The 144,179-nt window shown below is 45.8% G+C and overlaps 2 protein-coding genes and 1 long non-coding RNA gene across 6 annotated transcripts; all 3 read right to left on the bottom strand.

Annotated features, from left to right (window-relative positions):
* Positions 1-31,554: 31,554 nt before the first annotated feature.
* On the bottom strand, positions 31,555-62,778 carry LOC308353474. Of its 2 annotated transcripts, XR_013967782.1 has the most exons (4): positions 62,332-62,778; positions 59,027-59,128; positions 35,062-35,172; positions 31,555-32,854 (listed from the first exon to the last, which is right to left on the bottom strand). It is a non-coding gene; the product is annotated as an uncharacterized lncRNA (long non-coding RNA). The 2 variants fall into 2 exon arrangements; XR_013967783.1 differs by lacking the exon at positions 62,332-62,778 and having other exon boundaries at positions 59,027-59,842.
* A 1,837-nt stretch (positions 62,779-64,615) lies between these two features.
* Positions 64,616-106,600, bottom strand: LOC308353473 (F-box/WD repeat-containing protein 12-like). Of its 3 annotated transcripts, none has more exons than XM_080820321.1 (10): positions 106,430-106,600; positions 104,347-104,384; positions 95,848-96,011; positions 95,323-95,441; positions 92,017-92,226; positions 77,438-77,596; positions 76,738-76,948; positions 68,814-68,992; positions 68,605-68,732; positions 64,616-66,152 (listed from the first exon to the last, which is right to left on the bottom strand). In XM_080820321.1, the coding sequence occupies exons 1-10, from the start codon at positions 106,517-106,519 to the stop codon at positions 66,026-66,028; spliced, it is 1,425 nt and encodes a 474-aa protein (XP_080676447.1). In that variant the 5' UTR covers positions 106,520-106,600; the 3' UTR covers positions 64,616-66,025. The 3 variants fall into 3 exon arrangements, with proteins under 3 accessions (XP_080676447.1, XP_080676449.1, XP_080676448.1); XM_080820323.1 differs by lacking the exon at positions 106,430-106,600 and adding an exon at positions 104,771-105,111; XM_080820322.1 differs by lacking the exons at positions 104,347-104,384; positions 106,430-106,600 and adding an exon at positions 102,913-103,015.
* A 1,371-nt stretch (positions 106,601-107,971) lies between these two features.
* Positions 107,972-115,217, bottom strand: CDK20 (cyclin dependent kinase 20). The gene is made up of 8 exons (XM_080820320.1): positions 114,860-115,217; positions 114,313-114,426; positions 112,122-112,310; positions 111,791-111,912; positions 111,534-111,596; positions 110,489-110,612; positions 109,981-110,136; positions 107,972-108,964 (listed from the first exon to the last, which is right to left on the bottom strand). The coding sequence occupies exons 1-8, from the start codon at positions 114,932-114,934 to the stop codon at positions 108,767-108,769; spliced, it is 1,041 nt and encodes a 346-aa protein (XP_080676446.1). The 5' UTR covers positions 114,935-115,217; the 3' UTR covers positions 107,972-108,766.
* Between the last annotated feature and the right edge of the window lie 28,962 nt (positions 115,218-144,179).

Here is a 144,179-nt window from a genome sequence, read left to right as displayed (position 1 = left end):
GAAAGCTTTCGGTATTTACCACTGAGTACAATGTTAGCCATGGGCCTGTCATAAATGGCCTTTATTCCCAATGTTGTTTTGATTTGAATCTCCCTGATGGCTAATGATGATGAACATTTTTTATGTCTGTTAGCCATTTGTATGTCTTCTATGGAGAAGTGACTGTTTATTTCTTCCCATTTTTTGACGGGATTATCTGTTGAGTTTGATGAGTTCTTTATAGATCTTGGATATCAGCTCTTTGTCTACAGTGTCATTAGCAAATATCTTCTCCCATTTCATGGGTTGCCTCTTTGTTTTGTTGACTGTTTCCTTTGCTGTGCAGAAGCTTTTTATCTTGATGAAGTCCCAAAAGTTCACTTTCGTTTTTGTTTCCTTTGCCTTTGGAGACATGTCTGGGAAGAAGTTGATGTGGCCAATGTCGAAGAGGTTACTGCCTGTGTTCTCCTCTAGGATTTTGGTAGATTCCTGCCTCACGCTGAGGTCTTTTATCCATTTCAAGTTTATCTTTGTGTATGGTGTAAGAGAATGATCGAGTTTCATTCTTCTTTACATAGCTGTCCAATTTTCCCAGCACCATTTATTGACGGGACTGTCCTTTTCCATTGGATATTTTTTCCTGGTTTGTTGAAGATTATTTGACCATAGAGTCCATATCTGGGTTCTCTACTCTGTTCCACTGGTGTATGTGTCTATTTTTGTGCCAGTACCATGCTGTCTTGGTAATCACAGCTCTGTCGTAAAGCTTGAAATCAGACAGCATGATGCCCCCAGTTTTGTTTTTCTTTTTCAACATTTTCCTTGGTGATTTGGGGTCTCTTCTGGTTCCATACAAATTTTAGGATTGTTTGTTCCAGCACTTTGAAAAATGTCGTTGGAATTTTTATCGAGATGACATTGTAAGTATAGATTTCTCTGGGCAATATAGACCTTTTAATGATGTTTTTTCTTCCGATCCATGAGCATGGAATGGTTTTCCATCTTTATGTGTCTTCTTCAATTTCTTTCATGAGTGTTCTGTAGTTCCTCAGGTATAGATGCTTTACCTTTTTGGTTAGGTTTATTCCCAGGTAACTTATGGCTCTTGGTGCTATAGTAAATGGAATCAATTCTCTAATTTCCCTTTCTATATTTTCATTGTTAGTGTATAAGAAAGCAACTGATTTCTGTACATTGATTCTGTATCCTGCCACATTACTGAATTGCTGTATGAGTTCTAGTAGTTTGGGGGTGGAATCTTTTGGGTTTTCCATACAAAGTATCATGTCATCTGTGAAGAGAGAGAGTTTGACTACTTCTTTGCCAATTTGAATACCTTTTATTTCTTTTTGTTGTCTGATTGCTGTTGCTAGGACTTCTAGTACTATGTTGAACAAGAGTGGTAAGAGTGGGCCTCCTTGTCATGTTCCAGATCTCAAAAGGAAGGCTGTCAACTTTTCCCCATTGAGAATGATATTCACTGTGGGTTTTTCATAGATAGATTTTATGAAATTGAGGAATGTTCCCTTTATCCCTATACTTTGAAGAATTTTAATCAGGAATGGATGCTGTATTTTGTCAAATGCTTTTCTGCATCAATTGAGAGGACCATGTGGTTTCTCTCTCTTCTCTTGATTTGTTCTATCACATTGATTGACTTGCAGATGTTGAACCACTCTTGCATCCCAGGGATAAATCCCACCTGGTCATGGTGGATAATCATTTTAATGTACTGTTGGATCCTATTAGCTAGGATCTTGTTGAAAATCTTGGCATCCATATTTATCAGGGATATTGGTCTGAAATTCCCCTTTTTGATGGGGTCTTTGCCTGGTTTGGGGATGAGGGTAATGCTGGCTTCATAGAAAGAGTCTGGAAGTTTTCCTTCTGTTTCCATTTTTTGAAACAGCTTCAGGAGAATAGGTATTATTTCTTCTTTGAATGTTTGGTAGAATTCCCCAGGGGCTCCGTCAGGTTTTGGGCTCTTGTTTTTTGGGAGGTTTTTGATCTCTGTTTCAATCTCGTTACTAGATATTGGTCTATTCAGGTTATCAATTTCTTCCTGTTTCAGTCCTGGAAGTTTATAGGTTTCCAGAAATGCATCCATTTCTTCTAGGTTGCTTAACTTATTGGCATATAGCTGCTGATAATAATTTCTGATGATTGTTTCTATTTCCTTGGTGTTAATTGTTGAGATACTACCTTAAACCAGTTAGAATGGCCAAAATTAACAAGACAGGGAACAACAAGTGCTGGAGAGGATGTGGAGAAACCCTCTTACACTGTTGGTGGGAGAGCAGGGTGGTGCAGCCACTCTGGAAAACAGTGTGGAGATTCCTTAAGGAATTAAAAATAGAACTACCCTATGACCCGGCAATTGCACTACTGGGAATTTACCCCAAAGATACAGATGTAGTGAAAAGTAGGGCCATCTGTACCCCAGTGTTCATAGCAGCAGTGGCCACAATTGCCAAACCGTGGAAAGGGCCAAGATGCCCTTCAACAGATGAATGGATAAGGAAGATATGGTCCATATATACAATGGAATATTATCCCTCCATCAGAAAGGATGAATACCCAGCTTTTGTATCAACATGGACAGGACTGGCAGAGATTATGCTGAGTGAAATAAGTCAAGCAGAGAGACTCAATTATCATATGGTTTCACTTACTTGTGGAGCATAAAGAATAAACACAGAGGACATTTAGGAGAAAGAACGGAAAAGTGAATTGGGGGAAATTGGACAGGGAGATGAACCATGAGAGACTGTGGACTCAGAAACAAACAGAGGGTTTTGGAGGGGAGTGGCATGGGGGGTTAGATGAGCCTGTTGGTGGGTACTAAGGAGGGTACATATTACATGGAGCACTGGGTGTGCTGCATAAACAATCTGGGAACACTGGAAAAAATAAAATTTTTAAAGTTGTCTTTATTCTATACCGAATTCGTGGATAGTTTTTTTTTTAAGTTTTTATTTATTTGAGAGAGACAGAGAGAGAGAATACAAGTGGGTGGAGGGGCAGAGTGTGAGGGAGAAGCAGGCTTTCTGCTGAGCAGGGGACTTGATCCCAGGGGACTGACATAGGACTTGATCCCAGGACTCTCAGATCATTACCTGAGTTGAAGGCAGATGCTTAATGACTGAGCCACCCAGGCGCCCTCCTGGATAGTTTTTAACATAAAAGTATGTTTTGTTTTGTCAAATGCTTCTTTCTGCATATGTGGAGATGATCATTTTATTCTTTTACCAATATGGTGTATTGCATTTATTGATTTTCATATGTTGAGCCAGCCTTACATCCCAGGAATAAATCCCCTTTGATTGTGGTTATGACCCTTGTAATATGCTGTTGAATTTGATTTGTTAGTATTTTGTTGAGAAATTTTCACCTATATCTGTCAGAGATACTGGTCTGTGATCTCTTCTTGTAGTGTTTTAATCTGGTTTGGGTATCAGAGTAATACTGGTCTTATAAAATGAGTTTGGGAGTGCTCCCTCCTCTTCAGTTTTTTGGAAGAGTTTGAGAGGAATTCAAATTTAATTCTTCTTTAAATCTTTAGTAGTATTCACCTGGGAAACCCTTTGACCTGGGTGCTTTTTTTCTTTGTTAGGAGGTTTTATATTACTGGCTCAATATCCTCACTTACTTGTCTGTTCAGATTTTCTGTGTCTTTATGATTCAGTCTTGGGTGGTTGTATGTTTGTAGGAACTTACCTGTTTCTTCTAGGTTGCAGAGTTTCTTGGTGTATAATAGTTCATAGTAGTCTCTTGTGATCCTTTGTATTTCTGTGGTATCAGTTGTAATATCTCCTCTTTAATTTCTGCTTTTGAGGTTTTTGTCCCTTTTTCTTAGTCTACTCAAGGGTTGTCAATTTTGTTCATCCTTTCAGAAATTAGCTCTTACTTTCCCTGGACTTTTCTGTTGTTCTTCTGGACTCTATTTATTTTTGCTCTGGTCTTTGCTTTTTCCTTCCTTTTTCTAACTTTGGGCATAGTTTTCTAGTTTCTTGAGATGTGAAATTAGGTTGTTTATTTGGGATCTTTGTTTTTAATGTAGACATTTTATCATTATACGCTTCCCTCTTAGAACTACCTCCACTATATCCTTTAAGTTTTCATATGTTGTGTTTCCATTTTCATGTTTCAAGATATTTTATTTTCCTTTTGATGTCTTCTTTAACCCTTTGTTTTTTCAGGAGTATGTTGTTTAATTCCACACATTTGTGAGTTTTCCAGTTTTCCTCCTATTACTGATTTCTAGTTTTATAACATTGTAGTTAGAAAAGAGGCTTAGTATGAGTTCAGTCTTCATCTATTTGTTAAGTAAGACTTCTTTTGTGACCCAACATATGATCTATCCTTGAAAATAGTCCATATGCATTTTAGAAGAATGTGTATTCTTCTTTAAATTTTTATTTATTTATTTAATTTTATTTTGCCTTATGTTCAGTTAGCCAACATATAGTACATCAAAAGTTTTTGTTGTAGTGTTCAGTGATTCATTAGTTGCATTTAACACCCAGTGCTCATCCCAACACATGTTCTGTAGCTGTTGAATGGAATGCTCTGTATTTATGTGTTAGGTCCATTTGGTCTAAAGTATAGTTTAAGTTCAGTGTCTCCTTACTGATTTTTTTTTGGTCTGATTTATCCATTGTTGAAATCCTCTGCTATTATTGTATTGTGGTCTGTTTCTCCCTTCCAATATGTCAGTATTTGCTTAATACATTTAGGTATTCTGATGTTGGGTGTATATAAATTTATGATACGTTTTCTTGATGAATTGATTCCTTATCATTATAAATGACTTTCTTATTCTTTTATTGCAGTATTTGAGTTAAAGTCTGTATATCTAAGTGTAGCTATTTATGTTCTCATTTGCATGGATGATTTTTTTTCCATCCCTCACTTTCAGTCTTTGTGTGTCCTTGAAGCTGAAATTAATCTCCTGTAGACAGCATATTGTTGGGTCTTTCGGGGGGGGGTGGTCTTTTTTTTTTTTTTTTTAATACATCTGCTATGCCTTTTGATTGAAGAAGTTAACCCATTTACATTTAGAGAAACTACCGATAGGTAAGGAATTACTAATGCCATCTTATTAATTGTACTCTGGCTATTTTACAGCTCCCTGTTCATCTCTTGCTATCTTTCCTTATAAACTGATGATTTTCCATATGGTATATGGTATACTTTAATACTCTTCTCCTTGTTTTTTGTGTATCTACAGACTTTTCTTTTTGGTTACCGTGAGGCTTACCTAAAACATCTTACAGATAAAGCAGTCTATTTTAAGCTGATAACAACTTAATTTCAATTGCATACAAAAACTCTACCCTTTTACTCTCACATTTATAATCTCGCATTTTTAATCTCATTTTATGTTTTGGGTGTCAAAAATTGCATCTTTTTATATTAGGTATTCTTTAACAAATCATTTCAACTATTGTTATTTTTAATACTTTTATTCTTTAGGGGTGCCTGGGTGGCTTAGTCAGTTAAGTGTCTGTCTTTGGCTCAGGTTATGATCCCAGTGTCCATTTCAGGCTCCCTGCTTAGTGGGGAAGGCTGCTTATTCCTCTCCCTCTGTTCTCCCCTGCCTCACTCATTTTCTCCCTCACTCTGCTCTCTCTCAAATAAACAAAATCTTTTAAGAAGTAGTTTTATTCTTTAGTCTTTGTGCTAGAGTTAGGTTATTTTCACAACACCATACTACATTATTACTCTATTCTAAATTTGTCTGTATACTTACCTTTAGCAGCATGTTTTATATTTTCATACATTTTCATTTTATCAATTAGTGCCATTTCCTTTCAACTTTAAGAACTTTTGGGGACATCTGCATAGTGCAGTCAGTTAAGCATCTGACTCTTGGTTTTGGCTCAGGTCATGATGTCAGGGTCATGGGATCAAGCACGCTCAGCACAGAGTCTGCTTGAGAGTCTCTCTCCCACTGCCCTTCAGACTCATGCTCCTTCCCTCCCTCCCTCTCTCAAAATACATACATACATACATCTTTTAAAAAAAGAACACTCAGTGTTTTTTATGAAGCAGGTCCAGTTTAGATCTGTGCCCTCAGCTTTTGTTTTTTGGAGAAAATGTCTCTCCTTCACTTCTGAAAGACATCTTTGCTGGGTAATGTATTCTTTTTTTGGGTGGGGGTAATGTATTCTTATTTGGCAGTTTTTTTTCTTTCTGCACTTTGAACTTATCATGCCATTCTCTCCTGGCCTGCAGGGTTTCCATTAAGAAACCCACTGATATCACTTTGTGGGGTTCCTTTATATGTGAGGGTTTTCTCTTAATGTTTTTAAGATTATTTCTTGGGGTACCTGGGTGGCTCAGTTGGTTAGGTGACTGTCTTTGGCTCAGGTCATGATCCCAGGATTCTCGGATTGAGTCCTGCATCGGGCTCCCTGCTCCTCTCAGAGGCTGCTTCCCTCTCTCCCTCTGCCTACCCCTCCCCACTGCTTGTGCTCTCTCTCTCTCTCTGTCATATAAATAAACAAAAATACATAAAAAATAAAATTACTTCCTTCCCTTTGACCTTAGTTTTTAAATAATGCATATTTGAGATCATTTTGGATTGATATTTTGGTATGACTTAGTAGCTTCATGAACTTGTATGTCCAAATCTCACCTTAGGTTGGAAAGTTCTCAAACTTTCCATTTTTTTTCTTTTTCTTTCTTCTTTAGCTTAAAACAGAAATTTTTGTTATTTTATACATTGTTGTATTCATTTTAGGTGTACAATATAATGATTCACGAGTTCCATATATTACTCAGTACTCATCAAGATAAATGTACTCTAAATCCTCATCTATTTCACCCATCCCCTTACCCACCATTAGTTTGTTCTCTACAATTAAGAGTCTGTTTCTTGGCTTATCTCTTTTCCCCCATTTATTCATTCATTTTGTTTCTTAAATTTCACATGAGTGAAACATGTGGAGTTTGTCTTTCTCTGACTTATTTCACTTAGCATTATACACTCTAGATCATCCATGTTGTTGCAAATGGCAAGATTTCATTCTCTTTATGGCTGTATAATATTAAATTATATGTATATACAATGTCTTCTTATCCATTCATCTATCAGTGGATACTTTGGCTGCTTCTGTAATTTGGCTATTGTAGATAATGCTGCTATAAACATTGGGGTGCATGTATCCCTTTGATTCAGTATTTTTTTTTATTTTGGGGGTAAATACCCAGTAGTGGAATTACTACATTGTAGGGTAGTTCTATTTTTTTCCTTCATTTTTTCTTATTATATATTCTGGAAACCCATTTTCTCAGATTTAGGGTTGCTGTTAGGATTATAATTAGGACTTGTGCCTGTTATTTTTCAGTTCAGAGAATTCTTCAGAAGCTAGGGTTAGGATTAGCTTTAGGGTTAGGGTTATGTTTAGGGTTAAGGTTAAGTTTATGGTTAGGGTTACAGTATGAGCCTGGTATTTTGCTGTTCAGGGATCTCTACAGAGAATAAACCCCCAGAATTATGCTTGGGTGAGAGCAGACATGGCAACCATCTACAAAGCTGAGGCAAGGAGGGTATTAGGGAACCTAAGTATTCTTTAAATAGATCTTGAATTGGTCCTTCTGTTTTTATCTCTACCTTCACATGTACTTCCACTACCAATTCATCTCCTGGGGTCATCTCCAGGAAAACTAGGCTGCTTCTCAGCTTTCCTTATCATGTTCCAGAAGGTACTTTCTCATATCTAGGGTGGTTAGAGTTAGGGTTAAGATATGTGTTAGGGTATATACCTGGTATTCTGCAGGTCAGAGACTTCTTTGGGGAATAAAATCCCAGACTTCTGCTGAGGTTATGATTAGTGTTTGAGTCAGGGTTAGCCATTAGGGGTTATTAGTTAGGAGTTAGGATTTAGGGTATGTGCCTGGTATCCTGAAGTTTAGAGGCCTCTCCAGAATGTTAGGCTTAGTGTTTAAGGTAGGGTTTAATGTTAGGGGTTAGAGATTAGTGTTTATGGGTTATAGTTAGGGTTAGGTTTAGCTTTTAGGGATTAGGATTAGTGTCAATTCAGGTTAGGGTTAGGATATGTGTCTTATATTTTACAGTTCAGAGACCTCTCCAGATGTTAGGGTTAGGGTTAATTTTGGAGTTAGGGTTAGGATATGTGTCTTATATTTTACAGTTCAGAGACCTCTCCAGATGTTAGGGTTAGGGTTAATTTTGGAGTTAGGGTATGTGCCTGGTATCCTGTAGTACAGAAACCTCTTCAGAGAATAAAACCCCAGACTTCTGCTGGGGTGAGAATAGACATGGCAGCCACCTAGGGTAATTATATTTTAATTTTTTGAGGAATCTCCAGTGGCTTCACCAGTTTGTATTTCTTCAGCAGTGCATGAGGGTTCCTTTTTTTCCACATCACTGCCAACACTTGTTTTGTCTTGTTTTGATTTTAGCCATTCTGACAGGTGTGAGGTGATGTGTCATTGTGTTTTTGATTTGCATTTGATGATGAGTGACGTTGAGTGTCTTTTCCTGTGTCTTTTGGCCATCTGTATGTCTTTGGAGAAATGTCTATTCATGTCCTCTTCCCATTTTTAAATTGGATTTTTTGTTTCTTTGGTATTGACCTGTGTAAGTCCTTTATGTATTTTGGATATTAAGCCTCTATCAGATACATCATTTGCAGATATCCTCTTCCATTCAGTAGGTTGTCTTTTAGTTTTGTTGATTGTTTCCTTTACTGCACATAAGATTTTTATTTTGATGTAGTCCCAATAGTTTATTTTTGCTTTTATTTCCCTTGCCTCAGAGATATGTATAGAAAAAATGTTATGGCCAGTATCAGAGTAATTACAGCCTGTTCCTCTTCTCTATGGCTTTTTGGTTTCAGATCTCTTATTTATTTATTTATTTTTAAGGATTTTATTTATTTATTTGACAGAGAGAGAGATCACAAGTAGGCAGAGAGGCAAGCAGAGAGAGAGAGAGCCTGAGCAGAGAGCTCGATGTGGGACTCGATCCCAGGACCCTGAGATCATGACCTGAGCTGAAGGGAGAGGCTTAACCCCCTGAGCCACCCAGGTGCCCCAGATCTCATATTTAGCTCTTTCAGTCCATTTTGAGGTTATTTTTGTGTATGGTGTAAGAAAATAGTCCAGTTTCTTCTTCTGCATGTAGCCATCCAATTTTCCCAACACCATTTGTTGAAGATCTTTTCATAGTTTAAATCCAAAAATCTGTTCCTGTTAACTTCTCATTCTCTTCTTTCCCCTATACCCAGCAACCATTTATTTTTTCTATCTTTGTGACTTTTGACTACTCTGGGTATATATCATTTAAGTGAAATGTCGCAATATTTCTCTGTATTTTATGACTGGCTTATTTCATTTAGCATGTCCTTAAAGTTTATCCATATTGTACTACATTACATCCTTTTTAAGGCTAAATAATGTTTTATTTTCTCTGTATATAGCACATTTTGCCTATATGTTCATTGGTTGGTGTACCCTTGGGTAGTTTTAAATAATGTGACCAACGCTGCTATGAACATGAACGTACAACTATTTTTTCAGGACTCTATTTTTTGGGGGGGTATATTCCCAGAAATGTAAGTGCTGTGTCCTATAGTAATTTTATTTTTAATTGATTGAGGAACACTCATACTGTTCTCCACAGTAGCCATACCATTTTACATTCCCAACAGAGCACTAAGTCCTTGCCAACACTTTTTTTTCCTTACAGTAACCATCCTAATAGGTGTGAGGTAGTATCACATTAGGGTTTTGCTTAGCATCTCCCTAATGGTAAGTGATGTTGAGCATCTTTTCATGTGCTTATTGACCATTTGTATATCTTCTTTTTATACAACAACTGCCTATTATTGAATCAGTTTTTTGTTGTTGAGTTTTAGGAGCTCTCTATTCCAGATAGTGATCCATTACCAGATACATGATTTACATATGTTTTCTCCCATTCTGTATGTTGCCTTTTTACTTTGTGTATAGTGTCCCTTGATGTCAAAATTTTATTTCACTCATATGTGGAGTTTAAGAAAAAAAACAGATGAATATAGGGTAAGGGAAGGAAAAATAAAATAAGAAAACAGGGAGGCAAACCATAAGATACTCTTAACTATAGGAAATAAACTGAGAGAGTTGCTGGAGGGGAGGTGGGGGAATGGGGTAATTGGGTGATGAGCATTAAGAAAGGCACTTGATGGAATGAGCACTGGGTGTTGTATGTAACTGATAAGTCACTAAATTCTATCTCTGAAACTAATAATATAGCATTAATTAAGTTGAATTCAAATTTTTAAAAAATTTTTGAAAGTTTTCATAATGTCCAATTTTCTATTTTTTATTGCCTATGCCTTTGGTGTCATATTAAGGTGGGCACATGTTGTGGTGAGCACTGGGTGTTGTATACAAGTAATGAATTGTTGAACTACTACATCAAAAACTAATGATGTACGGTATGGTGGCTAACTGAACATAATTAAAAAAAAAAAAAGGAAAGAAAAAATTGTTGCCAAATCCTGTGGCATGAAGCTTTAGTCCTGTGTTTTCTTCTAAGAACTTTATGTTTTAGGTCTCACATTTAAATTTAAGTTCTTGATCCATTTTAAGTTAATTTTAGTTATGTGGTGTTAGGTAAGGGTCCAGCTTCATTATTTTGCACATGCATATCCAGTCTGTTGAAAAGGCTGACTTTTCTCCATTGAAAAGTCTGGGCACTCTTGTCAAAAATCATTTGACTGTATGCAGGGGTTTACTTGTGGGCTCTCTGTTCAATTCCATTGGTCCATATGTGGTTTCTTTATGCCAGTACCACACTCTATGGATTAATGTAGCTTTGTAGTAGGTTTGAAATCAGTAAGTGTAAATTTTGTTCTTTTTCAGTATTATTTGGCTATTCAGGGTCCCTTGAGATTCCATATAAATTTCAGAGTAGGTTTTTCTATTTCTATTTCAGCAAAAATTCCATCAAGACTTTGGTAGGTATTGCATTGAATCTTTGGGTAATATTGACATTTTAGCAATATTGTCTTATAATCCATGAGGATGGGATACGTTTCCATTCATTTTTGTCTTCCTGATTTCTTTCAGCGGTGTCTTGGAGTTTTCATTGTGTCTTTCACCTCCTTGATTAATTCCTAAGTACTGTATTCTTTTTGATGCTATTGTAAATGGAATCGGTTTTTATATTTCCTTTTCAAATTCATTTTTGTGTATAGAAATGAAACTGATTTTTGTGTGCTAACTTTATATCCTGTTACATTGCTAAATTCATTCTAACATTTCTTTTGTGGAATCTTTAAGGTTTTCTACATATATCATCTGCAAACAAAGATAATTTTGTTTTTCTTGCTTATGCTCTGGCTAGGACCTCCTATTCTCTGTTGAAGTTGTGAAAATGAGGTTCCTTGCCTTGTTTCTTTTCTTTTTTTCTTTTTTCTTTGAGGGAACAAGAGCACACGTGCAAGCATGAGCCATGGAGGGGGACTAACATGCCCAGTATGGAGCCCGATTTGAGGCTTGATCTCAGGATCCCGAGATCATAACCTGAGCCAAAATCAAGAGTTGAATGCTTAAGTGATTGAGCCACCCCAGGCACCCCAGCCTTGTTTCTGATCTTAGAGGAAAAGTTTTCCATCTTTCACCTTTGAGGATTATGTTTGCTGTGGATTTTTCCTACATGGCTTTTATTATGTAGTATTGATTTTCTTCTATTCCTATCTTGTAAAGTGTTTTTATTTTGAAAGAATATGAATTTGGTCATACGCATTTTCTGCATCAATTCAGATTATCATGTGGGTTTTTTCCCTTCATTCTGTTAATGAGGTGTAGTGATTTGATTTTTCTTTGTCGAGCCTTCCCTACATTCTAGGAATCCCATTTGGTCATGCTGTACAATCCTTTTAATATGCTGCTAAATTTTGTTTGCTTTTATATTGAGGATTTTTGCATAAGTGTTTACGAAGGATATTAGTCTCTAGTTTTCTTCTGCTGTCTTTGCATGGCTTTGGTATCAGAGTTATGTTGACCTCATAGAATGAATTAGGAACTGATGTCTTCAGTTAATATGGAAAAGTATGAGAAGGGTTGATACTGCACTTTAAAATGTCTGGTAAGGACACCTGGGTGGCTCAGGGGGTTAAGCCTCTGCCTTCAGCTCAGGTCATGATCTCAGGGTCCTGGGATCAAGGCTCTCTGCTCGGCAGGGAGTCTGCTTCTCCTTCTCTCTCTCTCTGCCTGCCTCTCTGCCCACTTGTGATCTCTCTCTCTGTCAAATAAATAAGTAAGTAAAACCTTTTAAAAAAAATAAAATGTCTGGTAAAATTCACCATTGAAGCCATCAGGTCCAGTGTTTTTTTGTTGGGCAATTTTTAATTACTTATTCAATTTCCTTACTAATTATAGTTCTATTCAGATTGTTTTCTTCATGGGTTCAATGTTGGTAGGTTTTGTGTTTCTAGGAATTTGTCTCTTTCATGTAGGTTAACCAATTTTTTGGTGTACAGTTGTTTGTTATTCTCTTATAATCCTTTTTATTTCTTTAATATCAGTAGTATTGTCCCCACATTCATTTCTGATACCTATTTGAGTCTTCCCTTTTCCTTAGTCCATCTAGCTAAAACTGTCAATTTTGTTGATCTTTTCAAAGAACTAATTTTTCATTGACTATCTCTATTTTTCTGTTCTCTATTTCACTTATCTAGTTCCTTTATTATTTCCTTCCTTCTGCTAGTTTGGGTTTGGTTTACTTGGTTTTTTTTGTTCATTAAGTTGTAAATTTAGGTTGTTGATTCAAGATCTTTCTTGTTTTTTAAGTGTTTAGTTACAGATTTACCCCTTAGCACTCTTTTCATTGTGTGACACAAATTGTTACGTTATATCATCGTTTAATTCTCAGTTAAGTGTTATTTAATTTCTCTTATGATTTCTTTTATCCACTAGTTGTTTAAAACTGTTGTTTAATTTCCACAATGTTGTGAACTTTCCATTTTTTTTTATGTTTCTGATTTCTACCTTCATCCTACCATGGTTAGAGTAGATACTTTGTATGATGTCTATTTCTTTAAATCTACAGACTTGATTTCTTTCCTTAAGTAGGGCCTATCCCAGAGGAAAAATGTGCACTTGAGGAAAAATGTGTATGAATTTGTTGTTGGGTGGAGTGCTCTGTAAATGACAGATCCAATTGGTTCACTATATTAAGTCATCTGTATCCTTATGTTTTACTTAATGGTTTTATACATTACTGTGAGAGGGGTGTTAAAGTCTCCAACTATTATTTATTTATTTATTTTATTTTATTTTTTCCTTTAAAATTTTATTCAAATTCAGTTAGGTAAGTTATAGTGTGTCATTGGTTTTTTGATATCATGTTGAATGATTCATTAGTTCAGTATGACACCTAGTGCTCATCATATCACGTGCCCTCTTTAATGCCCATCACCCAGTTGCCCCTCCCCCCCAACACCTCCCTTTCCACAACCCTCAGTTTGCTTCCCAGAGTCAAGAATCTCTCGTGGTTTGTCTCCCTCTCTGATTTCTTCCCATTCAATCCCCCCCCACCCCGCATTGTACTTTGTACTATTCTTTATATTCCAACTATGACTGAAACCATATTGTGTGAGGCCATAATGCTGGCTTCATAGAATGCATTTGGAAGTTTGCTTCCATTTTTATTTTTTTGAAACAGCTTCAGTAGAATAGGTGTTATTTCTTCCTTAAATATTTGGTAGAATGGCCCTGGGAAGCCCTTTATCCCTGGAGTCTTGTATTTTGGGGAGGTTTTTGATTACTGCTTCAGTTTCTTTCCTGGTCTTGGGTCTGTTCAGGTTTTCTATTTCTTCTGTTTCAGTTTTTGGTAATTTATAAGTTTCCAGGAGTGTATCCATTTCTTCCAAATTGCCTAATTTGTTGGCATATAGTTGCTCATATGTTCTCATAATTGTTTGTATTTCTTTGGTGTTGGTTGTAATGTTTCCTCTTTCATTCATGATTTTATTTATTTGGGTCTTTTTTCTGTTAGCTAAGGGTTTGTTGATCTTATTAATTCTTTCAAAGAACCAGCTCCTAGTTTCATTGATCTGTTCTACTGTTCTTGTGGTTTCTTTTTCATTGATTTCTGCTCTAATCTTTTTTTTTTAAAGATTTTATTTATTTATTTGACAGACAGATCACAAGTAGGCAGAGAGGCAGGCAGAGAGAGAGAGGAAGAAGCAGGCTCCCCGCCGAGCAGAGAGCCCGATGTGGGGCTCAATCCCAGGACCCTGAGATCATGACCTGAGCCGAAGGCAGAGGCCTTAACCCACTGAGCCACCCAGGCGCCCCTCTGCTCTAATCTTATTAATTCTCTTCTCCTACTGGGTTTAGGGTTTATTTGCTCTTCTTTCTCCTGCTCCTTTAGGTGTAAGGTTAGCTTTTGGATTTGGGATTTTTCTAATTTATTGAGAGAGGCTTGGATGGCTATGTACTTTCCTCTTAGAACTGCCTTTGCAGTTTCCCATAAGTTTTGAACTGATGTGTTTTCATTCTCATTAGTTTCAGTGAATTGTTTAAGGTCTTCTTTAATTTCCTGGCTGATCCATTCATTCTTTAGCAGGATGCTCTTTATCCTCCAGGTGTTTGAGTTCCTTCTAAATTTTTTCTTGTGATTGAGTTCCAGTTTCAAAGCATTGTGATCTGAAAATACACAGGGAATAATCTCAGTCTTTTAGTATCAGTTGAGACCCGATTTGTGACCCACTATGTGACCTATTTTGGAGAAAGTTCCTTGTGCACTTGAGAAGAATGAGTATTCTTTTGTTTTAGGAATAGAATGTTCTATAAGTCTGTGAAGCCCATCTGGTCCAATGTGTCATTCAGAGTCCTTTGTTGATATTCTGCTTAGTGTTGAAGTCTCCTACAGTTAATGTATTATTATCAATATGTTTCTTTACTTTGGTTAATTGGTTTCTATAATTGGCTGCTCCCATGTTGGGGACACAGATGTTTATAATTGTTAGATCTTCTTGTTGGATAGACCTTTAAGTATGATATAATGTCCTTCTGCATCTCTAACTGTGGTCTTTGGTTTAAAATCTAATTTGTTTTATATGAGGATAGCTGCCTCAGCTTCCTTTTCAGGTCCATTGGTATGGTAAGTAGTCCCCCTGCCTTCAATCTGGAGGTGTGTTAGGTTCAAAATGAGTCTCTTGTAGACAGAATATGGATGGGTCCTGCTTTTTTATCCAATCTGATAATCTGTGTCTTTTTATTGGAGCATTCAGCCCATTTACATTTAGAGTAACTATTGAAAGATAAGAATTTAGTGCCATTGTGTTATTTGTTAAGTCCTTGTTTCTGTGGGTTCTCTGTCACTTTCTGGTCTGTGTTACCCTTGGGGTCTCTCTTCACTTACAGGATCATCCTTAATATTTCTTGCAGGGCTGGCTTGGTGATCACATATTCTTTAAGTTTCTGTCTGTCCTGGAACCTGTTTATCTCTCCTTCCATTCTGAATGACAGCCTTTCTGGATAAAGTGTTCTTGGCTGCATTTTCTTTTACCTGGTATATCTCGCCAGTCCTTTCTGACTTCCCAGGTCTGATGTTATTCTGATGTTCCTTCCTCCATACATAAATCTCTTCCCCCTAGCTACTCTCCAGATAGCTTCCTTGGCTTTAACATTCACAAGCTTCACCTTTGTATGTCAGGTTGTTGATCTATTTTTATTGATTTGCGGAGGGGTCCTTTCTGCCTCTTGGATGTGAATGCTTGTTTCCTTCCCCAGATTAGGGAAGTTTTCAGCCATGATTTGCTCAAATATACCTTCTAGCCCTCTCTTTTTCTCTCTCTCCATCTGTCTTTTATCCCACTGATTCTGATATTGGTTCTTTTCAATGAATCATTTAAATTCTCTTAAGTCTCTCTTCATGTGCTATGAATTATTGTTCTCTCTTTTCTTCAGTTTCCTTCCTTTCCATCAGCCTACCTTCTAAATCACTTATTCTCTTTTCTGCCTCATTTACCCTGGCTTTTAGAGCATCCAGTTTAGACTGCATCTCATTCATAACATTTTTAAGTTCATACTGATTAGATCTCATTTCTGCCCTTAGTGATTCTGTATTGTCAATCCTGGCTATTAGCTTTATAATTGCTATCTTGAATTCTGTCTCTGACATCTTGCATATATCCATATCCATTAGTTCTGTGGCAGAGGATATTGTCTGTAGTTCTTTTCTTTGTTGTGAGTTCCTCCTCCTATTCTGCCAAAGGATGGTTGAGTGAATGGACAGAGTCCAAAATATCAACCATGACCCAAAAAAAATGCACCCTAGAAAAAATCTGTAGTGGTCGGGAGCTACTACAGATATGCAAACAAAGCCATGATGATCCAAAACAATAAAAAGAAGGGGGAGACTATAATCTCTCAGGGTAGACAAAGCAGGGTAATCTACCTGTTCCTGATTGCTTTTTGGTCTCTGTGTTAGAAGACGTTATATCCCAAAATTGCAAATAAATCAAAACTCATATATGTATATATCAAGATAATGTTGAATAGAGTGAAAAATGGACTAGTATGGGGCGTAAATCCATAAAACATAGATGTGGGGAAAAAAGTTAAAAGACAACATAAGTTGGAAAGTAATCTATTTGAAATGGGAACAGGGTTAAAAAAAAATGTGAAGTTTTAGCTTGAAATATAAACTAATCATGATGGAACACCTGGAGCTCAATATATTATTTTCTCCTGGTGCTGGAGCTTGTCATTCACCTGTTCCTCTAGTCTGTCTTTTGGGGAGGGAACTGCTGCTCAGCTTCTTAGGTGTCTTTGCCTGGGTGGAGTTGCCTCACCCCTTATCAGGGTGTTGTGAGTTGGTTGTCTGTGTGGCTTTTGTTCCATGGAGGCTTTCCACATCTCTTTAGAGGGTCAGAGCAAATATGGCCATACAGTAATCTCTGGCCAGAGCCACAAAGTCGTGGTCCCCATTCTTCAATAAATCCTCCAGGTCAAACCATCTCTACTTCTGTGTGTACCAAACTCCACAGACTCACGCTATTTGCAACTCTCCCAGGGGAGTTCTGGGGATAACGTCCTTCACCCGCCAGCATCTCTGTGGTTTTTGCCTTTGCGGTTGTGAGCAACCATGGGCTAATGTATGTGCCCTCTTCCAGGGCTCCCAGCTCATGGCTGGGTACCATCCCAGTGTCCTTTTGGCAGAGACACTGCCCTGAGAGTTGCTTTCCAGTCATGGATGCAGCCTCTGTGTGTGCCAAACCCCTGAATCCTGAGGTTTGTGCCCACGGCCACTCTCCCAGGGGAGTTCTGGGGACCCTTGAGCGTCTCTGTGTTTTGTGTCTTTGTGACTGCTCACGCATGCACCCAGTTCCACTCTTCCCAAGTCATGGCTGGGTGCTACCCTAGTGTCCTTCCCAGGGTTGCTACCACCCTGAGAGCTATTGCCCAGTTATCGCCACAGCCATTTTGTATCTCCCCTGGGTGTTAATCAGCTCCCACCTTCTAGTCCTTTTCAGGGTGCACAGGGAGAGAGCAGTCTCCCTACTGGTCTGGCTTGGGGTTTATGGCAACCCGAGCTGGGAGTCCCTTCTGGGCTCACTGACCAGTCTCCCCACTCCACTGCTTGGGCACTCTATCAGTTCAGGCTTCTCTGTTCTTTCTGAGTCTCTTGGGATCCGGGGACCACAGTTATCCACCTAGAATTCTGCCCTACTCATCCCCTGTGCCCTTTTCTGAAAGGGATGCCTCTCACTGGAGCAAATTTCTAAGGGTCCCGATTTTCCTTCCGACGTTATATCACTTTCTGGTGGCTGGCTTATGGAGCCTCCCTCCCCACTCCATTTATCTTCTGATATTTCTCCCGAAGATTCCTCAAGATTCCTCACCTCCTACCTTGCAAAAAGTAGTCGTTTTTCTGCTTGGAGAGATCCAGATAAATTGTTTTACATCTCAGGTTGAATTCATGTATGTTCAGAATGCTTTCATAGATATCCAGCTAAATTCAAGGGACCAGATGAAATGGGGTCCCCTACTCTGCTGCTGTCTTGCCCCCAAAATATTTATATTTATTTATTTTTTAATAAAGTGTAAAGATTGGACTCGTGATCCTGAGATCAGGACCTGAGCTGAGTGAGATCAAGAGTCAGATGCTTAACCATCTGAGCCACCCAGGCACCCCTAAGTCTCCAACTATTATTATAGAAGTAGTTCTTCTTTCAGCTCTGTCAGTTTCTGCTTTATATACTCTGATGATCAGTCATTAGGTGCGCAAATGTTTATAATTGTTTTAGCTTGCTATAATGAACTTTTTATTAACATATAATGTCCTTTGTTTCTTGTAACTTTTTTTCTATTTAAACTCTTGTTTTGTCTGAGAAATAATGAGTGTTGGTGAGGATGTGGAGAAAAGAGAACACTCAGGCACTCTCAGTAGGATTGTAAATTGGTGTAGTCACTGTGGAAAACAATGTGGAGGTGGCACACTCCAGCTCTCACTACCACTCAGCTGCTGGCAGGTGGCATGAAGATAACATGAACATGTCTGTCACTTCCAGGGAAGGTGTGAGGATCCTGCCTGGGAAGTGTTGTGATCATTGTTTGTAAACATTAAAGTGGCAAAGGGGAAATGTTATAAAATAGTACAACAGACCCAATTATAAAAGTGATAGGCCAGTACATCCATGAGACTCAAGAAAGGTTCATTAAATTTACTAGACTTTGTGAAGAGGAATGTGTATTTCTAACTGCAGTTCATTAATTATCACTTAAAATTTTACCATTTTGTGTTTTTGGCCTATATTTTTGTTTGGGTCCTAGATACCTGATAATATAAATTCTAAGACAATAAAAAATTAATTTTCTTGTTCTGTGTTCTATAAAATAATTAGACGTTCCTGGAAAATTATACAAATTGAAAACAATTTTGGACAAAGAAACTAATCAGTTTTAGTTTTTCCACTTATCTGTTAACTGGGTAATTTTAGAGAACGGAGAATTGTTAACGTTCTGTGAATATCCTCAACACAAACAGAATGCCATCTTAAGGTGAAAATCCTGTTTTATAACTGATAAGCCAGAGACTCTCTCAAATCTGAGAGATCTGAGGACTTCCGACAGAGCTATGCCTTGGGTGCCTTAATTATCTCAGTCACTCCAGAGATTAACAGTGCAGTGATGTCTTGCCATATCATTCATCTCTTTAAGTCCAAATCCCAGAGTGACCCAGCTGAGCATAGCCTATGGCTGGTTTTTCCAACATTCACTGTTTTTTTATAAACAAAATCTTTTGGAATGGTCTATATAACTCTAGGTGTGTAGGTTTTCTCTTTTCTTCTTTCCATTTTTACTTCTTCTCTGTCCCCTACTGCCCCTCTTTCTTCTTTCTTTGGGTGTTCATGTATTAACTCCTGGTGGTCCTGAGTGGCCCTTGCTGTGAGTGTTGACTGCCCTGTCCTGGGCATCCCAGTTAGCCTCAGGTGGGCTGGGGTCAGCATCCTGGATGGGAGTGGTAGCAGCATCCTGAGTTTTCAGTGGTAGGTTTGAGGAAGGAACTCAGTATGCTAGTGGGCACTGGCATTTAGGAGTGCCCAAACACATTGACTGGGAGATTTGTGATATTAAGTGTGTTGAGAGACCTCCTTGAGTATCTTGGGGGATGAGAATGAAGTGACCCTTCCCCTTGACAAAGATTCTGTTCTGGGAAGGTTCTACTCAGGGTTCTCTGAACTTTCTAACTGGCATTCTTCTGAGTTCTCTGCATTGTCCAGTTGTAGTAAGAGTCCTGCTAAGTCATTTCAGCCAGATTCCCCACCCTTGGTATCTGGTCAGGTTCCTTCTTATCTTCCACCACCTCCCAGGGGGTGTTTGATCACTCTGGCCTACGCCATCAGAAATCCTATGAGGCCCATTTAGCCCTGGACAAGGACAGGCTAGGATCATACACATGCTTCTGACGTCCATTCTTTTCAGACCTCATGATGACTCCTGGAGCTTTGTATGATCGCCCCCCCTCTTATCCAAATCTGGATTTTGACCTCTATCATAGTAGGCTTGCATGACATAGGGCTTGGTGGTCAGGCTGAGGACTGGAATGTGGGATGAGTAGGAGGGCTAGGGGAGCACAAGCAAACACAGAAAGGTTTAGTGGTCAGCAGACATGCAAGACTGTGCACAGATCAGAGAGGCACTAGGACATGTTGGGATACAGCACTCTTTCACTGTTGGCAGCAGTAAAGCCTGTGGATTTTAGGTCCTGCTTAATGGGCACACATTGCAAGGGAGATACTGGGTTTGAGGACCCTGTGAGAACTACAGAAAATTGCCAGCTCAGTGCAAGTGACAGACTGTCAGTGCACAGTTGTTGGAAAGGACATCTCCCCTTAGTTTGCAAAGAACCACTTCTAAGCTAGACATTTGCCCTGCAAGTACTTTCACATCTCTCTTCTAGTCCAAGACAATCCTGCAGGAATGCATGTCTTAGGGTGGGCATGCCTCCTCCACCCGCACTGGCTTGCAGTGAAGGGGTGATGCTGCTATTTCTGCCCATGTTTGTACTGAGTGCACACATATGCCCCTGTGTGCACACCTGAGAGATTGAGGGGTGGAAGAGTACCGTATGTCTTGTTGGTTGTAACTGTGCCTGACGGCACAAGGGCTTCTCTCTGTGCCTGTCTTTAGCATGACACGGTTCTAAGGACATGCACATATGTCACCACCTGTAAGTTTGGACCTTTGTTGTCCAGTATGATAACCATAAGCCACATGTAGCTACTTGAATTTTTTAAAAAAATTTCTGGGGATGCCTGCGTGGCTCAATCGGTTGAACAGCTGCCTTCGGCTTGGGTCACGATCCCAGGGTCCTGGGATCACGTCCTACATCAGGCTCCATGATCGGTGGGGAGCCTGCTTCTCCCTCTGCCTGCTGCTCCCCCTGCTTGTACTCTCACGTGCTCTCACTCTCTCTCTCTCTAGCAAATAAATGAATAAAATCTTTTAAAAAATAATTTTTTTACATTTTTTTATTTGGTGGGGAGAGAGAGAGCACAAGTTGGGGGGAGAGGCAGAGGGAGAAGGAGAAGCAGACTCCCTACTAAGCAGGAAGTCTGATGTGGGATTCAATCCCAGGACACTGGGATTATGACCTGAGCTGAAAAGAAATGTTTAATCAGCTGAGCCACCCAGGCATCCCTTAATTTAAATTCAAGTAAAATTAAACAAAACTTAAAATTCAGCTCCTTGGTCACACCAGCTGCATTTCAGAGTGCTCAATCCATATATTGTAGTGACTGCTGTATTGGACAGCAAAGATCTAGAACATTTTCATTATTGCAGAAACTTCTTCAGGACAGCCCTGCTCTAGAGTGGTGTTTGTGCACCTATGTGTTTGTACGTGTCTTAGTTCTTGACTGTATCCTTGGGTAAATCCCCATTTGTGCATAAGGGTCAGATTTGTCCATGTGCTACTTCATGTATGTATCCAGAAATGCTTCATGAGTTCACATGGTTGTGTGTGCTCCTGGCTCTGCAGGTAGAATAGTGGCTACAAGGAGACACCTAAGGTTAGATGTCAGTTTGGGACAGAGTTCAACTTTGCTGAGCTTCAGTTTCCTCACATGTAAGACAGCAACAGTAATCCTTTCCTGCCACTGTGTTGTTGTAAATGATGGAGTGCTGATCATTATCATCCTTATTTCAGCTGTAGCAGAGATCTTAGAGATATATTGCAAAATACAACAAGTGGTTACTGTGTATGACACCCCTATGATGATTGTTCCTGAATACCTTTAGTGAAAATGTGTTATTAATGGGTGCCTCCAGACACTGGGAGATATGCTCATTACCCTGAGCTGTAATATGCCAGCTCTACCAGCTAACACTAGTTCCTCTGTCAGGGTACACACAGTCCTTACCCAGTGATAGTCCTTGAGTTATTTGAAGGCAATATCTTGTCTTATACAAATCTTCTCTACCAAAAGTTCACTTCCACACTTCTTGCCAAACTGATCATGTCTTCTAATATGTCATGTTTTTATTTTTTTAAAAGAGTTTATTTATTTGACAGAGAGAGCTCATAGGCAGACAGGCAAGCAGAAAGAGAGGGGGAAGCAGGCTCCCCGCCAAGCAGAGAGCCCAATGTGGAGCTCGATCCTAGGACCCTGAGATCATGACCTGAGCTGAAGGCAGAGGCTTAACCCACTGAGCCACCCAGGCACCCCCAAAATGTAATGTTTTTAAAGATCCCTTTGCTCCTTCCTCCCAAACATACAGACCCACCAGACTCCCTTAGAGTGTGGTCTGATTGGGCTATCAAGTATTTGTACTCATTAGTAGTTAGTTGATAATACAAACACGTTTTGCTAAATCTTTTGATTGTTTCCAAAGGCCACAGTTCAAAGTTAAAAATCAGTAAAATTCTCTTGTTAGAAGAAAAAAATGTTTTCCTGTTGATTAGAAACATTCCACATTGTTTGGGTTTTCTGCTCCTGATTAAAGAGGACTGGAACAAACATACATGTGTCTGCTCCTAATGATGTTAAAAGGAATAAAGTAATGTTATCAAAGCTTATGGAAAGCCATAGCTAAAATCTGAAAACAAACCCATGAAATCTGTTGTCTTCCCTTCCCAGAGGGAATTTTGAGTTCAGGAACAGGTGGGCCTCGAACCATGTTGGGGAGAGTTCGGAGTCCTCTTTGGAGACCAGAGTTTCTAATGGTCCACTCTTCACAAGAATTCGTACTGATTCATAGAACTATGAATTAGTACTGATTCATAGAACCATGTCCTACTGATATCTCTGATTCTAGTCCAGCACCACAGAGTACATTATAGCCTTCCTCCTTTACTTTTTCTGTCGTTTCTTTCTCCAACAGAGAACCTGGCTGTCATTATCCACAATATATTTACTTCTCCCTTAATCCTAGAATATACACAACCCCCAATCTTTTTTTATTTAATGATTTTTGAAGACATGAAAACCAAACATATTTATAAATGTAAGGACAATTGAAAGGTATACCCTTGGGTATACCCAAGTGTTCCTTTTTCTGTTCCTTCAACCATGTTCCCATTTCCCCATCATCACCCCTTGTCCGTTCCCATCTGTATCATTTCCTTAGTTTTTAGTTTATATTTCCTGTGGAGATTTTTTGCACATGTGATAGATACATGTGTATTTGCCTATTTCCTCTCCTCTCTTGTGTGAAAAGTAGATACTTCATGAGGAAGTTCTTGCCGTTAAGTCCAATCCAATACCTAGACAGATGACATAATCTCAAACATTTAGCGGAAGGCCCTTCTGTATTCACAGAAGGAATTAAGGAAGGCTTCTAAAACTAATCTGAATTATGGATTCTACTTTCTATTTTTCTCTGTCTGTAAACATTTGTGTCCTGCATATGAGTGTCCAAAGGTACTTAACCATTCAACAAACGTGTAACCACAAAACAATGGCAGGTACCCTTTTACCACTCTGGTAATGTGGTAAATGTGTTGAAATGTGGTAGATGTGTTGAAACACTCATCTCTGTTTCTAAACTAAAAGTATATGCAAGCTTAGAATCTTCTGATGGGCAAATGCAAAGGCTAAGTGGATGGATCTCTGATGCCACTCAGCCCCAAGATTCTGCAGGGCTCTGTTCCCATGGTGTCATGGTTCTAATATTCCAAACTACAGGAGAATCATTTTGCTGAGACATTTACGGGAAGCCTCACTCCTGTCTTGTCCTTCCCCTGCCAAAGTTTGACCATGGGTGGAATGGCCTACACAGTGAAGAAGCGCACCTTGACAGTAGGAGATCCCATATACCTGCGGAAGGCCCTTGTGAACAACCTTGGAGAGGAGCAGAGGACTAGGCTCCACATTCAAAAACTCCAGAAGGCTTTAGCTATCCGGTTCAGGGAAATTGATAAAGAAAAAGCGGCCCTGGTGAAGTTTCTGGGAAAGCTTCACAAGACAACTGGCTATTTCACTCAACTGCCCTTCTGCTGACCAGTGCCACTATGGGTGAGGAATTTGTGGAAAAGTCTCAATACAAAACACATCTGCATCCCCTGCTATCTCTGTACGACCCAAGAAAACAGTATAAGGAACCACTGAGACAAGGTGAAAAAGAAAAAAGATGATACAGTTGAAGATCCAAGTAGAATGTCTATAAGGGAGTCAACAGAACTCTCCTGCAAAAGAGAGAATAAGACCTTGTGTTTCCAGATGATCCTATACTGTTACAACTTGAAGTGGTAACATGCAGTGCATACACTATTTGCTTTCAAATGTTCCTTAAGACAAAAATAAAGCTTAGCTATTATAGAGGTTGTTCTGATATTGATTATGGAATACATCATATATTTGCCTTACTTCTTTCTCACTGATAACAATTATTTTCCTGTACTTTAATAGCATGAATAAAAGTTGAGGCAAAACTTAGGAAAAGCATAGAATCTTGAGTTTATAAAAGAACTTGTTTTGCCATGTGTTACCTGTGTGATCCTGGACTTAGAAACCCCTTTCTCTCATTCAAGATGGAGATGATAACACCTCTATTAAAAGATTGCTTTAAGGGTTAAATAAGATACTATATATACCGGGCATATTGCACATACCCCAACATGGTAATAGTATTGTAATTGATTAATTATTTTAACTACTGCGTAATGGAGCTCTGGTTCTATTCCTAGCTCTTTACTAACATCCTAGGTCTCTAGGAAAGTCTGTTTGCATCCCTGGGCCTTAGCTTTTGCAAGGCTGTAATGTGAGAACTGGACAGGACCATTTCCAAAGCCCCTTCCAACTGTGAGCTTGTTAACACAGTACTACTTCAGAGGGTGTCTGCAGCACAGAAAAAGAATCCAGCAATCAGAATGCATACCTAGGCGACTAGGGGCTTAGACACATTTTCTATTTAGTCATGACTTACTTACCAATCACGTGTTTAAAGATACATGTTATTCAAATAGGTATATTCTTAGCAGCCTCTTGTGATGTATTTTCTGGATGACAGCAGAGCAAGTGCAGCCTATTTCTTGAAAGCCTTTGGGATTAAGTTGCATGTCTTTATTAGTTTAGGCTCTGCCACCCAGCAGACATGGATTCTGCCAGATACTGCTGTGTTATACTAGGCAAGTTAGCTAACACTTCAAATACCCTCTGTGTACCATAAGTTGCTTAGATTTTTCAACTGTGCAATGAGAATAATAGTACTACACTCAGAAGACTGTTGTGATGTCTCCCTGTGATACCATGTATATGTCTTAGCACAACATCTAACACATTTTTGAAATTCATTATTAGAATTGCTGTGGTCATTTCTGGGACTAGGCAACAACTGGAGCTTCTGGGATAAGAAATGGCATTATGGATTCTGTCAACACTCATAGTGTGAGTCATCATTCTTGGATCTCAGATAAGACAACTTTCTTAGCTAGATCTCAGTCACCTAAAACAGAAACGTGTATATATGTATTCAAAAAAAAGGTGAGCTCTAGAGATAGAATGTAGTGATTTTAAGGATTTCAAGGCTGATCAAGAAAAAGACATGACCACATACAGCAGAAGTACACAGTAAACTTTATTTAGGTGGTGTTTGATGGGTTGCATGAGGGGCAAAGTCCTTTACAGGAGGAGACCTACTAGAGGCAGTGGCACAGGACTACTGCCCAGAAGGGGAACAGGGCATAGGCACTCCTAGGAGAGAGGAGGTTTCAGGTAGAGAGCTTATGTGTCTAGGCAGTGTTGCTCAGCAACAAGTTAGAAGGTGCATTGGTTTGCTCAGGTTGCCGTAGCAAGGTACCACAAACTAAATGGCTTAAACACATTGATCCTCTCAGTTCTGGAGGCTAGAAATCTAGGGTCAAGGTGTCAGCAGGGCAGGTTTCTCTGGAGGTCTCTTCTTGGCTTGTAGGTGGCTGCCTTCTCCCTGTATCCTCATAGGGTTGTTCATGTGCATGTCTGTCTCTTGATCTCCTCTTGTAAGGCCACAGTTACATCGGATTAGGGCTCACCCTAACGACCTTATTTTACTTCAGCTCTCTAAAGACCCAATCTCCAAATAAAATCACATTCTGAGATACTGGGGGTTAGGATGACAACATAAATTTGGGCACGTTCATATGGTCTGAAAGGCAGCAGCAGTGTGTAGTCTTTTATGATGCCAATGTTTGCCTTATCTGTGGCTAGCAGATGTCGGGTGCAGTTTCACAGGGTGTGCAAAGCAGCTCGGCTTTAAATGGGCTTATTTGGACTGTACTTAAAGCACATATGTAAAATGTTTTAAAAAATTGAATTTGGTACCAGTATGCTTTGAACTAGAAGTCTCAGCCTGCTGTGAAGACATAAACAGCACTGGGGCCAATATATGGGGCATCTTTGGCTCATTTACACAACAGCCCATCTTCTGGCTCCATGTTTGTGTTATAGTTGAAATTCTGTGTTACTTTGTATTGCCTGAATCTGGAGCCAGTAATAAAGCATTCTAAAGATCCCATATCCTACAAAGGCACAAAGCAGGATTTCAAAGCCCATTTACAGCCAGCTGGGGGAGAAGTCCAGAAAATAGGTCAGAAAAGGAGATTTTTACTTGTTCTGTTTAGTCAGTGAAGTGGCATTATGGCCCCGTTGACGTATGTCCCTGGGTATCTGTTAAAGCTTGATGAGTATTACCAGTGCAGAAGCAAAAAGATATGTTAGCAAGTGTAAGACCCTCCCCGCCCCCTTAACAGCACTTAAGAAATCTAAGGCTTTGCAATTACCTATTATCATGGTCCTAAAGTACACTAACATTCAGCCAAGAGTTCCAGTCCCTGGACGGTTTAGTTTCTGTGGATAATTCCATGGACACAGCTGTTTCTTTTAATTGTTGTGAGGTGTACTGCATACCTGCTGTCCTCAGAATTGGTGATTGTAGAGTGGTTAACAACAGGGGGACTGCTGGGAGAACTTGTTTGTGGCATTGGAGAGGTTGAGCTAGCATGGTTTGTGGACACAAGTACTTGGAAGATTCCCTTGCTGAGTAAAAATTTACTGAGATTTTGAGCCAGATACAAGTATATGTGTATGCCAGGTTGGAGGAAAGCTTGTGGCAGGGAGGCCATTTGATTCTTTCAGGTCCACCAGACTCCCTCTGCTCCCGGTATGCTCTGTGTTCCTGAGAAAGGTAAGTTTATGTGGCTTAATGCAATTCCAAGTGGTGTCATTGTCTGATGGGTGTTAACTTCACACTCTGCACCTGGGTTGACTAAGTGGGTTTTAGCCCACCACTGCCCACACATTTCTGTGACTAGCCTCACACAGATTCATTGGATGTCCGTGCTGCTGTTGAATGCTATTGAGGGGAGTAGGTGCATGTTGATGATTGAGGTTTACAGGAGACTTTAACGAGGGGAGAACTATTATGCATATGTGCACCAAAATCAAGTTGTCAGAATCAAGACCAGCATGGAGTAGTCTGTTTAGGTATACATCACAATGGCTAAGGCCAAACGCAGGTTTGGTTTGGTGAGCAGTTGTGTGTTCCTTCTAGCTCAGGTTATTGTGCATTAGTGATTGAACATCCCAGATTGCATTCAGTGTGCTTTTGTGCGTGTGGAATGAGCCTCACAGGCGCTCTTCGTGGTTTGAAAAAAGTTGTTCATTTAGCTGTGTACCAAATTAGATCCTTGGCCATGGGGCACTCACACATGGGATCCTCACAGGTGGGCCAAGTTATTTCAAAAATAATGTCAGTTATATTACACATTTGGCCCATTTCTGCCCGTTTATGAGACTGTTGCTGTGTTTCACTGTAGGACCACCTGCTCCATTGTCACTGTCCCTTTGTATACAGCTTTTGTAGCTTCACGGGTGGTACCTTGAGAGGTAGTGGTGTGATTACACCAAAAAAGCTCCTCCTGGGTTGGCTTCATTGCCATTTTTTTCATTGTTTCTATTTTCTGTAAGGTAGAGTATGTAGGGTTTTAAAAATTGAGATGTAATTGACATATAGTATTGGGAACAATATGATTCGATAAATGTATTATTGTAAAATGATCATGATAAGTTTAACATCCATCATCTCACAGGTAGAATTTTTTTTTTCTTGAGACTTTTTAAGATCTACTCCCTTAGAAATATACAGTATTGTTAACTGTAGTCACCAGGCCATATACTACATCCCCAGAACTTATACCTGGAAGTTTGTAACTTTTAAAAATGTTTTAATTTTTTTTTATATTGGACAAACTAGACTTCATTTTTTCAGTGTTCCAAGATTCATTATTTATGCACCACTCAGTGCTCCAGGCAATATGTGCCCTCCTTAATACCCATCACCAGGCTCACCCATCCCCCCACCCCCTCCCCTTTAAAACCCTCAGTTTGTTTCCTGAAGTCCATACTCTCTCTAATGTAGTTAACATACAGTGTTATGTTAGTTTCAGGTATCCAATACAGTTATTCAACAATTCCATGTATTTAAGGAAGGTACATGATGTGATGAGAATTGGGTGTTACATGCAACTGATGAATTACTGAACTCTACATCTGAAACTTATGATGTACTATATGTAGGTTAACTGAATATAAATTAAAAAGAAAATTCCATGTATTACATAGTGCTTGTCAAGGTATGTGTACTTTTAATCTCTTTCACTTTTTCACCCATCCCCACCACCCAGCTCCCCTCTGGCATCCATCTATTTGTTCTCTATAGCTGAGTCTGTTCCATGTTGTCACAAATAGCTGAATTTTCTTATTTCTTATGGGTGCATAATACTCCATTACATGTGTGTATGTATATTATTTGCTGAATTTTCTTATTTCTTATGGGTGCATAATACTCCATTACATGTGTGTATGTATATTACTTATCACAACTTCTTTATCCATTTATCCAACAATGGGCTCTTAGGTTGCTTCTCTAACTTGACTATTATAAATAATGCTGCAGTGAACATGGTGGTGCAGGTATCTGATTGAGGTAGTGAGTTCATTTCCTTCAGATAAATAACCAGAAATGAGATTGCTGAATTATATGATGGTTATATTTCTAATTTTTTGAGGAACCTCCATACTGTTTTCCATAGCGGCTACACCAATTTCCATTCCCACCAGGAGGATGCAAGTGTTCACTTGTCCACCTCCTCACCAAACTTGTTTTGTCTTCCTGGTAATAGCTATTCTAACAGTTGTAAGGTGATATCATAGTTTTTGATTTGCCTTTCCCTGATGATTAATGATGTAGGGTTTCTTATTTATCTATTGGTTATCTGTATGTCTTCTTTAGGCACATATCTATCCAGGTCCTCTGACCATTTTTTAAATGGATTTTTTTGTTTTTGCTGTTGAGTTGTATGAGTTCATTTTTTTGTTTGTTGGTTAAACTTTAAACATTGGAGTAATATATACATAAAATTTAATATTTTAACCATTTTTAAGTGTACAGTTCAGTGACATTAGGTACGTTCCCACTGTTGTGCAACAACCATCATCATCCATCCTCAGAGCTTTTTCATCTTCTCAAACTGAAACTCTGTACCCATTAAACAATAACTCCCCATTCCTCTGTTCTCTTGGCAACCACAATTCTACTTTGTTTCTATAATTTGACGACTCCAGATACCACATGTAGGTGGAATCATACCATATTTGTCTTTTTGTGATTGGCTTACTTCAATTAGTGTAATGTCCTCAAGATTCAAACACTCTGAAGCATGTATCAGAATTTTTCTTAATAAGGCTGAGTAATATACCATCGTGTGTATGTGTGTGTGTGTATCACATTTTGTTTCTCCATTCATCTGTTGGACAGTTGAGCTGCTTTCACCTTTTACCTATTGTGAATAATGCTGCCGTTCACATATCTTTTGGGTATATATACTCAGAAGTGGAAATTAGTGGATCCTATAGTAGCTATGTTCTGTTTCTTGAGGAACCAGTGTAGTTTTCCACAGTGACTGCACTATATTCACTTTTCACTCTATTGATAATGTTCTTTTATGCACAGAAGTTTTAATTGAGTTCTTTATATACTTTGTATATTAATCCCTTATCAGATATATGAATTGCACACATTTTCTCTTCTGTAGGTTGCCTTCTCATTTTGTGGATGGTTCCCTTTGCATCCGTAAGCTTTTAGTTTTACGTAGTTCCACTTATTTTTGCTTTGTCTTTGCTTTTGGGTCATATAAAAAAAAATGCATCAAGATGAATGTCAAGGAGCTTAAATACACCCTATGTTTTCCTCTGGAAGTTCTATGATTTCAGGTCTTACATTCATATCTTTAATCCATTTTGAGTTTTCTGTATGGTATAAGTTAGTTGTCTGGTTTTCCCAAAACAGTTTATTGAAAAGAGTGCCCTTTCCTTATTGCATATATGTGCATGAATTTTATTTCTGGGCTTTTTGTTCTGTTCCATTGATCCATGTGTCTATTTTTACACGCCAGTACTATACTGTTTTAATTACTGAAGCTTTGTAAGATCATTTGAAATCAAGAAGCATGATGGTTTGTTGTTCTTTCTCAAAACTGCTCTGGCTATTTGGGTTCCGTGCAAATTTTAGGACTGTTTTATTTCTGTGAAAAAGCCATTGGAATTTTGATAGAGATAGCATTTAATCTGTAGACTGCTTTGGGTAGTGTGAACACTTTAACATAGTAGTTCTTATCTATGAGCATGGAATGTCTTTCAATTTATTTGTCTTTAGTTTCTTTTTTCATTTAATTTTAAATTCCAGTGTAGTTAGCATAATGTATATTAGTGTCAGACTTACAGTATAGTGATTCAACAATTCCATACATCACCCGAACTTCATCATGACCAGTGCACTCCTTAATTGCCACCACCTGTTTCCACCATCCTCCTACCAACCTCCCCTCTGGTAACCATAAATTGTTCTCCATAGTTAAGAGCCTCTTGGTGTTTTTTTTTTCTATTTTTCTTTTGTTCTTTTTTTGTTGTTGTTGTTTCTTAAATTCCACATAGAGAAATCATATGGTTTGTCTTTCTCTGACTTATTTCACTTATGATTATACTAGCTCTATCCGTATCCTTACAAATGGCAAAATTTTGTTCTTTTTTCATGGCTGAATAATATTCGTGTGTGTGTGTGTGTATGTATAAACATTGGGGGAGTGGTGGTACACATATCCCTTTGAGTTAGTGTTTTTGTGTTATTTGGTGTATAGCCACTGGCGTTATTACTGGAATGTAGGGTAGATCTATTTTAAGTTTCTGAGGAGCCTCTATACTGTTATCCTCAGTGGCTGCACCAGTTTGCATTCCCACCCCCAGTGTAAGAGTTTTTCTCCACATTCTCACCAACAGTTGTTTCTTGGGTTGTTGATTTTTCCCATTCTCAAGAGGTGTGAGGTGATATCTCATTGCAGTTTTGATTTGCATTTTTCTGGTGATGACACATGTTGAGCATCTTTTCAAGTCTGTTCACCATCTGGATGCCCTTTGGGGAAATGTCTGTTCATGTTTCTGCCATTTTTCAATTGGGTTGTTTTTTGGGTATTGAGTTGTATCAGTTCTTTATACAGTTTGCATATAAACTCTTTATTGGGTATGTCATTTGCAAACATCTTCTATTCAGTAGGTTGCTGTTTACATTTGTTATCTCTTGCACTGTATAAAATGTTTATTTAATTTAAATGAAATTAACCAACATATCTTAGTTTTACATGTAGTGTTCAGTGATTCATCAGCTGTGTAGAAAGAACATCCTGTGCTCAACACATCACATTCCCTATTAATGCCCATCACCCACTTACCCATCCCCCCACCCACCTTTCTTTCCACAACCCTCCTTTCCTTCTCAGAGTCAAGAATCTCTCATGGTTTGTCTCCTTGATTTCTTCCCATTCAGTTTTCCCTCCCTTCCCCTATTGTCCTCTACACTATTCCTTATTTCCACATTTGAATGAAACCATGTAATTGTTTTTCTCTGCTTGACTTATTTCACTTAGCATAATCTCCTCCAGTTCCACCCATGTTGATGCAAATGGTAGCATCCTTTCTGACAGTTGAGTAATATTCCATTGTATATATGGACCTCAGCTTCTTTACCCATTTGTCTGTTGAAGGACATCTCAGCTCCTTCCACAGTCTGGCTATTGTGGACATTCCTGCTATTAACACTGGGGTGCATGTGGCCCTTCTTTTCACTACATCTGTATCTTTGGGGTAAATACCCAGTAGTGCAACTGCTGGGTCAGAGGGTAGCTCTATTTTGTTTTTTGAGGAACCACCACACTGTTTTCCAAAGTGGCTGTACCACCTTGCATTCCCACCAACAGGATAGGAGGGTTCCCCTTTTTCCACAGCCTCTCCAGCATTTGTTGTTTCTTGCCTTGTTAATTTTTGCCATTCTAACTGGTGTAAGGTGGTATCTCACTGTGGTTTTTATTTGAATTTCCCTGATGGCTAATGATGATGAACATTTTTTCATGTGTCTATTAGCCATCGGTATGTCTTCATAGGAGAAGTATCTGTTCATGTCTTTTGCCCATTTTTTTTTACTTGTCAGTTTTTTGGGTGTTTAGTTTGAGGAGTTCTTTATAGATCTTGGATATCAGCCCTTTGTCTGTATTGTCATTGGTGAATATCTTCTCCCATTCTGTGGGTTGCCTCTTTTTTTGTTGACTGTTTCCTTTGCTGTGCAGAAGGTTTTTATCTTGGTGAAGTCCCAGAAGTTCATTTTGTTTCCCTTGCCTTTGGAGCTGTGTCTTGAAAGAAGTTGCTGTGGCCGATGTGGAAGAGGTTACTGCCTATGTTCTCTAGGATTTTTATGGATTCCTGTCTCATCGAGGTCTTTCATCCATTTAGAGTTTATCTTTGTGTATGGTATAAGAGAATGGTTGAGTTTCATTCTTCTGTATATAGTAGTCCAATTCTCCCAACACCGTTTATTGAAGAGACTAACATCAAGGAAATAGAAATAATTATTAGAAATAATTATCAATAACTATATGCCAATAAATTAAGCAACCTGGGAGAAATGGATGCCTTCCTGGAAATCTGTAAAACCATCTATGAGAAGCCCACAGTGAAAATCATTCTTAATGGGGAAAAGCTGAGAACCTTTCCCTCAAGATCAGGAACATGAAAAGGGTGCCCATTCTTGCCACTATTGTTCAACATAGTACTAGAAGTCCTTGCAACAGCAGTCAGACAACAAAAAGAAATAAAAGGTATTCAAATTGGCAAATAAGTCGAACTCTTTCTTTGCAGATGACATGATACTTTATGTGGAAAACCCAAAAGACTCCACCCCAAAATTACTAGAATTCATACAGCAATTCACTAATGTGGCAGGATACAAAAATCAATGCAGAGAAATTGCTGCTTTTCTATACACTAACAAACAATTAACTGTAGAAAGAGAAATTAAGCAATTGATTCCATTTACGATACTACCAAAAACCTTAAGATACCTTGGAATAAACCTAACCAAAGAGCAGAAGGACCTATTCCCTAGGAACTACAGACACTTATGAAGGAAAGTGAAGAAGACACAAAAAGATGGAAAAATAAACATTGTGAAAATGTCTGCGCTGCCCAGTGCAAGCTATACTTTCAATGCCATCCCGATCAAAATTCCACTGGCATTTTTCAAAGTGCTGGAACAAACTATCCTAAAATTTGTATGGAATTAGAAAAGACCCCAAATTGCCAAGGAAATATTGAAAAAGAAAAACAAAGCTGGGGGCATCATGTTGCCCGATTTCAAGTTATATTACAAAGCTGTGATCACCAAGACAGCATGGTATTGGCACAAAAACAGACACATAGATCAAAGGAACAGAATAGAGAACCCAGATATAGATCCTCAACTCTGGTCAAATAATCTTCGATAAGCAGGAAAACAATCCAGTGATTACAGTTTTGTAATACAGCTTGAAGTCTGGAACTGTGATGCCATCAGCTTTGGTTTTCTTTTTCAATATTCCTTTGGACATTTTTCCATTTCTTTGTGTATTCCACTTACTTTCAAGAGGGTTCTATAGTTTTCTGAATACAAACCCTTTGCCTCTTTGGTTAGGTTTATTCCTAGATATCTTATGATTTTGGCACAACTGTAAACAGGATCCACTCCATAAGTTCTCTTTCTTCAGTCCCACTGCTAGTGTATAGAAATGCAACTGATTTCTGTGCACTGATTTGATATCTTGCCACGTTGCTGAATTGTATGAGTTCTAGCAATTTGGGAGTGGAGTCTTTTGGATTTTCCACATAGAGTATCACGTCCTCTACAAAGTAAGTTTGACTTCTTCTTCACCAGTTCAGATACCTTTTATTTCTTTTTGTTTGTCTGCTGAAGCTAGGACTTCTAATACTATGTAGAACAGTTGTGAGAATGGACATCCCTGTCATGTTCCTGAACTTAGGGGAAAAGCTCTCAGTTCTTTTTTTTATTTTTAAAAAGATTTTATTTATTTATTTGACAGAGAGAGAGAGAGTGCACAAGCAGGTGGAGCAGCACGCAGAGGGAGAAAGAGAAGCAGAGTGCCTGCTGAGCAGGGAGCCCAAAGTGGGCTCCATCCCAGGACCCTAGAATCATGACCTGAGCTGAAGGCAGACACTTAACTGACTGAGCCACCCAGGTGCCCCTCTGGATGATTATTTATTTATTTATTTATTTATTTATTTGTCAGAGAGAGAGAGAGAGGGAGAGCGAGTGAGTGAGCACAGGCAGACAGAGTGGCAGGCAGAGGCAGAGGGAGAAGCAGGCTCCCCGCCGAGCAAGGAGCCCGATGTGGGACTTGATCCCAGGACGCCAGGATCATGACCTGAGTCGAAGGCAGCCGCTTAACCAACTGAGCCACCCAGGTGTCCCGTGGATGATTTTTTTAAATGCGCATATGCTAAAGCTCAATCTTTGGACTGCCAAGTTCTATGCATTTGGCAGTTGCTTGGCATTCTGTATTTACCACTCCAGGATCGTGCAGGATAATCCCATCACCTAAAATTCCCCCAGGCTTCCCCTCTGCAATTTACCATTTCCCCTTCCCCCAGACCCTGTCAACAACCCATCCGGGTTTTTTGCCCCTACAGTTTTGCTTTTCCCAGAATGTCATGTGAATTCACTCACACAACATGTAGCAGTTTTGATCTGTTCACTCACCTAGCAAAATGTATTTCAGATTTCTTCATGTTGATGTGTGAATCAGTAGCTCAGTCCCTTTATCGCCAAACAGTATCTCACTGGGTGTTCCACGGTTTATCCATTCACCTACTGAAAGACAACATGGTTGCATCCAGTTTTTCATGATGAACAAAGGTGTGGTAAGCATTGATTTTCAGCAAATAGGTTTTTGTGTACCCTACGTTTTAATTCGCTGAGGTAAATTACCTAGGAGTGTGATTAATTCAGAGTCCTATGGCAAGTCTATGTTTAACTTTATGTAGAAACTGCCAACCTGTCTTCCAAAGTGGTTCCATGGAGCACTGGGGGTTATACACAATGAATCATGGAAGACTACATCAAAAACTAATGATGTACTGTATGAATAACATCATAATAATCTCTTAATTCTTCCCTATTGAGCATATTTGCTGTGGGCTTTTCATAGATGGCTTTTGATACTGAGGTATATTCCCTCTATCCCTACGCTGTGGAAAGTTTTAATCAAGAGAGGATGCTGTACTTTGTCAGTGCTTTTTCTGCATCTCTTGAGAGGATCAGATGGTTCTTTATTTATGCAGTGTATCACACGGATTGATTTGCAATTGTTGAACCACCCTCACAGCCCAGGAATGAATCCCATCTGGTTGTGGTGAAGAACCCTTTTACTGTACTGTTGGATCCTCAGTAGAATACTAGCCAATGCTAGTGTCTAGTTGAGAATATTTGCTTCCATGTTTGTCAGAAATACTGATCTACAGTTCTCCTTTTTGGTGGGGTCTTTGGTTTTCAGATCAAGGTAATGGATCCTGTGTGCATTTTGGTCCATTTGTTAGAAAACTAGATCCCAAAATAGTAAAGAAAAAAAAACTATACAATGAAAGGATAGAATGTAACTATAAAATGAAAATTAAGAGAGAAAAAAAGAAAAAGGAATATAAACAGACAAGTGAGAACAGAGCCCTATCCTGAGTGCATTTTCGTGTTAGAAGGAGCTGCTCCCAAATTTATAAAGAAAGAAAAACATATATATACAAAAATAAAATTAAATACAGTGAAAGGATAGAATGTAACTGTGAAGATGAAAGCTATAAAAGATTTTTTTTTAAAGTTGATAAATGGGTTGAAAAAAATTAAAATTGAGTGATTCAAGAATCATGGGGGGAAAACCATAAATTCTATATACTATTTTCCCCTAGTGCTAGAGTTATGCAGTTCTTTGTGATTGGAAAACTTGGTCTTGGCTGGATGTTTCTCCTGCTCTTCTGCGGAAGGGACCTGTTAGGCTGATTCTCAGGTGTCTTTGCCCTGGGCTGAACTGCACTGCCCTTGACAGAGGGCCAGGCTACGTAAATTGCTCCAGATTGTTCACTGTGGCTTTTGTTCCCTGAAGGCTGTCCATGCTGCTTATAGGATGACAATGAAAATGGCAACCTGCTGGGTACCTGGGTGGCTCAATCAGTTAAGTATCTACCTTTGGCTCAGATTGAGATCCTGGGGTCCCAAGATGGAGTCCCACATCAGGCTCCCTGCTCAGCAGGGAGTCTGCTTCTCCCTCTGCCCCTCACCCTGATTGTGCTCTCTCTTACTCTCTCAAATAGATAAAAATCTTTTTTAAAAAATGGCAGCTTCCCAATCTCCAGCCCCAGAGCTGAAAGTGTGGAGCCCCACTCCTCTCCGTACCCTCAGAGAAAAGCAATGAATCACTCCTGTCTCCCTAGTCTCTGTCTGACTCCATGTTCACCCAGCCTATGACTGAGTGTTTCGATGTCATGTGACCCCATTTTAAGTCTCCAAACCCTGTGAACTCCTGTAGCATACACCTGCGCCTTTCCTCTCTGGGGGAGTAAGGGGGGGGGTGGTCTTGCAATGGTTCTATTGTTTGCTGGGCCCCTGCTCAAAGAGCAGTGGCCTGATCATGGTGTGGTTCATGGTTTATGGCAACCCTGAGCTGAAAGCCCACTCTTGGTTAAGCTGATTGCCTCCAGCTTTCGCTGCTGTGATGCCTGGGAGCTCTGCCACACTCAGGCACCCCCGTTCCTTCTGTGACCCTGAGGATCCTGAGACCACACTGTCCCACCTAGGATTCTATCCCATTTCACCACCTGAGCACCTTTCAGGCAGGGACATCCCTCAGTGGAGCAGACTACTGAAAGTTCTGATTTTGTGCTCCACTGCTATAATATGCTAGTCGGCTGACAGAGGCTCCCTCCCCGTCCCCAGTTTATCTTCCCATATGTCGCCTCAGATTCACTTCCCCACATCGCCTACCTTCCAGAAAGTGGTCACTTTTCTCTTCATAGAGTTGCAGGTATTCTTTTCCTGGATATCCAGTTGTGTTCACAAGTGTTCAGAATGATCTGATAGCTATCTAGCTATGTTCCTGGGACGAAGCAAAACTAAGGTCTCCTACTGCTCTGCCATCCTGGACTATGTCCTATGTTTTGACATCTTAACATTAAATCTTCCAGTCCACGAACACAGGATTTCTTTCCATTTATTTGTGTCTTCTTTTTTCCTTTAGCAACATTTTGTAATTCTCAGTATACAAATCCTAAACAAGATTTAAATACTACCCCAATACCAAAACCAGATAAAGAATCCACTAAAAAGAACTACAGGCCAATATTCCTGGTGAACACAGATGCAAAAAATCTCAATAAAAAACTAGGATATAAAATGCAATACATTTAAAAAATCATTCACCATGATCAAGTGGGATTTATTTCTGGGTTGCAAGGGTGGTTCAATTTCACAAATCAATCAACATAACCTACCACATTAATAAAAGAAAGGAAACATACGGTCATTTCAATAGATGAAGAAATTTATCTTTAATAGATACAGAAATGTGTTGATAACGCCAACATCCATTTATGATTAAAAACCCTCAACACAATAGGTTTAGAGTGAACATACCTCAATAATAAAGGCCACAATGTAGAACCCCTGGTATCATACTTAATCAGGAAAAACGGAAAGCTTTAACCCTAAAGTCAGGAACAGGACAAAGATGTCCACTCTTGCCACTTTTATTCAACTAGTACTAAGAGTCCTAGCCACCGCAATCAGATAAGAAAAAGGAAAAAAAATGCACCCAAACTGGTAAGGAAGAAGTAAATCTTTCACTATATGCAGATGATATAATACTATACAGAAAGAACCCTAAAGACTCCACCAAAAATCTACTAGAACTGATAAATTCAGTAAAGTTGCAAAATACAAATTCAATGTCCAGAAGTCTGCTGCATTTCTATACACTAATAATGAAGCAAGCAGAAAGAGAAATTAAGAAAATAACTCCATTTACAATTGTCATGAAATAATAAAATACCTACAAATAAACTTAAGGAAGTGAAAGACTTGTACTCTGAAAACTATGAAACACTGATAAAAGAAACTAAAGATGACAAAAAGAGATAGTACTAAGATATTCCACGCTCATGGATTAGAAAAACAAATTCTGTTAATATGTCTGTACTACCCAAAGCAGTCTACAAATTTAATGCAATACCTATCAAAATACCTCCAACATTTTTCACAGAAGTAGAATAAAAAAAAATCCTAAAATCTATATGGAACCACATACTTTGAATAGCTAAAGTAATTTTGAAAAAGAAAACCAAAGGTGGAGGCATCACAGTTCTGGACTTCAAGCTGTATTACAAAGCCGTAATCAAGATAGTATGGTACTGGCACAAAACACACGCAGATCAATGGAAGAGAAGAATCCAGAAATGGACCCTCAACTCTCTATGGCGAACTAATTTTTGTCAAAGCAGGAAAGAATATCCAGTGGAAAAAAGTCTCTTCAATAAATGGTGCTAGGAAAATTGAACACCAACATGCAGAAGAATGAAATTGGACTTTTTTTTCAAAATTGAATCTTACATTTTATTTTTTTTTTAAATTTTTATTTATTTTCAGTGTAACAGTATTCATTATTTTTTCACCACACCCAGTGCTCCATGCAATCTGTGCCCTCCCTAATACCCACTACCTGGTTCCCCCAACCTCCCACCCCCGCCCCTTCAAAATTGGACTACTTTCTTACACCATACACAAAAATAAAAATGGACAGAAGACCGAAATGTGAGATGGGAGACCTTCAGAATCCTAGAGGAGAATGCAGGCAGTGACCTCTCTGACCTCAGCCACAACAACTTACTAGACATGTCTTCAAAGGCAAGGGAAACAAAAGCAAAAATGAACTACTGGGACTTCAACAAGATAAAAAGCTTTTGCAAGCAAAGGAAATAGTCAACACAACTAAAAGGCAACATACAGAATGGGAGAAGATATTTGCAAATGTCTTCAGATAAAGGGTTAGTATCCATATAAAGAACTTATCAAACTCAACACCCAAACAACAAAAATCCAGTCAAGAAATGGGCTGAAGGCATGAACAGATGCTTCTCCAAGGAAGACCTACAAATGGCCAACAGACAAATGAGGAAATGCTCCATATCACTTTCCATCAGGGAACTACAAATCAAAACCACAATGAGATAACCACCTCATATCAGTCAATATGGCTAAAATTAACAAATCAGGAAACAACAGATGTTGACAAGGATGTGGAGAAAGGGGAACCCTCTTTAGACTATTGTTGGGAATGCAAACAGGTTTACCACACTGGAGAACAGTATGGAGGCTCCTCAAAAGTTAAAAATAGAGAAACCCTGTGACCCAACAATTTCACTACTGGGTATTTGTTCAAAGCACACAGACATAGTGATTTAAAGGGACACATGCACCCCACTGTTTATAGCAGCGATGTCCACAATAGCCAAACTGTGGAAAAGAGCCCAGATGTACATTGACAGATGAATGGATAAAGATGTGGTCGATATACACATACAATGGAATATTACTCAGCTGTAGAAAAGAACGAAGTCATGCCATCTGTAACAATGTGGATGGAACTAGAGGTTATTACACTAAGCAAAGTAAGTCAGGAAGACAAATACATGATTTGACTCATATACAGAGTTTAAGAAACAAAACAGATGAATGTAGGGGAAGGAAAGGAAAAAGAAGACAAAAACAGAGAGGGAGACAAACCATAAGACTCTTAACAACAGGAAATTGAGAGTTGCTGGAGGAGAGGTGGGTGGAGGATGGAGTAACTGGGCGATAAGCATTAAGGAGGGCACTTTATGAGCACTGGGTGTTGTATATAACTGATGAATCACTAAATTCTACCTCTGACACTACTAAGACCCTGTATGGTAGTTAAAATGAATTTTAAAAATGTTTAAAGAAAAAACTAGAAATATCAATTCCAGGCTTAAAGTGATATTACAAAGCTGTACTGATCAAATAGTATGTGCTGATCAAAATAGTATGGTAGTGAAATAGGCACATAGGTAAATAGAACAGAATAGAAAACCCAGGTATACATCAACAATTACCTGGCAAATTAATCTTCGACCAAGCAAAAAGAATATCCAATGGGAAAAAAGTCTCTTCAATCAATGATGTTGGGAAAACTAGGTAGCTACATGCAAAAAAATGAAACCAGGCCACTTTCTTACACTATATACAAAAGTAAATTCAAAGTGTATCAAAGACCTAAATGTGAAACATGAACCCATAAAAATCCTAGAAGAGAATACAGGCGGTAATTCCCTTGACATCAGCCATAGGAATCTCTTTCTAGATTTGTTTCCTAAAGCAGGGGAAATAAAAGCAAAAATAAACTACTGGGATTACACTATTCCTGGGATGCAAGGGTGGCTCAGTATTTGCAAATCAATAAATGTGTTAGATCACATTAATAAAAGACAAAAACCATATGATCCTCTCAACTGATGCAGAAAAACCACTTGACAAAATACAGTATCTTTCCTGAATTAAGTCTTCAAAGTTTTGGGATACAGGGAACATACCTCAATATCATAAAAGCCATCTATAAAAAACCCACATCGAGTATCATTCTCAAGGGGAAAAACTGAGAGCTTTTCTCCTAAGGTCAGGAACATGACAGGGATGCCTACTCTCACCTGCTATTGTTTAACATAGTACTAGAAATCCTAGCCTCAGCAATCAGACAACAGAAAGAAATGAAGGGCATTCAAATCAGCAAAGAAGTCAAACTGTCACTCTTGCAGATGATGTGATAATTTATGGGAAAAACCCAAAAGACTCCACCCAAAATTGCTAGAACCCATATAAGAATTCAACAATGAGATAGGATACAAAATCAACACACAGAAATCAGCTGCATTTCTATACACTAACAATGTGACAAAGCTGGGGCATCACACTGACTGATTTCAAGCTATATTACAAAGCTGTGATCACCAAGACAGCATGGTACTGGCACAAAAACAGACACACAGACTAATGGAACAGAAGAGTGAGCCCAGATATGGAGCCTCAACTCTATGGTCAACTAACATTCGACAGAGCGGGAAAAAATACCAATGGAAAAAAGACAGTCTCTCCAATAAATGGTGCTGGGAAAATTGGACAACTATATACTGAAGAATGAAACTCAACCAGTCTCTTAGACCGTACACAAAGATAAACTAAATGGATGAAGACCTCAATGAGACAGGAATCCATCAAAATCCTAGAGGAGAACATGGGCAGTAACCTCTTCCACATCGGCCACAGCAACTTCTTTCAAGACATAGCTCCAAAGGCAAGGGAAACAAAAGCGAAAATGAACTTCTGGGACTTCATCAAGATAGAAAACTTCCGCACAGCAAAGGAAACAGTCAACAAAAAAAGAGGCAACCCACAGAATGGAAGAAGATATTCGCAAATGACATTATAGAAAAAGGGCTGATATCCAAGATCTATAAAGAACTTCTCAAACTAAACACCCGAAAAACTGATAATCAAGTCAAAAAATGGGCAGAAGACATGAACAGTCACTTCTCCAACGAAGACATACAAATGGCTAACAGACAAATTATAAAATATTCAACATCATTAGCCATCAGGAAAATTCAAATAAAAACCACGCTGAGATACCACCTTACACCAGTTAGAATGGCAAAAATTGACAAGGCAAGAAACAACAGATGTTGGAAAGATTGTGGAGAAAGGGGAACTCTACTACCCTGTTGGTGGGAATGAAAGGTGGTACAGCCACTTTGGAAAACAGAGTGGAGGTTCCTCAAAAAACTGAAAATAGAGCTACCCTATGACCCAGCAGTTGCACTACTGGGTATTTACCCCAAAGATACAGATGTAGTGAAAAGAAGGGCCACATGCACCCCAATGTTCATAGCAGCAATGGCCACAGTAGCCAGACTGTGGAAGGAGCCGAGATGTCCTTCAACAGACAAATGGATAAAGAAGATGTGGTCCACATATATAATGGAGTTTTACTCAGCCATCAGGAAGCGTGAATACCCAAAATTTGCCCAACATGAATGGAACTGGAGGAGATTATGCTAAGTGAAATAAATCAAGCAGAGAAAGACAATTATTATATGGTTTCACTTATTTGTGGAACATAGGAACTAGCATGAAGGACCCTGGGAGAAGGAAGGGAAAAATGAAGTGGGGGGGGGGGACTCAGAGGGGGAGATGAACCATGAGAGACTATGGATTCTGGGAAACAAACTGAGGGGTTTAGAGAGGAAAGGGGTAACGGGATGGGTTAGTCCAGTGATAGGTATCAAGGAGGGCACGTGTTGCATGGAGCACTGGGTATTATATGTGAACAATGAATCACAGAACACTGCATCAAAAACTAATGATGTACTGTGGCTAACATAATAAAAAAAAATTGTAAAACAAAAAACCACTACTGTCATCATCATGTCAGTATGGTACTGGCACAAAAGCAGAAACCAGTTCAATGAGCAGAATAGAGAACCCAGAAATGGACCCTCAACTCTATAGTCAGCTAATCTTTGACAAAGCAGAAAAGAATATTCACTGGAAAAAAGTCTCTTCAACAAATGGTGTTGGGTATATTGGACAGCCACATGCAGAAGAATGAAACTGGACCATTTCCTTACACCATACACAAAAAGACTCAAAATGGATGAAAGACGTAAATTGTGACAGGAACCATTAAAATCCTACAGGAGGAGATGGGCAGCAACTTCTGTGACCTTGGCTGCAGCAATTACTTGTTAGGTCTCCAGAGGCAAGGGAATAAAAGCAAAAATGAACTATCGGGACTTCATCAAGGTAAAAAACTTTCCATAGCAAAGGAAACAGCTGACAGAAGCAAAAGAGAATTGACAGAATGAGAGAAGCTATTTGCAAATGTCGTATGACACAGAGCGCTAGTATCCACAATCTATGAAGAATTTACCAAACCCAATAATGAAAGGATAAATAATCCAATCAAGAAATGGGCAGTATACATGAACAGACATTTCTCAAAGAAGCCATCCAGATGGCCAACAGACACATGAAAAAATGCTCAGTATCACCTGGCATGAGGGAAATACAAATCAAAAGCACAATGAGATATCACCTCACACCAGTCAGATTGGATAAAATTAACAAGTCAGGAAACAGATGTTGGGGAGGATGTGCAGAAAGGGAAACCTTCTTACACTTTTGGTGAGAATGTAAGCTGGCACAGCCAGTCTATAAAATACTTTGGAGTTCCCTCAAAAAGTTGAAAATAGCTAACTTACAGCCCAGCAATTGCACTACGAGGTATTTACTCCAGAGATATAGATGTAGTGATCTGAAGGGGCACCTACATCCCAATGTTTATAGCAGCAATGTCCACAATAGCCAAACAATGGAAAGGGCCCTGATGTCCATGGATGGATGAACTGACAAAGATGTGGTACGTATGTGTGTATGTATGTATGTGTACATAATGGAATACCACTCAGCCATCAAAAAGTGAAATTCTGGGTGCCTGGGTTGCTCAGTCGGTTAAGCAGCTGCCTTCAGCTCAGGTCATGGTCCCAGGGTCCCAGGATCTATCCCCGCATCAGGCTCCCAGCTTAGTGGAAAGCCTGCTTCTCCCTCTGCTTGCTGCTCTACTTGTGCTCTCTCTCTGTCAAATAAATAAATAAAATTAAATTAAAAAAAAGTGAAATCTTGACATCTGGAACAACATGGTTGGAACGAGAGGGTATTATGCTAAGCGAAATAAGTCAGACAATTAAATGATCTCATATGTGGAATTTAAGAAAACGTGACCATAGGGGAAGAGAGGGGAAAAGAAAAGACAAAATTAGGGAGACAAACCGTAAGAGACTTTTTTTTTTTTAAGATTTTATTTATTTATTTGACAGAGATCGCAAGTAGGCAGAGAGGCAGGCAGAGGGGGAGGGGGAAGCAGGCTCCCTGCTGAGCAGAGAGCCCGATGCAGGGCTGGATCCCCAGACCCTGAGATCATGACCTGAGCTGAAGGCAGAGGCTTAACCCACTGAGCCACCCAGGAGCCCCACCATAAGAGACTCTTAATCAAAGGAAAAAACTGGGTGTTGTTGGAGGGAAGGGACTGGGGTAACTGGGTGATGGACATTAAGGAGGGCACCTGATGTAAGCAGCACCGGGTATTATATAAGACGAATCACTGACCTCTACCTCTGAAACTAATAATATATTTTGTTAATTTAAATTTTAAAAAATTACATTATGTATTATGTACAATAAAAAATTGTGTATTATGTACAATTAAAAAGTATGTATTATGTACAATTTTAAAAATTACATTATGTATGTATTATGTACAATAAAAAAAAGTTCCTATGAAGAAAAGCCAACAACCAAATGGCTTTTGGCTTGTGAGTTCTGCCAGACATTTGAAAGAATAGCACCAATTATTCACAAATTCTTAAGCGGGTAAGACACTTCCCAACTGATTCTAATGAGGCCAGCATTATCTTAATACTGTTATGCCCCAATAATGGGTCGGTGATTAAAGGAGCGAGACTGATATAAAGCAAAGGTCAAGCAAAGCTTTATTTCGCGCCAAGCATCAAGAATCAGACCGAACGGGGCGCCTGGGTGGCTCAGTGGGTTAAGCCTCTGCCTTCAGCTCAGGTCACAATCTCAGGGTCCTGGGATCGAGCCCCGAATCGAGCTCTCTGCTTGGCAGGGAGCCTGCTTCCCCCTCTCTCTCTGCCTGCCTCTCCACCTACTTGTGACCTCTCTCTGCCAAATAAATAAAATCCTTAAAAAAAAAAAAGAATCAGACCGAACGTTCGGGAGCGCACCTCTTACAAGAGAGGGCGACCCTTCTCTGTTTCACATACTAGCTTTTAAGGGCCAAGGCCGTGCGGTCGGGCCTGGCCACACACAGGTGGCCAATGAGATTCTAACACACACAGGAAACTCCACAGTGATGCTGGGTGACCAACTGAATTACAATTTACCCTAGTAGACATTTGAACCAGCCTATTACACCTTGACTAGGATTGGCGCCAAAGGGCGGGGGCCCATATTCCTTGGTAGCTAGGGAGACAGTATGCAACCCCCCACTGATCGATGTCTCCACCTGGCCTGACCCACCCTTGTATCTGGGCTTTGTCACCTGGAGCTGGTTTCTGGGACTTGCTTTTAAGTGAATCCCCTGGGGGAAGGGGAGCAGGGAGTATAAGAGTTAAACAACAAGGTTTTTGTTTAACCTCAATGAAAGCCTCTTGCTAAAATATAAAAATATGAAATAGGTCCTTACAATACTAAAACCACACAAAGGAGTTTGGTCTGAGATGACAATATAGGAAAATCCTGAACTCACCACTAAAATACACATATTCATAGAACGGTTCCTCCTGAAGAACTAAGGGCTCACAGCAGCTTCTACACAACCCAAGATAAAACAGCCAACGAGAACTGTAAGAGCTGGAGATCTAGGAACGAAGGGAGCACCTACCCTGATGCTGTGGACTGCAGGGGGAGAAACAGTACTGAGGGACTGGAGATAAATCCGTCTGTCCTCAGACACAAAAAGAAAGCTGCGGCTTAAAAGAGCAACATGGAGCACTGGGTGTGGTGCAAAAACAATGAATACTGTTACGCTGAAAAGAAATAAAATAAACAAGTAAAAGAGCAACTAGCAAATAAAAGGGATGACCCTTGAACTTTGCCAAATGGCAGAGAGGCTGCAGAAATTCTCTCTGGGTTGGAGGTACAGGAGAGAGACATGGTTTACACTCCCCCTCAACCTTAAAAGCCAGACTACAGCAGGTCTGGATGCCACAGCTGGCTTGACACCTCCATGAGCCCCACGTCCACCAGTCCAGAGCAGACCCAGCTGTGCTATGGCATGAGGAAAAAAGAGCAGCTAGCGTATACAGCAGCCCCAGCACTCCAGAGCTGCTGAAACACTCTGGGGGGGGGGGGAGCTGAGAGGCATGGTCAACACTCCCTTCCCCCCAGAACAACAGACCAGAGCACAGTATGGGTGCCCTAAGCAGCCTGGTGCCTCCGGAAGTGCAACACTCCTAGCCCACACCAACCACAACTGCCCCACCAGAGTGGCCACAAAACGGTGCACACCGGGAAGCCTCGGGCTTGCACCGAGTTGGGCTTCGGCTGTCTTACCAGGTCACCCTCAATGTTGAGAGTGCCAAGATAATCGGGCTTGCAACCATTTCAGCTTTGGCTGTCCTGCCTGCCAGGGTGTATTTCGTACAGACCACATCAGCCCACACCCACTTCAGCTGTCCTGCTAGGGTGCCCCTGTGCGGAGCACCCCAGGACCTCCTGCCCTGTATCCCACTCCGCTCCAGCTGCCCCTCTGTCGCACGCTCCGTGCAGACAGTCCTGAAACATCCATTTACAACCACTTCAGCTTTATCCTGCCAAGGTGTCCTCTGTGCATGAGCCCCAGGTCTCCCCAGCTTCGATCCACTTTGGTTTCAGCGATCCTACAAGTGTATCCTCTGCACAGAGAGCTCAGAGACCTCCTGGCCCTCGCTATCTCAGCTCTGGCCACCCCACCAGGGCACCTCCTGCACAGTGCCTTGGGACACCCAAGTGTGCACCCTTTTCAGCTCCAGCTATCCTGCTTGGGTGCCCTGAGTGCATGGCATGCTGGAACACCCTAGCCTGCATTCGCTTCAGCTTTTGCTGCCTGACAGGGTGCCTGCTGCACAGACAGAGCCACAGGGTCCCCCGGCTTACACTCAATTCAGCTTTACCTGTCTTGCAGGGTACCCTCTGCATGGACCTCCTGCCTTGCACACCACCTCAGCTCCAGTTCTACCAGGGCACCCACAGCATGGAGAACCCTGAGATGCCTGATGTGCACTTGCTTCAGTTTCACTGGTCCTTCCAGGGTGCCCTCATTGCTTAGAACCTTGGGACCCCTCAGTCTCTACCCACTTAAGCTTTGGCTAATTTGCCAGGGCACCTGCTGCATGGAACTCTAAAGCCCTGAGATCTGACCGATATCATTTTTCACCCTACCAGGCCACCTTCTGCATGAAGAGCCCTGGGACAACTCATATAACACCCATTTCAGCTTCAGCTATCCTGCCAAAATGCCCTCTGCGTGCAGAGCTTCGAGACACCTGAGCAGGCAGCCCCTTTAGATCTGGCTATCTCACGAGGGCACCCGCTGCATGGAGGGCCCAGGGACCTCAGTGACTTGCATCCATTTCAGCTAAAGCTGATAGCAGGACAGGGTTTCAACTATGTGGGCCCCCAGCCAATGCCAGCCACAGCTTCAGCTAGCAGAAGTCACACATTCTACCTAGGGGACAACCAGACACTGAATTACCATTCAGATTTGCAGGGGAGATAAACAGGTTCCCAAATAAAACATAATGGAGTTTATCACCACTGAACCAGCCGTGTAAGAAATGCTACTGGAGTCCTGAGATGACGGCAGATTAGGGGGACCTTAGTCTCTCCTAGCTCACAGGCCCTGCTAGATAACTATCAAATCAGACTAAATACCCCAGAAAATGACTAGAAGACTGAAAGAACAAAATGCCAACTAAAGTTAGAGAAAAGTCCACATCAAAGAAGGTGGGAAGTTTGGAGACACTGTTTAGGGGAGAAAGGGATCACAGGGAGGGTGGGAGGGAGGCAGCTGTGATTGGGGAGAAGGGCCAGAGAGAGGAGCACATGGTAGAACGAATAAGAACATCTTCCCCAAAGCCAGTGGCTTGGACTATGAGAAGGCTGAACTTCGTTTGTTCCTGCAACCAGTGGGACGTACAGCCTGGAGTTTTAAAGGTCAGGAGGTTTGGCTGGGACAGAGCCCAGGATGGGGGGCTGGGGAGCACTGCACTGCTCCTGGAGAGAAGGCAAACAACCTGGAGGCAGACAGCACGGACACAGAGATCTGAAAAACACTGTGGGCACACTGGGAATAGATTATTTGCTTTTCTTGGGAGTGCCTTCCTGAGAGGCAGCATTCATGGAGTCACCTCTGTGACAACAAAGGAGTTGGCTAACACCATCTCCCTCTGCCACACCTTAGCCTAAACACCGAGCCACCTGCAGAAAGCGGCACAGCACCAACAGCAGCTGCCTACCTTGATTACACCAAGTTCCATCCCTTGTGCCCCCATGCGACTGCCCTTCTAAGTCAAGCTTGCCTCAGTCCCAGCACAGCAGGCGCCCCCACCCAGTGCAGGCCTCTGCCAACACCATGTCTCTAAAGCCTAGTGCTTTGTTTTTTTGTTTTTTTGTTTTTTTAAGATTTTTTTTATTTATTTGACAGAGAGATCACAAGTAGGCAGAGAGGCAGGCAGAGAGAGAGCGGGGGAAGCAGGCTCCCCGCCGAGCAGAGAGCCTAATTTGGGGCTCGATCCCAGGACTCCGAGATCACAACCTGAGCCGAAGGCAGAGGCCCCACTAAAGCCTCGTGTTTTAAAGGTCAGCAGGTGGCTAGGATAGAGCCCAGAGGGCACCGCACTGCTCTCTAGGAGAGAAGGTGGGCAAACATTCTGGGGGAAGACAGCACAGAAACAGCTACTTGAAGAACACTTGGGACACACAGGGATGAGACTATTTGCTCTTTTTAGAGGTGTCTTCTGAGAAGGAGCATTCGTGGAGCTACCTCTGTGGGAACAAAGGAGCTGGCTAGCACCATTTCACACACACACACACACACACACACACACACACACACACGCCCCTTAGGATAAACACAGAGCCACCCTTGGAAGCAGTGCAGCACTTACAATGGCTGCCCAACTTGCTTACACCAAGCTCCACCCGCCCTGTTCTCTAGGGGGACTGCCCTTTTCAGTCACGCTTACCTCAGTCCCAGCGTGGTAGGCCCTTCCCACAAACCCCTGCCCACACATATTCCCAACCGAAGAGTTCTGCAGGGGTTCAGTCCTGATGGAGGTGGTGTCAGGTCTCATTTCCACAAGCACACCAGAGCACACCTAGTTAAAATTTGACACATTCAGGCATGGGAACAAACACTGCCCACAGCAGGCAAGGGCAGCCTCTGCAGACAACTCGCCCGAAGGATAGAGCAGCAAAATCACAACAGCAGAGTGAGCATTCAGCACATAAATTCCTAGAAAGAGGAAGAAATAGAAAACTTGAACACACTGATAACCAGCAAAGAAATTGAATCACTAATCAAAAAACTCCCAAAATACAAAAGTCAAGGGCCACATGGCTTCATATGTGAATTCTACCAGACCTTTAAAGATCAGTTAATACCTATTCTTCTCAAACTATTTAAAAAATAAAAATAAAAAAAGGAAGGAAGACTTCCAAATTCATTCCATGGAGCCAGCACTACCCTGATACCAAAACCAGATAAAGACTCCGCTAAAAAAGAAATCTACAGGCCAATATCCCTCATGAACGTGGATGCAAAAATTCTCAATAAAATACTAAAAAAGTGAATCCAACAATACACTTTAAAAAATCATTCATCATTATCAAACAGGATTTATTCCTGGATTATAAGGGCAGTTTAGTATTCACAAATCAATCACTGTGACACACATTAATAAAAGAAAGGATCAAGAACCATATGAGCCTCTCAATAGATACAGAAAAAGCATCTGACGAAGTACATCCATTCATGATTTAAAAAAAAAAAAAAACAAAACAAAACACTCAACAAAGCAGGTTTAGAGGGAACATACCTCAACATAATAAAGGCCACCTATGAAGAAGCCATAGTTACTATCATCCTCAGTGGGGAACAACTGAGAGCCTTTCCTCTATGGCCAGAAACAAGAAAAGGATGAACACTCTCAACACTGTTATTTAATATAGTACCAGAAGGGGCGCCTGGGAGGCTCAGTGGGTTAAGCCTCTGCCTTTGGCTCAAGTCATGATCCCAGGATCCTGGGATCAAGCCCCGCATCGGGCTCTCTGCTCAGCAGGGAGCCTGCTTCCCACCCCCCCCCCCCCCCGCCTGCCTCTCTGCCTACTTGTGATCTCGCTCTCTCTGTCAAATAAATCTTTAAAAAAACATAAGCACTCGAAGTCCAAACCGCATCCATCAGAAAACAACAAGAATAAAAGGCATCTAAATCGAAAAGAAGTAAAACTTACACTATTTTTTTTTTTAAGATTTTATTTATTTATTTGACAGAGCGAGTTCACAAGTAGGCAGAGAAGCAGGCAGAGAGAGAGAGAGGAGGAAGCAGGCTCCCTGCCAAGCAGAGAGCCTGATGCGGGACTCGATCCCAGGACCCTGAGATCATGACCTGAGCCGAAGGCAGAGGCTTAACCCACTGAGCCACCCAGGTGCCCAAACTTACACTATTTGCAGATGAAATGATACTCTATATAGAAATCTGAATGACTCAATTAAAAAACTGCTAGAACAGATAATGAATTCAGTAAGGTCACAGGATACAAAATCAATGTACAGAAATCTGTTGCATCTCTGTACACCAATAATGAAACAGCATAAAAAATTAAAGAATCAATCCCATTTACAACCTCACCAAAAAATCATAAGATACCTATGAATAAAACCTAACTAAAGAGGTTAAAGTCCTATACTCTGAAAACTCTAAAACACTGATGAAAGGAATTGAAGATGACACAAAGAAATGCAAAGGCATTTAATACTCATGGAATGGGAGAACAAATATTCTTAAAATGTCTATACTACCCAAAGCAATCTAAATATTTAAGGCAATCACTATCAAAATACCACCAGGATTTTTCACAGAGCTAGAACAACTATAAAACTGTATGGAACCACAAAAGACCCCGAATGGCCAAACCAACCTTGAAAAAGAAAAGCAAAGCTGGATGTGTCACAAGTTATATTACAAAGCTGTAGTAAAACAGTACGGCACTGGCACAAAAACAGACACACAGATCAGTGGAACAGAACAGAAAACCCAGAAATGAACCCATAAGTATATGGTCAATTAACCTTTAACAAAGCAGGAAAGAATATCCAATGGAAAAAAGACAATCTCTTCCACAAATGATGTTGGGAAAACTGGACAGCAACATGCAAAAGAATGAAACTGGACCACTTTCTCACATCACACACAAAAAATAAATTCAAAATGGATGAAAGACCTAAATGTAAACCCTGAAGCCATAAAAATCCTAGAAGGGAGCACAGCCAGTAATGTCTCTGACATTGATGGTAGCAACATTTTTCTAGATATGTCTCCTGAGGCAAGGGAGGCAAAAGCTTCTACAAGGGAGATAAAAGGGATACAAGGGAAATAAAAAGCTTCTACTCAGGGGAACAACAAAACTAAAAGGCAACCTACGAAAATGGGAGAAGCTATTTGCCAGTGATATATCTGATAACGGTAGTATCCAAAATATATAAAGAACTCAACACCCAAAGAACAAATACTCCCAACACCCAAAGAACAAATAATTCAGCCAAGGAATGGGCAGAAGATACAAACAGGCATTTTCCCATAGAAGACCTACAGATGACCAACAAACCCATGAAAAGGTGCCCAGCATCACTCATCATCCAGGAAATACAGATCAAAACTACAATGATGCAATTTTAAATGGCATCGATTCCTTGATTTCCCTTTGTTCTGCCTCATTGTTAGTCTCCAGAAATGCAACTGATTTCTGTCCATCGACTTTGTATCCTGAAACTTTGCTGAATTTCCGTACAGTTCTAGCAACTTTGGAGTGGAGTCCTTTGGGTTTTCCATATAAAGTATCATGTCATCTGCAAAGAGTGAAAGTTTGACTTCTTGTTTGCCGATGTTTATGTTTGTTTTTTGTTTTTTTTTGTTTGTTTGTTTGTTTCAATGCTGAGGCTAGGACTTCTAGTACTATGTTGAACAACAGTCATGAGAGTGGACATACCTGTCATGTTCCTAACCTTAGGGGAAGAGCTCTCAGTTTTTTCCTGTTGAGGATGATATTCACTGTGGGATTTTTGTATATGGCTTTTATGATATTGCAATATATTCCTTCTATCCCTACAAGGTGGAGAGTTTTTAATCAAGAAAGGATGTTGTATTTTGTCAAGTGCTTTTTCTGTATCAGTTGAGAGGATCATATGGTTCTTGTCTTTTTTTAATGTGAGATACCACCTCACACCAGTTAGAATGACTAAAATCAACAACACAAGAAACAGCAGGTGTTGGCGAGGATGCTGTGAAAGAGGAGCACTCTTGCACTGTTGGTGGAAATGCACGCTGGTGTAGCTGCACTGGAATACAGTATGGAGCAAAAAGTTAAAAACAGAATTACCCTATGATCCAATGATCACACTCCTAGGTATTTACCCAAAGAATGCAAAAATACTAATTCAAAGAGATACATGCACCCCAGTGTTTACAGCAGCATTATTAACAATAGCCAAATTCTAGAAAGAGTCCAAATGTCCATCAACTGATGAATGGATAGAGATGTTGTGTATGTATAGAGACACACACACACAAATTATGGAAACAGCCCTTGTCCACTGACTGATAAATCGATAAAAGAATGTGTGCTGTTGTGTACACACACACACACACACACACACACAATGGAATATTAGTCGTAAAAAAGAAGGAAATCTTGCCAGTTGCAGTGACATGATAGGAACTAGAGAGTATTATGCTGAGTGAAATAAAATCAGAGGCAAATACCATATGATTTCATCTATATGTGGAATTTAATACATAAAACAAATGGGCAAAGAGGGGAAAAAGACAAAAGGGGAGGCAAACCAAGAAACAGACTTTTAACTGTAGAGATCAAATGGAGGGTTACTGTAGGGGAGGTTGGTGTGGGGATGGGTTAAATAAGTGATGGGGACTAAGAAGTGTGCTTATTCTATATGTTGGCTAACTGAACATAATTTAAAAAATACAGGAAAAAAACTGTACTTATTGTGATGAGCACTGTATAGAAGTGCTGAATCAATATACTGCAAACCTGAAACTATATCACACTGTATATTAACTATAACTTAAATAAAACTTTAAGAAATAAAATATACCTTAAATGTAAATAGTTGTTATATTCAACTAATGAACTGCTGAACACTACATCAAAAACTAATGATGTAATCTACGCTGGCTAACTGAACATAATAAAAGTAAAAGTAAATGGCCTGAGTCCTCCAATCAAAGCACATATGGCGGTGGAATGGATTTAAAAAAAAAAAAGAACCCATCTACATGCATCCCAAAAGCAACTCACCTCAGACCTAAAGAAACACAGAGACTGAAACTGGAGGGATGGAAGTGGGGAAAAAAGCTGGGCTAGCAGTGCTTATATCAGATAAAACAGACTTTAAAAGGAAGACTTACCAAGAGACAACAGCATCACATAACAATAAAGAGATCCATGCAACAAGAGAATATAATAATTATAAATATCTACACACCCAAGACAGGACCATCTGAATATATAAAGCAGATATTAATGGACATAGAGAAATGGATGGTAATACAATAATGATGGGGGACTTTTTTTTTTAAAATATAATCACTTTTTTTTTTTTGAAGATTTTATTTATTTATTCGACAGACAGAGATCACAAGTAGGCAGAGCAGCAGGCAGAGAGAGAGAAGCAGGCTCCCCAATGAGCAGAGAGTCCGATGCGGGGCTTGATCCCAGGACCCTGAGATCAGGACCTGAGCCGAAGGCAGAGGCTTTAACCCACTGAGCCACCCAGGCGCCCCGGACTTTTTTTTTTTTAAAGATTTTTTATTTATTTATTTGTCAGAGAGAGCGAGCACAGGCAGAGAGAGCGAGCACAGGCAGACAGAGAGGCAGGCAGAGGCAGAGGGAGAAGCAGGCTCCCTGCAGAGCAAGGAGCCCGATGTGGGACTTGATCCCAGGACCCTGGGATCATGACCTGAGCCGAAGGCAGCCGCTTAACCAACTGAGCCACCCAGGCGTCTCAATGATGAGGGACTTTAACAGTCCACTTCTCTCAATGGATAGATCATCCAGACAGAAAGTTAATAAGGAAACATCTTTCAATGACACACTGGACCAGATAGACATTATAGATATACACAGATCATTCCATCCCAAAACAGGAGAATACACATTTCTTTCAAGTGCACATGGAACATTCTCCAGAACAGATCACATTTTAGGCCACAAAACAAGCCTTAATAAATTTAAGAAGACTGAAATCATACCATGCATCTTTTCTGACCACGATGGTATGAAACAAGAAATCAATCACATGAGGAAAAAACAAAAAACTGGAAAAAAGGCAAAAACATGTGGAGGCTAAACAATATGACACTAAACAACATGGTTCAATGAAGCAATCAAAGATTAAATTTTAAAATATATGAAGACAAATGAAAATGAAAGCACAATGGGCCAAAAGCTTTGGGATGTAGTGAAAGCCATTCTAAAGAAAAATAGTGATACAGACCTCCCTCACAAAAGAAGAAAAGAAGCTCAGAAAATCTAATCTTAAAGCTCAGAAAATCTTAATCTTAAATAAATCTTAAAATCTAAATCTTAATAAAATCTTAAATCTTAAATCTAATCTAATCTTAAATTCCTTAAATCTTAAAGGAAGTAGAAAAAGAAAAATAAAGCCCAAGGTGAGTAGAAGGAAGGAAATAATAAAGACCAGAGGAGAAATAAATGACATAGAGACTTAAAGGAAAAAAAAAATCAATGTAACCAAGAGCTGGCGCTTTGAGAACGTAAACAAAACTGGTAAACCATTAGCCAGATTCATCAAGAAAAAAAGAGAAATGACCCCAATGAATAAAATCTAAAACAAGAGAGAAGTAACAACTGATGCCACAGAAACATATAGAAGTATAACAGAATAATACAAAAAACTGTATGTGAGAATAATACCAAAAACTATATGCCAACAAATTAGAATACCTAAAAGAAATGGATAAATTCCTAGGAATATACAATCTTCCAAAACTGAATTAGGAAGAAATAGAAAATTTTTACAGACTGACTACTACTAATGAAATTGAATCAATAATCATAAGATCTCCAAAACATAAAAGTATAGGGCCAGATGAATTCACAGGTGAATTCTACCAAACATTTACGTTAGAGTTAATACTTATCCTCAAACTTTTCCAAAATACAGAAGAGGAAGAAAATCTTCCAAATACATTCTAGGAGGCTAGCATTACCCTGATACCAAAACCATAAATACCACACACACACGTGCGCGCGCGCGCGAAAACTACAAGACAACATCCTTTATGAACATACATGTAAACATCCTCAATGAAATAGCACCAAGTCACATTCAAGAATACCTAAAAGGTATTTCATCATGATCAACTGGGATGTATTCCAAGGATGCAAGGATGGTTCAATATTTGCAAATTCATCAATGTGAAACACCACATCAGCAAAACAAAGAAAAATATAATCATGTCAATAAATGCAGAAAAACATTTAACAAAATTTAACATCCATTCATGATAAAAACTTCAACAAAGTGGTGGGGCGCCTGGGTGGCTCCGTGGGTTAAAGCCTCTGCCTTCGGCTCAGGTCATGATCTCAGGGTCCTGGGATTGAGCCCTGCCTCGGGCTCTCTGCTCAGTGGGGAGCCTGCTTCCCTTCCTCTCTCTCTCTGCCTGCCTCTCTACCTACTTGTGATCTCTGTCAAATAAATAAAATCTTAAAAAAAAACAAAAAACTTCAACAAAGTGGGCTTACAGGGAACATGACTCAACATAGTAAAGCCTTATATGAAAAACCCACAGCTAACACCATACTCAGTGGTCAAAAACAGAGGTTTTCCTCTAAAATCAGGAACAAGATAAGGATATTCACTCCTGCCACTTGGAAAAAAAAAACAAAAATTTTTTTTTTTTTTTTTTTTTTAGATTTTATTTGACAGAGACAGTGGGAGAGGGAGAAGCCGGCTTCCTGCTGAGCAGGGAGACTGATGCAGGGCTCAAACCCAGGACCCTGGGATCATGACCTGAGCTGAAGGCAGCTGCTTAATGGCCAAGCCACCCAGGCGCCCCTACTCTTGCCACTTTTATTCAACACAGTGCTGGAAGTCCTACACTCAGCAATCAGATAAAGAAGATGTTAAACTGCCATCATTTGTAGGCAACATGATGTTACACAGAGAAAATCCTAAAGGTTCCACTAAAAAAGCTTCTAGAATAAATACAGTAAAGTTACAGGGTACAAAGTTAATATCCAGAAATCAATAGCATTTCTGTCCACTAATAACAAAGCAGGAAGAAAAATTAAGAAAATTTCATTTATATTTGCAACAAGAAGAATAAAATACTTAGGAATGGGGTGCCTGGGTGGCTCAGTGGGTTGAAGCCTCTGCCTTCAGCTCAGGTTATGATCCCAGGGTCCTGGGATCGAGTCCCGCATCGGGCTCTCTGCTCAGCGGTGAGCCTGCTTCCTCCTTTCTCTCTGCCTGCCTCTCTGCCTACTTGTGATCTCTGTCAAAGAGATAAATAAAACCTTTAAAAAAAATACTTAGGAATAAATTTAAGCAAAGAATTAAAAGACCTAGACTCTGAACAATACAAAGCATTGATTAAAGAAATGGATGATGACACAAAGAAATGGAAAGATATTCCATACTCATAGATTGGAAGAATAATATTGTTAAATGTCCATACTACCCAGAGCAGTCTGCAAATTCAGTGCAGTCCCTATCAAACTACCAGTAGTATATTTCCTCAGAACTAGAAGAGAATCCTAAAATTTGTATGGAAGCGCAAAAGACCCAGAATAGCCAAAGCAATCTTAATTAAGAAGAACAAAGCTAGAGATATCACAAACCCAAGTTTTAAGATACACTACAAAACTGTAGTAATCAAAACTGTATGGTACTGGCACAAAAACAGACACATAGATCAATAGATCTCTGTTCTCAGAGAGCCCAGATGTGGACCCTCAACACTATGGTCAAATAATCTTTGACAAAGCAGGAAAAATTATCCAATGGAAAAATGTCTCTTCAATAAGTGGTGCTGGGAAAATAGGACAACTACATATAGAAGAATGAAACTCAACCAGTCTCTTACATCATACACAAAGATAAACTCTAAATGGATGAAAGACCTCAATGAGACAGGAATCCATAACAATCCTATAGGAGAACATAGGCAGTAACCCTTCGACATCGGCCACAGCAACTTTTTTCAAGACACAGCTCCAAAAACCAGGGAAACAACAAAAGCTGAAATGAACCTTTGGGACTTCATCAAGATCAAAAGCTTCTGCACAGCAAAGGAAACAGTCAACAAAAAAAGAGGCAATCCACGGAATGGGAGAATATATTCGCAAATGACACTACAGACAAAGGGCTGATATCCAAGATCTATAAAGAACTTCTCAAACTCAACACCCACAAAACAAATAAGTCAAAAAATGGGCAGGAGACATGAACAGACACTTCTCTAAAGAAGACATACAAATGGCCAACAGACACACGAAAAAATATTCATCATTAGCCATCAGGGAAATACAAATCAAAACCACACTGAGATACCACCTTATACCGGTTAGAATGGCAAAAATTAACACAGCAAGAAACAACAAATGTTGGAGAGGTTGTGGAGAAAGGGGAACCCTCCTACCCTGTTGGTGGGAATACAAAGTGGTACAGCCATTTTGGAAAACAGTGTAAAGGTGTCTCAAAAAGTTAAAAAATAGAGCTACCCTATGATGCAGCAATTGCACTGCTCGGTATTTACCCCAAAGATACAGATGTATGAAAAGAAGGGGCACATGCACCCCAGTGTTCACAGCAACAGTGTCCACAATAGCCAAACTGTGTAAAGAGCTGAGATGTCCTTCAACTGATGAATGGATGAAGAAGATGTGGTCCATATACACAATGGAATATTACTCAGCCATCAGAAAGGATGAAGACCGAGCTTTTATATCAACATGGATGGAACCGGAGGAGAAGATACTAAGTGAAATAAGTCAAGAAGAGAAAGTCAATTATATGGTTTCACTGCTTTGTGGAACATAAGGACAGCATAGAGGACATTAGGAGAAGGAAGGGAAAAATGAAGGGGGGGAAAATCACAGGGGAAGATGAACCATGAGAGACTACGGACTCTGGAAAACAAACTTGAGGGTTGTCATTTATTTCTACAATAATTTTATGGTGGTCAGAGAACATACTTCAAATATTAATTATTTAACATTCACTGAGACTTGATTTACTTCCCAGTATATTTCTTTTTTCTTTTTAAGTGTTCTCTGTGTTCCTACAAAGGAAGTATCTTCTGTAGTTGTACATGTGATGTCCATACTGGAAAGAAACTTCGTGCACCTTCTTAGATTCTCAAGTACTCCTGTTTTATTTCTCTTTGTCAGTGACCCACCTGAATTAATTGCCCTTCTAGCACTTGGATGAAATTCAGTACCATTTCATTTTACAACAAAAAAATAAATGTTAGATCATCCTCCAACTTCAGAGAAAATCTGAAAGTCAAAGAACCTTATCTTCTGTCAGCACAGGATGGAAAGCAAAGAAGTGTGCATGTACAGCCTCAGCAGGTCTTAGTGAAAATCAGGCCCAGTTGCAGGATGAGTAACACTCTAACATTTGGGATTGAGATACTTGGCAGACAATCTGAGAATCAGGACATACACACCCATTTCCCTGAACCCTTTCTGATGGCAGCAACATCCCCTTCCATGTTAGCCTCACCTGAGGTGGATGCCTTGAATGATGATGTCTGTCCTCCTCAGGACCCTCCCCTCACTTCTCATTGCCTCTGGGTTGGTATCGAGAATCAGGTACCAGCAGAGCCTGGAGAGAGAAATACAAACCCTGCTTTGGGGGAAAAGTGCCTACAAAACAAAGGAATTACAGGACCTGCCTAATAACAGGGCCTGGGGAGTGTGTGTAAAGGTGGGTCCTGGTGTTCAAAGAGGGAAGGTAGAATTGAAGACCCGACGAGATTTACCTGGGGGCACTCACCTTTGATTCACAAATTTTACTTGAGTAAAAATATCTGAAGCCATCCCAGTGGACTAAGGATGGGCAGAGTCAGAGTGGCAATCAAGATGTATGACCAGGAGAGATCTGAGGCAGTGGCTGTTATACCACAGCTCCCTAGGACACCAACTTACTTATATAAAGAGAAAAAAAAAAAAATGTAGTTGCCTTCTACCTTGGTGGAAAATTGGGACCCCACACCCAGTTCCCAGCTCTAAATTTATAGACTCCAGAGCACACTCAGTGAAAAGAAGGTCAGTTCCCCTTCAGTGACATTCCTGAAACTCCATCACAAATGTATACAGTGAATATTCCTTCAGTCGTTCCTCAAAGGAATCTGTGGCCATCTGCCAGGGTGGGCATGCACCGGGAAGGTAAAAGGTGTGTCGAGATGTTTCTTCTCAGGTGAAGGACAAGCTGCTGTACTTCAAGTATCTCTCCACTTGAACAAAAACAATGAACATAACACTTTGTGGGTCTCTCTGGAATGTGAATTGGGATGCAACAAGTACCGAAGTTGGGAATATTCCTCTGACTCATATACTGCGCAACCCCAGAAGCTGCCAGATTCTCAGGGGCCCAGAAACAAAGCCAGAGCAGACCCTACAGCAGACCCTAGCTGTGGCACAAGATACCCTCCTTCTCGATCCTAGAACTCAGCAGGTCAGAAGGTGCTAGCAAGATCTAGGATTGGTAAGGATGTTGTCTGGAATCTGGAAAGCTCCAACAGGGAAGACAGAACAGAGAGGTAGAATCTGGAGTAAATACGTGCCTTCTAGGGATGAGAACGAGTCATGTGAAGAGCAGCTCCTATGCCCTGGTAGTGACAGATCACCCAACAGCAGGACATAACGTGAGAATGGATCAGTTTCCCACCCTAAGCTAGATGTGATATGATCCGCCCATCATAGAGTTCAGTGTGCACAGCAGTGATCTCTTGAGCAATGGTAACGGCCCATTTGGGACTGGACCATAGGGCCCAAGTGAATCACAGAACGGGTGACCCAGATTCCTACCTGTGCTGCCTCTCCTGACAGTACCCATGCTTCTTGGGGGTGGGGGGGTCCTACCAATAACCAGCATGAGGAAAGGACTCAGAGTGAATCACAACCGGGTTGGCTTGTTGTGTGGGTGTTGGCGGAAATGGCCTGTGGGGCCACTGCTGCCCCATTACAGCACCACTTGGGATGTCCCTGAAAGACATTGTGAAAGGAAGTCCTTCAAATGAACCAAGCTGAGAGTGGCTCAGTCATCCATTCATAAGAAAAAAAATGACTGGAGGTACAGACACACATGGGCTTTTGACAGTGGCAGATGGTTTACCCAGAAGGGTCGAACTGGAGGTCCGAGAAAGGCGGAGGAGGGCAAGCAGCATGAGATTTCTGTGTCTTACCTGAAAGCCCCACCAGAGACCATGTACTACAGGGAAGGCTCTCAAGAATAGAGCAGCAGGATGACCACCCTCTGGCTGCAAGGCAGACTCTTCTCACACATCCGCTCCTTGTGCAGAGGCCCGGGAACAGTGTCCGGGATGACAGCTAAGCATAGGCTCGATGGCAAGGACTTCCTATAGCAAGACTCATGTTACCACCATAGCTGAAGGCCTGTCCCGTGGACAGCAGACTGATGCTATCAACTCGGCACCATTAATCATGGGGCAGTATTTTGTCCTTACGACCCCTGCCTATGGTTCTGCCAGCACCATCCCCAAAGACTCACAGAATGCCTCACCTGTGATATCCCACAGCACTGCCTCAGAACGAAGGACTCCTTTTCCACCAGAGGAGGTGGGACCATGAGCTCATGACTGTGGAATGCACTGGTCTTGTCCCATCCCATCATCCAGGATTAACTGGCCTGATATGATGGTGACATGGCCTACCCACGGTTACTAAGGTGCTGGCCAGGGGGTCAACACTTTAATGTGGCTGGATAGCATCATCCAATCCAGGATGTGGCACACATTCTGAACCAATGACCAACGATGAACAGTGCCACTACTGCTACAGTACAGGAGTCTGAGGACCAACAGGTATAGGAGTGGCCCCAATTACGACAGCCAGCAACCCTGCATATTTTGTTGTCATTCATGCAACCTGGCACTCTCAGGGATTGTAGGTAGGTCCCAGCTCCGGGAGACAGGAGTGGAGACAGTTCTTTCAGGGTCACAGCAAGAATTCCTTTAAGGGGAAGCTGTGATTACCACCTGACTCTCTAATGTTCTTGGCCCAATAGGCAAAGAAAGGATTGGTTCTGATGATTGGGATAGTAACTGACAAACGTCAGGGACGAAGGTTGCTAGTAGATAAACAAGTACGGTAGGGTGTGTCTACAACCTAGGTGAAGGAACTGGGTATCCCTTAGCAGTGACTTAGCGGCAATGACTTTCAATGAGCAAGGGAAACCACCACGACCATCACCTTGGGGATGAAGGTCTGGGTCACCCCACCAAACAACCCAGACAGCCCAAAGTGCTACCTAAAGGGAATCCAACAGAGGGGCTCTTGCCACAGGCATCCAGAACAGTTCGTCAACTTTGGGACTCTGGTCACACCTGTAGAGTAAGGATGCCTTTGTTCTCAGCAGGAGGTGGCTCCGGGATGGTAGGTCCCACCATGTAATCTGAGGGCTGTACAAGATGGGAGGGGGTGGTGCAAAGGGTGGACTGAGCTGGGACACAAAACTTATACACCTCCAGTTCCCTCAACCAGTCCCTCTCTCCTGCAGTTGGCACCCCATCTGCACCAGGCTGCCCCGCACCTGGAGCTGAGGTACCCACTGCAGGGCATTCGAGCTGACTCTCTGCCAGCCACCTAGGTGCTGGATGGTGCATACTGGAGGCGCACGGGGGTGAGCCCACAGTGAGCGAGGACCTCAAAGAGCTACACCCTCAGAGCAAGGGGTGCAGGAAGTAGGAGAAGGCAGCTTAGTGCTGACCAGAACAGGGCATGGGTGGGGGCCTGGTAGGGAGCCGAGGCAGTGCTACCCGGAACCTGCACCACTGGACCACCTACCTTGGACTGGCCAAAGACGTTCAAATGCAAACAGGACTGAGGCAGCCTCCATCACTGGGTCCTGTGTCCATGCGTCTGCAAACACTGAGCATCATCCAGCCTTCTACTTTTTACTTTTTTTTGGCCAGCCTAATAATGCAAAGTGATAGGTCATTGTTTTATTCAGCTGTAATTACTAATGATTTTGAGCATTTTCCCCTAACTTTAGGGTTTGGTTTCTTCTGTAAATTATGTTTCCTCTTAGTTCAATTTGGGGTTTGCTGTCAAAGGCATGTGTTAATTTTGGTTATGTTGTCACTTGTACAGAAAATTTAAATTTTGATGTAAGACTATTTCACTATAGGATTTGCTTTTGTATCATTTAATCCTGCTCTAAAAAGCCTTTTCTAATTTTCCTATAATTACAAAATACAACTTTTTATTTATGAATTATAACTCCTCCCCTATAATTAAAAAAATATGCTGTTTAGGGGCTCCTGGGTGGCTCAGTTCATTGAGTGACTGCCTTCGGCTCAGGTCATGATCCCAGAGTCCTGGGATCGAGTCCCACGTTGGGCTCCCTGCTCAGCGGGGAGCCTGCTTCTCCCTCTCCTCCCTGCTACAGCCCTCTCTCTCTCTCCAATAAATAAAATCTCCAAAAAAAAAAAAAAGATTAAAAAATGCTGTTTAGATCCTTTACACACAAAAATAGTTTGTGCGCGGTACGAGAAGAAATCTGATTTTACTCCATTTGCATAGCCAGTCCTTCCAAGATCACTTACTGAAGCATCATTTCTGACTTGAAATGTGACTTATATCGTATACCCAATCTCCAAACACACCTGGGCCTCGATCCTCTATTGTCTATTCACACAGTGATGCCACTTGTCTCAGTGACAGAGTTTAATTCTGTCTTCATAATTCACAGAACAGGTCTGCCCCTTCCTTTGCCCTTTTTTTCCTGCAAGACTGTCTTGGCTACTCTTGTCCTCTTACAGCTCCACATACATCTGATAATCTTTTTACACTCTATTTTAAAAACAGTAGCAATTATATTGGTATTGCTTCCAATATATGGTCTCTTTAAAGTAGTAATTCTTCTATTCACAAACACAGGTTATCTCTATTCTTTATTCCTTTAGAACAGCTGTGTTTTTTCTTTAGAAAAGTTTTTTTTTTCTTTTTACATCCCAAGATACTACAGTTTTTGGTGTTATTGTGAATGGGATAATTTTCCTATCATATTTTCTAATTTTTGTTGCATTGGTCTCAGTATACAAATAACCTATTCACCAATCATGATTTGCTAATTCTAATGATTTTCTTATGTTTCTAAAGGAGATAGTACTATTTAGAAATTACAGCACACATACCCATTTCTAATTTTTTTTTAGAATTTAAAAAAGTATTACATTTATTAGTATATCAAGGGCAATACTTAATTATGGTGATGATCAGTATCATGTTTATACTGTTTCTAACATCAGTAGAAATTTTTCTCATTACCTATCATTAGGCACGTTTGCAGTCTTTCGTACTCCCTTTATCCAGTTAAGAAAATTATTTTCTAAGATACTTCATAATTCCTGCTTAGATTTTCTTTTTAACTCATCTGTTCAAAAAGGAATTTTTGTAGTTAGCAATTAATATTTTGGAATTTGTTAAGACTTAGCTTGTGGCCAGGTACTAGGGGAAGTTCTTCATGTTTTCTGTTTCTGCTTAATACAGAGTATCTTGGCTGCACCTGGAGTAACAGAGGCTCAGAGGAAGGCTGTCTGCCTCCTGGCAGGAATCAGAGGTGCCACGGAGGCCCTCGTGCTCCCCCAGCAGCAGCAGTCCTTGCCAGATGAGGGGAAAGAAGCCTCAGAACTTGGATTTACGGGACATGAGAGCATGACACACTTCTCTGTTTCCCCCAGGCCGCGGTATCACACCTCAAAGACCTTGCTTTCCCGTGAGGAGCCTGGGGGCCAGACTTCACACACACCTTCCGCAAAAGCTTCCTGTGTTCCCATTAGGACTCCCTCCAGAAGCTTCCTACGTTACACCCAAAGCAGGAGCCCATAGAGGTGTCCTGGGCGGGGCCACCAGAGCGAGACACACCACCATCCTAATGCTGCAGCCAGCATGTGCCAGTGACCTTCCGTAAGAACTGACCCCACTGCCTTCCCCGTCGCCACCATGTCCACGCCTCTCAGGTGGCCCATACACTCACCAGTCCCTTAGCTGACCTCCCCTTTTGCCAACACTCCAGCCTCTTACCATGTGCCTTCACCAAAAACTCCTGTATCTCAACTTACCTGAACTTCCTTCATCTTCTGAATGAAACAGCTGTTTCCTTTCTTGCTGTGTCGCGTGTTTATTTTAGCTAATCTCTTGTCTCCTCTCCCCTTCCTCCATGGCTTTATGCAGGATGCACTAGGACCGCTGACTACCAGACAGGACTGTAATAGGATTAACAGGGTGCTAACTTCGAGATGACAGGGACCCTGGGTTTCCAAGTATCTGTTATGTAAGATACTCACACCAGGGGGAGGCCGGGCAAAAGGTATATCCATATACCTAACGGCGCTGCCTCTGCAACTTTTCTGTAAACCTAAAATGATCCCAAAATAAACCTTATCTTAGATTTTAAAGGTCGGGGGAGGCCACAGATTTTTTTTCCTTTTGAGGAAATGACTGTATCTGGGCTTGTCTGTATGGGGCTCAGGAGCTAAGGGGTTGTGGCACTGCACAGCTGGAGCAACAGGCTGTAGTCGAGAGGTTTTAACCCTCATTGGCTCTCAAGAAGTTTTCCTATTTTTGAAGACTTTTTCACAGTGCAAGTCAACTGGGAGCCACTCCATCGAAGCTGAAGAGGTCTCTCTCCCCCATCCTGGCCCACGTGGCATGGGCATGTGGTGAAGCCAGAAACACACACATCCTGGTGTTCTGAGTGTCGGAGCAGCCGGGACGTTTTCAGACAGCGCCAGTGCCACACGCGCAGCGGCAGCAGTACGGGGCACTTGGGAAAACGATGGCAGGCGAGGCCTTGCTGGCTGCCTGCTGCCCTGCTTCCTGTGGGTCCGTGTCTGTTTCTCCAGCCTTCCCACTGACCTAGTGCACAGCTCTATTTCCTGCCATTAACTCCTTTCTTGGTGTTAGCCAGCTTTCTCTCCTGTCACTTGCCGTTGGAAACTCAACTGATACGCCCCCCAAAGCAGCCAGGGCTTCCCTGCGGACCACCCCGGGGGTGCCACTTACACAGAATACAAAACGGTATCCCTATGGTTCTGCAGTGTGGCGCCACACAACTATTTATTAATGTGTGTCTAAAGCACGTGACAGAATAGGGGGAAAAAAATTTCCTTACTTTATTACATATCTGAACAACAAAACAATGAGGATACAAGCCCAGCACCTTGAATGTGGGCCTCCTTGCATCCACTCCTCTCTCCCACTTACTGGTCTGAATAAGCCTGGGCAGGTGGCATGGCAGCCAGACAACAGGCCAGTAATGGGTGACTCTGTTATTGGTCAAGCTCCCAGTTGGAAAAATAGAAACATCATATATCCTTCATAGGCCTGTTGTGAGAATTAAAAAAAAAAAAAAAAGTCACAAATGGCACAGTGCCTGGCCCATAAGAGGCCTATGAGAATTGCTCCTTCCTTTTCCAATGTTGATAAAATAATCAGTTTGTATGCAGGCAAGCTTTTCACCGAGGTGAGATTATCTTCAGTTGACACAATCATCCGAGCCATGCTGGATGTTGAAGCAGTATGACCTCAGAATGCTCGTCCCGATGTTTCTGGCTTCCACACCTACAATGCTCACACTGTCGCCTTCCACGTGGGTGAATCCACTGTGAAAGGAAGGGACGGGCGTGTGTTAACTTGAGGAAAACACATATTTAGGTAGGTAAGCCTTTACACAAAGACGGAACACAACCTCTGGACCTTCTCCGTCCTAGCGCATCCCATCCGTGTTGAGACCTGTGCTCATTCCTGACAATTAGCAAATACGCTCACATTCTGGAGTGGGAGTATCAGCTTTGTGCCCTCCTGATGGTAGCTGCCCGAATTACGATTTCAGGAAGTCTAGAAACTTCCAAGAGAAAACATATACCTCATCCAATCTCGAGAGGGTAGTCATTTCCCCAGAACCGAGAATCAGGCCATCACTTTCCAGCCAGTTTCAGTGAAAGACATCAACATAGGAGCCATCATTTTCCACGATGCTATCTTTGCCTGAAAAGGCAGACAATGCTGCTCTGAGGCATGACAGCGAGCGAGCAGTGTGGAGACAACCATACCAGCCAAACCACACAAAGGACTTGAGTTTCCTGTAAAAGCTGGTTTTGGCTATAGATTGCTTCTTAAATATTGCCACTTTTTGGTTTTCGTGAACTACCTTTTAGCTTAGAATAAATTCCACACTAAAAATGACAAAAATAAAGCTGCTAAAAACATTCATGTACAAGTCTTTGTTTGGATATAACATATCTCCTGGGTAGATAACCTGAGGGTATGTGGCTGGGTTGCTGGTAAATGTATATCTAACACACCCATTTTCCCTATTTTCTTTAGAGAATTATTTATGTATTATGTATTCACAGATGATAACATTTTAGGAAACTGAAAAGCTCTCAGGAAGTACTGTTTATGTCTTGCAGCATTCAAAAAGGTGCTGGGAAAAGCTTATAGGGAACAGCATGAAGCAAGATTGCTGAGCTCATTGTTGCCAAATGAGGCTCCCAAAAGAAACTGCCACGCAACTAAGGATTTCTGTAGGAATCTGCTCTGAATCAGAAAAGGGGCATAATTAAAAATCATGATCCATTCTAGGGTCCTAAATAAAACACACTTCTGAAAAGGTATTTCTAGGTGTGCTACTTATTTATCACACTGAGAATGCGGTTAGTTCAGTGAAGGGCATTTTCCATTCTATGTCCATGTAATTCAGTGCGTAAAAACACACGTGTGAAAGATTCTCCCAGTGCTACGCACTCAGCACAATGGTCCTGTTGTGTAGTGAACACGGTGCAGTTAAAAGACATGTAAAAAGGAAGTTTCTAAAAGTGCCACTTGCTTGCTAAGTTGAGAACGGTGTTATTTCAGTGAAAGGATGCTCTAACCACTCAGTAATGATGTAGAGAATTCTTTAAGGACACACGTAGAAAAGAGTAGGACCAGGTATATTTTGAGGCCAGAATGGGAGCACGAGCCCCTCAAGGGCAACCTCCCCACCTGGTCACAGTCCAGCAACCACGAGTACAAGCGTCAGCGCTGTGTCCCTCAGCGGGGAGAGGCTTCCCGCCGCCGGAGGAGGAGCCATCACAACGGTCCAAGCGGCTGTGGCGTCTAAGTGGGACCTCTCCCACGGAAGGGGCTTGTCACAAATGCCAACCTCTGGTCAACATGCAAACTCAGCATGGTGAGGCCATGATGCCCCCACCCCTGAAGGGCAAGTGCATGAAGGGGCAAGTGTACAAGGCCATTAACTAGCAAAAATACAGCAATGCAGGTGTGAACATGGCCTCAAACTTCAAAGGAACTGAAGGAGGAATCCTGGGTAAAGAAGCAGGTGATGGAAGCCTTCTCAGAATGAGAGCAGCAGGCTGTCCTCTATGCTTTGCTTATCGAGTCAGTAGAGCGTTACAGCTTACCGATTATCGGAAGATTTAAGTTCAATCTCTACTTCCTATCAGAAAGTTGAGCTGGTTTACTAAAAGGAATGAAGTTTCTCTATACTAACTAGGAGTTTTAATAATTATCTTCAAATAACAACTGATTGAAAACTCAGAAATGAGGTGGGTTTGTTACTGAAATCTATAGTTTTTTCAGTATTTGGTTTGGGGCTTGGTGTTTTTTCATTTTTCATTTGCTACAGTAAAAGGTCTGCCACGGGAAGCTGAAATCACCCCAGACCTCATACCAAGTAAATGAGGCGGTCGGCCGCCTCACTGTGAGCAGCCCAGGTCCGTGCCAGGCCCGCCTGGGTGTCGTCGTGCGTCCCTGACGGACTGTGGGCAAAACAGTCATATCTCAGAGCCTCTGTTTGATCTGGGAGGATGGGTGGCACCGACTGCGGGTGCCAGTTTTGTACACTAGAGGAGATAATGTAGATGATGCTTGGCATCTTTGTTTTTAAGCAGAGGAGGAAATGGCATCTGAGCAGCGACTTATCTCAGGCCCCCAGATAACGAAAATAGGCCAGGCTGAGACCCAAGTCCCAGTCACACCCTTTCCAGCTGCTGCTGGTGGGCCAGGTGAGGCCGCGTCACAGGTCAAGGGAAGGAAACTGGGAGCAGTTACCTGGCCCATCTGTGGGAGCCCCCGAGCAGGTGATAGCAGCTCTTCAGGACAGGAAGCTGATTCTCCTTGCTCCACACATAGACTCGCAGGGAGAGGTCGAAGGAAGCAGTGAGGACTCGACTCTCGTCCTTGAAATGAGAAGCCAAGTGAGGCAGAGCCGTGGGCCCTGCAGTTGGGGCCACAGTGCAGGCGGGTGGACCCACACTCACCACCCACAAGGCCGTGATGGGCTTCTGGTGGTCCTGGAAGGCTGCCAGCTGCAGGCCCTGGACGGTGAAGAGCACCAGCTCCAAGCCCGACACCAGCAGGATCACCTGAGAGCCGTGGGCCTTCATGAGGTGCGGAGGCGTCATGGTGTCTGGCAGGAGGAAACTTGCAATCTGTTGTACTTTTTGAAATGAAAACACACAAGACTGTCATCTCTCAATAGCAACTGAGGGTGTGGGGTACATGTGCCTCACCTAAGATGATGTGGGATGCTGACAAGAGCAACACCTTTGTGGTCACATATGCAAGTACTCCCTGAAGCCACCCAGTCATCCACTCTCCCGTGTGCAGGACGGTGCCCTACTTAAGGGGACTGTAAAGATTCGAGGCAAAATGCATGTGGAAGTGACAAATATCTGACGCAAGTACCTCCCAGGGGATGCCCCCCTGCCCTTCCCCAGCTACACCAGGGTGATGTGAGAAGAGCCCCACGAGAACTATGACATTTATAACATCTGCCAAAAACTATTACTGATGATACTGTCTTTTATACTGAATAGCTTTTTTTTTTTAATGAACTGGATTATTTCCTTATGGTTTACCAGCAGGAAAAAAAAATTACCTCTTTTGAAGAATTCATGCTCCTATCAAACAGGGGATCAGAGTACACATCCTGTTTCCCTTTTTTCCTCGGCTGCTAGGAAGCTCAGGGTAAAGTTTACGGTCAAAAGATGACATGAAGGGGAGGAGTCAAGATGGCGGAGAAGTAGCCGGCTGAGACTACATCAGGTAGCAGGAGATCAGCTAGATAGCTTATCAATCCATTGCCAACACCTACAAATCCAACAGCAGATCGAAGAGAAGAAGAGCAACAATTCTAGAAACAGAAAATTGAACACTTTCTGAGGGGTAGGACCGGCAGAGAAGTGAATCCAAAGTGACGGGAAGATAGACCGCTGGGGGAGGGGCTGGCTCCTGGCAAGCAGCGGAGCAACGGAGCACAAAATCGGAACTTTTAAAAGTCTGCTCCACGGAGGGACTTCGCTCCAGAGGCTAAATCCGGGGGGGAGCCCACGCGGGGTCAGTGTAACCCCAGGTCCCGCAGGGTCACAGAAGGACCGGGGGTGTCTGAGTGTCGCAGAGCTCGCGGGTATCAGAGCGGGGAAGCCGGCTACCGAGACAGAGCCGAGGAGTGAGCTCTCAGCCCGGGGTTACCTTGAACCGGGCACAGGCTGGGTGAGCTCGGAGCGCGGCCGGAGGCCACGGAGACGGGAGTGACTGAGAGCTTTCTCTGAGGGCGCACTGAGGAGCGGGACCCGGAGCTCTCGGCTCCTCCGGGCCTGAGACTGGGCGGCCGCCATCTTCATTCCCGTCCTCCGGACTCTACGGAAAGCGCTCAGGGAACAAAAGCTCCCGAAAGCAAACCCGAGCGGATTCCTTAGCCCGGCCCCTGGCAAGGGCAGGGCAATTCTGCCTCGAGCAAGACACTTGAGAGTCGCTACAACAGGCCCCTCCCCCAGAAGATCAGCAAGAAATCCAGCCAAGACCAAGTTCACTTACCAAGGAGAGCAGCGGAATTCCAGAGGAGGAGAAAGCAAAGCATGGAATTCATGGCTTTCTCCCCATGATTCTTTAGTATTGCAGTTAATTTAATTTTTTTTAATTTAATTTTTTTCTTCTTCTAAATTTTTTTTAACTTTCACCCTCTCCTCTTTTAACGTTTTTAAACTATTTTATCTTAATAATACCTTTCATTAAAAAAATAACAATAATCTTCTTTGAACCTTCATTATTATAGTCATATTTTATCCTTCATTGTATCTAACTTTTTTTTTGTATAGCAATAGGGTTTTTTCTTCTAAAAAATTTGGGGTACAACTTCTAATAGATCAAAATAAACCCTAAACCTAGCTCTGGGCTTGTTCTAGTCTCCAGCCTGAGCAAAATCTCTCCACTTCCTTTTTCTTTATTCTCCCAACCAACTTAGTTTATCAACTCCTTTTTTAGAAATTAAAAAAAAAATTTTTTTTCATCTTTATAGGCATATTCTATCCCTTCATTGTGTTTACCCTTATATATGTTTTTCATTCTTTAAGATCTTGGGAGGTAGTTTCTTCTAAGAGACCAAAATACTCCCAAACTTAAGTGGGTGACCCTGTTCTAGTCACCAGTCTAATACATATATCCTTTCTTTTTTATATTTTTTAAATTTCTTTAAAAAAATTTTTTTTTTCCTCACTTTCTTTTTATGCCCTCTCTCCCCCCCATGATTTGGGGTCTCTTCTGATTTGGTTAAAGCGCATTTTCCTGGGGTCTTTGCCACCCTTTTAGTATTTTATTTGCTCCTTTATATTTTCATATCTGGACAAAATGACAAGGCGGAAAAACTCACCACAAAAAAAAGAACAAGAGGCAATACCAAAGGCTAGGGACCTAATCAGTACGGACATTGGTAATATGTCAGATCTAGAGTTCAGAATGATGATTCTCAAGGTTCTAGCCGGGCTTGAAAAAGGCATGGAAGATATTAGAGAAACCCTCTCCGGAGAGATAAAAGCCCTTTCTGGAGAAATAAAAGAACTAAAATCTAACCAAGTTGAAATAAAAAAAGCTATTAATGAGGTGCAATCAAAAATGGAGGCTCTTACTGCTCAGATAAATGAGGCAGAAGAAAGAATTAGTGATAAAGAAGACCAAATGACAGAGAATAATGAAGCTGAGCAAAAGAGAGACAAACAAATGCTGGACCACAAGAGGAGAATTTGAGAGATAAGTGACACCATAAGATGACACAACATTAGAATAATTGGGATTCCAGAAGAAGAAGAAAGAGGGGAGCAGAAGGTATATTGGAGAGAATTATTGTAGAGAATTTCCCTAATATGGCAAAGGGAACAAGCATCAAAATCCAGGAGGTGCAGAGAACGCCCCTCAAAATCAGTAAGAATAGGTCCATACCCTGTCACCTAATAGTAAAATTTACAAGTCTTAGTGACAAGGAGGAAAATCCTGAAAGCAGCCTGGGAAAAGAAGTCTGTAACATACAAGGGTAAAAACATTCGACTGGCAGCGGACCTATCCACAGAGACCTGGCAGGCCAGAAAGAACTGGCATGATATATTCAGAGCACTAAACGAGAAAAACATGCAGCCAAGAATACTATATCCAGCTAGGCTATCATTGAAAACAGAAGGAGAGATCAAAAGCTTCCAGGACAAACAAAAACTGAAAGAATTTGCAAACACCAAACCAGCTCTACAGGAAATATTGAAAGGGGTCCTCTAAGCAAAGAGAGACCCTAAAAGTAGTAGATCAGAAAGGAACAGACAATATACAGTAACAGTCACCTTACAGGCAATACAATGGCACTAAACTCATCTCTCTCAATAGTTACCCTGAATGTTAATGGGCTAAATGCCCCAATCAAAAGACACAGGGTATCAGAATGGATAAAAAAACAAAACCCATCAATATGCTGCCTACAAGAAACTCATTTTAGACCTGAAGACACCTCCAGATTTAAAGTGAGGGGATGGAAAACAATGTACCGTGCTAATGGACATCAGAATGGACATCAGAAGAAGGCTGGGGTGGCAATCCTTATATCAGATCAATTGGATTTTAATCCAAAGACTTTAATAAGAGATGAGGAAGGACACTATATCATACTCAAAGGGTCTGTCCAACAGGAAGACCTAACAATCTTAAATATCTATGCCCCTAACATGGGAGTAGCCAACTATATAAACCAATTAATAACAAAATCAAAGAAATACATCGACAGTAATACAATAATAGCAGGGGACTTGAACACTCCCCTCACTGAAATGGACAGATCGTCTAAGTAAAAGATCAACAAGGAAATAAAGGCCTTAAATGACACACTGGACCAGATAGACATCACAGATATATTCAGAACATTCCATCCCAAAGCAACAGAATATATATTCTTCTCTAGTGCACATGGAACATTCTCCAGAATAGACCACATCCTGGGTCACAAATCAGGTCTCAACCGGTATCAAAAGATTAGGATCATTCCCTGCATATTTTCAGACCACAATGCTCTGAAGCTAGAACTCAATCACAAGAGGAATTTTGGAAAGAATGCAAATACATGGAGACTAAACAGCATCCTTCTAAAGAATGAATGGGTCAACCAAGAAATTAAAGAATTGAAAACATTCATGGAAACAAATGATAATGAAAACACAACGGTTCAAAATCTGTGGGACACAGCAAAGACAGTCCTGAGAGGAAAATATATAGTGGTACAAGCCTTTCTCAAGAAACAAGAAAGGTCTCAAATACACAACCTAACCCTACACCTAAAGGAGCTGAAGAAAGAACAACAAAGAAAGCCTAAACCCAGCAGAAGAGAAATCATAAAGATCAGAGCAGAAATCAATGAAATAGAAACCAAAAAAAACAATAGAACAAATCAACGAAACTAGGAGCTGGTTCTTTGAAAGAATTAGTAAGATTGATAAACCCCTGGACAGACTTATCAAAAAGAAAAGAGAAAGAACCCAAATAAATAAAATAATGAATGAAAGAGGAGAGATCACAACCAACACCAAAGAAATACAAACAATTATAAGAACATACTATGAGCAACTCTATGCCAACAAATTCGACAATCTGGAAGAAATGGATGCATTCCTAGAGACATATAAACCACCACAATTGAACCAGGAAGAAATAGAAAACCTGAACAGACCCATAACCAGTAAGGAGATTGAAACAGTCATCAAAAATCTCCAAACAAAAGCCCAGGGCCAGACGGCTTCCCAGGGGAATTCTACCAAACATTTAAAGAAGAATTAATTCCTATTCTCCTGAAACTGTTCCAAAAAATAGAAACGGAAGGAAAACTTCCAAACTCATTTTATGAGGCCAGCATCACCTTGATCCCAAAACCAGACAAGGATCCCATCAAAAAAGAGAATTACAGACCAATATCCTTAATGAACACAGATGCGAAAATTCTCACCAAAATACTAGCCAATAGGATCCAACAGTACCTTAAAAGGATTATTCACCAAGACCAAGCGGGATTTATTCCAGGGCTGCAAGGTTGGTTCAACATCCGCAAATCCATCAATGTGATATAATACATTAATAAAAGAAAGAAGAAGAACCATGTGATACTCTCAATAGATGCTGAAAAAGCATTCGACAAAGTGCAGCATCCCTTCCTGATCAAAACTCTTCAAAGTGTAGGGATAGAGGGCACATACCTCAATATTATCAAAGCCATCTATGAAAAACCCACCGCAAATCTCATTCTCAATGGAGAAAAACTGAAAGCTTTTCCGCTAAGGTCAGGAACACGGCAGGGATGTCCGTTATCACCACTGCTATTCAACATAGTACTAGAAGTCCTAGCCTCAGCAATCAGACAACAAAAAGAAGTTAAAGGCATCCAAATCGGCAAAGAAGTCAAACTGTCACTGTTTGCAGATCATATGATACTATATGTGGAAAACCCAAAAGACTCCACTCCAAATCTGCTAGAACTTGTACAGGAACTCAGTAAAGTGTCAGGATATAAAATCAATGCACAGAAATCAGTGGCATTTCTTTACACCGACAACAAGACAGAAGAAAGAGAAATTAAGGAGTCAATCCCATTTATAATTGCACCGAAAACCATAAGATACCTAGGAATAAACCTAACCAAAGAGGCAAAGAATCTATACTCAGAAAACTATAAAGTACTCATGAAAGAAACTGAGGAAGACACAAAGAAATGGAAAAAATATTCCATGCTCCTGGACTGGAAGAACAACTACTGTGAAAATGTCTATGCTACCTAAAGAAATCTACACATTTAATGCAATCCCTATCAAAATCCCATCCATTTTTTTCAAAGAAATGGAACAAATAATCCTCAAATTCATATGGAACCAGAAAAGACCTCAAATAGCCAAAGGAATATTGAAAAAGAAAGCCAAAGTTGGTGGCATCACAATTCCGGACTTCAAGCTCTATTACAAAGCTGTCATCATCAAGACAGTATGGTACTGGCACAAAAACAGACACATAGATCAATGGAACAGAACAGAGAGCCCAGAAATAGACCCTCAACTCTATGGTCAACTAATCTTCGACAAAGCAGGAAAGAATGTCCAATGGAAAAAAGACAGCCTCTTCAACAAATGGTGTTGGGAAAATTGGACAGCCACATGCAGAAAAATGAAATGGGACCACTTCCTTACACCACACACGAAAACAGACTCAAAATGGATGAAGGACCTCAATGTGAGACAGGAATCCATCAAAATCCTTGAGGAGAACACAGGCAGCAATCTCTTTGACCTTAGCCGCAGCAACTTCTTCCTAGGAACATTGCCAAAGGCAAGGGAAGCAAGGGCAAAAATGAACTGCTGAGATTTCATCAAGATCAAAAGCTTTTGCACAGCAAAGGAAACAGTTAACAAAACCAAAAGACAACTGACAAAATGGGAGAAGATATTTGCAAACGACATATCAGATAAAGGGCTAGTATCCAAAATCTATAAAGAGTTTAGCAAACTCAACACCCAAAGAACAAATAATCCAATCGAGAAATGGTCAGAGGACATGAACAGACATTTCTGCAAAGAAGCATCCAGATGGCCAACAGACACATGAAAAAGTGCTCCACATCACTCGGCAGCAGGGAAATACCAATCAAAACCACAATGAGATACCACCTCAACACCAGTCAGAATGGCTAAAATTAACAAGTCAGGAAATGACAGATGCTGGCGAGGATGCAGAGAGAGGAGAACCCTCCTACACTGCTGGTGGGAACGCAAGCTGGTGCAGCCACTCTGGAAAACAGCATGGAGGTTCCTCAAATAGTTGAAAATAGAGCTACCCTATGACCCAGCAATTGCACTACTGGGTATTTACCCTAAGGATACAAACACAGTGATCTGAAGGGGGCACATGCACCTGAATGTTTATAGCAGCAATGTCCATAATAGCCAAACTATGGAAAGAACCTAGATGTCCATCAACAGATGAATGGATAAAGAGGATGTGGTATATATACACAATGGAATACTATGCAGCCATCAAAAGAAATGAAATCTTGCCATTTGCAACAACGTGGATGGAACTAGAGGGTATTATGCTTAGCAAAGTAAGTCAGTCGGAGAAAGACAACTATCGTATGATCTCCCTGATATGAGGAAGTGGAGATGCAACGTGGGGGCTTGGGGGGTAGGAAAAGAATAAATGAAACAAGATGGGATCAGGAGGGAGACAAACCATAAGAGACACTTAATCTCACAAAACAAACTGAGGGTTGCTGGGGGGAGGGGGGTCAGGAGAAGGGGGTGGGGTTAAGGACACTGGGGAGGGTATGTGCTATGGTGACTGCTGTGAAGTGTGTAAACCTGGCGATTCACAGACCTGTACCCTTGGGGATAAAAATACATTATATGTTTATAAAAAAATAAAAAGAATTTTTAAAAAGCTGAAAAAAAAAAAGATGGCATGAAAACAAATTAATGTAATACAAAAGAAAAAATGCTAGGGGCCACAGGGCAGGCCAATGGCCATGAAGTACAGTTTGGGAGCGAGGGAAGGCAGAAAAAGAGATGACTGGCTTATTTTCCTGCTGGCTGGGAGCTCCTTGGGGAAGCTACAGTTGTGGCTTTTACTCATCTCTGTGCACACTCAGCACCAAAAGACTGTTTGCCAAGTTGTGACAAGACAGTGAGGAGAGGCAAGACTCTAAGTGGCCAATGGTTAGTGTCTTGGATCCCAGGGCCACACACAGGGCCCGGCACGTGGCAAGCACTCAACCACTCAGCCAGTACATGCACAAACAACAGGACATTTGTTGGGCCCCTGTATTCACTGAGAGGGAAGAAAAGTGCCCCAAAGGAAACCACGTTGCCAAGGGCATGGTCCTGGCTCAGGGACCCTTACCCACAACGTCCACTCCCTCCTGGGACTGTTTGGCCTCCAGCTCATAGGTGGTGATGGCCAGCTGCCCGCTGTCATGGTTTCTGTGCATCACCATCAGCCTGGCCGTCTCGTCAGGGACCCAGCAGGCTCTGGAAGTCTGCCAGATGGGCAGAGTGGTAGAGACGGGAGGCTCCTCTTCCACCGGAGCGAGCAGGGAGCGAGTGCAGAACACCTGAGGAAACACCACCCCGTGGTCCATGCCACGGAGAAGCACCCAGGAGGGCCGCAGACCCACAACCGGTGACATCACTGTGTCTTTACAGGGTCACCCAGGTCCCTTGTGTGCCCTGTTCTCCAGACTGCCCAGTCAGGCCCCGCTGCAAACAGCCTGCACACCAGTACCGGGTCAGTCACTGTGACAGGACAACCGCATTAACGGCTCTACGGTGTTTTTTAAGGGCTCTTGGAGTTCTGAGTAGTGTATGTCACTGGTGTGCTTTTGTCTCCAGTATCTTGCTCTGGATTCCTGTCCTACCCACTCGAAGTCTGCTCCTGCCAACTCCTCTGTCCCCGACCATCCTGTCTGCAGGTGCTGCTGGCAGCCTTGGTCCATTACTGGAAGTCACCTTCCCAGACACATCCACGAACCTGGGCACAGAACCCACCACCTTATGTGCACGAAGCCAGGACCCTGGAGCAGAGGGCGCAGCTCACCACTGACCTTTGGGCCCAGGTCTGAGTCCTGGGTCGAAGCGAACACCCATCGGCAGTCAGGAGAGCAGAGGAGGCTGGTGGGGCTGCCCGGAAACACTCCAGTCCTGGAGAGCAGCCGCAGGTGGGGCACGGTCAGCGCATACAGGATGCCCTCGGCAGAGGCCACCTGCACAGCAAAGGCTGTGGTCAGCACCCAGCCTCCCCCAAGGGCAGGGGGCCACCGCCTGACAATGCTGGAGCGATGGCACTTTCGTGCGCCAGAAACAAACGTGCTCCAATAGTACGGAAGCCTTCGGAGCCAACCTTCTTCTCCCTCCTCCCAGCAGCCAGGGCCCGACCTCAGGGGCTCCTTCTATCAGCTACGCTGAAGTAGCCACAAACTGCCTCTTGTCTACAGCTTCTAACGCTCCTTGGAAATATTTCCAAGGAGACATTTCCCACCACTTTTTACTTCCTCTTGCTCTTAGGGAAGTTCAGGTTGTTCATAAGTCTCACTGCTGCAGCACTAAGGGCTCCCACATGAAAGCTCTGGACCATGATACCAGTACTTCCTCCCAGAGACCCCTGGAGCTGGCCTGGTCAGGTCAAAGAGGGTCACACTGAGGACTTAACAGGGAAAAAACAGGCTTTTCAAAAAAGCGCCAATCCTATTTGCCATGTATATAAAAATACCTATATATACCAACCATGTATAAAAATACCCATATCTGACTACTTGTAATGCCAGTCTTTGCAAATGAAAATCCTCATCCTGCCACTTTCTTGATCACGGGTTAGTCATTGCATATTACTGGCCATTTGTGCTGTTTTCTGTGAACTGACTACTCATATCTTTTTTTTCAACTAGATTCTATGCTTCATATCATCTGATATCAGTGCTTTTGTTAAAGAAGATTCGGGGCCCCTGGGTGGCTCAGTGGGTTAAGCCTCTGCCTTCGGCTCGGGTCATGATCTTAGGGTCCCGGGATCGAGCCCCACGTTGGGGGTCTCTGCTCAGTGGGGAGCCTGCTTCCCCCTCTCTCTGCCTGCTTATGATCTCTGTCAAATAGATGAGTAAAATCTTTAAAAAAAAAAAAAGATGATTCAGTGTTTTCTCGTAATTTTCAGGTTTTTTTGTTTGTTTGTTTAAAGAATTTTTTTTTAAAGTTTTTCATTTATTCATTTAACAGAGAAGGAGATTACAAAGCAGGGAGAGCAGCAGGCAGAGTGGGAGGGAGAAGCAAGCTCTCCACCAAGCCAGGAGCCAGATGTGGGACTCGATCCCAGGACCCCAGGACCACGACCCGAGCTGAAAGCAGCCACCCAACAAACTGAGCCACCCAGGCGTCCCAATTTTCATGTATTTTAATGTTAAAATACTCTCTGTTTCAGATGTTTTGAATTTTTTAGGTAAATCAAACTTATGCAATTTTCCTTGAATCAAAAACCATCTATATATTCCTGAGAGAATTTTATACTATGTCTTTTGCATTAGTTTTTTTTTTTTCTTTTCAGCGTAACAGAATTCATTGTTTTTGCACCTCACCCAGTGCTCCATGCAATCCGTGCCCTCCCTAATACCCACCACCTGGTTCCCCCAACCTCCCACCCCCCACCCCTTCAAGACCCTCAGGTTGTTTTTCAGAGTCCATAGTCTCATGGTTCACCTTCCAATTTCCCTCAACTCCCTTCTCCTCTCCATCTCCCCATGTCCTCCATGTTATTTGTTATGCTCCACAAATAAGTGAAACCATATGATAATTGAGTCTCTCTGCTTGACTCATTTCACTCAGCATAATCTCTTCCAGTCCCGTTCATGTTGATACAGAAGTCGGGTATTCATCCTTTCTGATGGAGGCATAATACTCCATAGTGTATTAGTTTTTAACTACTTTAAATATATTTCTACAACAGAGTGATATAGGATTAACCTGTTTCCTTCCTGTCCATATGTTCCATTTCTCAAATAGCTCGTCCTTCACCTACTATTTTAAAAGGACATGTTTATGGTTTGTTCCCGGGTTTCGGCATCAAAAGAAAAAAAATTTAAAAAAATAAAAGGACATCTTTACACAGGCACTTACACAGGGAACACTCTCTGGACCTTCTATTCTATTCAATTTCCATAAAGGTACCTGTTCTTACTAGCCAAGAAAACACAAAAATTACAAAATGCTCAGAAAATGGCAGGCAACATTCAAACAAAGTCTTTAGGAAAAAGTCAAAGAAAGAAAGAGAGGAAGAAAACATTTTAGCTGATAAACCATTCTCCAAAGAACAACCAACAATCAAAGACTGGTAGCTACACCCCAACATGAATCAAATATCATAAAATAAGCACGTGCAGACATAAAGGAATACCCCACATTAGAAATTCAACACTCAAACTGAAATGGACAAAAAGCCAAGATGTGAAATAAGAGCTAAATTAATTCAGGAAAGATACTGAAGAAAAAGGTATCTTAAGAAAGATGAGGAATATGCTCGAGAGAGTATATTCTACTGGGCCAATAAGGACACCAAAAACGAAAACAGGCAGGAGAACAAAGACGGAGTGAAGAGCTGACACAAATCCGAGAACAGGTGTCCAAGAGGACGGACAAAGAAGCTCTAGTAAATGTACAACTGAAGCTCCTGCAGAGAAAAAGCAATTAACAGACTAATACTTACAACTCACATACAGTGAAACTTCCTGAAAACAAAAGAAAACCTGAATCCATCTATCAAAAGGGTACATATGCTCCTGGGAAAAAAGTCAATCCAGGATGGTCACCAGAGACCCCTCAGAGCAAAACTACTAGACTTTATGTATTTCAAAAATCCTTCAAGCCTTTGATTTACAAGTCCAAGTGTGTACCAAGGCAAGTAAGTCAAAGTGGGAGTAGACTTTTCAACAGAGACACAGTGAAACAGCATTTTCACAAAATTCAAGACAAATGTGAGCCAGGGATTTAGGGCCCAACCAGGCCATTCTCAAGACCCCAAGCTACAGAAAGCAGCATGAGACCTGCAAGGATGCACCTGAGTGACTTCCTAGGGGGTCTACTAGAGGACGGGCCCCACCAGACCACAAGATTCCAGGAAAACGTCACCAGAACTGGTATAACACTGTTACACCAGTATAGTACACTGTGGGTCAAATAATTAAAAAAAAAAAGGAAGAACAGTGTGTAAATGTTGCACGTTCTCAGAAAGGAGGAAATTGGATCTTTGAATGCGGGAGGAGAAGGGAAAAGGTTCCAAGTAGAGTAAGTTCACTGAGTGCCACGGGAGGAAAGGAACAGCATATAAAGCCAAGAAATAAAAGAGTCCATAGGCCTGAAAAGAGAAAATGGAAACAGAAAGTTTTGGTTTTTTTTTAAAGATTTTATTTATTTATTTGACAGGCAGAGATCACAAGTAGACGGGGAGGCAGGCAGAGAGGGGGAAGCAGGCTCCCCACTGAGCGGAGAGCCCGACGCGGGGCTCGATCCCAGGACCCTGGGATCACGACCTGAGCCGAAGGCAGAGGCTTTAACCCACTGAGCTACCCAGGTGCCCCTGGAAACAGAAAGTATTAAGACAAAGGTAACCACCCCAACAAAAATACAAACCTTCAAAATAACAAAAGATAGTACCTTTACCCAAAAACACACACATAAAAAAGGGAAAACATACTTGGGAGAAAGGAGCCCAGGAATGTGCCATGTCACACCATAAACATGACATAAAACAAAACTTGAGATCAGGCACATACCTTCTTCAATGTACATGGCTTAACTCACTTTATCAGTAAAAAAAATGATCACATTGATGAACAAAAGAAAACATGACTGTATATTCAAGAAGCTCCATCAAAACAAAAAAGTTAACCATTACAAAACAGTAAAGATGTGGCACACACAAATCCTTGGAAAGCAAGATAACAGGGAAGGGAGGACTCAGGCCCAAAGCAGGAAATCCAGCAACAGACACTTCCTATCCCTGTGAAAATTAATAAAAGGAAACCTTGTCTAGAATGGAGTTCAGAGGCTGGCAGGGGGAGCACTCACACCCAGCACTGGTTGTCAACCAGACCTAACTGGAAGAGAGGGACCTCTTGGAGGCTGCTATTTAATATCCCAGCAGGAGGAGGAAGGTTTCTTCCCGCCCAGCAAAAGCCCAACCAATGAGAGGCAGTTACAGCTCAGCCAATGAGAGGCCACTATACTTCTAGTTCCCAGTTCACTCCAATGGTCTTTTAGTTTACAACAGCCCCTCCCTACACCCCCTTTCCTCTATAAAAGAACCTTTCTCTTCGTTGACTCTTGGACTTTCCTATGGTTTTGCCGCAGCTAACTTGTCCTGAATTGAATTCTCTATTCCCACATAAACCCATTTTTGCTAGTAAAATAACTGGCAGCTTTTTCTCCCCCCACCAAGGTTAACAACACTGAAGACTGTAATTCACAATGAGAAAATAAAACCTGATACTTAAAGAAACACCCCAATCACCTTCACAAAGCAGACACAAAAAGAAACAAAGTGAAACACAATAATATTTAAATATTTATGAATTAAGCATATTATTATACAAAAATAAACAATAATGCAACAAAAAGTAAATAAATATAAGACCTAACAATATAATTGGAGCACCTGGCTGGCTCAGACAGTTGAGAGCTGGAATCTTGGTTTTGGCTAAAGTCATGATCTTGGGGTTGTGAGATCGCACCCCACGTCAGGCTCCATGCTCAGTGCGGAGTCTGCCTGAGATTCTCTCCCCCTCCCTCTCTCTCTGCTCCTCCCCCTGCTTGTGCTCTAACAATAATACTAATAATGACTATATCTGGATCTTTGTAGCCCAATAATGGAGACTACACCTTCCTTGCAAGCACATACAAATGTTCACAAAAACTGAATATACAGTCACAGAGAAACCTCAGTAAATTCTGTATCATAAAGTAATACAACATTCTCTCATCACAATGAAACAAAACTGGAAATCAACAGAAATATTAAATAAAACAGACACGACACTAGCTAATATAATCACGAAAAAAGTGGGAGAAAGCATATATACACAAAAAGAAATGATAAGGCAATAGAGAAGATGTGGTATTTATATACAATGGACGGTTACTTGGCCATCGAAAAGAATGAAATCTTGCCATTTGCAATGACATGGATGGGAACTCGACAGTATTACGCTGAGCAAAGGAAGTCTGCCAGAGAAAGACAAATACCACATGATTTCGCCTGTATGTGGAATTTAAGAAACAAAACAGATGAACATAGGGGAAGGGAAAGAAAAATAAAGTAAGATAAAAACAGAGAGGGAGACAAACCCTAAGAGACTCTTAACTCTAGGAAACAAACTGTGGGTTGCTAGAGGGGAGGTGGGTGGGGGGATGGGGTAACTGGGGGATGGGCATGAAGGAGGACACTTAATGTAATGAGCACTGGGTGTTCTATGCAACCGATATATCACTAAATTCTACCTCTGAAACTAATAATACAATATATATGTTAATTGAATTTAAATTAAAAAATCTTAAAAAATGACAGAGCAGAAACAAATGCTCAGAGGAAATTTAAAGAAAAAAACCTCAAAAGAGTATTTTAGACAACTGTATGCATAAAAAACTGAAAGCCTAGATACAGTGGGTAGTTTCCTAGAAAAACACAATATATTAAAATTGATTCTAGCAGACAAAGAAAAGCTTGAGCTGACCAATCTCCACAGAAAACACTGAGAAAAACGTTTTCAAAACTCCCCCCACAAAAAAAGCACCCAGCACCTAATAACATCAAAAATAAATTCTACCAAACTGGAAAACCAGATAATCCCAAATTGTTCCAGGGCATTAAAAAAGCAGAAAAATGTTCACATTCCTTGAATGAAGTACAGCATTTATATGTAAACCTGATAAAGGAAGATCAAAAAAACTACAGACCAATCTCCCATTGAGAGAGCCAAATCCTGGTAAAACGTCAGCATTTAGAATGCATCAGCACATTAAAAAGAAATGTATAGATAATTTGTATTTTAAAAACCAATAAATCACCATAACAAACCGAAGGACAAAAATTCTGTAATTCTATCTGCACACTGAAAAGGCCTTTCACAAAATTCTACATCTTAGCATGATTTTTGAAAATACTCAAATGGCCACTGATGGCTCTTGCATGAACATCATTCCTGACGCCAGCATCCCAGCCCCACAGTGAAGCTACAAGTCATCCCACCCAGACAGCTACGCAGAGAAATGGCCACCAATGCCACCACTAATTAATTAATATTGTGCTGAAGTATTGGCCGAGAAGCCAGAGAAAAAGCAACTAGATATCTAAGGCTTGAAAAACTAAGTATCTCTACCTATAGATGAAGTGTTTACCTAAGAAAATTGAGAGAATTAATTATAAAATATAGGCAAATAGAATTCAGTAAGATGACAGAGTATAAAACACAACCACAGCTTTCATTAAACACACACCACCCAGTTAGAAAACAAGGGAACAGAAAATACTTTCCCCTATCAATGCAATAGCAACAAATGATAAAATGCTTTGGGATATGGTTAACAAGAAATGTGCAAAATTTATCTGAGGAAAAATGTAGTCACTTCTGAAGGACATAAAAAAGCAAATCTGAACCAATGGAAATACATCATTTATTGCTGGACAGACTGACTCGCATCATAAAGATGTCCATTTTCACCATGTTAGTATTTCTCTATGCACTCAATGTCAATGAAAATACCATTTTCGGGGCGCCTGGGTGGCTCAGTGGGTTAAAGCCTCTGTCTTCAGCTCAGGTCAGGATCCCAGGGTCCTGGGATCGAGTCCTATATCGGGCTCTCTGCTCAGCGGGGCGCCTGCTTCCTCCTCTCTCTCTGTCTCTCTGCCTGCCTCTCTGTCTACTCGTGATGTGTCTGTCAAATAAATAAATAAAAATCTTTAAAAAAAAGAAAATATCGTTTTCTTTCCAGGAGACAAAATTTTATTCCAAAGTTCATATGGAAAAATAAACAGGAAAGTAGCTAAGGAAACTTGAAAAAATAAGAGTAAGGGAAGCCAGACTTACTAGATACCACAACCATAATCCGGTTCTAGAACATCTCCATCATCTCCAAAATTCCTGTGTCCCTTAAGTCCCCTCCACCCCTAAGGACCCCTGGGCTGCCGACGGCGCAGACTGGTTCTGTCGGGACCGGTATCTCCCCGCAACGGACTCCACCGATACAAACAGACTCTGCTGCGGCTGCTTCTGCTCGCACGTGTCCGAGGTTCGCGCACGCGCGCTGCGCAGCTGCAGCCTTGTTCCTCTTCCGCGCTGAGGCGCGGCGGCTGTGAGCGCCCCGTTTCTATAAACCCGCCCGTGACAGGCACTCGGCCGGTATCCCATTTGGCTATTACTCAAGCTCCTACAAGCATTTGTGTGCCAGTCTTCCTGTGTGAAGACTTTCCTATCTCATTAGTAAACAGCTAAAAGAGGAACCGCTGGTTAATATGGTAACGTGTTTTTTAATATTAAAGTCACTGCCAAACAATTCTCTGAAGTATCGTGTCACATCTTTGTAAAGATACGTTTAATTTCAGCTCTTCCAGATCAGTCTGGTGCCCTATCGCACCGCGCTTCTACACTGCATTTCACGGACGGCCGCTGGTGCGCGGCTCCTCTGTGTGCTAACGGCCGCCTGTTCGTGTTCTTCCGTGAAGCTGTTCCAATCTCCGCCTCATTCAAAGGTTGGGCTCACCCACTGAGTGGTAATATATATCCTGGACAAAGTCCTGAAGCGAGGTTGCATTATTACAAATATTTCCTTCCAGCCCAAGGTTTGCTTTTCCTTCTGCTAAACAATGCTTTCAAAGTGCAAGTTTTCTGGGGGCGCCTGGGTGGCTCAGTGGGTTAAATAAAGCCTCTGCCTTCGGCTCAGGTCATGATCTCAGGGTCCTGGGATCGAGTCCCGCATTGGGCTCTCTGCTCGGCAGGGAGCCTGCTTCCTCCTCTCTCTCTGCCTGCCTCTCTGCCTACTTGTGACCTATCAAATAAATAAATAAAATCGTTAAAAAAAACGCAAAATTTCTGAATTTGATGACATCCAAAAAATCTATTTCTTACTCGTACAGTTCGTGCTTTTTGTGTCCTAAGAAATCTTTATCTACCTACAAAAATATTCTACCAAAAAAAAAACACCTATTAAAATTAGTAAGTGGGTGGCTCAGTGGGTTAAAGCCTCTGCCTTTGGATCAGGTCATGATCCCAGGGTCCTGGGATCGAGCCCTACATCAGGCTCTCTGCTCCGCAGGGAGCCTGCTTCCTCCTCTCTCTCTCTCTCTGCCTGCCTCTCTGCCTACTTGTGATCTCTGTCAAATAAATAAAATATTTTAAAAAAATAAATAAATAAAATAAGTGAATTCAGCAAGGCTGCTAGACAGAAAGTAAATATACAAAATTCAAATTGTATTCTTACGTATATTTATACAGAATTAACTTCCATGTGTGCTATGTACAGTAGATATAGCAACTTCCTTATAAATACAGAATTACACGTTTAGATATTATTTACATATTCCTATATATGCTACAGACTAGCAATGAAAACTCAGAAATTAAATTTTAAAACAATGACATTTAAAATAGTATAATATTCAGTGAATAATTTTAACAAAATATATGCAAGCCCTGTTCACTTAAAACTACAAAACTCTGTTGAGAGACCAAAGTGAGGGCCCATCTAAACGGTGACATATATGCCATGTTTGTGGCTTAGGAGACTACAAAGATGTCAGTTGTCCCCAATCAATCCATAGATTCAAGGTCATCAAAACCCCAGCAGGTAGTTTCAAAGACACTGCCAGGCACGTGGTGATGAGCACTGGGTGTCAAAGGCAGCTAATGAACTGTGGGACACCGCATCAGAAACCAGTGACGTGCTGTATGTTGGCTCACTGACATAATAAAAAAATTTTTTTAAAGAAATTGACAAGCTGACTTGAAAATTTTTACAGAAATCATTTTTTTTGAAATAAGAAAATGCTGGATGTCTTGACTTACACGTCTACAGCCAACGAGAGCAGAGCAGAAATGGACCCACATGATGCTGGCGTTCTGACAAACAAACATGCTGATGTAGTTCAGTGAAGGAAGGATGGCCTTTCCTACAAATTCTGGAAACCCATTTGTAAGTAAAAATGAACCTTGGTCCTGACCTTGCACACACGTGTAATTTAACTTCAAATGATGTACATGTACAGTCTCTACATAATCCGCACGTCAGAGAAGTCGCCGGGAGCTGCTGGCAGCTCGAGCCCTTGTGGCTGCAGGTGAAACTGAGGCTTCCTGGTGGTGGGTGCTGGGGCGTTCCCAGTTCCCAGGCACACAACACGGCCGTCAGTGGGGGGTTCACGAGAGTGTCCAGCCAGAGAAAACTCGCCGCCGTCAACGCTTTCAGTGGGTCCAGCCAGATCATCTCCCTGGGTAACAAACTTCTCACAGCCCCTGTAGATTTGACCATTTCTTGAAATTCCACAAATTTTGTCCTGTATGTGCTTAGGCCAATTTCAGCCTTGCTCTATCTTCCTGGGAGGTAATTATTATTACAAAGCTCCTTCTAATATCCAGCAACGAGTTTTATCTGAAGTCTTGCGCTCTAACGCCAAGAGCTTATCGGTCTGCTTTTCCTTAGGCTCTGCGGCGCGTCATTTTCGCTCCTTCTCATTCCAAACTTTCGTCAGTGGTTCTGAGTTTTTGTTTCTCTTTTGTTTTTTTAAGATTTTATTTGTAAGTCATCTCTACACCCAATGTGGGGCTCGAACCTACAGCCCTGAGATTAAGAGCTGCACACTCTACCCGCTGAGCCAGCCTGTGGTTTGCCCACGCTACCGACTGAGCCAGCCAGGGGCCCCAGGTATTCTGTCTCAGGGTCTTACACTAACTTCTTAGTGCTGCAGTAACAAATCGGGTGGCTTAAAAAGCCAGAAATTTATTCTCTCACAGTTTTAGAGGCTAGAACCGAAATCAGGTGCCAGCAGGGCCCTCTCCCTCTGAAGGCTCTAGAGCTTTTCTTGACTTGTCTGCCCCCGCGTGCACATGGCCTTCTGTGTGTATCTGTGTTCTCTCCTCCTCGTACGAGGACACTACTCACTGGACGGAGGACCCAGCCTAAACCCAGGATGGTTTTACCCGAGATCCTTAACCGGATACCATTTCCAAGCAAGGTCACGTTCTGAGGCTCTGGGTAGACGTGAAGGGGCTATCGGATCCCATACCCCACTGGTGCCCGGACAGAGTCTGCCATCTCCAAGCTGAGCCCAATCTTGGTGGGGGCTGATCTTGCTCCATCCCCCTACGGGGCAACCCCAAGACGACGAGTGCTTCTGGCCAAAGCCTGCCATCTCGGGTCACCCAACACCCCATTAGCACCTGGGCCCTTGTGCTAAGGCTGGTGCTCAGAAGCCCTGAGCCCCCGACTTTCCAGGTAGGCACGAGGCCTGAGGACGGGAAGGAGCGCCTCGCAGCCTCTGCCCCGCCCCCGAAGCCTCCCTGCTGAGAGCAAACTGGCATCTCCAGAGTCCAGGCAGGTTTGGGCCACGCTGGGCTTCCCTCTGCAGGAGGAAGGAGCTTCCTGTTGTCCTCAGGCCCTTGCCACGTGCAAGGACCCTGGAGAAGGGCACCCTCCGAGTGAACGAGAAAGGGAGTTCCCCCCACACACGACAGAGCCCACTGCCGTGCCCCCTCCGCCAACTGGAATATCCCTGAGAAAGGGCGGGCCCCACAGTCAGCCCAGACAGCCGCAGCTCAGGCAGTCACCTGGGCCCCGGCAGCCCCCGCTAAGGAGCCACCGCAGACGCACGCGCACGCGCACGCGCACGCTCTCCGGCCTCGCCAGCACTGCCACCACGTGGCCAGAAACAAAGCTGCTCATCCCCAATTCTCCCTCCTGGTGACGACCTCAGAAGCCTTGCCTCCCGGACACCCCAAGACATCAGCGGCAATCATACATGTCTCTGCACATGTCAGACACCCCCAAACCCTCTGGAGACCCAGACATACCTACAGCGACCAGGCACTCACTTTGCTTCTCGAATACACAACGCTGAGCTCCCAAACAAGCCACACGGGAGAACCTCCCCTCAGGCACCGGCCCTAGCACGCGCCCCCAGAGCACCATGCGAACGGCTGGCTTCTGCGAGTCCGGGTTCAAGGATATAAAACGTGCACATTTCAGCCATCAGCCCGAAGACAGAATTACAGAAAAGTCCCCCGAAGGGAAACTTACTGGAGTCTGACTCTGTCTTTGATGTCTGGTGACGGGTGGCTTTTCGTCCTGCCCATCCCACCCCCTGTTCCACATCTGGACAAGCGGATAAAAGCCACCCGTGGAGGACTCAAACCACAGGAGCCGGGCCCCCGCGGGAGCCCTGCCTGCGCCCCACCCCGACCTCAGACGAGCGGGCCGCTCGCTCCCCCGTGCGGCCTCCGGCCACTCAGACCTGCCTCCCGGGAGCCTCCGCGCCCGAAAGCCTGGTTCTGTGACAGATGGCCTCTGCAGACCCTCGGGGATCACGGAGCTTCCTCACTGTCCATAATCGAGCCCGGCTGGGGTCAGCGTTGATCCCGCCCCTCAGGCTCTTAGGACTTCGAGGTCCGATGGTCCTTCGCTTCTCCTCTGGGCGTCAGGGAGGGCCCTGCACGCAGCCTTGCCTGGCAGACGTCGCCGCCCGCCGGTACCCGAAGGCTTCCAGGCAATTCGAGGATCCCGGCCCGTTCAGCTCCTAACCTGCTCCTCACGCAAGCGCTAGCACTGTCTTTCTCTGCCGCCCGCAGGGCAGAAGCCACAGGACGCGGTTCCGGGGGTCGCGCAGCCAGTACGCTCGGGCCTGCTCGGGCCGGCGCCGCTCGTCCCCTCCTGCTCCCAGTTGCACGCGCGCTCTCACCGGGGCTGTGGCGGCTTCTCTGGCTGTCTGAGAGGCCTTCACTCCCCTCCACTCCTGGGGGCCTGTCACGGCGGGCTTCCCGCGAGCAGTTCTTTCTTTCAAGATCCTAGTCCGCGATGCTCGAGCTCCACGGCCGCCCGCAGGGGTGCGCGCGCTCCGGCGGCTCCCGATGGGCTTCCTCCCTCCTCGGGGAACCTCGGAGCCCTATGATGGCCCCGCCGGCAGCCTTCATTTCGTTTCTCCCACTTGGGGCTTCTTGATTCCACGGATCAACGTCCATAGTCTGTCTGCAAGAACTACCTGGCACGACCCCGTCGGATGCTGCCTGTGACCCATTCACTCCCTCACCTGCTCCTGACACCGAGTACTAGAACTTTCCAAGGATCCTTCACGGTCTTGCTACTCAGTGTCATGAGCAGACCGGCCGCATCGCCACTCCCAAGACGCTTTTAAAACGCCAGACTCCAGGAGACACCTGGGTGACTCAGTCAGTTTAGGGTCTGACTGGGTTTCAGCTCGGGTCGTGATCTCTGGGTCCTGAGATCCAGCCCGGTGACATCCAGCCCTGTGATGGGCTCCCCGCTCAGCAGGGGGTCTGCTCGAGATGTTCTCTCTCCCCCCCTGCTTGCATCTCTCTCTCTCTCACACACAAAAGAAAAAAAAAAGTTAGAATCGAGGTATCCCCAGGGACCGACGAAATTGCCATCTACATTTAAACAACATCCCCAGGGGCGCCTGAGTGACTCAGTGGGTTAAACCCTCTGCCTCCGGCTCAGGTCATGATCTCAGGGTCCTGGGATCGAGCCCCGCATCGGGCTCTCTGCTCGGCAGGGAGCCTGCTTCCCCTTCTCTCTCTGCCTACTTGTGATTTCTATCAAATAAATAAATAAAATCTTCAAGAAATGAAAATAAACATCCCCAGTGGTTCACATGCCATTAAAGCCTGAGAAGAACTGGTCTACATCTCCTACCCTTTTTCTCTTTACGTCACTCAGTATCTGCATTTCATTCCAAGTGACCTCTTAACTTTTTCACTAATGCAGAGAACACCATACAGAAAAGCACACGAAACCAAACACAACGCTCGACGCATCATTACAAAGCAAATATTCACGCTGCCACCCAAGTTAAGAAATGGGATGTTGCCTGAGGCCCACAAGCTCCCGTCTGCCCTCGATCCCGGGGTGATTCCACTGTCCGTCCTGCTGTGAAACCCAGCCACTGAGTACAAACACCTCCGTACTCAGTGTTTCTATTCTGGAATCTCTACTTGGTTCCTCTCCGAATCTGTGATGTCAGTTTTCAGAGCTTTGAGCTCTGCTGAAATCCACCTCCCCAAACACAGCAAGCACAGGGTGCTGGCGGGTGAGGACCCCAGCGTCTGTGGCTCACCTGTGGCTCGAGCTTGTAGGCCCTCATCTCTCATGTGACTAGTAAGCACCAAGTGTGTGCCGAAAACCGAATTTCAAAACGGAAATAACATGCGGCCTCGGGTGACATTATCCCTCCCCAGGAAGAGTCTCGCTTACTCCTCCCAGGTGGCCAGGGTGCGGGCCCCAGCCAGGGGGAGCAGGGTCCGCCTGCAGGCCCTCCCGCGGCTGCAGCACCCGACACCCCGCCCAGGCCCGGGGAGGCACAGGGCTCCGCCCTCACGGCCCCTCGCTCCCTGGGGCCCTGGGCCATCAGAGGGCTCAGGCCTCTCAGCCACCGTGGGGTAAGCGTCTCCGGTGCCAGGCCACCCCAGTGCCGGCGGCTCGGCTCTGACTGCCGCCGGATCTCCTGAGCCCCAGTCTAGATGCTCGTTCTGGCTCCTCTGTTGTCACCCGGCGATGTCCGCATCCCGCCCTGACCGGCTGTCCCCGCAGACAATAACCAGGAGCCCCGCGGCCCACCACTCCCAGAGGGAACCACGGCGGGCTCTTCGTCTACACAACAGACTCTCAGGTGGGTCTGGGGATCCCAGTTACACTTACTCTGAAATCTTCAACTGATGCCGAACGGTTTATGTGAAATCCCACTCATCAAATGTTCCTTATTTTGTACTAGGCTGAGCTCTTCCAGTCAGTTCTGCGCGCATTATGAAGCTGCTCCCGGACATCTGCTCCTCTTGACCCCCGGGACGGGACGCCCGCCTGCCCAGCCTTCCCAGGGCCTCCTTCCCCAGAGGTGGGGACACCGCCTCCGGCTCAGAGCCCTGCCCGCTTTCCTTGTTTCTCCCGGCCAAACCCTCCCAATGCCCAGGAGTCACTTCTAAATGGACAATCTTGTAACACAGGCTTCTGGCGTCCTGGGCAAGTGCTCACGGTCGTCAAACATGCCTCAGTTTCTCCTGAGTTGGGCCTCACTGGGACTTGAAACAAAGGAAGGAAGGAAGAACGCAGACGAGAGAAGGAACCACAGGGAGAAGGGAGCCTGCCAGCGAGGTCAGGGGACAGCAGAGCAGGGGCACGCAGAGCCCACAGGCAGCCCACGGCTGGGTCTCGGCGACGGCTCATGAGAAGCAGAGACAGGGCTGGGGAGACAGGCTGCTGCGCGCAGCCGAGCTGGACGAGAGGACGGGGGCCAAGCAGCAGAACGATGGCTTGTTCCGCCATACCGAGCGCCCAGGTCCAGGCACCACCCATCACAGCGGTCACGGCCCCAGACTGTCTATGACCCTGGGAGACAGCTAGGACCTGCGGAAGCTCCCAAGAGCCAGCGACTCACCAGCAGCAAGGGGCCCTCTGGACGGTCACAGGCCTGCAAGGCGGACGAGGACGTAGGCAGGGAGGAGGCGGCGCACTCCCTGCCGTTCTCCGCCTTCCACACCTTGATCAGGCCCAGCTTGTCCACGGTGACGACCAGCTGCAGCCGAGGGAAGGTCACCAAATTCACCAGAGCGGCCGGCTGCACAGGGCTTGACCAGATCTCTGCGCCCTGGGCAACGACAACAGGGAAAAAATAATGGATTCGGGAGCCGTCCGTTTCCTACACGCAGGAAGCTCGCCTGGGGTACCCGGGGACGCACAGGCGGAGAGAGCACAGGCCCCACGCTCACGGGAGCCACAGCGCCGTGCGGAGCCCGACACGGACGTGGTGCTTCGGGGCACAGCAGTGGCTGAACTGGGGGTGTATGGAAAACCCCAAGCGCCGAGTGGCACCACCAGGACGGAGGGTGGGGGCCAGCGTGCACGCAGCGGTCGCCCCCGGCTCTGCTAAGCCAGGCCGGGCAGGCAGCGGGGGCCTGGGCCACACGGCTGCGTCCAGGACTCGCGCGCGGACCGTCTCCCTCAGCCCTCGGCAGCCCCGCTCTCCAGATCCGCCGACTCCGGCTCGCGGGTGAGAACGGGTCACACAGCATGTCTGTGTCGTCCGCGTAAAACACCCCCCTTCCTGTGAGGTGGCCTGGCGCAGGCCCGAGCTGGGCGATGCCATGGTCTTTCCCGGGACTGTAAGAACTGAACGGGTGGCAAAGAGCCGGGGCCGCGGGCCCAGGGCACCTGAAGGCAGGACGCCAGGGAACCACCTGCGACGTTCTGCTCCTGGTCTCCCACAGCTGCCCCCTGGGCTTCCATCCCCGTTCTGGGTCACTATGATGCTTTTTCTACCGCACGTTCATTTTACCATGATCTTCTCTCTTTTCTGCAACTACAACACTCGGGATTCCTCCAGGAGTTCCTTTCTCAGCTGACTTCTGTGGCTCGAGCAGCCACGCGGCCGCGGACGGCGAGGAGTCTCAGGGAGCACAGCACGCTCACCAGCGCTAGTGGAAGAGGCTGAGACCCCCTCCCAGTTTCGGGGTGGAAGCGGGGGTCAAGGGTCAGGGCGCAGAAACTCGCCGACCGGCACCTGCCGCGCAACGCGCCTGCCGCGGGGCCGAAGGGGGCTGCCGGCGGCACCAGGACTCTGAGGCCAGAAACAGACTAACTCGCACCCTGGAATTGTCCGGGGACAGCGGAGGAGCAGCGGCACGGGAAGCCAGACCAGACACCAACATAACCAGTCAAAAGCATGGTCTTACGGGCTATGCTATGTGGAAACTAAGATCATTTTTGAAAAGGAGGATTTACCGGGGCACCTGAGTGGTACAGCCGGTTGTGTCTGACTCCCGGTTTCAGTTCCGGTGGGATCTCATGGGCCACGGGATCAAGCCCCGCAACAGACCCCACGCTCAGCGGGGAGCCTGCCCGAGACCCCCCACGCTGCTCCCCCTGCTCGTGTGCGCCCTCTAAAATGAACACGTAAATCGTTAAAAAGAAAGAAATACTTACTAACTGTAGGAAAAGCCGCATGTCAGTTTGCCTCACAGCTCAGTGTGAAAAGCACTTAACACGACTGTACGACTGCTGACCCTACAGATACTCGTTTGGGGACAGGAAGATGGCTCTGTGGAGACGTGGGAGGAAGAGGGGGACTTGTTCTCTACAGGTTTGCCCGGGAGGAGTACGAGGGTTGTGCGACCAGGAGGGACATACGCAGACGGTCCGGACTCTGAAAGAGGCTCGTGCTGGCCAGACGGACCCCACCGCAGCAGAGCTCAGCCAAACCCAGCCCGCTGCTCGCGCTCGTTATCTTCGTTAAAAAAAAAACAAAAAAAAGCCGACTGTGCGCCTCATACGTCAGCGGGCAGCGCCGCCCCTGCCAGCACACGGCCACTCTCCCGTTCGCCGTCTGCTCCTGTGTCGTGCCCACGGAGCTGGGGGCTGCAGCGGGACCACAGGGCCCTGGACCACCGACGTCCGCCGAGCCCGCACCCAGCGCTCTCCCCGTTCAGGTGGAGACCCGAGCATCCGCGCAAGGCCAGGGCCTCCCACCCGCCAGGCCTTCTTCTGCCAAGCCCCCCCCCCCCCAACGACCCCGGGTGACCAGGTGTCCGCCGCCCAGGCAGGTGCTTCAGAGAGGCCGCAGGAAGGCGGGCAGCCTCCCGCCCCGGCCACCACAGGGCCTTCCCGAGAAACGACCTCAAACACTGCCTCGGAGAGGGAAAACCAAGCACGAGAAGAGAAAACTATCAGCACGAACTGAGAACTGGGCCACGGAGTAGAGAGAAGTGACGCGAACGATTTTGTATCCTTTAAACAAAAGCAAGCACGGGGCTGAGAGCAGGCTCCTGGGAACGAAAGAAGCTTCTGCAAAGCAGGCAGCCAACACACTCTGTCTCCCGGACTCTGAAGTGATCTGTGGGCGGAGCGGGGACCCCAAGGCTGGCTCGGGGGTGCAAGGACGCAGCCCCGGCAGCCGCTTCCCTCGCACACCAAGGCAGGCCCAGGTCTCCGTCAGGGTGCTGAGAGCCGGGGTGCCCAAAGGGACCGGGGAAATCTGGGGCACCCCCCCACCCCGCTGTCTGTGCACGAACTGGGCTCTCGCAGCAGACCTGGCCGACGGCGACAGGAGCGGACCCCTGGCCAGTCCAGGGCTTTCAAAAACAGGAGGTAAGATCTGTGGCTTTCCGGGGAAAAGTCCTGTACAGGAGGTTGGGTTCTATGCGTGCAGAAGCCGTGGATTTACAGGGAACCACACGGTTCAAGACTCGGAGACACTTCCCTCCGTCTCAGACAGATGGTCTGTAAAATCGGGATGATAATGCACGCCCTGCTCCGCCGCTCAGAGAATCCGTGAGAAAACGGACTGCAAAGCTTTTTCACTACGGTGACAACCGTAGTTGTCTCAGCACTTAATGAGCCAGTCTCAGCACTTAATGGTACACAGAGGTAACTACAAGGGGCAACTATTGGGGCAAAACGGCCAGGCCTGGACACTGGCTCCACCGTGGATACGGCGGGACCGGGTACGGGGCAGCCACCTCGCCCCTGCCGCTCGTGCCCTCCTCCCCGGGGCAGGCCACACAGAGTCAAGGGCAGGCCAGGCTCCTTCTGCAATCGGACCGGAGTTCCAAGCCCAGCCCGCACTTCTCGTCTGTACCATGGGGATCCCACCACCTAGAAGCTGCCCACGGGGGCTGACCGGGCTAGTGAAGGGGAAGGACCTCACTAAGATCCTGTGAGCTGCGCCCTGCCCCCCCACCCAGCTCACCTCCTGCACATCCCAGGCACGCACAGTGCTGTCTGAGGACACGGTGCACACCACCGACTTCTCCTGCCCATCAAACCGGCACTTGCTGTTTGAGACGTAGGCCAGCTCGTCTATGCCTCCTAGAGAGAACAGAGACTCGCCTTGAACGCACACACGTCTGTCTGGGATGCGGACATGCAGACTGGGGAAGGACAGGCGGGACACTCCTTCCTCCCTCTCTCTCTCACACACAACACTCCTTCGGGGACAGCAGTGGCCATAGGCCTCACACCCAGGACCGCCCCTCTCACCAGCCACATGACCACAACTCCCTGCTCTCCTGCTTTCTGTTTCTCTCTACTCTGAAACAAATGTAACGATCCCTTCTTCATGGGGTGACTTCGAGCACCAAGTGACTAAGCCAAATCCAGAACCCAGCAGGGCAGGTGCTCATCAAGCAGCCCCTTCTCGCACTCTCTGGCTGAACACCACATCCCAGGGCACTCGACCCAGGCAGGGGAGCAGCAGGAAAGCTCACAGCCATACCTTCGTGCCCAGCAATGGCTTTGCAGATGAAGTCCTTCTCCGGCCGCCCACATTCCATTCGGAACTCCAGCTCGGCCCGGCAGAGATAGTACTGTTTCCACGTCTGCGTGCCCAAGGTCATCTGGGAGGCTTTGCATGAGGACCAGCGCCTCAGACACAGCTGCCTGGAAAAGAGACCCATGATCCCAGGCAAGACAGGCCCGGTGCTAGAAGAAGGTCTGATGACGCCCGCAGGACCAGCTCCGACTCCCGGCTTCACCACCTAGTGGCTTGTACAGTGCACTCTGCCTGCAGAGGCCTCGACTGCCTCCACTGCTCAACGGGGATGACGATGAGAGGACACCGAGCACGTGCTCGCCACCGCCTCGAGGCAGTGCCTCTCGGGTATTCGGCCAGTTTTCTCGACACCTCCATGAAGTAGGTCCTCTGACAACCCCTTTGTACGTAACAGGCGCTTTAAGTGATCCAAGGCCAAGGGCATGCAGCTTTGGTCATGTAACTATAATTCAAGAGGGGGTGCCTGGGGGTGCTCAGTGGGTTAAGCCCCTGCCTTTGTTTTTTTTTTTAAGATTTTATTTATTTGTCAGAGAGAGTGAGCACAGGCAGACAGAGTAGCAGACAGAGGCAGAGGGAGAAGCAGGCTCCCTGCTGAACAAGGAGCCCGATGTGGGACTCGATCCCAGGACGCTAGGATCATGACCTGAGTTGATGGCAGCCGCTTAACCAACTGAGCCCCCAGGTGTCCCTAAGCCCTTGCCTTTGACTCAGGTCGTGATCTCAGGGTCCTGGGATCAAGCCCCACATTGGGCTCTCCGCTCAGCGGGGAGCCTGCTTCTCCCTCTGCCTCTGCCTGCCACTCACTCTTCCTGCTTGTGCTCACTCTCTCTCTCTGACAAGTAAATAAAATCTTTTAAAAGAAGTATTTCGGGGCGCCTGGGTGGCTCAGTGGGTTAAAGCCTCTGCCTTCGGCTCAGGTCATGATCCCAGAGTCCTGGGATCAAATCCCACATCGAGCTCTCTGCTCAGCGGGGAGCCTGCTTCCTCCTCTCTCTCTGCCTGCCTCTCTGCCTACTTGTGATCTCTGTCAAATAAATAAATAAAATCTTTAAAAATAAATAAAAGTATTTCTTGAAGTCTCCAACTCTTACTGCTGAACTGTCCATTTCTCCCCTTAGCTCTGGCAGCCCTTCACGCATGCTGCTGCTCTGATCAGGTACGTGTGCGTCCGTAATTTGCAGATCTTCTTCGGGGATGGACTGACCATTAAAGCAGCCTTCTTTGTCTCTATAATGCTTCCTGTCTTACAGTCTGTCTGATATCAGCATGGCTATTCCAACTTTCCTTTGGTTACTGTCTGCATGTACAACTGTTTCCATTCTTTAACTTTCAACATATCTAAGTCTTTGAACCTAAAGTTTGTCTCTTGTAGACAGCGCGTAGAGTTGGAAACTGTTTATCCCCTCTGACAACCTCTGCCTTTTTACTGGAGCGGACACTCAATACGTTTCACATAATTAGTGGCAAGGCATGATTTACATGTCATCTTGCTATTTATTTCTAAGTTTTATGCATTTTCCCCTCTAGTCTTGTTTCTGCCTTCTTTTGTGTTGAATATTTTCTAACGCACTATTTTATTTCCCTTGTCATTTCTTCTACCTTATTTTTTGAGTTCTTAAGGTTGTCTTGGAGGGTAATCTAGTTTTGCTTACCATCAACTTAATTTCAACAGTACTCAAAAACCCCGCTCCCATGTAGCACCATCTCCTGCCCCCTCCCAACTGCGCTGCTACGTCTACAAATTCCATTTTATACGTGATATATGCCTCAACAGAGATCCCCACAATTATTGTTTTATACGGCTGTAATTTAAATCACAAAGAAAAACAGACTTAAAAATAAGTACATTTATACTGCCTCTTACAGACACCTACAGACTTACTTCACTAGTGTTCTTTTTTTTTAATGTGGAGTCAACTTACTGCCTAATGTCCTTTCCTTTCAACCTGAAAGACTCCCTTTAAGATTTCTTGCAGGGCAAGTGTATAGCAACAAACCCTCTCAGCTTTCGCTAATCTTAAACGGTCTTCATTTTCTCCTTTATTTTTCTAGACATTCAAGTCTAAGTAACGATCTTTTCTTTCAATACTTTCAGTGTCATCCCACTACCTTCTGGGTCCCATGGTTTTTGTTTGTTTGTTTTTAAGATTTTATTTATTTGTCAGAGAGTGAGCACAGGCAGACAGAGTGGCAGGCAGAGGCAGAGGGAGAAGCAGGCTCCCCACCGAGCAAGGAGCCCGACGCGGAACTCGATCCCAGTACCCCGGGACCACGACCCGAGCTGAAGGCAGCCGCCCAACCAACTGAGTCCCGTGTTTTGTCATGAGACACCAACGGTTAAATCTCACGGGGATTTCCTTGCACATGAGTTGCTTCGCTCTTGCTGCTTCCAAGATTCTCTATCTTCAGCTTTCAAGTTTGATTACAATGTGTCTTTTTAAATATTTTACCTTTTTAAAGTAATCTCTACCCCCATGTGGGGCTTCACTGAACTCACGATTCCGAGATCAAGAGCTGCGCGCTCTACCCACCGAGCCAGCCGGGTTCCCCTACAACCTGTCCTGACCCGGACAGACTCTGTCCGTCTACCTCTGCGCCGTGCTGCCTGCCGCACCAGGACGACGCTGGTGACGTGGAACTCTTTGAGTTTATCCCACTGCAGTTCACTGAGCTTTTGCACGTGTAAATTAACATCCTTTATCAAATTTGGGAAGTTTCCAGACCTTCTTTAAGTATTTTATTCCTTCTCCCTCTTCCCTCTCATTCTGAGACTCCTGTTACGCAATGACGGCGCGCCTGATGGTGCCCCACGGGTCTCTTGGGCCTTTGGTTTTTCTTCCTTCTTCATATTCATTCTATTCTTCACACCAGATAATCTCCATCGACCGATCTTTAAATTCACTGGTTCTACCTTCTGCGGTTAAACCCCGAGTTTTTATAGTATCACCATCTACTCTACAATTTCTACGTAGTTATTTTCAGAATTACTCTTTACGGATATTCTCTATTTAGTTCTTTGCACATGGTCACTCCTAGCTGTTTGAACATAATGGAAACAGCTAATTTAAATTATTTCTCAAAGTTTCTGTTGTTTGCTTTATTTCCTGCGTATAACGTATACTTTTCTTATTTCTTTGCATGACTCATAACTTCTGTTGAAAACTGAACATTTTAAATAATGTCGAATCCTAGAAATCTGAACACCCCCCCCAAGGTCTGCTGTTTCAGCTATGTGCTGTTACTGTTTATTTAGTAACATTTATGAACAAATTCCGAAAAGCCTGCGTTCTTTGTCACATATGGCCACTGAAGTCTCTGCTTAAATGAGAGCTCACCAGCGACTGGCCATGGATTTCCCAAATGCCTGGAACTACGAAGTCTGCTGCTCATCCGCAAAGGGCCCCTGTGCATGTTGGGGTGCGCATTCAGCACGCAGTACAGCAACTGACAGCTGTACCCAAGCCTTCACCTCCTACTTGCGTAGAACGTCTGGGTCAGCCAAACAAGTGAGTTTAGAGCCTTCCTAGGTCTTCCCTGAATCTGTGCACACCCCCGTTGCATGTGGCTGGGCTTTTCGATTGCCAGGCGAGTGTCAGAGCTTTTCAAAGCCCAAGCCCCTAAAGACATGACATTCTCAGCTTCTCCTTTTAAGCTTTTTGGTTAGCCTATTTGCTTGACTGCTGTCCATCAGCTCTGACAGCCACAAAGTTAATCAGGTGTCAGTTACTGTTTTGACAAAGGTCCCGAAGGAGAGGCTTTCACACTGAGTGAACTCCAAGACAGACCAAATAACAATAGGCCCCTGGGGTCTTGCAAGAAATACCAGGTCAAATAACGACAACTCTCTGGTAATGAGAATCCAATCCCATTCTTTCCCCTCCAGTGACTGCCAGGCTCCTGGTTTCACTGGGATCGTGAGCCGATGACATTCAAGGCTAACGCAGAACTGGAAACATTTTTGGGAACAGGGCAAGAACACTTGCTGTTCTAAGACTCAAATACTTTTTCTTGAATGAACACTTCCTGGACTACTACGTCTCTTGTTAATTTCCAGAGTTCTGAAAAAGTCAATTTTGACAATTTGTGTCTTTACTCACTGCTTTCATAGAGGAGAAAATTTTCAAATCCACCATGTCCCAGAGCCTGTGTTGAGCTTCCACGCGACTGCTGGTGAGTCTAGGATGGCAGCTTTGTCACCAGGCTTTTGAGAATAAGAATGTCCGCTCACCCACACTGCAGAGAACTCTGGACTCTGCGTCTAGTCTGTGGGCACCACAGTGAGGGAGACGTGGCTCTTACCACAGGGCACTCTCGGCCAGCGGTTAGGAGGAGAAGCAAAATGGAAGTTCACGGGAGAAACATGGTATTTCAGAAGGCGCAACCTGTGACACGGGACCTGAGCACAGAGAGTGGACTTCTGGCGGGGAGACGGCTGGGAGGCTGCTCGGGCAGAGGCTTCCGGCACTGAACGGTGCGGCTCGGCCCAGCGCTGCTCCCTCACCGAGAACACAAGTGAGCTCAGGTGGGAAACGCGTGGCTCATGGCCCACAGCCTCGGTGAGGACAACACGCAGTCGCCAGAGCTTCTCCGTCCGCTGAGCGCCTCCGAGTCAGGCCCCCTCACACGCTGAGGAAGAGCAGTGCCCGCGCCGGGTGAAGGTTCTCCTGTGCGCCCTGGAACGCCGGGCCTGTACATAGCGTCCCAGGGCTCCCGGGGGGCTCAGGTCATGATCCTCAGGTCACGAGTCCTGGGATCAAGCCCCGCGTCGGGCTCCCGGCTCCACAGGGGTCTGCTGCTGCTTCTGTCCCTCCCCCTACTTGTTCTCTCAACCTCTCTCTCTCAAATAATAAATAAATTTTTTTAAAAAATTCAACTTAAAAAAAAAAAAAAAAGGCAGCATGCTGGCAGCCTATGCGCCGAACGGACCCTGATTACTCTGCTCGGCCGGCACAGGACCAACCCACACAGACTGGCTGCCACACCGAGATGTCGTAAGTTTTCACATGAAAGTCAGGAAAAGGCAAGTGGCCTGGCTATGCCGAACCTGAATTCCCACCTGCCGGAATCTGTCCGGAGCTGCATAAACCCGTAGCCTTCGGCTAAACACGAGCTCTCGGCTTCGCCACCTCTCCTACCTTCTGGATGTTCGGACTGAGTGTCAGTGAGCTCCCATCACCGCTCCTCATATTGTGGGTTTCGAGTTGAAATAAGAAGGGAAATTTCTTGTACCCTATCTTAATCTAAAATGTGTGAAAATGAAAGCTAGACCACGAAGATAATATGGCTTCAGAAAAAGTCAAGTCACGTTTCTTTGTGGAAGTAAAGCCTATTTCTACATATTTAAGGCCATTACACACCATTACACAAATCTTAAATAGGACCCATGACCCATATTTAGAAGAAATGAAAAGAACAAATTATTTGAAAAAACAAAAGCAGACTGGGGCGCCTGGGTGGCTCAGTCAAGCAGCTAAGTCTTGATCTCAGCTCAGGTCTTGATCTCAGGGTCATGAGTTTAAGCCCCATGTTGTGGAGCCTACTTTAAAAACAAACAGGGGCGCCTGGGTGGCTCAGTGGGTTAACTGCTGCCTTCGGCTCAGGTCAGGATCCCGGGGTCCTGGGACTGAGTCCTGCACTGTGCTCCCTGCTCAGCGGGGAGCCTGCTTCTCCCTCTGCCTGCCCCTCTCCCTGCTTGTGTGCTCACTAACTGTCTCTCTGACAAAAGAATAAGATCTTTAAAACTAACAGACAAAACAGAAGAACCAAAAAAATAAAAAAACAAACAGGATGCCTGGGTGGCTCAGTCGGTTCGGCAGCTGCCTCCAGCTCAGGTTATGATCCCAGGGTCCTGGGATCGAGCCCCACATCGGGCTTTCTGCTCAGCAGGGAGCCTGCTTCTCCTTCTTCCTCTGCCTGCCGTTCCCCCTACTTGTACTTTCTCTGAGTCAAATAAATAAATAAAATCTTTAAAACAAACGAAGGAAGACTGTCAAAAAGGTTAAAGTATGAATATGAATAAAGTATGTGCTATGCCCCCGAATTTCGATGTAATCAAGTGAAAAAATACTGTGGTACCAAAACTTTTCACAGATAGCAATTAGTAACGATCTGTTGTACACAACAGAAATTATGTACCTTAACCAAAAGCAAATATTTGCAACTTTGGGGCACCTGGGTGGCTCAGTGGGTTAAAGCCTCTGCCTTCAGCTCAGGTCATGGTGCCAGGGTCTTGGGATCGAGCCCCACATCGGGCTCTCTGCTCGGCAGGGAGCCTGCTTCCTCCTCCCTCTCTCTGCCTGCCTCTCTGCCTACTTGTGATCTCTGTCTGTGAAATAAATAAATAAAATATTTAAAAAAAAAAAAAAAAACAAACTTGCAACTTTACTTCTAACCAAAAGTTAATGTTCAGCATGTTGAAGGCAGAATTTAAAAGGTCAAGAGGCATTAAAAAAAGGAACTAGCAGCATTCTTAATTAAAATTACAGAGTATGCATTAAAAACATATGACCGGGGCACCTGTGTGGCTCAATGGGTTAAAGCCTCTGCCTTCGGCTCAGGTCATGATCTCAGGGTCCTGGGATCGAGCCCCGTATCGGGCTCTCTGCTCAGCAGGGAGCCTGCTTCCCTTCCTCTCTCTCTCTGCCTGCCTCTCTGCCTACTTGTGATCTCTGTCAAATAAATAAATAAAATCTTAAAAAAAAAAAAAAAAAAAAAAAAAAAAAAAAACAAATGACCAGTTAACTACATTCATTTGCTGTGTTCCTAAGAATTTCTAATGGGCCTGGAGAAACTCTGGGGCCTGGTACCCATGAGAGACACAGCATCAGAAATGATACATGCATGGGACCACAGAGGACGGTGCTCCCGAATTGCTGCTGTCCCCACTCCAGAAACATAAACTCACTGTTTTTATGACAACACGGTTCAAGGCTACAATGCTGAGGAGTGACTGAATGCTAAAACGGTCTAGCAGCAAACGGTATGAAACAGTAACGAATGGAAACCCACCGGTGACCGGGTCGCAGAAGCCAAACCATCTACCGGAGGAATCAGAGGCACAAGGCAGCACGTGACATACGTGAGGTCAGTGATAAGCCACAGAAGGTATGTTCCGAACTGCTGAAAGAAAGCCACTCCTGTCACTCAAACAGAAACTCCTCTCCTGGCTGAGCAGCGACGATGAGCACGCAGGCTGGGGCCGGTCTGGCATCCTACCTACTTCCACGTGTGAGCACCACTCTGCCCGGGCTTCCGCAGATACTCGCACCAACCTGCCAGTCCGGCCACTTATTTCCTATGACACAAAGTCACTGAGAATCGTATCTGGCAAAGACAGAATTCTGTCCACCCCTACAGAAAAACCCATCTCCAGAACTGCATGTTCTATCTAGAGTGTACTCCCCCAAACTGTAAATACAGAACGCCAGTAAAGGTTCTCTTCAAAACTAACTAAAGCGATCAGTATAATTTTTCTAGCTAGTATCATTAGCAATAATGAGTGAATGAAAACCAACAGATACTACAGGACACTGAACACTAAATACAGCAAGTGTGGCCTTCCAGAATTCTCAAATATCTCAATGCACAGCCATCCTGGAAACAAAACCCATCAAGCAAAGATTCCCTCCACGTTTGTCAGTCCCTTCACATGTGAACAGCTGTGGCAGCTAAAACCTAACACAGCTCCTAGCTGACAGTCAAGGCTACAGTCTGTCTCACATCCAGCAAGAGACAGACTATCTGACACTCCTTTCTCGGGACAAAAGAAGTCAGGTTCCAAAGGAAAAATGAATAAGAGAGAAAAACGTAATGAATTAATGATTAAAATATTTTTTATTTTCAAATTTAATTTTTTTAAAAAGATTTTATTTGAGAGAGACAGTGAGTACACATACAAGAGAGAGCGTAAGTGGAAGGAATGGCAGAGGCAGAGGGAGAAGCAGAATTCCCACTGAGCAGGGAGCCCGAACCCCTTCTGGGACTCCGGGATCGTGGTGTGAGCCCAAGACAGACATTTAACTGACTGAGCCACCCAGGCGCCCCGATTTTATTTTTTTAATTCTAGTATCGTATGTGCTTATACAGCTCTGTGTTGTTGTTGCTGTCACACCACACATGAGTTCAAATTAAAGCAGTTTGTGGACGGTCTTGTCAGCCAGCCATGCGCATCTGCTGTATCTTTCTGCCGGAGTTTTGTACTCCTGCCGTATACTGTTCCCCCATTCAATTAATAAAACTCTTGTATTTCAATACACTATTTAAAAAAGGAGTATTACAGCCTAACGGGAGGGGAGGGAAAGAGTTTCCTGCCGACAGGTGCCGCGGATTGTCCTTTCTTGTGAACTCATCAAAGCCAGAAACAGTGCTCAAAACCCTTACCCCGTGCCCCCCTCACGTTTGTGGGACACTCTCCTGACCACATTTGGCTTTTCCTTCACTCACCTCCATAGTTCCTTGGTCCTTGAAACTTCATTCCAGACCTAGAACAAGAGAGCACAGAAGAGAACGTCAGTCAATGGCAGCCGGCAGCCAGCCTGCCCGACCCTGCGCAAGGGGCAGAGCGCGAATCAGACTCAGTGCCCGCAGGCACAGGGACTCGCCCTGCGGAAACAAACACATTTGGAGAGTCCAATAAAAACAACCAAATGAGTGAAAAAGGAGAGAATGTCCAACTCAACGGACCCAAGGGGCTCCGAAGCGACTACTGATCAAGCCCCCGCTGGGACTGAGCACTCCAGGGAGAGGTAAGACTACTCCTGCAAAGATTCTGATGTAAGAAAAGGAGGAGTATTCTGCCATAATTGGAGCATAGGGTTCTGGGGAAAGGAGTTAGAGATCGGATTAGACCCAAATCGCAAAGTCCTACTTGCAAACACTGTGAGAAGCCACTCAGGAACTGGCTGGAGGAGCGCAGGGTGACACTGTTTCAGGACCAGGGGCTTCCGTCAAAATGGCTGCTGCACTGGCCTAGACGATGTCCCAGAGATGTCAAAATGGTGGAACCAAACAGCCCCCTGGGGGAGTGGGGGTGGGGCACACGGTCAGCCCTGCTCCAGAAACCGTCCCCTGCAGAAGCATCTGGGAGGGGACCAGAGTGCCATGCCTGCCCTCCCTCAGGCCCACAGCTGCGTCCTGGGACTCCCTGGCCTCTCCGGCCCCGGCCAGCCTGGATTCTGAAACCCACACAGCTTAGGCAGGAATCACTCTGGAGTTGTCTGCGGTCCAGCTCCACTGAACACCCCATCCCAGAAACAGGCTTTCTGATCCATGGCAGAGGGAACCGCCTTCCTCTGAGCCAGGTCCCCACCTCCACAGCCCTTGGTCATCGGCTAGATCAAAGCTCCTCGGTATTCTTGGCAGAAATGTAAAATTTATTATTTTGCAAAAATCAAGCCAAGTCAGGCAAGATGATTTACGCATTTGCCTTTTCTACAGCTCCCAGTTCAAAACCCAAGTGAGACCTTATTTCCCAAACACAGAAATATAATGTGTAATATGACCAGAAAAATACTACCCACCGCTGAGGACACCTGTTAGATCCTGGCCTTCATGATGACACCGTGAGGCAGATTACTGACCTCATCTTACCTAAGGAGTACACTATGTCCCAGAGAAGCTGGTGCTATCCTATCCAACGGTTTAAGTCACCCTCCTTCCAAACTCTGCACCTAAACTATCCCTAGACTGCTGCTGGGAAAACAGCGAGGGATCCAATTCCAGCCCTGAATGGGGGACTACCTGCGTGACACTCAGCTTCCTTCCTGGTAACAAAGGGATGAAAATCCAGCATAACTGCAATTCTCTGCTATTTCCAAACAAACAAATTTTTGCTGGTAAAATAACTGACAGTTTCATTTCCAAGGTTAACAAACTCATTTACTCAGCACGTATTTACACAGGGTACACTAAATGCCGAGAAACCCACTGGGTGCTAGAGACAGGACGCAAAACACAGAAATCCTGCCCGCGGTCATGAATCCGGGTAATGGAAAAGCAGCGTTATAAACACGCTCTACACTCAGTTGTGTGAATTCTGGAAAGAGCTCCGCGCAGGTGCACAGGGGGCGCGGCCGCGCAGGTGGATGCACTTAACGGGCCCGGGCAAGCACAGCCAAGCTCCACGTGTGCAAGCGTCCTGAGCGCAGAGGACGGGCCACTCACAGGAAAACCTTGGCTTCCCAGGCAGGCCCCCGGAGGGAAGTTCCAGAATATTCCAGAAGAGTTGGGAGGAGCAAGGAAAGCGGTGCCCAAGCCCATCTTGGCGGTGAAACCTGACAGCAGGGCGCCCGCTGCAGGCGGACCGAGCAGAGTTCCGGGCGCTGGCAGGGGCCGGCGGCTGGCAGAGCTGCTCCCCAAAAGCCGCGCAGGTCACACCCCGGCGGCCGCGAGCGCCCTCTGCCGACCATGGCATCAGGGCCGCCGACGCCGCCTCCTAAATGGGGAACCAAGCCCCGAGCACGGCCAGCCGCGAACACTCAGGCACCATAAGGCCAGCCCTGCCTCCGCCCCGGACAGAGCGCGCTACCTTGTCCACCTGCGCGGCGCAGAGCAGGTCCCGGGCCTCCAGGAAGGAGAAAACGTGCAGCAGCTCGTGGAGCCCAAGCCGCGGCTCCATCTCGCCCCGCCGACCCGGCCCCTCGCAGCCGCCACACCCTCCACACGCTTCTGCGCCTCCCGGCCAAACCCACCCCCACCTCACCGCGCCGGCGCAGAGCTGACCCGACCCCGCCCATCCCGCCGCTCTTCCGCTTCACTCGGCCCAGTCTCGTCCATCCCACCGCGCTTCCGCCCCGCAGGCCAAACCCCGCCCACCCCACCGCGCCACCGCCCCACTCAGCCAAGTCCCGCCTATCCCACCGCGCTTCCGCCCCGCAGGCCAAACCCCGCCCACCCCACCGCGCCACCGCCCCACTCAGCCAAGTCCCGCCTATCCCGCCACGCTTTCGCCACGAAGGCCAAATCCCGCCCATCCCAAGGCAGGTCCAGCCCACAGGCCAAACCCTCTCAGCCCGCGACACTTCCGGCCAAACCCGGACTACCCCACCGCGCTTCCGTTACTCTCGGCAAAACCCCAGCCGTCCCACGGCGCTTCCGCTCCAGTCTTGCCCCGCCCATCCCGCCGCACTTCCGCCCCACAGGCCGAGCCCCGCCCCCTACGTTTCCGCCCCGCAGTGCTCCAGCTCTCGAGTCAATCCTCTATCAGGCAGACAGCGCTCCTCTTTGTGCAGTACCTAGTCCGTCCCGCTTCTCCCCAACCTTCCAATTGCCTCTGCCCGCCCCCTTGACCCTCGCCCTAACCTTCACCCCTGCACTAACGCTCACGACAGGGGCCGTGAGGCGAGGACGTCCCCAGCCCTGGCCATTGCCCTCACCCTTGCCAGTAAATGCCCTGTCCTGCATTTCGTCTCCACTTTTACCCTCTCAACCCGGCCTGTGACAAGGTCCTCTCCTTCACCACGGTCGGGCGGCCCCTGCTCCCGACACTCACCCTTACCTTGACCACGACGCTCCCCTTCAACCTCGCCCTGCTTCTAACCCTCAACTCTGCTATCATCTGCCATCTCCCCTACCCCAAACCCCTACCCTCACCTGATCCTGGCCCCGGAACCCTCACAGTGAACTTCACCTGGCCGTGATCCCCAGCCTCACTCTGACCTTGACATTCAAGGTCAGGGTCAGTGGTAGAGCTGTGGGTACAAGCTCAAATTTATCCGGAGCTTAGAGTTGACAGATGTGGCTGGAGAAACAGGCACACATCCCTCAAACATCATCAGACCTCTCCCTGAAAGCAACAACTGAGTCTACCTTGTTTTGCAATGGCCTAGGAGCTTGGAGGGCAATGAGCAGTCCTCAGTGTTCACAGAAGTTCGTCCACATGAAGAACAAAATGGTATTTTACAAATAAAAGACCGCTAAGTTTCTCCACTCTGTTTTTAATTCTTCCTGAACTAAGACTGCATCGTCCCAACTGTTGAGTCCTACGGCATTAGGTCTAACAGAGTAAGTCCTTCCCTTTTTCTCGGCTGCTGCCTTCCCTTAACCCTTTTATTTCCATACACATTGTAGAAATGGCTTATCAAATCTTATTAAACAACAAACAAGGGCTTTGGGGGCTTGTATTTGGATTTACTAAATTAAGACACGAGTTCCAGGAATGCCTATCTCCTCACTTGCTCTGTATCTGAGTAAGGAGGTGACACGTCTGGTCCTGGCTCACCCTTATCCTGAGGGTAGAGATGTTGGTACAGGCTTAAACCTGATCAGTCCCCAACCTAAGCCATCCCTGGGCTTGACTTCTGCCACCCAGCCTCCAAATGGGACCTCCACTGTACGAAGCCCCCAGGACCAGAGTAGCCATGAATGGGTCCACTTTCCTCAGGACCACAGAGAAGCAAGAGCCAGGAACTGATGCCACTTCAGCCACTTCCTTCAAGAGGAATGGAAGGGGGCAGACACCAGGCAGAACTACCTGAGCTTTTCCTAATCTCAAAACTGAACTAGCTTTTAATGCCTCTGAAAACAAAACCAAAACAAACCTGCCCTCCTGCCTATGTTCCACTGTGAGGACATTGTTACACTCTGTGCTCCCCTGAACGGGGACCGTCCCTGACTGGGAAGCCAGGGCCTGAAGGACCAGCACCATGACAGGCACAGCCCCAGCAGCACACAGATGGGAAGCTGACAGCGCAGGCTGCTGGTCTCTGCTGCGGCTGGACGTGCTCATCGCCTGGCTGGGAGCGGGACCAGGCATGGAGTGGACCAAGGGAGGCTGGGTAGAGGCCATAGGAGGCTGAGTCAGGCTAAGCAGAAGAACAAGGCTGGGGGGCTCTGGAGAGCAGGACAGCAGGGCTGGCCCAGCGTCTCAGCCTTCTGGGATGAAGGGCCGGATCAGCTCCGGGTTCAACAGTGACTCTTCGAGAGGCCGGTCCACGTGGAAGTCATGGACGTGGGGGGGCCCTGGGTGGGCCTTGGGAGCAGGTCCCCCTGGGCGCTGGGGAATCGGCAGCTCTGAAGGGTGGGCAGGCAGGGGAGCCGTGAAGAAGTACTGGTGCAGGAGGGCCTGGGGGCAGCAACAAGGGACAGCAGAAGGAAATCAGTCACCTCACCATCCCAGCCTCGCGCACTTCCCCGGGAGGGGGGAATCTGAGCGCTCCCCGCCCGAGGCTCGCTCCCACAGCATCTGAGTGCTCATCGTCTGAGCACTGTTCCAGAGGCTGGCAGAACCAAGAACCTGCCCTCGAGAAGTCCTCCGCGAGTCAGGGGTGCGGGTGGCCGACAAGATAAAGGAGGAAGATACAAGGTGCATCACATGACTAGGGCTGTGGCAGAGACAGCAAGGGGTGAGGGACGCTGGAGAGGCCGCAGGCCTGCAGAGCGGGGCTTGACCAGAGACCTGAGAGGTACACGGTTGAGGATCGAGGATCGAAGACACGGAGTGCACCTGCAGCCCAGGGGGCGGGAGCTGGCAGGGCCAGAGGTGATGACCCCAACTGTGTGACACCCATGGGCCCCTCGGACCTGGGCATCTGCTTGTGGGGGAGGCAGTGTGCAGGGGCTCAGACTGCGGGAAGTGGTCAGACGACCTCCACCCACTTTAGATATCCTGATGATGCGAGAACTCACGGAGCTAGTGCTGAGAGCAGCCGTGAGGCTGGGGACACGGGTACACCCAGGACAGAGGCCCTGGCACTACTGGCCAGCAGCCCATGGTCCTCCCCATCCTTCCCTGCCACACAACCCACCCTTCTGGGTCCCCCAGAAGGGACCCAGGGCAGGTAAGACTCTGCTTATCATTTCTCCCCTGCTTAAACCTGCACTCCCCAAAGTCAGTCCCAACTCCCCACCCCCAGGGCCCAGGATGATCCGGGCGCATGCAGGTGCGGTGCATCTGCTGAAGGGAGGAGGGCGCCAGTCACTGATAATCCAGATACTCTCTTCTGCAAGGTGGGCATGGGGCCCTTGACCTGCCCGTGCGCCCCCGGGCTCTGGTTCCAGCCCGTCACAGGTCCTGAGGGGCTTCGGCCTTGGGCTTGCAGGGCCCGAGCGAGGAGGATCAGGGACAGCGGGTCACCGTACCTGGGAGGCTGCGATGCGCTGGCGCGGGGGGTAGAGGAGGAACTGCCCCAGCAGGTCCAAGGCTTGAGGAGACGCGTCGGGCAGCACCTCCTCCAGGGGCACAGGCGCCTGCTCCTTGAAGGAGATCTTGTTGTAGTCGGGCAGCTCCATGATCTCCTAGAACCACCGTCATCAGTTCTTGCCCACTATGGCCCCCCGCTCACTCTCAGCCGCAGCTCCCGCTCCCGCTGTCACTCCTGAAATCCCACATCCCCTCCCCGACTCAGGCACCTGCGCCATACCCAGCTCGGTGAGAAGTGCAAGGGTGCTGGGAGGGAAGGGGCAGGACCTGGCCTCAGGCACCCAGCAGGGCAGAAAGGGAGAAGCCCCCAAGGGAGGGGACAGTGGTCTGGGAGGTCAAGGAGACATGGGCCCACGAGGAGAAGGTGCAGGAAAGGGCAGGCCTGGCCACTGGGGGGAAGGGAGGACCCCTGCCCCCACCCCCTCCCCACCAGGAACCCCTGCAAACCGGCCAGACTTGAGGACTGGGGGTGCCCAAGATTCGAAGCACACAGCAAAGCTGTTCGATGTCGTTCTCCCCAGGAAATAGAGGGGATCCGTTCAGCAATTCCCCCAGGATGCAGCCCACAGCCCTGTGGATACAGACCCAAAGAGCTCAGAGATCTCACACCGGGACCCAGATCTCCCCCCGCCAGCTCCGTCGCCTCACACCAGGACCCAGATCTCCCCTCACAAGCTCCGTCGCCTCACGCTAAGGACCCAGATCTCCCCCCGCCCGCTCCGTCACCTCACACTAAAGACACAGATCTCCCCCCCGCGCCAGCTCTGTCGCCTCACACTGAGGACACAGATCTCCCCCCGCCAGCTCCATCACCTCACACCGGGACCCAGATCTCCCCCCGCCAGCTCCGTCACCTCACACTAAGGACACAGATCTTCCCACTTAGCACCCACACCCGCACACTGGAGCCAAGGCACCATGAAACAGCACAGATGCTTCCGATCTAGGAATACAAATTCATACACAAAGACCACAAGCCAAGAACACAGAACACAGCCTCCTACCGAAGAGCGCACTGGCCTCAACCCTAGAAAACACAGCAACACCCTCAACGGTTCTGAGACTTCTCAGAGCCTCATTTCTGGAACACACAGCCGCCACCTCACACTCCCCACCTTCTGGGCCACACCTCCAAAACAGCCCCCACATCTGAAGCTCTTAGGCACGTACAGACTATCCTGGCCCAAATAAAGGCTCAGAGAGATCCGGGCCTCTGGAGAGCTCACCTCCTGGGGTATACGCACCCCCCTGCCCAGTAATGTGGATGATCCATACATCTTGAACCCCAGACCACGTCCCTCACTCCAGCCCGCAAGCTTCCCACTCTGAACACCCCTAACCCCCACCCAGCTCAAAAATGTCAGAGAGGAAAACTGACCCCAAACTCCTCAGAGATCCTCCAACCAGGGAAGACACCCCCAAATGGCTCAGCAACCCCAAAGCCCAGGAGAAAAACCCAGATTCCCCCACGCCCAGCCCACAGGAGCCTCACCACAGGTCAACACCCTGGTCATACTGGCGGGCGCCGTACAGGAGCTCAGGGGCTCGGTACCACCTGTGGGGGGTGGAGGGAGGAGGCAGTCACAGCCAGGTCGCCGGTCTGCCAGAAGGCTGCCCGGACAGGTCACCCCAACCCCACATCAGCCCCACAAGCAATATCTGAACTGAAGGTCCAGAAGCATCTCATCCCCAGTGAGAGGCTGGGGCCCGCCCATTGCCAAGCCCTGCCTGGGAACTGGCCTTCCCTACCTGGTGGCCACCTGGTGTGTGTAGAGGCGGCTGCCGTCTGGGGAAAAGACCCGGGCCAGACCAAAGTCCGCTATCTTGAGCTGGCCTGAGGCACTGATGAGCAGGTTGGCTGGTTTCAGGTCCTGAGCGCACCAAAGGAGGCATGAGTTCCTCCCGATCCCCCAGAGGCCCTTGGGAGGAGAGCTCGGCAGGCTAAGCACATAGGTCAGCCCGGCTCCCCATCCTCAGGGCCACTTACTCTTTGGTGTGGCCACACCACAGGTCCCGTCCGGCCACACCTTCTTCAAGGGCTGGCCCCGCAGGTCCCGCCGCAGCCCGTGCCGAGACTGACCCGATGCACGATGTTGTTGGCATGGCAGAATGCGACACCCTTGAGCAGCATCTGCAGGTAGCTCTTGACCTGCGCGGGGACCAGCGGCCTCTGGGCGTGGCGCACCACCTCAGCCAGATCCGACAGCATGAACTCGAAGGCCAGCACAAAGCCCGCGCCATGCGGGAACACAGCCTTCAGCTGCACCACCTGCAGGGGGCATGCTGTCAGCCCTGGAGCCGCAGTGCTCAGACCCCCCCCCCCCGGGATGCCCAGCCCCTGCCCTGGAGGAGGATAACGCGGGCAGAGGGGACGCAGGATCTGAGCTCAGAAGGGGCGTTCAGGGTTCCCTACTTGCTGCCCGCTCCGGAGAGAAGGCAGGTCCCCGTCTAACGCTGCACTCCCACTCAAGGAAAGGAGGTCTATGGAAGGTCACCTAGGGCAGGGCTGGTCATCCACCCAGACCAGGAACTAGAAAATCACCGGGAGCCGGAGGGGGAGGGGTGTCTCTCTCTCTCTCTCACACACACACACACAACACAGCACAGGTCTCCTCTGGTTTCCTGTAGGGCCATGAAGTCCCAGCATCAGGAGACACGTCACACATACTTCCTGAGGGCCCACGGGGGTCACAAGGACCAGGCAGCTCAGCAGTGAGCAGTGGCAAGGGCTGGCAGGTCCTGACAACCTTAAGGAGCTCACAGCAGAGACACACACATCTGACACAGGATCAAGCAAACCCCCCGGGAGTGTCCAGCTTCTGAAGAGGACAGACAGAATCAAACCGGAGCGGTCAGCAACGCAGGGACGTGGGAAGGAGCTGAGGGCAGAGGGGCAGCAAGCACAAAGGCCGCAGGTGGGAACAGGAAGGAGGCTGGAGGGATGCGGGCATGTAGGATCCTCTAGGGGAAGGACGTTTGCTCGGTTCTGTGCTGTGGCCTGGAGGGTGTCAGAGGAGGCACTTCAGAATGTGTGTGGAAGGAATGAAGAGAGGGGCTGCAGTTGTCCTAGTCGGGAAAAGCCGATGCGCTCTTCCAGCAGGCGAGTGCGCGCCGTCTACACTGACGGGGGAAGAGGAGGACAGTGAGGAAGCAGCTGTGCTGGCCCCAGTGAGAGCTGCAGGTGGCCAGGGCTTAATCTGGAGGGTTTTACAGTAGAATCTTCCGGGCTGCTGACCGGGTTGAGGGCCTCTGTCACCAGCCTTCTTACGGGCTCCCCACGCCCACAGGTGGGCTGTCTGCATGTCCTTGGACTGTCCTCAAAAAAACGTGAATAGCCTTATTGCTGGTTTTCAGACTCTGAGGGCAGCACAGTCCTTTCACAGATCACACACATACATTCAGAATTATAAAGAAAAAAACAAAACAAAAATCCTATCACCTACAATCAACCCTCGAGTACATTCTACGGGACTCTACAACAGATATGGCTTGTACTAATACATATTCACGTGTATATATTTACATGAATTTTCATACAAAACTGGACGACATATTTTTAGATGTGCTTTATAAACCGTTTACAACATGCTTTTGTTATATATCCGATATACCACGGATATCTCCAGAGGACAACAGACTGTCACTCCCCAGGGTTGAGAGAAAGCAGTGAAGATCATGAGGTTGGAGGTATATGTGTCCCTCCCCGTCCAGCCCATCATAGCAGAACCGGCCACGTGGGCCCCACCGTCTCTGAGCATCTCCCCAACTGCACTTAAGTTATCAGAGGCCCAATTGGGGCCCATGCCCAGCACAGGGTACAGCCTAGGGACGGCTCCCAGGCTACAACACCTGGACTCCTCAATCAGACCGCACCCAAAGCCTCCACGGACCAGCTGCCTGCCCACAGCCGGTGGACGAGCCTCCTCCCCTGGTCTGAGAACAGGGAGATCCTGAACTCGGCCTTGCAGAGCAGCGGATAACCCAGAATGACAATGGACCTAACACAGTTCGCCCTGCCTGTGGAACAGAACAGAAGCTCAACAGAGACAGATACCATTATCATTACAAATCTTCAAATGTTTTATGAAAAGAAGTCAGCGAATAAATGAACGAATGAGGAGTACGGGAAGAAATAAGTGCGTGAATAAGAGGGAATGCGTGCAGAATGACGTAAGCAGGGCCGAGGTGGACAAGACAGGGAGTAAGGGAGGGGTGCGGGAGGAGCACAGGGAGGCCCCGGAAAGGGGCCCTCCGAGCCCAGCCCCACTCACATGCTGATTGTCCTCGATCTCCTGCAGAGCCTTGATCTCCCGCAGGGCCTGGTTGGGGATGCCGTCCTCCAGCCGCCGCAGGGCCACCTTCTTGAGCGCCACGATCTCTCCGGTCTGCGGGACAGAGCGCAGACACTGCCACCCGTCCCGCGCTGGGGAAGGGGGTGCGCCGACGGGGCAGGCGCCATCTGGGGAGACGCAGAGGCCCGAGGCCCCCGTGGAAGTGGGAAGCGCCCCCACCCCGTTCTGGAGGGAAGTCAGGTCCAGCCTGGGACCCAGCTGTTGCAGAGCTGCGCGAACAGCTCCGAGTGCTCCCTGGGGCACTCGCGGACGACTGCGGTGGCATGGCGGGTGGGCGGGCAGCTGACCGCAACCTGACGGCCCCCACTGAAGGCGGCCTAAGTGGCGGGCGCACACCACGAAGCGGGGCGGGGAGGCGGGCGCAGCGGTGCAGACGTGGGCACGGGAAACACGGCGGGTTGTCTCTCGTCCAGGAACGGCTGGAAGGAGAAGGCAGGCCCGCGCGCCGCCCCGCGGCTCTGCTCACCTCCACGTGCTTGGCCTTGAAGACGATGCCGTGCGCGCCCTCCCCGATGCGGCCCAGGATGCAGTACTGGTCCATGCCCGCGCCCCCGCACGCCCCGCCCCTCCCCGGCGGCCCGACGCCGCTGCCTAGCAACGGGCTGTCTCCCAGCTCCGGCCCGGGCGGCCGGCAGCAGCTGGGGACGGCGTCTGGGCCTCGTCTACGCCTTCGCCGGGTCCCCGCGGTCAGGCCGCCGCCTACTACATTCGGAGAAAACCATAGTGCCCAGAAAGCTCCGGCACCTGGGCCGCGGAACAATGGCGCCCGGTGCCCCCTGCCCGCAACTCCCAGACGTCACGTGACCAGCGACGCTGGGGCGCGCAGCGGGGGGTGGGGCTTCGCGTCCAAGTGGGCGGGGCGGGTGGGGCGGGGTGGGGCGGGGCTGCGCGTCGCGATAGGCCTGCCTCGCAGGTGGGGGGCGGGGCTGCGTGACTGAAGCGGGGCCTCCCGGCGACGGGGCGGGGCCTCCTGGAGAGGCCGGGCCAGCTCCGTCCCAGCAGGCCAGGATCCCCAGTCGCGCCAGTTTCCGGGACACTCTGGAGCCGAGAATGTTGGGAGTCTGGTTCAGGGCCAGGTTGTGGAGGGAGTCAGTGAGGCCTCCCTTCTGGAAGGTCAGCTGGCAATACGTCGACACATCTTTTAAAAAGTTCAAACTCTGACCAGAAAGTCCATGCCTAAGGCTTCTCATGAAGAAATATTTGGAGGAATTCGCATGACTGATTCTGAAGAGTGCATACCATCAAAGGACACTGACAGAAAACACAAGTTGCTCTTAAACCCCTGAAAAGATGCTCAATCTCACACACAAGATAAATGCAAAATAACCTACAATTTTCCACCTATCAAGTGACTAATGATCCTAGATCTAAGTCCGTTAGCCAGGCTATGGGAAAACAGGACCTTTTAACTTGGCAATGTTGATAAGTTACAGATGCATATCCCTGGACTCAGGGAGTCCACTTCCAAAAATTCCCCAACAGATACACTGCACACACGTGGGATGACCTGTGCAAAGTTACTCACTGCAGCACTGTGGGAAGAGCAAAAAATAGTAAACACCACAGATGTCCACAGTAGGAGACTGCCTGAAAGATGGCACGCCCATCTAGTGGAATATGTGGTCTTAGAAATGAACAAGGATGCTTTTTAATGTGCAGCAATAAGAAGACTTCTAAGATACATTGTTTAAAAAGACAAGATGCAGAACAGAGCATACAGTGTGCCCCTAGCTGTGTAAAGAAAAGAAAAAAAAAGTCTAATGTCTGTTCATCCATTACAAGATAACTGCAAAGATACAGAAGATTTCAGAACTGTGGTTACCTGGTTGGAGGGACTGGAAGAACTGGGGACAGGGTAGGAGGTAAAGTTTTCTCTGGGTCTTTTTGTATTCATTGTGTTTTGAACCTTATCATTTATTAATTTTTCAAAAAGGTAAATATTTCCTAGCTCAGATGTTCCACCTTTGTTTTAAAAATTGCAGAAGATGGGGCGCCTGGGTGGCTCAGTGGGTTAAAGCCTCTGCCTTCGGCTCAGGTCATGATCCCGGGTCCTGGGATCGAGCCCCGCATCTGGCTGTCTGCTCAGCAGGGAGCCTGCTTCCCTTCCTCTCTCTCTGCCTGCCTCTCTGCCTACCTGTGATCTCTGTCTGTCAAATAAATAAATAAAATCTTTAAAAAAAAATTGCAGAAGAATGCCTTGATGTCCATACAAGAATGTTCACCCTGTCTGATGATAGCAGAGGCCAGAAAATAACCCAAATATCCCACGGAAGAATGGGTACATAAATTATGGGAGCGCCTTAGCATGGAATATTTTGTAGCTATTACAAATGGTGAGAAAAAGGATGTGGCTTGGGAAAAGGATGGTCTTTAAAAAATAGTCCTGGGTCACTTGAAAGGTCATATGAAGAAAAAAATGTATATTGACCCAAACCTTACACCATACACAAAAATTGATCCCAGATGAACTGCAAAAACTAAATATGGAAGGTAAACAATGAGGTTTTAGAAGAAAACAGAATATCTTAATGACTTTGCGTTAAGTAAGATTTTTCTTAAAGAGGTTATAGAAAGTACTAAAAGGGAAAGTTCAAGTACTAATGTGAGAAATTGGACTTTATCAATAGTGAGAACCTCTGTCTTTCAAGAGATACCACTAGAGAGTGAAAAGGAAAGCCACAGAAAGGGAGAAAATACCAAAATATATATATATGACTAAGGGCTCCTATCTAGAACTTATAAAGAACTCATAGAACAACTGAGAAGCAGACAACCTTACCAGAAAAATGGGCAAAACCTAGAGTAGGCACTTCACAGAAGGCAATACACAAATAGCCAATAAATGTTTGACAAGTTCTGTGTTAACCTCACTAGCCATCAGGAAATTTCAAATTAAAACCATAATTGTACTGGGCGCTTGGGTGGCTCAGCTGGTTGAAAGTCCGACTCTTAATTTCAGCTCAGATCATGATCTCAGGGTCGCGGGATTGAGCCCAGCATCAGGCTCCACGCTCAGCAGGGAGTCAGCTTGTCTTTCTCCCTCCCCCAACTCATGCTCTCTTCTCTAAATAAATAAATAAATAAATAAATCTTTAAAAAGCTCATAATTTTGCTGTAACCACCCAAAATCATTTAAATGAAAAAGAGAGACAATACGAAATGCTGGCAAAGATGTAGCGCAGCCGGAACACTCACACACTGCTGATGTGAGTGCAAGTTCATAAAACCACTTTGAACACTGTTTGATACTATCTTGTCATACTCATATGGTGATTTTACATATTTACAGATAAATAGATAGACACACACACACATATATATAATCTAGTAATTCCATCCCTGGGAATTAAACGTGGCAGAAGTGAATATATATATGTTCCTGACGGACACACAGGTTCATAGCAGCACTCATTAATACACTAAACCCAGAAACAACCCAAATGTCTACAGTAGAATGGACAAGTAAACTGAAAGACTCACTCAATGGAGAACTACACAGTAATGAGCAGGAACAAAGCATCGTCACTGGCAACAACACCGATGAATCAGAAACAATGTTGAGTGAAGAAGCTAGACACAAAGCATGTAAAATGGTGCACCCACTGTGGAAAACAGCATGGTGGTTCCTCAGAAAGTTAAAAATAGGACTGCCATATGATCCAGCAAATCTACTTTTGGGTATATAACCAAAACCAGTGAAAGCAGTATCTTGAAGAGATATTTGTACACCTATTTTTACACCAGCATTATTTACAACAGCCCAGAGGAGGAAGCAACCCAGCTGTCCATCAACATCATCAACAGATGAAGAGGATTTTTAAATGTGGCATATATGTTCAATAGACTAGTATTTATCCTTAAAAAGGGAGGAAATTCTGACACATGTTACAGCATGAATGGACCTTGAGGACATTATGCTAAGTGAATTAAGCCAGTCACAAAAAGAGAAATACCGTAGAATTCCACTTACATGAGTTATTTAGAATAGTCAAATTCATAGAAAGAGGAAGCAGACTGGTCAGTGCCAGGGGCTGGAAGGGAGTGGGCTGAGGGAAATAAGGAGTTATTTTTTCGTGGGTATAGCATTTCAATTTTGCCAAATGGAAAGTTCTGGATATTGGTTGCCCAACAATATAAATATACTTAACCCTACTGAACTATGCACTTAAAAATGGTTCAAAACACAAACGAAATTATTCAGATGGTAAATTGTATATTTGTTTCTTTTCCACAATGAATTTTTTTTTAAATTAAAAATCTAAAAAGAATGGAGTGGGGCGCCTGGGTGGCTCAGTCAGTTATGCATCTACCTTCAGCTCAGGTCATGGTTCCTGGGTTCTGGGATCCAGTCCCACATTGCACTCCCTGCTCAGCAGTGAGTCTGCTCCTGTGTCTCCCTCTGCCTCCCCCCTCATGCTCTCTCTCTCCCTCTCAAATAAATAAAATGTATTTGAAAAACATTAGGATCAATAATAACAGAAAGCTTTGCAAATTGGGGGAGGGGGAGATAATGCACAGATTTTAGAAGCTGAGTGAACCCCAAACAGAATAAACTCAAAGAGATCCATTCCCAGAACGATCATAATCAAATTTCTGGACACTAAAGGGAAAAGAATATTTGAAAGCATCCACAGAGAGATGATACATTGCCCACCCAGGGTACAGTGTCTCCAGTGACCGTGATTTCTCACCAGAAGCCATGGAGGCCTGAGAAGTGGCACCACATTTTTCAGGTGCTAAGAGAAGAATTCTGCATCCAGTGAGAAAATCCATCAGAAATGAAAGGGAAATGAAGACGTTCTCAAAGGAAAGAAAACAGAGGTTTTGTTGTTAGCAGACCTCACTTAGAGGAATTGCTAAAGGAAGTCCTTGAGACACCAGGGAAATGATAACAAGAAAACAGGGAATGTCAGGAGTGAAAAAGAGGAGCTGAACGGGTTAATATTTGATGAATATGACAGATTCTTCTTCTCCACCTGGGTTTTAAAAATTGTTTGATATTCGAAAGCAAAAATTATAGCATTGCTTGAAGTCATTCTCAAAGTAGTCACAGACAATACTGAAAATGAAAAGGAAAAAAAAAAGCTTAAAAAAAAAAAAGTTCACGGGAGCTAACAAAAGAGCTCCCAACAGCAAGCGCTGTAACTGTTGAACTGACAAAATAAATAATGTAGTATTGCATTATAGCCCCAAGTAGAAGTAAATGTCCATGGATCCACAGTAATATAAACGATTGAATAAATAAACAGATGGAGGGTAATGGAAAGTATCTTATGCAGAAGAAATAATTTACGCAGATACTCTGATCTCAAAGGTGCAGCATGACTCCCCGATCCTTTGTACATGGTACATGTACATTGTGTCTTCCTGGCAAAGAGGACAGTATGGAAAGTGACTAAAAGAACTATGCAGGGGAGACACCTGACAGAGATCCTCTCAGCCAGGAGATCAAGGTTGACATCACTAGTGGTAAGTTGTGCTGATGGTACCTTATCACTGATAGGTGAAGAGAATAGAACTTTACCTCCGTGGTCTCCACCCCTTCCCATTACCAGTCATTTCCCCTTTCCCTCTTCTCCCAACCCTGGACAACCACTAATCCACTTTCTATCTCTATGAATTCGCCTAGTTTGGACATTTCATATAATCATATGATATGTGACATTTTGTGTCCGATTTTCTTCACTTAGCATGTTTTCAAGGTCCATCCATGTTGAAACGTATCAGTATCTCATTCCTCTTTATGAATAAATCATATCCATCATACGGGCATACCTCATTTTGTTTATTCATTGCTTAGGTGATGGACATTTTGATTGGTTCCACTTTTTGGCTCTATTAAATAGTGCTGCTGTGAACATTTGTGTACAAGTTTTTGTGTGAAATTATGTTTTTGGTTCTCTTGGGTATATACGTAGGGGTGGAACTGCCTGGCTATATGGTAACAATGTTTAACTCTTTGAGTCCCTGCCACACTGTTGTCCAAAGTGGTGCACCTGTTTACATTCCCACTAGAGGTGTATGAAGAGTTCCCATTTCCCCACATCCTTGCCAACACGCCGACCATCTTTTTTAATTTCAGTCACCCTGATACAGTGAGCATACAGTGGTTTGATCTGCATTTCCCTAATAACTAATACTGTTGAGCATATATTTATGTGCTTGTAGGCCATTTGTGTATCTTCTCTGATGAAATGTCTGTTCAAGCCCTTTCCCCATTGTCTATTGGGATATTTGTCTTCATATTGTTGACCTGAAAGAGTTCTTTATGTGTTCCGGATGCTACATTTTTATCAAATATGTGATCTGCAGATATTTTCTCCTATTCTGGGAGTTTTTTCACTTTCCTGATAGTGTTCTTTGAAGCACAAACTTCATTTCAAATTTCAAGCATAAATGAAAAAAAGATATGATGCTTTTGCTATAGGCATTATATCTAAAAAACCATTGACTAATCCAAGACCACAAAGACTTGTATTTTCTTCTAAGAGTTTCATAGGGTTAGCTCTTACATTTAGGTCTTTGACCCATTTCGAGTTCATCTTTTGATGTGGTTTGAGACAGAGGTCCAACTTCATTATTTTGAATGTGGATATACAGTTGTCTTAGCGTATCTACTGAAAGGACTATTTCTTTCTTTTTGCATTGTCTTGGAACCCTTGTCAAAAATCAGCTGACCATAATATATGGGCTTTGCTTCTGGACTACCAACGTATTCCACTAGTTTGTCTATCCTTATGCCAGTATCACTCAGTCTTGATTACTGTAGCTTTGCAGTAAAATTTGAAACCAGGAAATGTGAATCTTTTAATTTTGTCCCTATTTTTCAGGATTGTTTTGGCTATTCTACATCCCTTGCATTTTCATATGAATTTTAGGATCAGCTTGTTAATTTCTACAAAAAAAAGTGAACTAGATTTTGTAAGGACTGTAATGTATCTGTACATAATCTGGGGAGTTTTGCCATCTTAAAGATATTGTCTTCTAATCCATGAAGATAGGATGCCTTTCTATTTATTTAGATCTTCTCTTAATTCCTTCAATGATGTTTTGTAGTTTTCACTGCAACATCGCTGAACGCTTTTTTTAGCTTTTATCATTTTCATGTGGATTCCTTGGTGTTTTTTGCATACAAAATCATGTCCTCCATAAATGGAGATAGTTTACATCTGTCTTTTAATCTAGATGCCTTCTATTTCTTCTTGTTGTCTAATAGCCCAGGCTAGAACCTCCAGTAAAATGCTAAGTAGAAGTGGAGAAACAAGACATGGTTGTCCTGTTCCTGATATTACGGAGAAAAGTTTCAGTCTTCCACCATTAAGCATGATATCACTTGTGGGATTTTCCATAGATGCCTTTACTAGATTGAAGAGGTTCCCTCTATTCTTACTTCATTGGATATTTTTATCCTGTAAGGGTTTTGGATTTGTTAAATGTGGTTTTCTTTTCTGTGTCTATGGAGGTTAGCATGTGGAATTTGTCCTTTATTAATATGGTATATTACACTGCTTGATTTTCTTATTTTGAACCCACTTAGCGTTCCTTGGATAAATCTCACTTAGTCTGGGGCGTCTGGGTGGCTCAGTGGGTTAAAGCCTCTGCCTTCGGCTCAGGTCATGGTCTCGGGGTCCTGGGATCGAGCCCCACATCCAGCTCCACATCCAGCCCCACATCCAGCCCCACATTGGGCTCTCTGCTCGGCAGGGAACCTGCTTCCTCCTCTCACTCTCTGCCTGCCTCTCTGACTACTTGTGATCTCTGTCTATCAAATAAATAAATAAATAATCTAAAAAATAAAAATAAAAAAAAATCTCACTTAGTCATTATGCATAAGCTCTTTTGGGAAAAGCATCCTTTATTTTTCAGAGCAGTCTTATAGTCACAATGAAATTGAGGAGAAAATACCAAGTTCCCATATATTCCCTTTCCTCACAAACACACAGCTTCCTCCACCAACAACATCCTGCTCCAGAGTGGTACATTTATTAGAATCAATGAACCAACACTAATATGTCATTATTATTCAAAGTCCACAGTCTACATTAAGAACTACTTTTGGTGTTGTACATTCTATGGATTTTGACAAATGCTTAATAGCATGTACCCACCATTACACTATTATTCAGAATATTTTCATTGCCCTAGAAATCCTCTGTGCTTATCCTATTCAAACCCTTTCCCCTAATTCCTAATTCCTAATTCCCCAACCACCAAATTTTTTACTGTCTCCATAGTTTGGGCTATTCCAGGACGTCATGGAGCGGAATTGCACAGTACGTAGCGTTCTTTAGATTGGCTTCTTTCACTTAGCATTACACATTTCAGGTTCCTTTATGTCCTTTCATGGCTTGATAGCTTTTTAAAATTTTTTTATTTTGAAAAAATTTTTTAAAGATTTTTTTATTTATTTGACGGGCAGAGATCACAAGTAGGCAGAGAGGTAGGCAGAGAGAGAGGGGGAAGCAGGCTCCCCACTGAGCAGAGAGCCAGACCAATGTGGGACTTGATGATCTGAGATCCCCAATGCGGGGATCATGACCCGAGCCGAAGGCAGAGGCTTTAACCCAATGAGCCAACCAGGCGCCCCTATTTTGAAACTATTTTAACATACAAAACACTGGAACAACAACAAAAAAAGAAATGAAAGAAAAGCAGAAAACATACAGGCAAATTTTTACTCCAGGAGCTTCACAAATCCTCACTTGTTCACCAACGCCCAAGATGAAAAACTTTTCTAAAAAGGTATTCAGGGTCCCTGGGTGGCGCAGCTGGTTGAGCGAATGACTTGGTTTTGGCTTAGGCCCTGATCTCAGGATCTTGAGATCAAGCCCTACTTTGGGCTCTGAGCTCAGTGAGGAATCAGCTTGAGTTCCTCTCCCCCTGCCCTTCCCTGCCCTTGCTCTCTCTGTTGCTCTCTCTCTAAAATGAATAAATACATCTTTAAAAAAAAAAATAAAAGGTATTCAGTCACCAACAACGATGTTATTAATAGCAATATGGATCAATTTCACAAAAAGGCCAGTGAATCCCACCATAGCAAATCCTATTGCTGTCGCCATGGCAATCTTCTGGTTTAGTGCATCTTTTAACCGGACAAATTGAGTCCTTCTCAAACGGCTGACTTGGCTCAATGAACCGCATCACCTAATCCATGATGCTGCCCACTAACACCTCAGATGCCCAGGACATGCAGCACAAAAGTGGACTAGCTCGTTTCTTTTTAGCACTTAGTAATACTCCATTGTTTGGATGTACTAAGGTTTATTTATCCAATCACCTACTGAAGGGTATCTTGGTTTCTTCCAAGTTCTGGCAGTTACGGAATAAAGCTGCTATAAACATCCATCTGCGGGTGCGGTGCAGACAAAAGCTTCCCACCCCTTTGGGTAGATACCAAAACAGGAGCACAGTCGCTGAATTGAACGGTAAGAGGATATTTAGTTTCGCAAGAAACTTCAAAATTTTCTTCCAAAGTGACTCCACCATTTCTGCCTCCTTGAAAGCAATAAATGAGCTTTTTTTCTTGCTCTACATCATCACCAGCATTTGATATTGTCGGTGTTTTTGATTTTCACCATTCTAATAGATGTGTGGTGGTATCTTGTTATGACTTTAATTTGGGATTCTTAATGACATATGACACGAAGCATCTTTTCATATGTTTATTTACCATTTGTGTATCTTATTTGTCGAATTATTTGTTCTGATCATTTGCCCATTTTAGATAACAGTCCTTTATCAGATATGTCTTTTGCAAATATTTTCTCCTAATATGGAGAGGCCTGTCTTCTCATTCGTCTGGTACTAGCTTCATTATGCTAGTATTTCTTTTTTTCGTTAAGTTTTAAAAATCCACATTCACAAAGGATATTGGTTTGCAGTTTTCTTGTGATATCTTTATTTAGTTTTGGTATCAGGGTAATATTGGCCTCATAGAACATGCTGGAAAGTGTTCCCCCCTCTTCTATCTTTTGAAAGAGTTTGTAAGGATTAATGTTACTTCTTTAAGCATTTGGAAGAATGAACCAGTGAAACTATCTGTTCCTAGGTTTTCTTTGTGGAAGCTTTATGATTATTAATTACTTGCTATAGGTCTGTTCAAAATTTCTGTTTCTTATTGAGTCAGTTTTAAGAATCCTTGTCTTCTCATGAATTTGTCCATTTAATCTGGGTTATCTAATTTCATGGTATACAATACTCCTCCCCTCCCCAACAAGAAATGAAAATAAAACCACAATGGTCCAAAATCTTTGGGATGCAGCAAAACCTGTTCTAAGAGGGAAGTTTATAGCAATACAAGCCTACCCCAAGAAGCAAGGAAAGTCTCAAATAAACAACCTACCTTACACCTAAATGAGCTAGAAAAAGAACAACAAAACCCAAAACCAGCAGAAAGAAGGAAATAATAAAGATTAGAGCAGACATAAAGATACATACATAGACATATCTATCTATACATATATATAAAACAAGGAGTTGGTTCATTAAAAAAATGAACAAAATTGATAAACCTTTAGCCAACTCATAAAAAAGAGAGTAAGAGAGAACTGAAAGTCAGAAATGAAAAAGAAGAAATAACAATGAACAGCACAGTAATACAGACAATTGTACGAGAATATTATGAAAAATTACATGCCAACAAATTGGACAACCTAGAGAAAAAGATAAATTCCTACAAAGATATATAACCTACCAAAACTGAAGCAGGAAGAAACAGAAGTTTAAACAGACTGATTACCAGCAATGAAACTGAATCAGTAATTTTAAAACTTCCAATACACAAAAGTCCAGGACCAGAGGCTTCACAAGTGAATTCTACCAAATTTTATTTTTTTTAAAGATTTTATTTATTTATTTGAGAGGAAGGGAGAGAGAGAGAAAGAATGAGAGGAGAGAGGTCAGTAGGAGGAGGAGAAGCAGACACCCAGCTGAGCAGGGAGCCCGATGTGGAACTCAATTCTGGGCCTCCAGGATCATGACCTGAGCTGAAGGCAGTCGCTTAACCAACTGAGCCATCCAGGCTCTCGAATTCTACCAAACATTTAAAGAAGAGTTCATCCCCATTCTTCTCAAATTATTCCCAAAAATAGAAGAGGAAGGAAGGCTTCCAAATTCATTCTATGATGCCAGCATTACCCTGATACTGTAAACAAATACAGACAGCACTAAAAACCCCCAGAATACTGGTCAATATCTCTGATGAACATAGATGCAAAAATCCTCAACAAAATATTAGCAAACAGGATTCAACAATATATTTAAAAAATCATTCACCAAGATCAAGAGGTGGTTCAATATTTGCAAGTCAATCAACAGATGAATGAATAAAGAACAGAACAGAATATCATTCATCCATTAAAAAAAATGGAATCTTGGGGTGCCTGGGTGGCTCAGTGGGTTAAGCCTCTGCCTTCGGCTCTGGTCACGATCTCAGGGTCCTGGGATCGAGCCCTGTGTCGGGCTCTCTGCTCAGCGGGGAGCCTGCTTCCTCCTCTCTCTCTCTACCTGTCTGCCTCTCTGCCTACTTGTGATCTCTGTCAAATAAATAAATAAAATCTTAAAAAAAAAAAAAAAGAAGAATGGAATCTTGCCAATTGCAACAACACAGATGAATCTAGAGGGTAGAATCACAAGTGAAATAAGTCAGAGAAAGACAACTACCATATGATTTCATTCATGTGGAATTTAAGAAACAAAACAAATTAAGGGTAAAGAGGACAAACAAAAAACCAGACTTCTAACTATAGAGAACAAACTGTCATCAGAGGGGAGGTCTGTGGGGGATGGGTGAAGCAAGTGATGGGAATTAAGAGTCCACTTACTTTTTTTTTCCTTTAAGATTTTTTTTTAAAGATTTATTTATTTATTTGACAGAGAGAGAGAGAGAGATCACAAGTAGGCAGAGAGGCAGAGGGGAGGAGGAAGCACGCTCCCCGCTGAGCAGAGAGGATGATGTGGGGCTCGATCCCAGGACCCTGGGACCATGACCCGAGCCAAAGGCAGAGGCTTAACCCACTGAGTCACCCAGGCACCCCAAGATTTTATTTTTTTATTTGAGAGAGAAAGAGAACATGAGTGGGGTCGGGGGAGGGGCAGAGGCAGAGGGAGAAGCAGACTCCCTGATGAGCAGGGAACCCAACGTGGGGCCTGATCCCAGGACCCCGAGATCATGACCTGTGCCAAAGGCAGATGCTTAACCCACTGAGCCACCCAGGGGTCCCAAGAGTACACTTACCTTAGTGAGCACTGAGAAATGTTTAGAATTGTTGGTTCTGTATATTGTACACCGGAAACTAATATAACACTGTATGTTAATTATCCTGGAATTTAAAAAATAAATACATAAATAAAGCAGTAGATGAAATTCCTATGTGAAAAATGTTCTCCCTTGTCAAGGTAATTTTCTTCTTCTACCAATGGCGCAAGTGCGAGAGAGGTGCCCGGGTGAGGGGGCCCTTTCAGGGCCTCCTAAGCCCATTCTCAGTGAGGTTTCTTTTATTTATGTTCTTTCGCAAAGGCACATTGTGGGGTGACATCCTCTAGTTTCCTTCAGCCTTAATGGAATTTCTACTTTATTTTTTATTTTCCTTCTCAAAATTGCCTGGCAAATCAGTAACAACCCTACAAGCGGGTCTTACTTTACAAATGTAGGGGATGGGACTGGAGATAAGTGAGCAAACCATGACGCCTGATTCCCAGACCCCTGCTGAAGAGAACAGAAGGGTCATGCTGGTGGGAAGCAGTGGTATTCCCGAGAGAGGCCTGCCCCAAATGGTGTGCAAGACTCTGGGCCACAGCCATCCAGGGTACCCGGCAGGGTCTGGGGACCCCTACTGTAGGGCTAGGAACCCCTTAGAACCTGAACAAAACCCCACAGGGCCAGGAAAACATGGGGTGATGGTTTCTCAAAAAATTAAAAACTGGGGGCACCTGGGTGGCTCAGTGGGTTAAGCCTCTGCCTTCGGCTCAGGTCATGATCCCAGGGTCCTGGGATCGAGCCCCACATCGGGCTCTCTGCTCAGCAGGGAGCCTGCTTCCCCCTCTCTCTGCCTGCCTCTCTACCTGCTTGTGATCTCTGTCTGTCAAATAAATAAATAAAATCTTAAAAAAAAAAGAAAAACAACTTTAAAAAGGGCTTCAGAAGTGACTACGGGGTCCATATGACCCTGGGAAAACTTAGGACCCTCTGCAAGCTCTAATGGCCTAGTTTTGATGTTGGATGGCCCTCAGAAGGAACCTTAGATTTGCCTACCGTCTGACTTGTTTATCACATGGTCACGGGAAACCCAGGGCACCCAGATCAGTTTCCATATATTGACTCCTGGTTAGAAATAGCTAGAACCCTTCCTCCATGGGTATGGGTCTGCATTAATAGTAAGGGACAGTGCAGGATCCTCGTCGCTCAACCAAAAAGAAGTACTCGGAATAAAGCCATACATTGGGGGGACCCAGAGAAAGAGCTCCCACCACTGCATGTTCCTCCACCCCCCGCAACTGCTCCCAACTCCTGGCACCCCGCCACCCTCAGTCTCCCCGTGGCCTCCGGTTCCATCCCCGCCTCCCCGTCCCAGCGCCAACTGCAGCCTCTCCGACACCTCTGATTCCGCCAATGGCCGCAGTCTCCCCATCGCCTCCAATTCCCCAACCATCAGTGGTCTCACTACCAGCATCTGTACTGCCCCCAACTACTCGTGATGGGGATACCTCCCCAGAACCCAAACCCTGAAACACCATGCACCATCTCTGAACATGGGAGATCTCAGCTTACCAAATGCCCCTCTATGAGACTTGAGGTCCCAATATGATTGGTGCAGATGACACCCCCCAACCGGGTGGGCCCATCATCTGTTATTGGCCTTTCACCACTACCGGCCTCCTAAACTGGAAACGTCATACTCCTGCTCATTCAGGAAACCACCTTCATGACACAGTCATTTCCTGATATCTGTCGCAAGCTCCAAAAACTTGAGGGTTTGGCTGGGATGACCATGACCCAGCTACTAGAAATAGCCAACGAGGTCTATCGAAATCAAGAGACTGTAGTAAAACACAAGGCTGAAAAGATGAAACAAAAGGTCACCCTGTTGGCTGCAGCCCTTCAACAAAACTCTCAACGACGAGGACCCCCAGAACGGTGAAGAGGACAGCCTCAACAATGCAGAACCCTCAGAAAGGACCAGTGCACGTACTGCAAGGAAATGGGGCACTGGAAGAACGAATGTCCAGATCGAAGGCCAAAACCATTCAAATCCTCCACCTGACATGAAACCCAGGCAGACCGGGATCCAGGCTTTATCGGACTAGCCCACACAGACTCGGACTGACGGGGACTGGGTTCATTAGTGTTAGGCCCCCGGGAGCCCATCGTTGATGCAAATGTGGGGGCCCAAAAGATCACTTTCATGGTGGACACCAGGGCAGAACACTCGGTAGTAACCACACCAGTGGCACCTCCTACAGGACGAACCGTAACCATCATGGGTGCCACAAGGGATTGAGCCATAAGCCAACCCTTTTGCCAATCCTGAACTTGTTAACTAGGCGGACATATTGTGTCCCATGAATTTCTATATGTTCCAGACTGCCCTTTACTGGGAAGTCTGGGACTTCCTTTACTGGGAAGAGATTTGCTTTCAAAATTAGGGGCACAAATCTCCTTCAAATCTCTGGACAGGCCACCATGAGTGTAAACCCCTGCCAGACCTCAACTCATCTTGTCCCTCAATACACCCCGGGACAAAGAATGGAGATTGTTCGAACAAGAACACCCTCAGAAAAACCCTGAGGCCTACTGGACTGCAGTCCCCAATGTATGGGCAGAAGATAACCCTCCCGGACTTGCCATCTGGGGAGCTCCAGTCGTTACAGAACTAAAGGCTGGAACACAGCCACAACGGCAAAGGCAGTATCCGACCTCACGGGAAGCCCAAACAGGCACACAGGCTCACCCAGAGCGACTAAAAGAAGCAGGCATTCTAGTCAAATGCCAGTCTCCCTGGAGCACTCCACTGCTCCCAGTCAAAAAGCCCGACGGTGACTACCGACCCACCCAGGACTTGCGTGCCTTAAACTGGGTTGCTCAGACTCTACACCTGGTGGTCCCAAAGCCCTAGACCCTCTTAAGCCAGATCCTGCCAGACGCTGCCTGGTTTACCTGCCTCCATCTAAAGGATGCCTTTTTGTGTTTTCGCCTAGCCCCCGGAAGTCAACCTCTCTTTGCCTTTGAATGGACTGATGTCAGCCCGGGACACCAAATGCGACTCACCTGGACCACACTTCTGCAGGGGTTTAAAAACTTACCAACAATATTTAGTGAATCCCTGGTCTCTGACTTGGCTGACTTCCCCAGGAAGCAAACCGGCTGCATGGTCCTCCAGTATGTTGACGACCTCCTCGTCGCCAGCCCAACTAAGGAAGCCTGCCACCGAGCAACATTCAACCTCCTATATCACCTATCAAAAAGAGGATATCGGGGCGCCTGGGTGGCTCAATGGGTTAAAGCCTCTGCCTTCAGCTCAGGTCATGATCCCAGAGTCCTGGGATCGAGCCCCGCGTCAGGCTCTCTGCTCAGCAGGGAGCCTGCTTCCCTTCCTCTCTCTGCCTGCCTCTCTGCCTACTTGTGATCTCTGTCTGTCAAATAAATAAATAAAATCTTTAAAAAAAAAAAAAAGAGGTTATCAAGCATCTGGGGAAAAGGCTCAATTATGTAGACAAGAGGTCAAATACTCAGGATTCATGATAACTCAAGGAAGACGGGCCCTCAGCACCAAACGAAAGGCCGTGATAACTAACCTCCCACAGCCCACCTCCAAACGGGCTTTGCATGAGTTCCTGGGGGCTGCAGGAATCTGTAGAATCCGGATACCAGGGTTCTCAGTCGTGGCCAGACGCCTGTATGATTCACTAATGGGACCCGGTAATCAGCCTCTACAATGGGAAGACAAACAAGAGAAACTTTCAAGGATCTCAAGGGCTTACTTGGAAGGGCCCCAGCCCTAGGCCTCCCCGATACCAGGAAACCCTCTGCCTGTACGTTCATGAAAAAACAAAATTGCCTTCAGACTTCTAACCCAACCAGTAGGCCCTTAGGAAAAGCCCATTGCATATCTGTCAAAGAAATTAGACCCTGTCGCCTCGGGATGGCCCCCTTGCCTACGAGTCTTGACAGCCGCCACACTTCTCATCAAGGAGGCTGACAAGTCCACTCTAGGACAACAGCTCACAGTAAAAGTTCCCCACTCAGTGATCACTCTTCTGAACAGTCAGGGTCAGAAATAGATATCAAACACCAGGCTCACTCAATATCAAGGGCTACTTCTAGAAAATCCTTGCATAAACCTACAGACTGTGCAGGCCCTCAACCCGGCTACATACCTCCCAACAGTGGAAGGGGAACCAGAACATAACTATCTGGAAATCCATAACTGAAGTCTACACCACCTGGCCGGACCTCCAGGATTCCCCTCCGACGAATGCTGACCTTACCCTATACACTGATGGTAGCGGCTTCCTAAGCAATGGCCTAAGAAAAGTGGGTTATGCTGTTACCATGGCTACAGAAGTCCTAGAAGCCAAAGCACTCCCTGGGATTGTCAGCTCAGAGAGCTGAACTCTGGGCCCCCATTCGGGCGCTCTTACTGTCTAAGGGCAAAAAGGTCAACCTATATACTGACTCAAGATACGACTTCACCACTCTACGTATACAGGCGGCAATCTACAAAGAAAGAGGACCCCTCGCATCCGATGGAAAAACCATCAAGAACAAAAATGAAATCCTCCAGTTGTTAGAAGCAGTGTGGGTGCCCCGGAGCTCAGCCGTCATCCACTGTCGGGGACACCAAAAAGGAGATGCCGAGCCAGCTACAGGGAACCGCTCAGCCGACCAGGCAGCCAGGGAAGCTGCCCAAGACGGACAACCTGCCAGTACAGCACCCGTTACCCCCTCCTTACGAAATCCCACTTATACAGCCGCTGAAGATGACCGGGCCAAAACCGAGGGAGCCATTCACCATCCCCAAGGGTGGTGGATCCTCCCAGATGGGTGCTTATGCATTCCAGCAAACCTCGCCCCCTATGCCATCACTGAACAACATTCAACTTCACACGGGAAAAACAGGGCTTGAAAAACTGCTGGCAAAACACTTCTACGTCGCCAGACACGCAACCTTATGCAAGTCGGTCACAGATCAGTGCACCACTTGTGCTGGACACAACCCAAACACTGGACCCTCCCCGCCCCCCCAGAGTACAGCGCACAGGGACAGCTCCCTTCAAAGACCTGGAAGTGGACTTCACAGAGATGACCCCTTACCGAGGTATAAAATATCTCCTACTTCTGGTCTGTACCTTCTCAGGACGGATAGAGGCATATCCAACCCAGACCGAGAAGGCCAGAGAAGTCACCAGAGTACTCCTCCGGGAGGTCGTGCCTCAATACGGGATCCCGCTTACCATACACAGTGACAATGGCCCGACTCTTTCCTCTGAAGTTCTACCAGAGTTAACTTCAGCCCTTAACATCTCCTGGACACTCCACACAGCCTACCGGCCTCAGAGCTCAGGGAAAGTAGAGCGTATGAACCGTACCCTCAAGGAAACCCTGTCCAAATTACATGCTGAGACCTCCTTAGGGTGGACAGATCTACTTCCCTTAGCAGTGCTCCGCTCCCGCTGTACCCCTCAGAAAAATGGATTCTCCAATTTGAAATACTCTATGGCAGGTCACCCCCACTGTTGTCTTCTTTCTAGGCAACCTTAACATCTTAGGAGACACAGGACCCAATGTTATCCCTAGGAAAGATCCTCGCAGAATTACACGCCTACATATTAGAGAGGGTCCCTATATCCCAAGGAACCCCTGTCCATTCCTTCTGCCCTGGAGATGAGGTCTGGGTAAAAGATTGGAAACATGAACCCCTTCACCCAACCTGGACTGGCCCACATACAGTAATTCTCATAACTCCCACTGCCCTCAGGTTACCAATATCACACCATGGATCCACCATTCACGAGTGAAAAAGGCAAACCCGGACCAAGCTACCTGGACCCCACATCCGTCACCATCAAACCTCTCTGAAGATCCCTCTAAAGAAGGGCCCCTAGACTCAAAAATGCCTCCTCTTCTTTCTCAACCCAGCTGGAGCCTCACGTTATGGCTACTAATTTTCCTCTGCCTCTTCCCAGCAGGGACCCCCACTAATCCAACAACATATGACTGGAAATTAACCCAGACTTTGGGAGGCCAGGACAAAGTCCTTCATAACCAGACCACTGCGAGTGTCGCACCTTCCAGACACCCCTATGCCAACTCCTGGCTCCGTACAAGGAACAAGTGCTTGAAGGGAGGCTATGCAAAGAGCAGGGACACCAGACGTACCTCTGCCCAGACCAGGGGTTAGAGGAATGCAGGGAAACCTTCTGTGACCAGTGGGGGTGTGAGACCATGCCCCATGGGTGACATCAGGCAACCTCCGGGTCTCCCCAGTTTGCATGTCCCAGGCTAACCAAACACTCACAATTACCCCACAGAACTGCGGAGGCTCCTACTGGGACCGGCCACGACGCAGGGGACTGCGTTTGTATATTTCCAGGAGGGACCCTGGAACGACGTTCACTCTCCGCGGGGAGAGACTCCCTCCGCGGTCCAGGTTCTCTTCTATAAACCCCACGCCCCCAGGGCCAACCATTCAAAACTATACTCGCAGGCTCTTGAACACCTCCGACCACTTAGGGCTCAACTCGACCGATTCCGCTACTGGTTCCGCCTGCTGGGTCTGTCTCCCCTTGAGTCGATCGGCTTTCTTTGGTATCCCCGTCCCTCCTAACTGGCCGTTGCCCAATACTCCAAGCCCTGTGAGCTCTGGCCCCGCACAAAACTCAGTCCCGCTGCTTCAGCTAACAATCTAACCTGCTCTCTTCCCCACGGCTGCACCGAGGCCCCCGACCCAGGCTGCCAGAACTTCAAGGCTCCTCTACCTGACTGCACCTGCCCCAGCCGGCATCTTCCTCTCCCTCGAAAACAACCTTCCCTTTAGGTGCCGCAACGAAAGTAATGCCCCTTCTGGTTGCACACTTGTGTTTTTGTCCCCCTCTGCCTCACTACACTCAGACCTCCGGTTCCAGTCCCGGGTCTCTCCTCACCACGGAAGCCGATGGGCAGGAGTCTTACCCTTCCTCCTGGGGGCCGGAATCTTCGCTGGCGTAGCTACTGGCACATCGGGCCTCGGGACTGCCCTTAACTTTTACTTCAGGCTTTCACAGGAATTCAACGATGACACGGAATGTATCGCAGGTTCATTAACATCCCCCTGGACACAACTCTCCAGTCTGGCGGCAATAGCCCTCCAGAATCCGCGAGCCCCAGATCTCCTCACTGCTGAGAAGGGAGGAACCTGTCTCTTCCTACAGGAAGGATGCGGCTGCTCCATCAACCAGTCCGGGATCATCACTTCCAAGCTTCATGAGCTCCGGGAACGCATCCAGCGTCGTCGAGAAGATCTCACATCTTGGGATTCACATCACCCACAATCGTGGACATCTTGGCTATTACCCCTAGCAGGCCCTCAACAGCCTCATCCGTTTCATCAGAAATACCGTTTCTCAACACACAACAATGATCTCTAGGGTACCCCTGCCGATCAAGAGGGGGGACATGAGGCGGATAGAGACCCCCAGGCCTTAGCCCCTCCCTGTCCACGGCTCTCCATCGCTCCTGCTGAGACAGAAGAAAAGACCAAATGACCATCCCGCTTGGTTAAGGAAAGAAAATAAGCCCCCCCCCCCAAAAACAAGTTCCCTGGGGTGACTTAGCGCTCTCCTGAAACTTCCCTGTAGATTACACTCCAGCATAAAGGGGGCCAATCGGCCCTGAGAGACCACGAAAAGGTCCCGTTACCATCCCCCGCCCCCTGTAACCACAAACACTCACCCCTAACCCTCCTGCCGGGTGCTCAGTCTTTAGGGAACGATCCCACTGAGCCCGCCGGCGAAAATAAAGCTGTGTTCTCCCAATTTCCGTGTGCCGCTTGAGTTTCCTTGGTCGCTTCAGATCTTTCTGCAGCACACCAAGCACCAGAGGCATTTCTTGGGTCTCCCCCCCTTGACCCACCTGCACCTCACGGGGTAGGGCCCTTCCTGCCACGCTCACCACTCCCAGAACACGGCTTCTGCTTTTGCACACGGCACACCCGCCACCGGCTCCCTCCTGCTCTGCCATTGCCTCCACCACTGCCTCCTGCTCTACCCCCTGCCCCTTACGGTCATGCCTCACACAGACCCTTTTGTGGACGTGTCAGGCCAGGAGCAAGTCCACCAGACCTTGCCCACCCACAGGCCATCCGCGGACACGGCCCCTGTTATGGCAACATGGTGACCTTTACTGTCCCAGCCACCCTTGGCTCCCTCGGCTTCTCTCCACCGCAGCCTTCCCGTGTACTTACCAAAAGGACCCATCCTATTGGAACTGGTCACCTCCACGGTCCATCAGGAATGTGATGCTAACAGCTTAGCCCAAAATCAATCATTAAAAAACCACACGGCGATTCTCAGCTGCTCTCATCAACAGCGGGAAGATGCAGCACCAGGCTCTGGGTCTGAACCCGCGGCAGGAGCGCCACTCGCCAAGCCCACGGTGACAGGGGTCCCCGGCACCAGGTTCCTGGGGGTGTAGGGGTGGAGCCTGCTCCTTACAGGACGCCTTTCCCTTCACGCCGAACAACTCAGGACAGTCCAGGTCGACCTCCAGAAGAGGCCTCAAGGTATCAGTCAGGTCACACAGCACATAAGTGAAATAACCAACAACCGCCATGCTGGGCACCGGGGGGCAGCGGCGAGAACAGGACTGCAAACGGCCCCTGAGCCTATCTTGTCCCAAGCCTCATCACCATGGCCTTGGTTGACTGTGTGTCTGGTGGCTTCAGAAATACGTCCTTTAACAGATTCGCCCCTCAAGCAATCGCTACAGCTGATGGCCGGGCAACCCCCTCAACATCTGTGCTCTGGGTAAGAGCTCTTCCAGGCAGTGTAAAAAGGCCACACGGAGGGGCGCCGGGGTGGCGCAGTCGGTTAAGCACCCAACTCTTGGGTTCGCTCGGGTCCTGATCTCAGGGTCGGCTGGCTCTGCACTCAGCCCGGAGTCTGCTTAAGTTTCTCTCTCCCTTGCCCTCCGCCCCTCCCCCGCACACCCAGGTGTGCTCGCTCACTCTAGGTCTCTAAGGGGAAAAAAAAAGGCAACATTGAGAGTTGGCAGGTGGATTGCTTGCCCAAGAGGGAACTGGGAGCCACGGAGAGCCTCACCCAGGACTTTGTAAGGATGCTTTAGGGTTTGGCTACAACATGGCCACACACTCTGCTCTGAAAGTTGTCATTCTCTGTCTGCTGAAGCTCCCGCGTGGGCAGTCCTTCCTCTCTGACAGGTTCCCGCGCCTCCTTCCTGACCGTGGCTGCTGGGTCGGTGAGACCCCTTCTGGCCTTGGGATGCCCGCCTGTGCCTGGGCATCTTCCCCGGAGGCCCGGCCATCGCGGGTGTGGTGCTCCCGCTGGGCAGAGGCGGCGCCCCGTCCCCTCACCACCTGCGGCCAGAGTCTGGTCCGCACTCACACGTCCCTGGAAGGACGTGCCCTGGACTCCAAAATACTGGACAGGAGCATACCTGTTCGCGCAAGGAGGCAGGATGAGCTGACACAGAGGGAGTCCAGATATCTGCAGACCGTCCGCAGTACGGCTGTGTGCTGGGAAGTGATACAGGAGGAGGAACCAGCCGCCGCCAGAGGGCTGAGCACGCTTCGGTTTTTGCAAGTAAGATGTTCCGTGTAGAAACGCAAGGAAACTGCGGCAAAACGATGTGAGCAGTTACCCCCGGGCTTGCCAATAGAGGGGCCGTGGGAGCAGGGAAGGAGATGTTTTACTCTAATTTTATATCGTTTTAAACTGTGTGGGATTATCGTTGGCTTTGATTTTGTTGGTTCGGTGTATTTTTCTAGTGGAACCACGGACACGAACTTAAGATGTGGAGGAAAGGATTTGGCCCCTGTGTGCTGTGTGTGTCCTTAGCCAGACCCTGGTTTTCAAGGGGTGTCCTCACCTGGTGGAGCCTGCCGATCCATGGAGACCATGACCAGTGCCCCCGCCAACCCCTGTATCCAGGGCGGTGACGGGCACAGTCCTGTACCCGGAGTCTCAGATTCAGGTTCTGATGTTGGCTCCTGCCACTGGTGGGAGTCGTCCCTTTGGGGAAGTAATTTTCCATCCCCGCCCCCCCACCCCCCTAGCCTTCACCCCCAGCCCCAGGGTAAGTTATGGTAATTTTCTGGCTCCCATTATAATCTCTTAGGTAACGAAACTTGGAGAAAAGTCACAACAATGTTGGGACTAGTGCAACCCTTCTGCCTGGAGCCATGAAACACTTGGGTGGTGGTTCAAATGGGCCTGGGCCCGTCTATTTGCATTTCAAAGGCTTTTGGAGGCTCTCCATTGTAGTCCCTGTGTGTCACTGACGCAGACACCCAGGCTCCAAGGCTCTGAAAGCAAAGTGTCTCACCAAGGCCCTCCTCTGTTCTTAGGCAAGGCCATTGGCTGGGCAAGGACTGGGAGCCGACCCCCACTCCACTAAGGGAACGGTCCACAATCACCAAAGTGCATCTCCCTCTGGGAACCTGTGCACCTGGGCAGCAATGAACTCACCAGGAGTTCTGGGTCCTGGAGGTCAAGAGGCCAAGATTGTCAACCATTTCCAAAGTGACTGGGGAAAAAGAGGAAGACATAAACATGTGTCTGTGATTGTAGGAGTCTTGGCGTCCCTCCAGGTGTCGCCATGGAAACGTAGAAAGCCCCTGTCCTGGGGCCTGGCCGGCTCCCCAGCTCTGTGGCCCAGTGGTCAGGTCTGCTGGCCGCCTCAAGGTCCACCCTTCGGGACTCCCATCTGGAGCAAAAGCAAAGAGATGACACTGATTTTAATAATACATTTTATTTTACCCAATATATCAAGAATGTTATCATTTCGACCATGTAATGAATGTAAACATCACTGAGCTACCTTACAGGTGTTTTTTGTGTTGAGTGTTCAAAAGGCAGCATGTGCGGGCACTCATGTCACAGCCCAGCTCGGACTTGCCACGTGCAGGCGCCCAATAGCACGCGTGGGTCCCGCGCTGTGTGGGATAGAAGTGCCCTCGTGGTCTGTGTCAGGGGGGGAAACAGACAGCAGGTCATGTCCAAGACCACTGGAATCCAGGGCTATGTCTGCTGGGGGGCCTGGGCCTGACCTCTGCTCTGGAAGAAACAAAGATGAGAGCAGAGGTGAAGTCCACCTAACACACAGGCCGGGTTGGCCAGGGCTCCGCCCCAGCAGAGGTCCACGCGAGTCCCGGAACTCTGGGCTCATCCCTCTGCGGGACGGCCCCCTCAGTCTCTGTTTGGATCCATTCTTTCCTAGAACAACGCTTGAGTTTTTCCCCGCCGAAAAAAACCTCCCCCAGTTCCCACGTCCACCCCCCTCAGAGTTTCTCCTGCTCCCTTGCACGCCTGCCTGGGTCACGTGTCCTGGTCCTCCTGTGCCTCCTGTTCCCCTGCGTCTCTCTGCTCGTCCCTGCAAGGGCAGTGGGTCTCCTCAAACCTCAGAGCTCTTCAGTGGGACTGTGGATGGCAAGAAAAGGGAGAGCTTTCAAGGGTGGAAGGGTTGATCATGGCCACTGGGGGTCGTGTGGGGTGCTGTGGGGCCTTGTGTGGTCCTTATAAGGTTGTTGTGGGGTTGTGAGGTCAGGGGGATCATTGTGGGGTGGTGGTCGTTTGGGGGTGGCATGGGGCAGTGTGAAGCTGGGGTGAGGGGACTGAGCTAGCCTGTAGCTGGTTTATCTGTCCCCTAGGAGAGGAGGGGGGGACTTTAGTACACATCTGGTGACTCTTTCAGTCCCAGGCAGGTTCTCTGATACTGAACATACCCAAGCAGAGACTCTGTGTATGTCTTTCAAGGATATACAGCTTTGGGGACCATTTCTAACCAGAACTGGTGCCTTTTAGGAGTGGAAGGATTCTGGATTTGTGGCCTGCTTCCCCCTTACAGCGGGGGAGCAGGCCGGCAGACAGGCCGCAGAATGGGAACCCGTTTGCTGGGACTGTCCAGGGTGATTATCAGGATGGTTCTCGTGGCCTTTCCTGTGGTTCTCAGCAGCTCCCAAGGCCGGTCCCACTCTGCTTCTCAGCCCCTCGGTCTTCTCACGGCAGCTCCTTTGGGTATTTAAATCGTTCTGTTCAGCATAGACTTTTGTGAAAGCAATTTCTTTCTCTTTCTTTGTTTTTCTGAGAGGACCTCGTGAGGATGTCCCCAAACATTTCACTTGCAGATCAATCCAGCCAGAAACAAAACAAAGCAAAACTCTACCGAGTTTGAAAGGAGCACCTGATGCTCATTAAAATGTGGTTGTAACTAAGGACCCGCCCCGCTAATCGGGAAGTGAGATAAGCCAGCAGCAGAGGGAGATAAGGCGGCAGACGTGCGGGTTTGCACTGGGGCCTCTGCTCCTCACTGCCTCTCCTGGAGCCGGCAGCTTGGGCCCGTTCTCAGCCCGCTGTCCTGTTCACAGAGGTTTACACACTCCTGAAAGCACTGGGACTTGATCCGTCCACCCAGATTCCAGAAAAGGGGGCTCAGATATTTGGCATAAACCTTGACTCCCCACAATCTGTGTGCCAGGTGGGCACAGTGGAGCTGCTTAATGGAAAGCTCATGCTGCGGTCACACTTTGCCCATTATAATGCAGAGGGTACGCAGGGCTGCGCAGGGACTGAGGAAGGGGTGAGACGCCCAGCCCGCGTTGCCTGCAGCATAGCACACACGGGCAGGAGGCGTGCACTGGGGTGCAGGGGAGGTGCTCCTGTCCACTCTTTTCACTGAATTCACTGGTGACTGAGCCCCGCAGAACGGCATCCTTGGGTGACGCGCGTGGTCGGCGGAGTCTACGCCTGGCAGCCTGTCTTGGGCCACGAGGTAGGTGCGCTCACCGGGTGGGCAGCCCTGCAGGGCCCAGGAGCCGCCGAGAAGAGTCTGCGCCGAAAGGAAGCGAGAGAAGGGTGGCTCTGCCACTCTAGGAAGCACCCTTTCCCGGGAAGATGGTGTTAAGGGAGGTGGGCCTTGCAAAGTGCTAAAAAGGGGCTTAACTGGGTGGGTCCCTCCGCCTTTCTATAAGACTCCCGGTGGGGGAGAGGGAGGCAGTTCCCACCGAGGTCCTTTCTGGGTGCCGTGGGTGGCGGCTTGGTCATGTCTTCAGACCGTGAGTCCTTGGGGGGGGGGGCTTTGGAGGGTTGGCGGCAGAGGCGGGGAGCAGGGGCCAGGCAGATCTCCGCCGTGTGGTTGGAGGGTTTGTGTTCACGGTAACATCTGGTACTGAGACCCGGGAAGGGGGAGACAAACACCCCAAAGCAGTCCCTGGAAGGCCCCCCCGAGGAGCTCAGGTGGTAGGAGAAGGAAGGTAGGACAGTGCTCATTCAGTTCAGAAGTGTGGGTGACTCACTTTGGCGGGATGCATGGTGCTGCGGGCCTTGTCTGTGTCTGTATTTTGTCAGTGCATTTTGTTTTGGCCTCAGTCTCCTGTCAGTGGTGAGCCCAGCTCTGACATACTCAGGGCGGCAGAGGAGGAGAGGTTAAAATTGAGGGCTGGGGGGCTCCCCCCGGGCCACAGAGGAAAACGCTACTGTACAGATTGCTCACATTTAAGTACTTTTCGGTTTTTGGTGTCTCCTCGTTTGTGTATCGTGGGTGCAAGCAGAGGTAGGGGACCCGGGTGTGCTTATCCGGTACCTGATGGGAACGTGCGCTGTCCCCACAGTTCACGGAGCAGCTTCGGGGAACTGTTCGGGACAGCGGGCTGTGGCAGGACGAGCCTCTGGAGCCCCGGGTGTGGGAGCTGAAGGGGCTCACGGGCGGCTTCTGCTGAGGGCCCCGGGTCAGGGGCAGCATCTCTGGAGAGACTGAGAGAAATTTAGAGGGACCTGAGTCCTGTGCCTGGAAGCACCTGCCTTGTCCTTGGGAGGATGCAGGCTGCTCGCTGACCTGGACACGTGTGGGGTCGGACTAACACCACCTCTTCCCCTGTGTATCTGTCCCAGAGCCCCAAGGAGGTCGGAGACGCCGAAGAACCAAGTTCAGCAAAAGCCAGTACAAGGTGCTCATCGAGGCCTTTGAGAGGGACTCGTACCCTGATATTATCGCCAGAGAAGAACTGGCCAGACGAACCCAGATTCCAGAGCCCAGAATCCAGGTGACTATAGACCCAGGCTCCCTGATGGGCGGGTAAGGTGGGGCAAGAGCCGGTTTTAACTCGGACCTAACCACCGGATTTGCCTTAATCCTCTCAATACCGTTAATTATCTCCATTCGTGGGGCTGGGCAAATACAGATCATGGCTTGGGAACAGGTTACAGCTCTGGCCGGGCTGTATTTGCCAAATATTTACGATTTTCTCGATTGGGACAGAATTTCAAATACTCACTGATTCTTTTAAAAATAACTGTAACAAGCTCATTACATGTTAACTGAAACTGCTCACCAGGGCGAGCACACGTATCCTCATAGCCGGAAACGCCTCTGGGAGGACGAGAGAGAAGGTGGGAAGAGCAGGGGTGGGATTGCGCCTCTGGGAAATGGAGAGTGAATGTGGTAGAGGCAGACTGCATCTGGAGTCTAACTTTACAGGGATCCCAAAAGGGCGTCAGGGATCCTGGGGGTCTGGGATCATTGAATCCTCCGGGTCTCAGCGTTCGGGGCACTGGGTCCCACCTCCAGGAAGTCTGCCGTGATGAGCGCGGGTGCGGCCTGGATTTGAGAGTGGAGCCCCGACATGGAAGGTTGTTTGGAAAGCCCCCCCCCCCTTGGGTGATTCTGCTGTGTAGCCAGCATTGAAATGTCTGTCCTGGACTGACGCTTTTCAGTCCGAGACCATCAGGGTCTCTGGGAGTGGCCCCCAGTGTGCAGAAGCTTTTAAACCCCTGCCCACCGCCGTCATCCCCGGGGGGGGGGGGGGGTCTGCTGTCTGCAGAGTCGGGGTTCTAGCTTGTCCTGGGAGTTCTGAAATCGCCCCGGGTGGTTCTCGGGCGCAGCTGAGTTGGAGTCACCCCACCGGGCTCCCCGGGGGCCCCTTTGAGAGGTGTTGGATCACAGTGGAGGCGCGAATCAAGAGGTTGCTCCCTGGGAATGAACATCCCTTGAGGGTTTGCTGAAGAAAATCAGCCCAGAGGGGAGAAGGTTACTAGAAACATCCTGTTGGGCTCATCTGAGATAAGCCCGGGGGGGTGAGGGCCCTGGGGCTTACTATTTTTAGAAACGTAACCAAAACCAAATTTTTCTAAATGGATTCCCATATCTGTCCTAGAAGCCCCCCTGCTGTTGCAAACCCTACAGAGAAAACCAGGACACAGAAAAGCTTAGTGAAAGGCCTATGCCTGTGATGCTTGATTCAGAGGCCTCTCAGTGGTTTGATGTAGCGGCCTTTTACCAGCCGCCTGGAACCTCACTCGGAGGCGGAGGCAGCGCTGCCTTCAGGACTCCATCCCCCTCCCAAGGGCTCGCCAGGCACGGTCTCCTTGAAGCCCAAACAGCCCTACGTGCCAGGTGTGACCTGAAGACCTTTCACAGACGGGAGAATTGGCCACAGACATTTCAGTACTGGCGGTGGGGTGGGTGGGTTCTGGGTTTGAGCTCAAGGAGCCCCTAGAGCCAGGAAGAAACCCTGACGTCAGTTGGGCCTGCCTCCCCCGCTGCCAGTGTGAGTCCTTGGGGGCAGAGTTGGGGGCTGCAGGTCTGCCAGGGTTGGGTTCACACGGGCAGCACCAGCACCTGGGCCTAGCTTGGGCCTAGCTTGGGGCCAGGGTGTGTTCGGGAGGGTGCAGGGTTGGAGTTCTGGGAATGGCCCACCTTTATCTTGCAGTTTCCAGATCTTTGTTTCTTCCCTGCGCAGAGAAAATGCTGGGAGTTGTACGCCTGTGTGTGTCCCATTGTTCTGTGGGATCTTCAGGCCTTGGTTGGCCGCGCGGCGGGTCTTATAAAGAGGTCACTGTTCTGTTCTGGAGGAGTGAAGGGAGGCCTTGCTGGGCGCTGCTTGGGAGCTCCGCGGGGTCGGGATGCCCCTGCAGGCACTGAAACGACTTCTCAAGCTACACAGTGGGGGGCGGGGGGCGTGTGGGTCTGGTGATTCTGTGCCTTGCTCCAAAATGGGGAAAGAAGAGGGGGGGGGGCACCTGTGTTTGGGCAAAGGTGGAGGAGTCCCGACCAACCCTGGGCTGCACCAAGGACTCACCTCTCAGATGGCCCATAGAGGAACTGACATTGAACCTGAAAGGGCTTTACTCAGGTGTCTGTCTCACTCCCTGTATGGTGGAAAGGAGACCACCCAGATAAGGCGGCTGGAGGACGCGGCCAGGTGCAATCCTGTCACTGGGTTCAGGGAAGCCTGGAAGGCAGGCGGGGAAAGGGGACTGCGGGTCTGGGCGTGCTCCGAGGGAGGCTGTGGGCACTGGGACACCAGGGCAGTTGGCCCGAGGCGGCATCTCGTGTACCAGTCTGGGGAGCAGATGTGACATCTGGTCCTGAGTTTGAGAGCAGGTGACGGGGGTCCCGACTGTTGGAGCCGCAGAGGCTGGGGGTCGGGTCTGTGGCCGTAGCTGCTCTGGCCCCATCTGTCTGCAGGTTCAGCCCTCACTGTTTCCAGTACATTTAAAAAACATCTCACTACTTTGAATACTTGTTTCATGAACAATGAATGTATGTGTGAAAAGGAGGGCAGAGGTCCTCAGAGCTTTAAAAAATTCTGTCTGAAGGTACTGGTTGCCATCGCTTTGTGGGGAGAACATTAGAACCTGAGCTCTCGGCGACGTTCAAGTACGTGAGACAGAATTAGTAGCCACAGTCACCGAGCTCTACCTGAGAAGGTGCGAATCTTAAGCCTGGAGGTGTGTGCCCTCTGCCCAGCACCCCACATGCCCCTACCCGGGGGACGCCTACCTGGCAGGTGACCCGACAACAGAGGATCAGTTGCACTTGGCAGGGAGAGAAGGTGCGGGAGCCCCAGAGCACCGGTGTGGCTCGCTGGACTGGACTGGGCTGGGCCCTGGGCCATCCACCCATCCCGTCACCGGAGACTCTGGTCCTGTCCCAAGATCAAGGAAGCACCAGACGCAGAAGTTGAGCGGTTTGAGAAGGAAAGTGTAGTAAAGCCAGCACCAGCGGGCTCAGGAGAGCTGCCCGCGAGGCCTGGGTCTCCATCTGTCGTGGACAGTAGTTAACGCGGGAGCAGGGTCTTCATAAACTTGGGAAGGGGATTTTGTGGGGAGCAGGTTTTCGTGCCTTTTCTCCATCACTGGAATGGGGTGTCTGGCCTTTATCGGGTGCCGGTCTGGTTTGATCTGGCTTCCTGTGGCCGCCAGGATAGGTCCCTTTGACCTGCTAGAGGGCCACAGCTCCCCCTCTGCTGGGCTCACAGCAGGGGAGCGCGGGGTTCGCCCTGGCAGCTTCTGTGCAGCGCCGTGACCACGGGTGCGTGCCCATGTGTGTGCACACCCACAAACAGGTGGGGGACCACGTGGGTGCTTCAGAGAGATTTGCCTGAAAGGCGGGCTGGGCCGTGCTGGGAATGGTCCAGATCAACCGAGCCAGGGAGTTGGCTTTTATTCTAAAACTCGAGAAGTTTCACTTGATAATTATCCTCAGCTACTTGGTGATGATTCAGACTGGGCTTCATTTTAAAGTGCCTCTTCTTTCTCTCCCCTTCTCGCGTCATCCTTGTCCTCCAGGTCTGGTT

Source organism: Martes martes (assembly GCF_963455335.1).
Source record: "Martes martes genome assembly, chromosome: 12".
Lineage (NCBI taxonomy): Eukaryota > Metazoa > Chordata > Mammalia > Carnivora > Mustelidae > Martes > Martes martes.
The sequence above is the reverse complement of the archived record's forward strand: the minus strand, read 5'-3'. Positions and strand labels throughout refer to the sequence as shown.

Excerpts from the sequence above, each read along its gene's own strand:
- LOC308353473 (XM_080820321.1), bottom strand. The coding sequence starts at position 106,519 with ATGGAGCCGCGGCTTGGGCTCCACGAGCTGCTGCACGTTTTCTCCTTC. Across the intron at positions 96,012-104,346 it reads AGGACCAAGGAACTATGGAG|GCAGCTGTGTCTGAGGCGCT; the intron begins GTGAGTGAAGGA and ends TCTCTTTTCCAG. Across the intron at positions 95,442-95,847 it reads AGCCATTGCTGGGCACGAAG|GAGGCATAGACGAGCTGGCC; the intron begins GTATGGCTGTGA and ends TGTTCTCTCTAG.
- CDK20 (XM_080820320.1), bottom strand. The coding sequence starts at position 114,934 with ATGGACCAGTACTGCATCCTGGGCCGCATCGGGGAGGGCGCGCACGGC. Across the intron at positions 114,427-114,859 it reads TCAAGGCCAAGCACGTGGAG|ACCGGAGAGATCGTGGCGCT; the intron begins GTGAGCAGAGCC and ends TCTGTCCCGCAG. Across the intron at positions 111,913-112,121 it reads CCAACAACATCGTGCATCGG|GACCTGAAACCAGCCAACCT; the intron begins GTCAGTCTCGGC and ends TGGTGCGCTCAG.